The sequence below is a fragment of the Sceloporus occidentalis genome, unplaced genomic scaffold, assembly GCF_023333645.1.
Source record: "Sceloporus occidentalis isolate IW3139 unplaced genomic scaffold, rSceOcc1.0.p SCAF_1, whole genome shotgun sequence".
Classification (NCBI taxonomy): domain Eukaryota; kingdom Metazoa; phylum Chordata; class Lepidosauria; order Squamata; family Phrynosomatidae; genus Sceloporus; species Sceloporus occidentalis.
This window is the reverse complement of record NW_028316981.1, coordinates 6,048,041-6,169,936: the sequence shown is the minus strand read 5'-3', so window position 1 is coordinate 6,169,936 and position 121,896 is coordinate 6,048,041. Positions and strand designations below refer to the sequence as shown.

Genomic DNA, 121,896 nt, shown 5'->3' with positions numbered 1-121,896 from the left:
CAGCAAAAAGTCAGCTTTTACAGTGTAATCGCAGCTTTGTAAACACCACATTGCTGGAGCACCGTGAAGCAGGCCTATGTATGGGCGGGCGGGTGGTGTGACACCGGCTTCTGGACAGCTTCAGAGCATGCGGCATCAAAACGCTAAGCTCTGAAGCCACCTGGAAGCTGGCGCAAAGGAACAGTCTGTTTCGCCCCTTTCCATATTATAGAGTTCTATCCTAGTAGTTCCAAGAGGCAATTAACACAGAGTTGTATCACCCAGATGATAGGAAACACAACAATTTAAATTAAATTAACAAGTGACTAACCTGGTGTAAATTGGAAACTAACCACTGCATCCCTAGAGGAGAGAGTGCAGGAACAAACACCATTAATGTCTTTTAAAATCAAGTTATGTCCAGTCAACAACTACAGTATATACTCATGTATATGTCTAGAAATTTAGGTTAAAAAATTGACCCAAAAAACCTGAGTCAACTTATCTATGGGTCAATGTACATAGTGTATCTTAGTTCTTATTTAAAAGAAGGAGCCATCCCTTGGTGAAAAGCAGGAGTATAATCTGCCCTGGAAGCACTGATTCCCTTTACTCTCTCATTCATCCAACCTTGAGAGTAAGCACAAAGAGTTATGTCTGCTGGAATTTTGTAAGTTCTTTAAATTGCTTTGCTTTGCTTTGCTTCATCCTTCAGAACCTTTGCTATATGCCACTAAGTTTTGCCCTCGACCTATTCATGGGCCATAGCAAAATCTATAATTTTGGCCCCAAAACTTGCCCTTGACTTATACATGAGGTTGACTTATAGTCAAGTATATGCGGTAATTAAAGGGATGAAGCTGCTTTGTTTGTTTTTAAAGATGAAGAGGAAACTTCTGTATAAAGGGGCAATTGTACAGTGGGCCCTCATTATCCATGGATTTTTTACTACATGGATTCAAGCATCCATGGCTTGAAAATATTAAAAAAAATATAAATTTCAAGTATCAAACTTTGATTTCCCCATTTTATATAAGGGACACCATTTTGCTATGCTATTGTATTTAATGGGGCCTGAGCATACAAGGATTTTGTTATTCACGGGGGTTCCTGGAACCAAACCCCAGCGGTTAACAAGGGTCCACTGTACTGTAATTGACTCTTTAGACAAGCTCACCAGACTTCTATATGACCTTTTACGTAACATAACTTTGCACATACCTAGTAAGAAGCAAAGACACCAGCCACATTACTGCACTACACTCATAGTGCTGCCATTTCACTGTTACTGCTCTGGGTGCCTCCTGTTGCATTCTGGGGCTTGTAATTCAGTGAGGCCTAAGAGCAATCCTGATGAGAATTATAAATGCTTCTTCCTGAACTGCAAATCCCATAAGAGGAAGCCAGAGCAGTTAAAGTGGAATAGTAGCGCTATAAGTGTGTAGTGTGGTAATCTAATAAGAAACCCAGTTATTGAATTGCAAAAATGTGCGATACCAGCAAGTGTCCCAGTGCAGGCCGATGCCCAATGCATTGGCCTTGTTGTGCATTAGACATCAGTGCACTTCATGCACTTTGCCAGCTCTGCTGTGTAGTAACACAACAGCACTCTACTGGAGGCAGATGTTGCACAATTGCAGAATTCTAATTCCTGCAAATTTAAGTGCACTTATGAAGACACAATAACCCAACAGGATTCCAGATGCTATTTTTAATTGCGCTGCCTCCCAAGTTTATTGTACTGTTCTATATTTTGTTTTTATTTTGCTTAATATTTGACCTTCATATACATCATCATGGAAGTCTTTTTGGGATAAAGTTTTTGGGTTAAAGGTAAAGGTATTCCCCGTTGATAAGGTTGTCAAGTTGTGTCTGACCATAGGGGGTGGTGCTCATCTCCGTTTACTAAGCCAAAGAGCCAGCGTTGTCTGTAGATGACTCCGGTGGTTATGTGGCCAGCATGATTGCACAGACGCTGTTTACCTTCCCACCAAAGTGGTACCTATTTATCTATTTGCACTTTTACATGCTTTCAAACTGCTAGTTGGCAGAAGATGGGACTAGTGATGGGAGCTCACCTGGGCCTCGAACTGCCAACCTGCCAATTTTGCAATCAACAGAATCAGCATCTTAACCACTTGAGCCATCACATACATTTGGTACATACATTTAAAACAGGGTACAGCAATCGCAATTGGTCCAAGTGGCTGCTTTTCTGCCCTGGGAGCCTCCAGGGGAAACCAATCAACCAAAAAATCCAGAAACTGCTGTCTCAGAGGGTAGAATTAGGTCTAATGGTTTTTAGTTACAGAAGAGTAGGTTGTGATAGAACATTAGAACTTCTTAATAGTAAGAGCAGTTTGGCATTGGACCCTAGTGGTGGGGTCTCCTTTTCAAGATGTCTTCAAGAAGGGGATGTGCTAGCTCAGTGGTTCCCAAACTTTGGTCCTCCAGATGTTTGGGACTTATTTAGCGTATGTATCTCACACTCCAGCCAAAAAGGCTCTTAGAGTGGTTTACAGATTGCTAACTTGACAGTTCCCTGCCCTCAAACCCAGATTACTAGAGACAAATCTTATCTTTATTGAATGGCATCTTGTACATTATAGTTGGCCCTCCATATCCACGGATTCTTTATCCATGGCTTGAAAATACTTTTAAAAATATAAATTCCAAACCCCTCGATTTTGCATTTTATATAAAGAACACTATTTCACTATGCCATTTTGAGCATCCACAGATTTTGGTATCCATGGGGGTCCTGGAATCATACCCAATGGATATCAAGGGCTCACTGTAGAAAGAAACACCCCCCCCCCCCCCACACACACACAATGTATGTAGCCTTCCAGGATACTCCCCTGGAGCAGAGCACCTGACCACAGTTGCCAGCAGGGGCCAGAAACACAACTCCTGTCCAACTCCAATGCCATCCTAGCCTACTCTCAAGTGACCAATTATCTCCAGAGAAGAAGACTGGACTATTCAAGTTTATGAGCTGGCAGAGGTAGACAAATTAGTGACACTGATAAAAGAAAAATCATTGGATAATTTCTTTAAAAAGACTGGGAATTATTCTTACTTTATCTGAAGAAGAAAGAAGGGAAGATTATTATTGCAGAACTGGAGGCTTGAAGCAACTTTTGTTTGTGTATATATATATATATATATATATATATAGAGAGAGAGAGAGAGAGAGAGAGCGCATTAAAATCCTTAAGTTTGGGAAGTGGGAAGCCAGTCATAGTTTGTGTTAGTTATGTCTAATTTGTTTATGTTTATTGGGTATCGACCTTTTGTGAATTACAGACTGTTCTGTATGGAACGAGAGCATCTGACCCCATGAGTGTTGATTTCATGATTGTTGATTTTATGCTTTTAATTCTGGTTTTTAACTTGTGTGGTAATAATATTGTAATGCTGTAATTGTATTTTTGAACTCTGCTGTGAACCCACCTCGATCCAATCGGGAGAGGCAGGAAGATACAAATAAATTTATTATTATTATTATTATTATTACTAATTTGGGTTTAGGTTTGTAGATTAGTATGGGGTTATGTTTTTAAATGTTATGTGTATTGCTGAATTTTTTTTCTTCTTTTGCATGATATGTCTAATTCTATTTTCTATTTTAAAATCAATTAAATTTTTTTTAAAAAAGGAAGAAAAGACCTTGTTTTAAAAGGAGCTTCACAGTCAGAGACTTTGTTAACTAAGGTTAGTGGCATCACCAGGATTGGTGTCACCCAATAAACCCATGGTGTCCCACACACACACCCATTAGCCTTCTCCCATATACACTACACAGAATCCTTAGTATAGACATAGTCCAACATTCAAACCACTACACCATGCTGGCTCATTTCAGTAGGGCCACTCAAAACATATAATTTGAAATTTACCTTCACATTGTTAAATGGTAAATTTTAATAACTACAAAAATGTCACACATGTGTATCTGAATCCTATAATTCACTAGTCCGTCCTACTAAACATACTTTCCTCCTGTGCATTTCATTATCACCTTTACACAGTCCACTGAGCACAAGACACATAATGAAACATTTTAACCATGTGATATACCTCCTCTGCCACATAAGTAAATTATACTTCCGTAATTACCTCTGCCACATAAGTAAATTATACTTCCGTAATTATAAAAAAGTTATAGAGTTACACCACAAAAGCTATAAAATTGTCCCTTGCTAAACTACGTTCATAATATATTTTATTGGAGGAAGGTCCAGCTGACAAGAAATAGATTATAACTGAGAGCTTCCTGGTGTAATGGTTTGGATGCTGGACTAGAAGACTAGGGTTCAGATCCCCCCTTGGCCATAGAAACCTACTAGGTGACCTTGGACAAGTCACACTCTCACACCCTCAGCTTTAGAGGAAGGCAATGGCAAACCTTTTCTGAATAAATTTTGCCCAGAAACTCCCATGATAGTATCACTTTTAAGGTTTCCATAAACTGGACTTGAATTTAAGCACCTAAAAGCAACCAATCATTTATGAATTTAGGCGCATAAAAACCAACATCTCACAACATCTGTCAAATACCAGCAAGGAGTGAGGGAGTCAAAAAGATGTAATCCAGATCTCCCCCCCCCCCACACACACACACACTTTTTTTTTGGGGGGGGGGTATTCTAATGCTACACCATTGTTTATGCTTCTTCAATCTGATGGGAGCCCACATTCAGCCAGTGGCATCACTAGGCAGGTGCGGGAGGTACAACCTGCACCAAGTGGCATCTGAAAGGAGGGATCACAACTGGTCAAGCCCCCATTCACTTTTGGGGGGTGTGGTGCTGCTGCCAGCATCCATCCCTTCTTGTCTGCTGCTGTGGCTCTCTTGGTTGAGGGAGACAAGGCAGCAGAAAAGGGCAGGCAACTGCATGCATGCATGTATGCATGCATGCTTGGCTGCCCTTCCCGCCTTCCCCAGTGTTGTGACTGGTCTCAGTGGGCAGCAAGGGGGGAGGGCAGGTTGCCACCAACCCCCCCCCCCCCACAGCCCCAGGCACCCACACTGGGTGACACCAACACTATGAACGCCACTGCAGTCAGCTATATTGGGATAGGTTAGAGCTGCTCACTCCCAATCTAATCTGTGTCGGCCTGTATGGTGACGTTGATATTTAACACATGAAAGCCACATAGAATCAAATAGCCATGTTAGTCTGGAAAATCAGTATGCAAAGTGATTCTGCACACCTTTGAGACCAATTGAAAGATAGATGTTTGTAGCATGAGCTTTCCTAGACTTGAGCCTACTTCCTCAGGTGCATTTGGTGGTGGAAAGCCCAGGGACAGACCTGTGTGTGAGAACATCTACAATGCAAAATGTTGTGGGTGTGGAGATGAGGTGACAAGTTCAATTTTAATAAGGCAGAAGAAGGATGTTGCCTCAAGCCAAGGTTAATAGTTAACCATATGAATGAGTATTGGGATGTAGTGTGTGAGCCAAAAAGATGATGTGATGAACTGAGCAAGAAAGCCCCCATGAGGCTGTTGGGTCAGCTAGTGTTAAAATGTGTGTGGTGTGCCAGGAAACCATTGTCTCTGTTCAAATGCAGTTTGTTGAAATACTCCAGTTGTGCCATTTCTTATTCCAATCTTCCTTTGTAGCCTTTTTGTTCAAGGATCGCTGTTCTGAGGTCTGAGACAGAATGCCCAGGAAGACTGAAGTGTTTTGTAACAAGTTTTTGTATGCTCACATTACTAATGTCTGATCTATAGTATGGCATAAATCACACTGCAGAATGAGGAAGTGAAAGTCTCTCTAATATTGTGGGTTTGGTCCTGTAGTGATATTTCCTGAATAGATGTGAGTGATAAATGGTGTATCATTTGTCAAAACTGGAACAATGTGAAATAGAAAAAGCATCTTTGGTAATACATTCCTTTTAACACCGAGATTCTACCCCAAAGTGACAACCTCAATGTAGAATATTTTTGCATAACTTGCTTAATTTCATTCCATATTTTCAAATAATTATTTTTTTCAGTTTTGAATTTTCATTTGTAAGAGTCACTCCTAGATATTTTACCTTTTTGTCAATAAAAAAACCCCTGATTTATCAGAAAGTTTCTTCTCCATCTGTGTAATATTTTTTGCTATCATTACAGTTTTTTTCTTAATATTTATTTATTTATTTTATCCCGCCTTTCATTTAACATATATAAAACACATTAAAACAACAATTAAAATTGTACAATTAAAACTGTAAAAAAATTAAAAACCAAGCCTGCAAGATTTTTAAAATTTTATTAGTGTTAAAAAATTTCACATACATAAACAACTACATTTCATTATCAATATTTCCTCTACAAACATACAATATTGAAAAAAGCAGAATCCTAAAATATATCTATTCTTTATCATTAAATCCTTCTTCTTGTTTGTTCTACTTCCTTTTCCGCTGGCCTTCTCCTGTACATTCACTACCCTTATTTACTGAACTCTTATATCACTCTAAATCCTTTTACCTTTGATTTCAATTTCTCTATTTATCTTTACACAAGTTATAAGTTTGTTAGAAATTTTCCCACAGTTCCTACTTCACTGCCCATGACAAAATATAGTTTACTACATAAGGATCTTTGCAATTACTATTCAAATGTTCAAGCCTGCAAGATTTAATTTATGTTCAAATCTGCTAAAGCAGCACATTATTTCGATTTCTTCTTTAAATATTCAACACTCTCCAGCAGATCTTCTAAAGGAATTACTATATCATCTCCAAATGCCTTACATTTATAACAATGCACTTTTAGCTCCATACCCTTAATTGTAGTATCTTCCCTTACATCCCTACTTAACATCTCCAAAACTAATGAAAATAATAAAAGGCATCCTTATCTTTTGTATCTGAATTTTACACGATTCTATCATCTCTTTGTTTATCACAATTTAAGCATTCTGAATATAAAATATTTATGTTGTGAGATGATATAGTAATTCCTTTAGAAGATCTGCTGGTATTGAATATTGTTAGCTGCTCTTGAGTTGATTCTGACTCACAGTGACCCTGTGGATGAGATGTCTCCAAGAATCCCTATTTTCCATGCCCATAACCCCTCGATTGTGTCCATCCATCTGGTCAATAGGCTTCTCTACCTCCTGCTAACCTCTACCTTTCCTAGCATTATTGTTTTTATAGTGATCCACGCCTTCTTATTATGCAACCAAAGTATGACCTCACAAATTCATTTTTTTCTTACACCAGAAATAAAAATGGTATCTACACCCAGAAGGTGCAGCCTGTCTCTCTCTTTGGGAACTACACCTAGGAGGTAGAGCCTGGATAAAAACAATATATGAACCAAAATTTCCTACACTGTTGTTGTTCAAGGAGGAGGCATCATGTATTTGAGGCTGCTCTGTAGCCATCTTGATGTCTTTCTGCAGAGACAGAATCAGGGAGTTAGAGCTGACTCTCAGAGGTCAATACAATCACATTCTCTGATGAAGTAGACCACACACCCTCCTCCCAAGATGTTTCTCCCATTTCTTCCCAGCAACCAACAGGGATGGAGGTTTCCAGGCTCTCCAAGAAAGACATTAGGAGAGATTGGGAAGCTTCCACAGACAATAGCCTATGGCTCATACTTACAATAAGGGTTGATAGGAGGTGAAGAAATTAGAACAGCCCAGTCCATGCCTCATAGTTGTTGGCTAAGATGAACCTTCCCCTCAAGAAGGGGATCCTCAACAAGAAAATGAGCCTCCATACAACCACAGATTGCCTCCTCCCCACAAGTAAATGCATTCATAATTTACTCACTGATATACACAGAGATCCCAATAATCCCAGCAACCAGGAGGACAGCACTCACAACACATGAAATGATAAGCCCCAGGTTAGAAGCTGAAAGTGAAATAGAAAAGATCAAAATAATTAAAAGTACATTTCCAAACTACAGTGTTTCATCAAGTCGTTTGTGACTTACGGTGACCCTAAGGCAAAACTATCATAGGCTTCCCTTGGTAGGATTTTTTTCAAAGAAGGTTTGTCTTTGTTTTCCTCTGAGACTGAGAGCGTGTAACTTGCCCAAGTTCACCAAGGTTTTTTCTGAACTAAAGAAATAATGCAATCGGACACCACTTTAACTAGGATTTGTAGTTTTGTGAGATATTTAACCATGATAGTTAAAGTGGTGTAAAACAACATTATTTCTGCAGTGTAGATACAGACCAAGTAGGTTTTCCATGGCTGAATGGTGATTTGAATCCTGGCCTCCAGAATTGTAGTCTCAAGTTTCAGACAACTACACCATGCTGGCTTTAAGATGGTATACAATAAATAAAAACATTTAACACTTTAAATGCATGACTTAAAATATTTAAAATAAAAAAAAACCTTCAAAAATAATTCTAAACACAGAGGCTATTTAAAAACAGTTAAACAGTACTGTCCCGGACCCAGTGCAATTCAAGTCTTTATCAGTGACTTGGATGAAGGAAGAGAGCATGTTTTTCAATTTTGCAGATGATGCCAAATTAGGAGGGGTAGCTAATACCCCAGAGGACAGAGTTAAAATTCAAAGTGACCCTGACAGATTGCTGCATCGATACAAGTATAGTGTCTAGATCGAGGGAAGTAATAGTGCCACTCTATTCTGCTTTGCTCAGGCTTCACCTGGAATATTGTGTCCAGTTCTGGGCACCACAATTCAAAAAGGATGTTGAGAAGCTGGAAGTTGTCCAGAGGAGGGCGGCCAAAATGGTGAAAGGTCTGGAAACCATTGCTTATGAGGAACAACTTAGGGAGCTGGGGATGTTTAGCCTGGAGAAGAGAAGGTTAAGAGGTGATATGATAGCCTTGTTTAAATATTTAAAGGGATGTCATATTGAGGAGGAAGCAGGCTTGTTTTCTACTGCTCCAGAGACTAATAATAAATAAAAATAATAAATTTTATTTATAACTCCCGCTTCTCCCTTCGGATTGACTAGGACCCGGAGCAATGGATGCAAGCTAAGGAAAAGAGATTCCACCTCAACATTAGGAGGAACTTCCTGACAGTAAGGGCTGTTTGACAGTGGAACAAACTCCCTCGGAGTGTAGTGGAGTCTCCTTCCTTGGAGGTCTTTAAGCAGAGGCTGGATGACCATCTATTCGGGATGCTTTGATTGAGATTTCCTGCATGGCAGAAGGGGGTTGGACTGGATGGCCCTTGTGGTCTCTTCCAACTCTATGATTCTATGAAAAGGGTAGATCAAGCTTCTGAATACCATTAGAGAAAGAGGAACTAAATGAGTCTCTTTGTGTGTGTAAGACAGATGAGGGAGGGAAATTAGATTATGTGACTGAGACTTAGTTTGACAGAACTGTATAAAAGATAAAAGGAAAATAACACTCTTCCCTGGGTGGAAATTCACCTCCCAGAATTCTTACCACTTCATCAAAGGAGATACTCTTTACCCTTCACCAAATCCTTACCAGGTTCCTTCCAGGCCAGTTCCAATGGCTCCAAGAGGCCATCATGTTCCACACGGCAATGGTAGTGGTCCCTTTCCATGGGGTCTATCTTGATGCCAAGCCAGGTGTGGTAAGTCCCATCTGAGTTGGGAGCGAGGACTCCATGGAAAGTATCTTGCACCCAGACCTCATCATCCTTTGTCCAGGTGATGTCAATCTCCTGGGGGTAGAACCCATAGGCCCGACAGATCAAGGTTTCCATGCTATCGTACTCAGGCTTCCTCGTCACCTTCACTGTTGGGGTCTCTAGAAACCAAAATGCCAGCATCAGGTTTAAAACACAGAGCCTCTAGTGCAGTGGGCAGGATGGATGGTGTACTTTCACTTGAAAAGATTACTGTCATAGAATCATATCGTTGGAAGGAGCCCCAGAGGCCATCAAGTACTATGCCCCATGCAAAAAATATACCTAGGCTCATTGGTCCCCAATCTTTTTCCAGATACAGCCCCCATCTGTCTTGGGCAATGACCCTAGAGAACTTAGACCCCATACATATTTCTTGATATTAGGTCTACTGCAAATTCAAAACTAATCTTGGTCACTGCTCCCCTTCTACTCAGTCACCCTGGGAGCAGCAACCAAGCAAGCTGGCTGAACAACAACCGAGAAGCCTCTCACCCATGCCACCCTTCCAGCAAAGGTCAGTGCAGGCAAGAGGCCTTTTGGCCACTGCTCAGCCTGCTGCTCCCAAGGCAACCAGGTGCAAAGGGAGAAACTTCCCTTTTCAACTATAGGAGCTGCTCTAAGGTGAAAGACTCTTTCTAAGAATTGACCCCAGATGCTCCTTCCCCTTCTTCCCTAGAGACATGTCTTCTCCACACAGCTTCAGGTGTTTCCACACACCACCCACCCACACAACTTCTTCTGTTACCTCTTCTCTCAGCCACCTTGATGAAAGAAAATGCTGCTACAGCATCCGCAGGAGGGAGCTACCTAGCCTCTTTTTGAAGACATTCAGAGAAAGAGACCTCGCTACCACCATAGGTAACTGGTTTCACTGCCAAACTTCTCTTACCGTCAAAAAAGAGTCTCATGTTCAATCAAAATCTACCTTCCTGTATCTTAAAACCATTAGACTTGGTCCTACCCTCTAGGCCAGCATAGAACAAATTTGCCCCTTCCTCTCTGTGGCAGTTTTTGAGGTATTTAAAGATTTCTCATATGTTTTGTTGTCCATACCTTGTATCATCCTTGTTGCCCTTCTCTGTACCAATTTGTTTAGACCTTTAAAACAAAATGCCCAGAACTGAATGCAGAACTCCAGATGAGGCTTGTTCAGCCAAGAATATAGTGGGACCACTACTTCCTTTAATTTGGAAACTCTGGTTCCATTAATGTGGGTTAAAATATTATTTGCTGCAGCATCACAGTGCTGTGTCATATTCAATTTGGACTACAACCCAAAGTGTAGTAGACACACAGTTTGCAGGGTCAAAGATTCAGGATTTTTTGACTAGCCAAGACTCTGACCTCATCTGAAATCTAATAATGTATTTGGTGGTAAATTTGTTCTGAGTGGGTAAGATTAATTAAGCTTCCAAAAAGACTTGTTCCTGGCAAAGATAGAAAATGCTAGAAACCGTGAAACTTATAACACAGCCACAACATTTTTGGACTCATCTTGGGGCTGCAGCAGTCCTGAGGTAAGCTTGCACTGCTAAATTTACAATAAGCATTGCAGGTTATACTTCCCACACTCCCCTTCACCTTACCTTTCCTGAGCAGTCTCTCCTTCCCATAGTCCAAGTCCATCTGCATCCACTCAGCACAGGTTTCCTCCAGGAAGGCTTTGAAGCGTCGGACAAGTTTGCCTCCCTTTCCCCACATCCTCTTGATCACCTGGGCTTGCATATCAGGAGCCATCCAGGCGAGGGTCTCCATGTCAAAACTGAGGAAGTCCCTCCCATCATAGCCGTACCGCCAGTGCCCGCCTTTGCTCCCATCATTCCTCACCTCACAGACTATCATCATCTGTACGGTATGAAACCCTGGAAGAGACATACACATAGTCCAAGGGATGGAAGAACAGGGACAAACTGCCTTCCCTCATCTCTGCCATGGGTGAAGCCCCTTTCCCTAAATGAGGAGGGCCAGGTGGCAAGAAGAAGAAGGATTCTGCTGTGGCCACCATTCAATCAAAGTACGGCAGGTTGCTTCTCAACACACCTGCTGAAATTCTCCCTTCTACCCAACTATGTTAAGGCAGAGACCCATCCCATTTAATTCAAACTCCTACCACAGATGAATACACAACTAAAGCACTCTTGAAAGATAGTCATCCAAGCTCCGTTAAAGACATCCAAAAAATGGAAAGCTCATCATCCTCCAAAACAATATTGTATATACATTGACCTCACGTATACATTGAGAGCAGGTTTTTAGTCTAAAATTATGGATTTTGCTATGACCTGTGCATAAGTCAAGGGTAAAACTTAGGGTCATGTAATATTTTCCCCTCCTTTTAAAAACGCATAGGGGAAACATACTTAAGAAGAGCTAAAGAGAAGGAGAAGATCTGTTTATTTAATGGGTTACAATGGCAGTGGGGGGGGGAGTAAATGGCACTGCTGATCTTAAAATGCCTACATCTGTGCAAATGCAGATAGGGATAGGGATATAAATGAGGAAAAGAAATGAAAATGCAGCCTGAAAAAAAGGGGCCAGGGGAAAAACATCCTGCCTCTCTTGGGGACCTATTGCAAAGGCAGTGACAAAAGGTAGATGTGAGAAATCCCTCTTGGCATGGAAGCAGCACACCCTCCCGATTACCCCTTCCCTATACATTAAGCCCCTATTAAAATAGCCACCAATGCTCCACCTAACCCACCCAAAATGGCAGGTGAGCCACATGATTTGGGCTCCTCCATGTGGCTGCTGAGTGCCACATGGGCTGAAAAAGATGAGGAAGGAGGGAGGGCTGCCTTTCTTTCTCCAGTATGGGCAAGGGAGAAGTAATTGGGTGGAAGTGCTGCTTGAATGCCAATATGTAAAAGTCAACCTTTTCAGGTTTGGTTGACTTTTTGTAAAAAAAAATAAAAAAATCCAACTTATATACAGTACAAGTATTGCGAGTTTATTGATAGTACTCCACTATCAAACAACTCTTACATTAAAGTTCTTACAGTTCTTCCTAATGTTTAGATGGAATCACTTTTCTTTCCATTTGAATTCACTTGTTTGTGTTCTAATCTCTGGAGCGACAGAAAACAAGCTGGCTCCATTTTCTATATTTAAAGAATGCTATCATTTCACGTCCCAGTCAGCTGAACACATGAGCTTCTTCATAAGGTTTGGATTCCAGACCTTTGATTATCTTGGTCATCCACACATGCACATGTTTAAGCTCACTGATAATCCTTAAATTGTGCTGTCCAGAACTGGACACAGTATTCCAGCTACGGCCTGACCAAAGCAGAACAGAGTGGCACTAATATTTCCCTCGATCTCGAGAATACACTCCTTCCTCCCTTCTCACCATCCAGTTGATCCATTGCCTTCCCACCTCCAGCTCACCTTCACTGTGGTTGTAGCGGCTCCGCAAAGTCACCAGGTCCCCTCTGAAATTATACTCATCATGCTGCAAGATCTGGGTGTACCAGTTGTAATACTTGGGATCTTCTTCCACTGGCTTCTTCATCCAGGGGACCTGAGGCACAATCTTCCCCATGCCGCTGTCATAGCGGGCAATGGGCTGGTCATCTGCATACCCCACAGCTATGAACTGGGGCAACTCCTGGTTGGGTTGCGAGACACCCATGTATGTAATACGGTAAAAGTGAGAGGAAACGCCTGAGGAGGAAGAAGAGGAGAGGTAGATGGGGATCTTCTTCAGCTGAGGAGAATCCTTCTGAGCAAAAGTGCTCCAAAAATCCTCCTATTTTGACATGAGCTCGCATTTAGTATGTTTAAAGAGCATATAATATCAGATCATCAACTAAGCACTAAAGTCAGAATCATCCAGGCCAATGTATTCTTTAAACATCTCTCTCTATATATAAAAAGCTATTGGCCGTTAATATTAAATCATAAAACTAAATTAATCATAAAAGCATACACGTATATATGCTTTTAAACTTAACATGATAAAATCCCCCTCTATCACACCTCCTCCTCCTCCTTCTTCTTCTGAAAGCAAGCCTTTGGAGTAAAATCACAGAGTAAAATCACTCCTCCACATTCCACGTTCCTTCTTGGTTAGCTCCAACAAATCCTAGCATTGGTAACACATCAACCCTTTTCATAGAATCATAGAGTTGGAAGAGACACCAAGGACCATCCAGTCCAACCCCCTGCCATGCAGGAACTCTCAATCAAAGCACCCCCCAGCAGATGGCCATCCAGCCTCTTTTTAAAGACCTCCAAGGAAGGAGACTCCACTACACACCAAGGGAGTGTATTCCACTGTTGAACAGCCCTTACTGTCAGGAAGCTCCTCCTAATGTTGAAGTGGAATCTCTTTTCCTATAATTGCATCCATTGTTCTGAGTCCTATTCTCTGGAGCAGCAGAAAACAAGCTTGCTCCCTCCTCAATCTCACATTCCTTCAAATATTTAAACAGGGCTATCATGTTACTCCTTAACCATCTCTTTTCCAGGCTAAACATCCCCAGCTCCCTAAGTCGTTCCTCATAGGGCATGGTTTCCAGACCCTTCACCATTTTAGTCACCCTCCTTTGGACACGCTCCAGTTTCTCAATGTCCTTTCTGAATTGTGGTGCCCAGAACTGGACACAATATTCCAGGTGGGGCCTGACCAGAGCAGAATATAGTGGCACTATTACTTCTCTTGAGCTAGACACTATACTTCTATTGATGCAGCATAAATCGCATTGGGCTTTTTAGCTGCTGCATTGCACTGTTAGGAACACATCATCCCTCGTACACCTCACCGGCTGAAGCCACATTAAACTACACTGCAAACCCCTATCATTTATATTAAACCCTAAATCACATTAAGACCTTTCTGGCAGGAATGCATTCCTGACAGCCCTGAACAACCCTGGCCAAGCCATTTCTGGTCCCCTGAGTCTGGCAGCAAAGGGGGCTCCTCCTCCTAAAAGTGGCTGAGGCTCCATTGGAGGAAGGGTCCTTGGGGGTCCTGGGAGTGGGGCAGCCATCCTCCCATTCCTTCCCCAGCCCCACTCACCAAGGGAACTCTCCAGGAGCAGCAGCAGCAAGGAGAAGGAAGAAGCCAGAAGGGAAGGAGGACCAAAGGACCCATCCCTCCTCCTCCTCCTCTGCCTGATGCTCAAAGGAGACCTCCTCTCCGCCGCACAATAAAGGATCTCAGCCACAGCAGCCCAAGAAGAATCTGGATCCGAGGCCCGGCATTGGCCGAGAGGAAACCATTCCACCAATAGGGAATAAAGGTTTCGCTTTCGTCACCTGTTGCTGGGGAGATGCCTAGCCTGCAGCGTGAGAGTCTTGGAAAATGAAAGAGAAAGCATTGGAGGCTCTCTGAAGTCCATGGATTCCCTTAAACTTGCAGGAGGCCAACGCAATTCTAGGCTGCATCAACAGAAGTATAGCGTCTAAGGGAAGTCATAGTGCCACTCTATTCTGCTCTGGTCAGGCCCCACCTGGAATACTATGTTCAGTTTTGGGCGCCACAATTCAAAAGGGACATTGAGAAACTGGAGCCATGTGTCCAGAGGAGGGCGACTAAAATGGTGAAAGGTCTGGAAACCATGCCCTATGAGGAAAGACTTAGGGAGCTGGGGATGTTTAGCCTGGAGAAGAGAAGGTTAAGAGGTGATATGGTAGCCCTGTTTAAATACTTGAAGGGATGTCAGATTGAGGAGAGACAGATGGCCATCTGTTTAAAAACCTCCAAAGTAGGATACCCCATTCCTTTCCAAGCCAAGGGAGTGTGTTCCACTCACTGTCGAACAGCCCTTACTGTCAGGAGGAAGTTCCTCCTAATGTTGAGGTGGCATCTCTTTTCCTGGAGCTTGAATCCATTGCTCTGGGTCCTGTTCTCTGGAGCAGCAGAAAACAAGCTTGCTCCCTCCTCAATATGACACCCCTTCAAATATTTAAAAAGGGCTATCATATCATCTCTTAACCTTTTCATCTCCAGGCTAAACAAACCTAGCTCCCAAAGTCTCTCCTTATAGGGCATGGTTTCCAGACCTTTCACCATTTTGGTGGCTCTCCTCTGGACATGCTCCTGCTTGTTGGTGGTGATGTTATGGAGACCCTGTGGATGAGACATCGCCTGGACCCTTGTCCTCCACCTCTCTGCTCAGGTCCTGTAAATTCAGACCTGTGACCTCCCTAATTGACTATCCGTCTGGCATGTGGTCTTCCTCTCTTTCTACTACCGTTTGTCTACCTTTCCTAGTATTATTGTCTTTTCCAATGAGTCATGCCTTCTCTTGATGTGGCCAAAGAACAACAGCCTCAAGTTAGTCATCCTGGCTTCCAGAGCTTGGGCTTAATCTGTTTCAGGATCCTCTTGTTTGTCTTTTTGGCCATCCACAATATCCTCAGCACTCCAGCACCACATTTCAAATAAACAGGCTCAAGTCTACAAATGCTCATGCTACAACTGCCATGGAGTTTATCACACTGGGGCTTATTTTGGCATTAAAGCGCATTTAAAGCATCTTGCAAATAAAGCAAAAATGGCAAGTAATTGCGGAAATGATTATCATACGCAAGTGATATCGGAAATGCATTGTTGCTGAAATCCCGAAAGTAAAAAGATGCATGTTAATTCTTCTTTATGGCCACTTTAACGGCAGGTTTTGTGCAACGTCATGTGAAATCATTTCGTGTAATTATGCTATTTTTCTGGGATATTCACAGGATAAACTCCTGATCTTCTTCATGTGATAAACTCATTTCTTTCAGTTAGTCTCAAAGTTGCTGCAAGATTCCTTAGCATACTGATTTTCCAGACTAACATGGCTATGGCTTTGATTACATCTCAAATTAGTTAATTTTCCTTTTATTGGCTTTCTTCACTGTCCAACCTTCATATCTGTACACAGTGATGGGGAATACGAGGGTCGGACAGTCCTCATGTTCAGAGTTATATAGTGGCCATGATTGCTAGGATCTCCATGAACATCAACAGCGGATTTGTTTGCAGGGGTGGGGGGGTCCAGAGCTTAGAGGCATTGGGTTTTTTTTGTTATGCTGGCTGGTGGATTCTGGGAATAGAAGTTCAAAAATGACTTTCCCAAGCCCTGTACTTGATCTCTGCAATGGTGGGGAAACTCCTTAGATGGTCTGCATCTATGATGTTTGGACATTTTCTTGATCTCTCCTGATGGATTTTCATGGAATTGACAGCGCTGTGGAGTCCTTTCTGCTTCTATGCAATGACAATAGAGTTGGCCCTCCACATTTGCGGTTTTGATTTTTGTGGATTTGATTATTTTCTGATTTTCATTAATATGTCCTCTCTAGGAATTTCTGGTGCTTTTCAGGACTTGTAGCCAAACTTCTTTACTTTAAGCCAGGGTTTCTTCTTTCCTGTTGAAATTCCCCAGGTGTTTGTGGATTTCAATGGCTTCCCTGTGGGTTTTGACCTGATAGCTGTTGGGTGAGAATGCACAGGGAAGCCATTAAAATCCATAAACACCTGAACAATTTTAACAGGAAAGAAGAAACGCTTAAAGTAAACTTGGGCCCGATACAGACAGCACAGAAGTGCCGCCCTCATGCCAAAACTAGGGCTGGGGAGTGTGCAGCAACCGCACACTCCCCAGCCATAGTTCGTCTGGATGGCACCATTTTGAAGGTGAGCCATCCATACACAGCGCAGGACAATGGCATCACGCAAGTGCTGCCTCCACACGGATGGGGCGTGTGTGACATCACTGCACCGCTGGAGGGTGTTTGTAGCGCAAAAAGGAGCTCCAAAACAGAGTTCCTTTTAGGTGCGTGTTTCGTTCCTGCGGGATGGCCGCAGGAACAAAGCCAGGGAGAAAGGGGCCGGGCAGCCCCTTTCTCCCATGTCTGCACTTGTCGGGGTGTCTGGGGGCATGAAGCCCCAAGGACACCCCTTTTCCAGGCCATGGGGAAGCAGCATTTTTCCGCTTCTTTGTGACCTGGAAAAGCACCGGATTGGGGCTGCAGGGGCTGCTAGCGAGGCTGCCCTGGCCCCAATCCGGTGCGGAAAGGAGCGGCAGAGACCCTCCCCTTTCGGGCCACCTGTATCGGCCCAAAGTTTGGCTACCAGTCCTGAAAAACACCCAAATCAAGACCTCCTCTTAACCAACAGTATATATACCCCACTCTCTTCCATGGCGAAATGTCAAATAAACTCTTCTAGAACACAGTTTCATAGCCCGAAAAACCTAGAAGGTGCTGCAACAATTTGGAAACAACTGATCAGTGGTATCTAATTCCAACATTCAACAATATTAACCCTTCCAACCCTTCACATGTCTGTGGTACAAAGATGATAGATCCATATACACGACTCATGCTAACATTTCTTTTCCCTGCTCTCTGAAATTGCAAGTGCCCCCCTCATGTCAGGTCTCCAAGTCCTAGCTCAAGATACCAAGCAGGCAAGGCCTGCAAATGTTACCAAGAATACATTTGCTTTTATACTATCGAGTTATATAACTGCAGAGTAAAGCCACTGTATGGCAATGGTACAATTTTCATACACAACTATGTCGAACTTTTCTTTCACCATAATTGGCTCCCTCACTTCATTCCCTTCTTTCTCGCCACCTTTCTGTTGTGTTGTTGTTGCTGCACCAAGAGCCACTTCCAAAGGGTGGTTTCCTTCTGGTCCACTTCTTTCTTCTCATATTGTTCCCCATTCCTGGTCTTTCATCCTCTCCCCTTTCCTCCCCTTCCCTCCCCTCCCCTCCCCTTCCCTTCCTCCATCCTTCCTCTTGTGTAGTTGCTGCTGCTTCATGAGAATGGGGTATTGCTGTCTTTTTCCTGCATCCTCACCCACCTTCCTTCCTCGCGCCTCTCCACCTCCCTCATTCCTGCCCAAAACAGAAATTAACAAAGGGACCACAGAGACATGTTAAAGTATCAATGAAAATATAACTTTTAAATAAAAACATATTTTAAGACATTTTTCATATAAGACTCTCACACACACATACTCCAGGGGGAACAAGACAGTAACAGTGCACTGGGAGACCTGAAATTAACAGCAAATAAAATCAACTGGTGCTTGTTGCAGCACAGGCCACTGGAGAAAATAAGAACAAAAGGACACAAGACATTAAGTGTAAAACAAAACCACTGAGTGTTACGTCACAGCTTGGTGGTAAAAATAAAAGGGGGCACATTGACAACAACATGCACGCACACGCACACACACACAATGGTTGCACCCATTCCCTCCCATCAAACAGTCTCTCTATGATGGCAACCTCCTTGCTTGTAGGCGAGCCTTCACATGGAGATGCGATCAACACTGGTCTCCAATGTTGATATGTGACGGTCAAAACGATCCACTACAGAGTCAAAATGCTCCACCTTCTGCACTAGAACCTCCACTGCATGGGGAAAGAATAAAGGAAAGATTTATCCTTCAATGTGCTATGTAATAATCAGTTTCAATAATACTATGACTTTTTCCATTATGAATGCTGACATTTCTTATTTTGAATCTTAGAAATTCTGCCCACGCCCAACATAGCCTGCCATGGCCCACCCAAATGGGATACTCCTGGTCACTTCTGTTGGGCACTGGGGTATGTACCATCTTTGTGCACTGTGTATACTTTCACTTTGCAAGTACAACCTCTTAAAGGTCTATAATTTATATAGCAAGATTTGAAATTTATAAGTTAGTACTATGGAATTTTATATCTAATTTCCTCTAGACTGCTTAAAAGGGACATAAGTGCATATTGCACAGCCCAAATACTTACAAACATTACACAGTGTCTGCAGCAATGCTCCTAATTCTCCTCTTGCAGCATCGGGTGCAGGTATTGGTTGTTCTGGGAGTGCTGGTTTGTCCTGGATGTTATCACACGTTGACCTATGTGCTGTCATCCCAAAAATAGTTAAAGTGCAGTCATTCCAGAAAAGCAAGCCCATTTGCTAATGCTTATCACACACAAGAGCGCAACAAAGGGTTAAAGGCATATTATTTAGGGTTAGATTCGAATTTGACTATCAGATGGGTAAGGACAAATCCCCATTGCTTGCTTAGAAATATCTTTTCCGAGCGTGCTCCAAACTGTCACTTCCACAAGTGCCCGCCCCACATGCCGCAGGGAGGAAGGGGAAACCAGGGTGGGAAGCCTCTTTGCCCCCAAAGCTGTGTCAGAGGAAGGCAGACAAATTCCGTAAAACCACAAAGACACACACATACACACAAGAGTCATGTGAATCCTATTTCCTCTGAGGCTGAGAGAGAGTGGCTTTCTCAAGATCACCCAGTGGGTTTCATGACCGTGCAGGGTTCCTGTCTGTCATACATCCATCCATCTCTGTCTGTCTGTCATCCATCTCTCTCTCTCTGTGTGTCATCTATCTATCTATCTATCTATCTATCTATCTATCTATCTATCTATCCACCTACCATACCTATCTATCTCTGTCATCCATCCATCCATCCACTTACCTATCTATGGTGCTTTACAGACCGCCCAAAAGGGTGGTCTGCTGCCGCCCTTGTTTGCTGCGCGAGGGAGCTGCAGCAGATAAACTGCGCGGCTCCCCCGCGCAGCAAAAAGAAGCCACAAAAAGCGGCTTCTTTTTCCGGTGCGGTTGTGACGCTGCAAGGCGTCAATGGCGCACTTGCGGCATCACAAGGGCGCCGAGACGTGCAGACACTAGGCGTCCATCAAATCAAAATGGTGGCGCCCATGTGTATAGGGCACCACCATTTTGACACCCTCGTCACGTGCGAGGGGCGTCTAAAAGCGCCACCCCTCGCACATGACGATGGCGCCTCTATGGGCCCGTCTAGAGAGCGCCTATCTCTATGATCTATCTATCTATCTATCTATCTATCTATCTATCTATCTATCTACTTACCTATCTCTGTCATCTCTGTGTGTGTGTCATTTATCTATCTATCCATCCATCCATCTATCTATCCACTTGCTATCTCTGTCATCTCTCTCTCTCTCTCTGTCATAAACTTGCCTGGTTCCAGTGAGGGCTGAGCCTCCCAGATGCCCTCCTTTTTGAGGTCATGGCCTCCATTTCCCCCTCCAAAACGTCCTCCCTCTACCTTCTTCTCCTATCAGCAGCTCTGCCCTTCATTAGAGGCTCCATTAGAGGAGGAGAGAACGGGGCGATGAGGGAAGTCTGTGTGTATCCCTTTACGAAGTCTCTCCCAGGGACAGCAAGGCAGCTTGCGAAATCAGGAAAGCGGACGCATCTGGAGCCTTGCATTATCACACAGCAGCCATTACATGAGAGCAGCCAATTCACAAGGAAAAGGGACACGTAAATCCGTTAGTTTTGCGAATTTACTTATTTCCAGATTGACTTCACATTCACCCTGGATTCTCTTCAGATTGGCTGCAGCGTCATGTGAAAAGCAGCTGTCCCTGAACCCTGGATGACCTTGCATTGGGACCACATCGAACTTCCAATTTTGCCTCATCTGATAACGTCCCCTGTCTTGCCACTCCTGAGAAAGGTGGCACTGCATCGCCCTCTGTAACAGGTGCAGGGAAAAGGGTGCTTTACTGCTCCTGATAAACTAATCTCCACCCGGTAGAAGACAGCAGTATTCCTGAGGAGCAACATCAATGTTGGTAAACTTACCATCACTCTCCTCTGCTGCTGTTTCTGTTGCTGGTGGTCCTGCTTGTTCTGGGGGCGATCCATATGAGGGTTCCTCTGAACCAGCAAACAGGGTTGAAATAACATATTATTTGCATTTGCATTATTTACTTATTTATTTAATTTATATCCCGCCTTTCTCCACAGAAGGACCTGCTGGAGGTCATGGCTCATGGTGTTCATGTTCAGATTTGTAGGGGAGGGGAGGCTTGAAACAATTACCTAAGCTGCCCGCCAGTTCCTCTGCAGCCTCTTCTGGTTTCGCCTTGACATACAATTCACATACAGAGTCCCGTTGCACTGCAGAGGAAATATATTTGGTCACTACATGCCAACATGGGGTGAGGTGACAGGTGGGGGAGAGAGCCAAGGCCAGCGGGGGCAGAGCCAAAGGCAGTGGGCACAGAGGCAAGGTCGGGGGACTCAGGAGGAGGATTACAGGGGACACATTTATTTGGAAAAAATAAAATCTATCGAAAAATCGATAGATGGGTCAAGTAACTACCTGCCATGACAAGTAGCTGCTTGACCAATCTATCGATTTTTTGATTAGTTTTATTTTATTTATTTTTAAAAAAAGCAAAACAAAAACAAAAAAGGCAGCATTCATCTGCCATTTGTCCCTCCCCACAGAATGAATTGAAAGAACTGCCAAATGAGAAAACCCTGATTTTTCCCCTTTGCCCCGCTTATTCACCACAGAAATCAATCAAATAAGGATCAAATTCGATTCCCAGTGGGAACGAAGGAACCCGGTTTGCTTTAAATTATAGTGGGAATGAGCCCCAATGCCATCCTAAGAGAAACCTATCATAGAGTTTTCTTGGCAAGAAGGATTCAGAACATTAGTTTTGCCATTGCCTTCCTCTGAGGCACAGAGAATGTGACCTGCCCAAGCTTACCCAGTGGGTTTACATGGCTGAGCTGAGATTTGAACCCTGGCCTCCCACTCAGTTGTAGAAACCCACATGGTGACCTTGGGCAGGTTATATGCTCTCAGCCTCAGAAGAAAGCAATGGGCTCCTTCCAACATGGCAGAAGGGGTTGAACTAGATGATCTCTAGGTTCCCCCTTTACAGCATTCCCTCAGCTGGGATTGCCTGGCTCCAACAAGGCTTGTCAACTCCTCTCTTCATTCCAGATTTGACAATGACTATTGATTAATCCTCTGATACCCAGCTGTACCTTTCCACCCCTAATCTCTCACCAGAGCTAGAGCAGCAAGTGTCATCCTGTTTAACAGCTGTCTCCCACTGGATGCACCATCGGCGTTTGAAGCTCAATATGTCCAAGACTGAGCTTCTTGTTTTCCCTCCTAAGCCCACCCTTCACTATTCCTTTTCTATTTCCGTCAATAACATCTCGATCCAGCCGGTCCAGGAAGCCCGCAGTCTCGGTTTCATCTTTGACTCCTCTTTGTCATTTATCCCTCAGATCCAGACTCCAGCCAAAGTCTGTAGATTTTTTCTCTATAATATCGCCAAAATCCGCCCATATCTCTCAGCTTCTACCGCAAAGACACTGGTCCATGCCCTAGTGGTCTCACGATTAGACTACTGTAACCTCCTCCTGGCAGGGCTTCCTCTCTCTCATCTCCACCCATTAATTTCTGTTCAGCATTCAGCTGCACGCATTATTTCACTCGCTCGCCGTTATGATCATGTCTCCCCTCTGTTGTCTTCCCTTCACTGGCTCCCTCTTCCTTTCCGCATCAGGTACAAACTTTTGCTACTCACCTTTAAAGCCCTGCATGGGCTGGCCCCTCTTTATTTGACTGATCTTCTCTCTCCCTACATCCCTACTCGCACTCTCCGCTCTGGTAGCCAAAATCTCCTCTCTCAACCCAGGATCTCCTCTGCCCCGTCCCGGATCCGTCCCTTCTCTCTAGCTGCCCCTCATTCCTGGAACCTTCTTCCTCTGCATGCACGGCTCATCACTTCCCTAACCAGCTTTAAAGCTGAGCTGAAAACCATATTGTTTAGGGAAGCGTTCTCAGGGAATTTGTGATTGTCATCTGGCTGTCTGACAATATTTGATGTGATGTGATTTGTTTGATATTTGATGTTGTTAGTCTGTTTTTTCCTTTTTATATGGTAATTTTATCTATTCCTCTTTTAATTGTTATTATCTTAGAATGTACGCCCTGGGCAGGCTTTTATTTACTCCTAATTTTACCGACTTTGTACAGCGCTGTGTATAATTACAGCGCTATAGAAATAAAGTTTAATAATAATAATTAATAATAATAATGTCATTCCACTTTTTCAGCTGCTTTAAAAATTTTCCAGTTTCTTTCTCTTCCTCCCACTTTCCCCCTTTGTTTTCAGCTTACTTAGGTTGCAGTGCAAAAGCAATTTGCAATCAATTCACCCACGCAGGGAAAAAAGAACAAAATCTTGCTATTCCCAGTAGAGTCAGACAAAAGCAACATGCTGCAGCTTCTTCTAGCTTTGATGCTCTTCCTCATTACCAACTTCTGCCATCTTGATCACACTGTGAAGGTGTTTCACCAGCTTTCATCTATTGGGAGGTAAGCTATCCCATTCCATAGAAACAGCACAGAGTTGAAATAACGTATGATTTGCATTATTTATTTATTTATTTTATATCCTGCCTTTCTCCACGGAGGGACCTGCTGGGGATCATGGCTCAGATCTGTAAGGTTTTTTTAAAAAAGAAACAATTACCTGAGCTGCCCGAAAGTTCCTCTGCAGCCTGTTCTGCTTCCGCCTTGATATCCCATTCACATGCAAAGCCCCGTCGCACTGCAGATGAAATATATTTGGTCACTACATGCCAACATGGGGTGGGGTGGCATGCTACTGAACTTTCCAAAAAGAACAGTAAACCCCATGCAGTAAATATGATTCCGATTGCACTGTAGTGTTTACAATCCAAAGAAGCAGAGCAGAGCAATAGCAAGTACATTTCTATACCGCTTATCAGTGCACTTAAGCACTCCCTAAGTGGTTTACAAAGTACAAGCTAATTGCCCCCAACAATCTGGGTACTCATTTTAGTGACCTCCTCAGAAGGATGCAAGCCTGAGTCAAGCTTGAGCCCTGACTGGTATTGAACTCGCAACCATATGGTTTGTGAGTGAGTAGCTGCAGTACAGGCATTTAACCACTGTGCCATCAGGCCTCCTCATACCATGGAAAAGCACAAAAACAATAAATTGAAATGAAGAAAATGATTAGGGTATAGTTCATTCCATGTGGCAGTCCTGTATAAATGTTTTAAAAGAAAACAAGAATGATGGACTTTAACAAACAACTAGAAAAGTATAGTCAGCCCTCGTTATCCACGGATTCTGGTATCCACAACTTGAAAATTCTTTTAAAATATACAAATTCCCATAGGCAAACCTTGATTTTGCCCGTTTATACAAGGGAGACCATTTTACTACGACATTATATTTAATGGGACTTGAGCATCCACATATTTTGGTATCCACTGGGGACCCTAGAACCAAACTTCAGTGGATATCAAGGACCCACTTTATGTAGGACTAAACATAGATTTTTGTTGTTAACTGCCCTCCAGTTGATCTTGACCCATGGTGAACCTGAAGGTGAGACATCTCCAAGACCCTCTGACCTCCATCACACTGCTCAACTCCTGCAAACTCATACTCAAAGTGATCTCTTTAATAGAGTCCATCCATTTTGCATGCGGCTTTCCTCTCTTTCTACTTCTCTCTACCTTTCCTAGCATTCTATGATTCTATGATTAGAGATTATTCCAATGATTTATGCTTTCTCATGATGTGTCCAAAGTACAACATACTTTGGAGGAGGACCCAGATATCCAGGTATTTGAGAGAAATTGTATACCAGAGTAGAGGAGGCTATTGGATCTTTAATGATTCTGTATAAAGAGAGATCTTGTACCACTTTTGAGACTAACTGAAAGAAATGAGTTTTCCTAGACTTCAGTCTACTTCCTCAGATGCATTTGATGATTTAATGTCTTTGTTGTTTATTGCCATCCAGTCGACTTACGGCAGTCATCTGAATGATAGGCCTCCAAGCCCCTTTGTTATCAACACTTCAACATTAGGAGGAACCTCCTGACAGTAAGGGCTGTTCGGCAATGGAACACATTCCCTCAGAGTGTGGTGGAGACTCCTTCCTTGGAGGTCTTTAAACAAAGACTGGATAGCCATCTGTCAGGGATGCTTTGATTGAGAGTTCCTGCATGGCAGAATGGAGTTGGACTGGATTTCCTGCATGGCAGAGGGTTGGATTGGATGGTTCTTGCGGTCTTTTCCAACTCCATGATTCTATGATAAATGCCCTCTTCTCCAGAAACCTTAGACTCCGCAGAAAAGATAAATAATAAATAAAATAATAAATAAAACTTTTATTTCTATCCCGCTTATTTGTAAGAAACAATCAAAGTGGCTTGCAGGTGTTACTTCTTACCACAACCAGTTAACAAGCAACACCTGCTGAAATGCCCTCTCCACACGGCCACTAAAGATACATGCCTAGGGTGGCCAGATGGCCTCTCCAAAAAGGAGGACGAGGCACCACAAAATGTAGGGCATTCAAGGGGGGGAAAATGGAGGACATGACAAAATAAAAGCTATAAACATATCAGTGTAAATACACGCTGAACAAATATTGCCAAGGAAACTCCAGGATGATTCTGCCTTAGGGCTGTCATAAGTCAGAAAGAACTTGAAGGCCACAGAACAACAACAACAACAACAAACATGGGAATGTGTGTGTTGTGTGTGTGCTAAACATTGGGATACATTGGGGACACTTGTGATAAATGAGAGGCCTCCATTTATCACACTGGACCAATTTCTACTTCATGGGGTGGAAAATGTCAGTTGCAGCAGCTGAGAGAATAAGAAGGCCTAAGGGGAGCAAGGCCTCTTGCCTGTCTTATTACTCAGGGTGCCCTCTCTCTCTCTCTCAAAATATTTTTATTGATAACTCCTAAAGTTAAAAATGTACAGTCAGTGTCTCAAGCACAGGTAACAGAGAAGCAAACAAAACAATAAGACACACCAATACACAAACATAATACACCTAAGAAACATTTAATGGACTATAATGCTACTCTACTATCCAACTCCTCAAACAAAAAACAAATCAAAAGCTATACAAATATACAAATTTATATAAATATTTAAGTAAAAAAATCAGAAAGCTAATAATAATTGGGAGTTCCTGCATGGCAGTGTCAGAACTCCAAAGCCAATTACTGATCAATATTCACATTCACCTTGGTTACTGTTCATATTGGGTAATTGCTTTAATTGTAGTTCTGTCTGCTTTGCATTGCTTTGCTAAGGGGGATGGGGTGCTTGGGACGGATTGCAGCTTAGGATTGGAATGCACTGTTTAATTAGCTGGAGACATCTGCCGAGACTGTCCAAGGTCAGGTTGGTTTCTCAGGCATCGTTAGCTTGGGAAGCAAAGGGGGGAAGAAGGTGGAGAGGAGAAAAGGCGGGAGAGGAAAAAAGGTGGGGGCTTGAGTACTTTTAACTTGGTGTTTGAGGCTTGGCTTTCAGATTTCACTGAAAAGTCTGTCTGTTCACTTTCATCTATATCTCAATAAACTTCACTGCTTTTAAGCAAGTTGCTGTTGTGGATCACTGGTGAAAGTTGGCGGATCTTACAGTCAGTGAAATCTACTGTAATCTACTTGTCATTATGACTGAAGTGAAGGTGCAGGTTGAACCATCCGATCTGGAGATCGAGGTGGTGGAAGACACCGGGGCCCTCGGGACCGAGGGAAAGAGCGGCGTCAAGGAACGCCAGGGAGCAAGGCCCAAGACAGGGACCAGCTCAGAGGACCAACCAGAGGACTGGTGGTACCTGCCAGCGGGGACCGGGAGACACCGGCGCCGGGCTGGCAGACTGACGGCGTGGAACCAAGGACTGGGGGAAGCTATGTTGCAGAGCCCCGGACCTGAGGACCTATTGGAGGAGGTGGCAGGTGTCAAGGACGACATCCGTCAACTGAAGGAGATGATGGCCACCCTGATGCCCAAGGAAGGGAAGAAACCGGGGCAGGAAGCCCGAAAGGCACCCGCACTCGCCGCCGCCCGGGCTGCCCGTCCAGTGGACCTGGAGGAGGACGTCGACTCGGAGATGGAGGATGAGGATGACCAGAGCTCAAGGCCGCCCTCTCGTCGGAGAGGAGTGGGGGGAACCTCACGAATTCGTCGGGGAGAAGCAGAGGTGCTGCGCGAGCTGTTGGCGGGCAAGCTGGAGGCCAAGTTCAACGGGGACCCGGAACAGCTCCCATTCTTCCTCGCGCAGGTGGCGGGGCACATGCGGGCTCGAGGGGACTACTTCCCGGACGAAGCCGAGAAGGTGAGATGCGTGGCTGGCCGACTGGAGGGCCAAGCGGCTCAGTGGCTAGTGCAGCTGTATGATTGTGGGGCACCCGAGCTGCGGTCCCTGGACGCCTTCATGACAGCACTCCGAGCCCGGTTCGAGGACCCGTTCCGCGTGGATCGGGCAAAGGCCAAGTTCGCCACCCTGCAGCAGGGAAGTCGATCCGTGGCAGAATACGTGTTGGAGTTCCGGAGCGTGGCTGCAAACATTCCGGATTATCCGGACGCGATGATGACCCGCCAGTTCCAGGATGGCCTCCGCGCAGACCTGCTAGAGTGGATCCTGATGAGAGAAACGCCTGCGGGCCTACAAGAGTGGATTCGTTGTGCCGGCGAGGCGGAGGCCACCAGGGAGCGGATTCGGCTTGCCAAGCAGCGAGCAGCTTTCCAACAAGGGAAGGTGGCCGCGACCCCGGGCCGAGAAGGCAGACCCCAGACTTCGGCGGAGGTGGAGAAGCAGCGCCGGATGAGACTGGGCCTGTGTTTGGCATGTGGGAAAAGGGGCCACATGATTGCGACCTGCCCGGATAGGGCCACCGGCAAAAAGACCCCCAAGGCGGCGCCAGGCGGTTCCGGAGGCCCAGGGAAAGGGGCCGCCGGCCAGGCTGCCGAGCCGGCCGGGGCCGAGGACGAGCGCCCAGCTGGATCGGCCCAAGACCAGGCCATTCCGGATTTGGTGAGTGGAGGGATCTCCATTTATTACTTGGAAGTTAAATTGGGACATAAAATAAAAGGGACTACCGAGCCAATGCTGGCAGCTCTGGACTCGGGGTGCACCCGATGTCTAATCAGCGAAAAGCTGGTGCAATCGCTCCAGATTGAACAGGAGCCTTTGCCGGAGTCAATCCCTTTCCTGCAGATGGATGGGACGGTCATGGGGGGAAAACCCAGCAGTCATCAGACTGAGAAACTTATGCTTCAGGTTTCGGGACATTGGGAAACCCTCCGGTTTGTGGTTGGGCCCACCAGGGGTTGCGATTTAGTGTTGGGAATAGACTGGCTGGCGTTTCACAACCCATTCATCAATTGGAAAACCAAGCAGTTGGTGTTCAACGACCCTGGGTGCAGTAAGCATGTGGCGCCTGCAGGGAACATGGGGAGAGAGCCGCACCGTGCCATTGCGGTGACGGTCTATGGCCCTTACCCAAAAGCGACAGTCAACCGGCTACAGGAGATGGGGAGTTTCCCAGAGGTCTATAAGGATTTGAGTGCAGTGTTTGAGGAAACTGAGTGTGACCTCTTGCCGCCTCACCGAGACACAGACTGTGCCATTGAATTGACCCCCGGGGCCCCACTCCCTAAACCCAAACTGTACTCCATGACTCCAAGGGAGATGGTGACATTGAAGGAGTTCATTAACAAGAATTTGGCCAGAGGGTTCATCCGCCCCTCCAGTTCACCGTTCGGTGCGCCAGTGTTTTTCAGGGAAAAGAAGGATGGGTCCCTGCGGTTGGTGACAGATTACAAGAACTTGAATGCTATCAGCACTTGTAGCAAATATCCCCTTCCATTGATGAAGGACATGTTGAGCAGATTGGCCACGGGGAAGATTTTCACCAAATTGGACTTAAGGGATGCTTACTTTCGAGTAAGGATTAAGGAGGGGGATGAATATAAGACCGCATTCCATTGCCCGTTGGGGGCGTTTGAATACCTAGTCCTCCCATTTGGCCTTGCGGGGGGGCCTTCGTGTTTCATGCAGCTGATCCATGAGGTGCTGCAGGACTTGCTGTACGAAGGGGTGCTGGTATATTTGGACGACATTCTCATTTACTCCCCGGACCTTCCCAGCCATGTGAAACTGGTGCGAAAGGTGTTGCAAAGGCTGTTAGAGAACAAACTGTATGTTAAACTGTCTAAATGTGAATTTCACACAGATAGTTTGGAGTTCTTGGGATATAGAGTGTCCACCCGGGGATTACAAATGGACCCACATAAAGTACAAGATGTCATGAACTGGCCGCAACCAAAAACCCGCAAACAGGTGCAACGATTTCTAGGGTTTGCTAACTTTTACAGACAGTTCATCCCCAATTTTGCTCAAATTGCATTACCCATCACCAATCTGTTAAAAACCAAGGTGGGGGAATCTGGTGAACCTGCAAGTGCTGGAGAACAGGCAGCCTGAATGAAACCTTCCTTTAAAGTGGACTGGACTCGGGAGTGCACAGAGGCTTTTGTGCAGTTAAAGAAATTGTTCAGTACAGAGCCTGTGTTAAAGCACCCAGACCCTGAGCAGCCTTTTGTGGTGCAAGTAGATGCTTCAGATGAAGCAGTGGGGGCAGTGCTGATGCAAAGGGATAGCGAGGGCAAACTGAGGCCTTGCGCCTATTTGTCTAAACGCTTTGATTCTACCCAAAAAGGTTGGCCATGCTGGGAGAAAGAGGCCTATGCCATTAAGAGGGCTTTGGAGGTGTGGAGGCAATTCTTGGAGGGGGCTCCACACCCGTTCGAAGTGTGGACGGATCATCGAAACTTAGAGGCCCTACAAACCCCCAAGCAGTTGACCCCCAAACAGAGGCGGTGGGCAAAGGAGTTCTATAAGTTCAACTTCACAATAAAGTTCTTCCCTGGTAAAGACAATGTACTGGCAGATGGGTTGTCCAGAATGCATGGCCCTGGACAACAAGAACGTAGTGAACTTCAGACTCTGTTCTCCTCCAAACAATTGGGGCTGGGAGTGACCACGCGCTCTCAGGCCAAAAGGGAGCAGGAATCTAGCTGGGAAGCTCTAGACCCCATGGTGAGAGAAATTTTGGAGGCATATGAAACAGATGAGGAGTTGGCAGGCCTAAAGACTGAACTCCAATGCTCAGAGCAAGGAGTATGGACTAAAGATGGGAAAATATATGTGCCTGGGGCCTGCAGGCCTAAAGTGATGGAACTATGTCATGATGTCAAAGCCGCAGGTCATTGGGGTTTCATTAAAACCTGGCTGACACTAAGCTCCAAGTACTGGTGGCCCAAGGCTCGTAAAGGGGTGGAGGCTTATGTACAGGGGTGTTCAATCTGTGCCAGAGCCAAACCCCACACGGGCAAGCCGAGTGGCCTATTGCAGCCGGTGGAGACCCCATCTAGGCCTTGGCAACACATTGCAATGGACTTCATTACTGACTTGCCAGAAAGCAAAGGCAAAGACACCATTTGGGTTGTTACGGACTTGTTTTCCAAACAGGTGCACTATGTGGGTTGCAAAGGGGTCCCCACTGCATCCAAACTGGCTGACCTTTTCATTGAAAACATCTACAAGTTCCATTGTTTGCCGGACAAGATTCTGTCCGACCGGGGATCGTCCTTCACTTCCAAATTTTGGAGGTGTTTGCAAGACAAGTTGGGGGTGCAATTGGCGTTCAGCTCTGCTTTTCACCCCCAGATGGACGGTCAGACGGAAAGGGTTAATCGGAGTCTGGAGGTCTATTTAAGGTGCTATGTCAATTACCTACAAGATAACTGGATGGACTTGCTGCCCCATGCTGAGGTGGCCTTTAATGTATCTAGTCATGCCAGCATTGGGATGTCTCCTTTTCAAGTGGTGTTTGGCTATGAGCCTAGGGTCATCCCACAACTATCCCCTGAACCAAAGGATCCGGTGCCAGTAGGAAAGTGGAGTCAGCTATTGCGGGACAGTTGGCCTAAAATTGAGGAGGCATTGAAACAGGCCAAATTGGACTACAAGCGCTTTGCTGATCAGCACAGGAAGCCTGGTTGGGACATTCAGGAGGGAGACTGGGTGTTCCTGTCTACCAAGAACTTAAAGTGTAGAGTGCCTTGTAAAAAGTTAGGCCCCAAATTTGTGGGTCCTTTTGCTGTAAAAAGACTTGTTAGTGAAGTGACTGCTGAGTTGGACCTGCCTAAGATGTACAAACACATTAACCCTACATTTCATTTCAGCCTGCTGAAACCTGCTGGGAAGAGAACTGAAGATGAACTGAAGGAACCTGCTCCACTGCCATTGCTCATTGAGGGGGAAGAACATTTTGAAATTGTGAAGATTTTGGACTCTAGGGTTGTAAAAGGGGGCTTAGAATACCTGGTGCAGTGGAAACATTTCCCAGTTGATATGGCTGAGTGGGTGGGGGTTAAACATGTCAATGCTGAGCGGCTGATACATGAGTTTCATTTGGCTTACCCTGATAAACCTAAAATGAGTAAATAGAGCTTTGGGGGGGCAGATTGTCAGAACTCCAAAGCCAATTACTGATCAATATTCACATTCACCTTGGTTACTGTTCATATTGGGTAATTGCTTTAATTGTAGTTCTGTCTGCTTTGCATTGCTTTGCTAAGGGGGATGGGGTGCTTGGGACGGATTGCAGCTTAGGATTGGAATGCACTGTTTAATTAGCTGGAGACATCTGCCGAGACTGTCCAAGGTCAGGTTGGTTTCTCAGGCATCGTTAGCTTGGGAAGCAAAGGGGGGAAGAAGGTGGAGAGGAGAAAAGGCGGGAGAGGAAAAAAGGTGGGGGCTTGAGTACTTTTAACTTGGTGTTTGAGGCTTGGCTTTCAGATTTCACTGAAAAGTCTGTCTGTTCACTTTCATCTATATCTCAATAAACTTCACTGCTTTTAAGCAAGTTGCTGTTGTGGATCACTGGTGAAAGTTGGCGGATCTTACAGGCAGAATGGGGTTGGACCGGATCAAGGCCCTTGTGGTCTCTTCCAGCTCTATGATTCTATGTTTTCCTTCACATAGAATAATAATAATAATAATAATATACCAGAGTAGAGTTCATGTGTCCCTATGCGCAGAGGTGTTTGAAGCGTAACACATGAAGGAGTGCATATTTTAACAAGGAAAAGAAAGCTTGCAAACATTTATGGTATAAGAACAGCAAGCTTGAAATAAGGCACAATAATCTACTCACTAGCTTCCCAGCTGGGGCTCCCTGCTTGTTCCCAGAGTCGGTGTAGCCTTTTGAAAAAGGGTGGCATGGCGTGGCGCGGAGGTTTCCCATCATGGTGGTCCATTGCCCGGTAAAAGGCGATTCGGAGGATTTTGATCTTGGAGCTCACCTGTTCGGTGGTCCTAGGAAACCCCTTCTGGCCCAAAAGGTGAGATATATCTCCATACCCCTCTTCTTATTCACAGCAGGCAGGTGAGGCAAGACAAGGATTGGGATTATGCCTGTAATCCTGGGGGAGTCCTGAATGTTGGGAGGAAGGAAGATGGCAAAATCAGCCTTCTTTCTTTTTGAAACATCTCCCAATTACCCCCCCCCCCATATATTTTTTTCTGTCCATTGTAGGCTCTGGTGAGAGTCCCTTGAATCTCCATGGAGGGGAGGCTTTCCAGAGAGGGAGGCAGGAGGGGAAAGGCAAAGGAGGGAGTGGAGGGAAGGATGTTCAGAGAAAGGAGCTAAAGGGTTTAAGGATTCAGTTGTAAACGTTAGTGATTAATAAGAGAAAACATCCCATTGCTTTCATTCTTGAGTAACAATGGACGCTTGTATAATGGCCTCTGTCTGCCTCTTCCTTCAGTCTGAGGTAAAATGGGGGGGGGGGGAGTCCTGCCTAACCCTGTTTGTGGGGCTTGGTGTGTGGCAGGGAGGGACTTACCCTCAACGCTGCTTAGGGTTCCCCCAACCCCCTCACCTTGTCTGGGTCTCTTCCAGGGTTTCACACCTGGCAGTGGATGTTTGGCTGTGAGCTGAGGAAAGATGGGAGTAAGGGCGGGTATCAGCAGTTTGGCTATGATGGGAAGGACTACATCAGCTTTGACAAGGATACGCTTACCTGGACGGCAGCTGATCTTCCAGCCCAGAACACCAAGAGGAAGTGGGATGCTGAACCTGCCATTGCCCAGAGCCACAAGGCCTACCTGGAGGAGATCTGCATTGAGTGGCTGAAGAAATACCTGGAGTATGGGAAGGAAGTGCTGCTGAGGACAGGTGAGTGGTGCGCATGGGTGAAAGAAGGAGGGCTCCTGCCAGGGAGGGTTGACCATGGTGTCTCCCTCCCCAAATTGGCATTTTTCCTCAACCAGAAATATATAATGCATCATCCAGTTTCCAGGAAAAGGTCTGGGACCTGAGTGTGTTATAGTGGTTGGACTATGATTCTGGAGCCAGCATTCAAATGTTCAGTGGGGCTCTGGACACTGTCCTCCTTCCCTGCCCCCTCCTTAGCTCTCATCCTTCATGGGGTGAAGAAGCAATCGGGATGATGGGATACGTCACTGGGGGTTTCTGGGGCCAGGATTGGGATGCAGGAGAAGGCAGAGGATGATGGGATAGGTCGCTGGGGGTCCCTGGGGCCAGGATCGGGATGCAGGAGAAGGCAGGGGATGATGGGATAGCTTGCTGGGGGTCACTGGGGCCAGAATTGGGATGCAGGAGAAGGCAGGGAGTGATGGGATAGGTTGCTGGGGGTCACTGGGGCCAGGATCAGGATGCAGGAGAAGGCAGGGGATGATGTGAATGATGAGATGGATTGCAGAGTGGTAGAGGGGGCAAGATGGGGTGAAGGAGGAGGAGGGGATGACGGAGTAGGATGTAGGGGGCCAAGGGGGGGTGACATCGGGAGTGGTTTTCCACATCAGACCATTTCACAGTGCAATCGAAGTGAGCCTGGAAGAGAATTCTGTGAAGTCACTTTTTTTCCGGTTTTACCAAAATGAAGGGTCACTTTGGAATCACTGTGGAAGCACCTCACAAGGAACTCCCATAGAAAGGAATGGCGTCTGATAACACATTCACGTTACGATGTGAATGCACATTGTTGGAAGTGCAGTCACATCAGAACTGAGCCGGAAAATCTCCAAAAAGCTCCGTATGATATACTTCTCAGAAAAACAAGTCCATTTTCCCCCAAGCATTGGATTCAGGTTTTCGTAAAAGGGATGGCAGTGGTTCTAAATGAAGAGAAAATTTCTCTGGTTCATGTACAAAAGGAGCATAGTGGTGTAAGAGAGTTTATACCTTTGTCGTTTTTCAGGTGGGGAAGCATATTGTTCCTTTCTGCTTGCCTCTTGAATGGTGCAGTCTATGGATACATTTCCCCCTTCCTCCCAATGAAACAGGCTGCATCCAGACTACAGGAATAGTCCAGCTTGACACCATTTCTAACTCAGTGCTGTGGAATGCTGGGAATCATAGAATCATAGAATAATAGAGTTGGAAGAGACCGCAAGGGCCGTCCAGTCCAACTCCCTGAATTGTAGTGCTGTGAGACATTTAGCCTTCTCCATTAGAAAGCTGTGGTGCCAAAACAAACTACAATTCCTAGAATTCCATAGGCTGGAGCCTTGGGAGTTAAAGTGGTGTCAAACTGAATTATTTCTGCAGTGTGGATTCAGCTTTAGTCCCCAAAAGTCTGTCAAATGTTTTAGTAGTCTGAAGCATTGCAGAGTATAGGTGGGAGTGGATTGGTGTGTGAAGTCTCCCCCCACCCCAGCTATTATTATTATTATTTGTTTGTTTCATTTATATCTTTGACCTTTTCCCAGCAACAGGACTCAAAGCAACTTTCAGTTTATTAAAAATAGCGCAGATTAAAAGCTATACAAAAAATTAATAAAAAGCATAAATATAAAGGTTATTTTTTAAAAATATTAAACCAATTTATAAAGTTATAAAACCAGTAATATTAATTTTTTTAAAATCCGTACAAACCCAACAAAATGTTACAGTACACCATTAAATGTCCAACCCAATCTATTTTTAAAAGCCTAAAGGAATAGAAACGTTTGGGAGTTCCCAAGTCTGGGAGCAGCCCCTGAGAAGCCTGCTTTTGCTTATTCCCTCCAAATGGCCCAGAAAAGTCAATGGGACAGAGAGAAGAGCCTCTCTTGAAGGTCTTACAGTTCGAATGGACTGATATTGAATGAAAGCCCTGGCCCTGCCTCTGGAAAGTTGCACCTGCCCTGTAGAGTTTGCTTCTCCACTGAGAGGGGGTGTTCCCACTTGGCAGATAAAACGGATTATATTGGAGCGATTCTGATTCGGATTATGTTCCGGGAATAATTCAAATTTTTTCCATCGTTTCCATTACCAAAAGGGGCAAATTACCTCGATTCATTTAGACCCTGTTTTCATTCCCATTTATTTTAAATCTCTTTATTTTAAAGCGGATTAACTTGCTCCCCATTCCCATTTGTGTCCACAAGCTGTCAATCAAGTGTGTAGGCTTCAGACGTCACAAGTCTAGGGTTTTTTTTATTTTTAGGGCAGCCAATGAAAATTGGCTGCATCCAAGGCTCTTCTGTTGTGTCTCCCCAGACTAGAAGGAGGCTTGGCAAATCAGATCAAGGAGGAGAAGGCAGCAGGCTTCATTAACGGGGAGAGAATCTTTGGGGAAGAGACAAGATAAGGCTCGATCCCCCCTCAGATCCCTGGGCGTCCAGGCTCTCCTTTCCCCAGAATCGCTTTTCCTCCCCCATTGCTCCTTGGGCTGTCTGGGGAGCGATCAAGCAGGGATGTCCTACAAAGCCCATCCCATAGTTCCTCTGGAAGGAGCCTCCTTTCCCCAAAATCGCTTTACCTCCCCCACTGCTCCCTGGGCTGTCTGGGGGGCGATCAAGCAGGGATGTCCTGCAAAGCCCATCTGCTGCCTAGGCACTCAGGCAGAGGTGAAAAAAGAAAAAAGAAGAGTTAAAAATTGTGTTCAATGGCTCTCCTCACACATCAGTCTATGAATGAGGAGCAGAGGGGAGGTAAAGGCTATGCGAATGCAAGAAAATGGCGCTGGCGATGCAGAAAGAGAACAAAGAGGGTGACACCCCCAGGCCAGCCCCTTGAATGCTGCTCCTCCCATCTCCAGGTTCCTGCATCAGACACCCTTGTCGTTCCCATTCAGATACAGCAAATTGTACCCTGCTTTCAAAAATAACCCGCGTTATAACCTACCATTTTTTAAAACTGGTTTATAGGCGTCTAATTCGAATTATACGATATAATTCGATTTTGAATTGAATCGCAGTGGAAACGATTCCGGGGCACTGAGGAACTAATTCGGGCATCAATGGGAACGACACCTCTTAATTCGCTTCATGATCCACTTTATAGGCATCTCCCATTTTTAGTAAGCAAAGGTAACTTATTTTACCCCTAAATAACCACACAATTGGGGGCACAATCACCCTCCATCTATATAGGGATCACAGTTTCTTTCTGCTGATTTTAAAATACTTTCCAGGCAAGATTGATTGCTTGATCGATTTAGAGCATTTATACCCTGCCCTTCAGCCATAAAGTCTCTCTGAGAGGCCTGAAAATCCTTCATTTGACAGTTCCATGCCCTCAGGCATATAATTAGTTGTTAAGAACTGTTCCACAGTGGAACACATTCCCTCAGACTCTCAAAGGCTGGTGGAATTACCACCTTTGGAGGTTTTTATACAGAGGCAGGATGGCCATCTGTCAGGGGTGCTTTGATTGAGAGTTCCTGCCTGGCAGAATGGGGTTGGACTGGATGGCCTTTGGGGTCTCTTCCAACTCTATGCATCTGTGAAGCCCTTATTTTGCTCTGGAGTGGGCTAATTCAGATAGGGCCTCAACCAGAACAGCCAGGCACCAAAGGAGAGAGTGTGTCTTCCATCCATCCCTTTGTTTATATCCCACTTTTTGCCATCTGGGGACAAGGCTGAAAATTATAATAAAAATACATACGATTAAAAAGATACAAAATTGAGGATTAAACAAGAACAACAAAATTAAAACAGTAAAATTTTTCTTTACAAGATTAAAAAGACTGCAATACTATAAAAAGCCCTTCACTTCTTAAAAATCTAAAAACTTGCTGGAAAGAAAGGCCTTAACCATCCACCAAAAAGACAACAAAAGAGGAGCCATCCAAGCTTCCCTGAGGAGGGAATTCCAAACTGTCATGGGACTGTTTTAAGAGTATTTTATCTTTTTAATGGTGTTTTATTCTTTTGAGGGTAAATTGTTTTAATACTGTAAATAGTTTAATTCTGTTTTAATGTTTAAAGGATGATTTTGGGGTTTTGTCCAAAAACCATGCCAAAAGACTCCAAATCCCAAACATTCAATTCCTCACTTTGAAAATGCACCCTTTGAGAAATTACATGTTAGCCAAAATAATGACAGGAAGTGACATTGCACTGCTTCTGGTAATGATTTTGGGTGATCTATGGCTGATTTTGGCTGCTTGTGGTGGAGCCGGAGGCCAAATTTGACTGTGTTCGCTGTGTGTCTGGTCCCTCAGATCTAATACCATCACCATCTGTGTTTAAAAGGCAAATCTTCTTTGGGTAGAGGTTCACTTCTTGAATATGCTAAAGTGATGAACTTAAGGAAAGATTCAAGATAGAATTTAAACTGGAAAATTTTGAAAATTACACACAGGAATTTGATGACATTCTATTGAGAACAAAAGGAAAGAAAATGGCAAGACTACACAAGGTCTTAGTAGAGAGAAACCAAGAATCCGACTTCATCACAGAAAATATGATTAAACGGGCAACTGACATGGGGAGAATCATTGACCTGAATAGCTGGGAATATGCAAGAAATGTAACGGAAAAAATTACGAAATGCCAAGATATAAAAGAAAATTATTGGAAATTAGAACAGAGATGGTATTTAACGCCACTAAAAATCTCAAAAATATTTAATATCAATTCCAACAAATGTTGGAAATGTAATCACAATTTTGGTTCATGGATACATGTATAGTGGAAATGCCCGAAACTAAAAGCTTACTGGGGGAAAAAATCCATAATACAATACAGGAAATATTTGAAATGAAATTTGAGCTTATCCCAGAGATGTATCTATTGAATATGGTAAATAAGATAGATCCCCAAATCAATTAAAAATACTGTTAAATTATTTTATATATGGTAACTGCAGCCAGAATATTAATTGCTTAGAAATGGAAAAATCAAGACATACTTTCAGTAGATGAATGGCTTTTAAGGTTATCTGATATGGAAGAAATGGATAAACTTACCACCTGGTTAAAAAGATGAGAAGATAACGGAAGAGGAATGGACTCCAGTAACAAATTATTGCAAAAAAAGATGACAAGAAGGCAAAAGAGCAGGAAGACGTAATCAAAAATCAAAATAATAAACATTAAGAGATAGTAAACAAGAAACTGCAATGCAAATGCAACAATATGTCCTTTTGTATTCATAAAATGGAGAATATTTGCTTAATGGTAATAGTATTACACAAAACTATATGGAATATAACAAAAGTAGCAAGAGTATTTACTGTTAATAGACTAAGGGAAGTGTAACTTTGAACTATGACAATGTGACAAGACAAGTAATAGAACATAAGATGTATATATGGTGGCGCAGTGGTTAAATGCCTGTACTGCAGCCATTCACTCAAAACCACAAGGTTGCGAGTTCAAGACCAGCAAAAGGGCCCAAGCTCAACTCAGGGGTGGTTCCCACTTGCGATTTACAACGCTTTAAAATACACCGGTATCAGTTAAATCAATTCAAAATAACCCTGGTCTTATCCTGCGTTCCGAATCGCTTTTTTTTCTTCGTTCTCATTTACCAATTGATTCGCTTTAAGTGATCCGCTTTCGTTCCTATTCAAATAAAACGGTGTATATATAAATCGGTTTTAGCCTTATTTCGTTCCCACTCACCATTTTGGGGCTGTCAATCAAAGCAACGTCATCATTACGTCACTTTTAAATTTTGCGGTTTGTTATAGAAGAACCAATGAGGAGGCGCTTAAAGTGCCTATGAGTCCTGCAATTATTCGTGGGGAAGGATGGTTGAGGGAGAGAAAACTGCCCAAAGCACTTTTGCTGCCTTGGAGGAAAGACCCCAGGCTGGGGGAGGCTTCTGGCAAAGCGAATTTTGGGAGCCCAAGCTGTTTCCAGAGAAACTATGGGGATAGGTTTTGCAGGACAGCATCCCCTCTTCATGTCTCCCAAGACAGCCAGGGAGAATCCCTTCAGAGAGCACAGAGATCAATGGGAGAGGCTTCTGGCAAAGCAAATTTGGGGAGCCCAAGCTGTTTCCAGAGAAACTATGGGGATGGGTTTTGCAGGACAGCATCCCCTCTTCATGTCTCCCAAGACAGCCAGGGAGAATCCCTTCAGAGAGCACAGAGATCAATGGGGGAGGCTGCTGGCAAAGCAAATTTGGGGAGCCCAAGCTGTTTCCAGAGAAACTATGGGGATGGGTTTTGCAGGACAGCATCCCCTCTTCATGTCTCCCAAGACAGCCAGGGAGAATCCCTTCAGAGAGCACAGAGATCAATGAAGGAGGCTGCTGGCAAAGCAAATTTGGGGAGCCCAAGCTGTTTCCAGAGAAACTATGGGGATAGGTTTTGCAGGACAGCATCCCCTCTTCATGTCTCCCAAGACAGCCAGGGAGAATCCCTTCAGAGAGCCCAGAGATCAATGGGGGAGGCTGCTGGAAAAGCAGGGAGGGAGCACTCTTACCAAAGATTCTCTTTCCAAGGTTGGAGGAGAAGGCAGATTCTGTTTGAGAAAGAGAGATGGAAAGGCACTATCCCCCCCCCCCCCATTTGATCAGAGCCCTTCCCTGCCTTGGCGAGATCAGATGCCTCCTCGTGAGGAGGCTTCCCTTCCCTGCCTGGGCGAGATCAGAGCCCAAGCGGGCAGGGAATGCCTCTTCGAGAGGAGCCTTCCCTTCCTGCCTCTCCTCCGTTAGAAATGGGCTCTCCCCACACAGAGGGGAGGTTGCAATCCACCGGGGGAAGCCTTGTAGTCCTTTGGCAGATGCAGGCGCTTGAGCAGCCGGGACTTCAGGCGCTTAAAGCACTGAAGAGATTAAGCGCCTGTAAACCATTAAAATAAAAAATAAAAAAAATCCTTATCTCTTATTGAAAGACCACAGCGGACAAAGGGGTGAGGGAAGCAAAAATGGCGACAGCCAGACGGATGGGGACAGAAAGGGCGACTCCCCCCCAAGCCAGCCCATCGCGCTCCACTCCTCCCATCCAGCTAACCCGATTTCAAAGGCTGTCGTTCCTATTTAAATGCTCCGATTCCTATCCCGATTCAAGGAAAAAATGTAGGTTCGACCCTTCTATTTTTTTAACCCACGTTAAATGACGAAAACACGAATCAAATTTATAAACTGCTTTACGATTCGATTTTTAGTGGGGACGATTGCGGGTTGTTCTAGAACTGTTCTAGAGTTAATCCGGTTTCTAATAGGAACGCCTCACCTTGGATTTGATTTGGGAACCGGCGTATCAGCCAATGAGAACATCCCCTCAGGCTTGCATCCTTCCGAGGTCGCTAAAATGAGTACCCAGACTGTTGGGGGCAAATTAGCTTACTTGCTGTTCACCGCTATGATCTTTGGAATAGCGGTATATAAATAAAACAAATTATTATTATTATTATTATTATTATTATTATTATTATTATATAATCTTTGTTTTTTATCTGTTGTAAATAAAATAAAATAAAAATAAAGTGATGAGTATCCTATTTCAGGATAAAGGGCAGTAGTGGACTAACCCAGGCAGCCCCTTCCTCCTGCTGTTGCTTCTGAAGGTTCTGAGAGATGTCTTGATGCTCACTTGACTCTTTTCTTTCAGAGGCCCCTGTGGGGAAGGTCACACGCCAGGCAATTGGAGGTGGCCAGGAAGCACTGATCTACCAGGTCCATGGCTTCTACCCCAAAGATATTGAAGCCACCTGGAGGAAGGGAGAGGAGAACTTGGATCATGAGACCTTCCGTAGGGATATCGCTCCCAACTCTGATGGGACATACTATACCTGGCTCAGCACTGAGATTGACTCCAAGGAGAGGGACCTCTATCGGTGCCACGTGGATCATGCCAGCCTGCGAAAACCTCTGGTCTTGGCTTTTGAAGAGACTGGTGGTAAGGGACTGGAGGGGCATAAGGAATAGGTCCAAAAATAATAGGGCCCTTATTTGACAGAAGTGAGCCAAAAATTAGTTTTATTGCTGCCTTTGGATTGCATGAACACAGACTAAAATAATACACACAATCCTGGGCTCTCTGTGCCTTTTTAAATGAAATGGTTTTTATGAAGCATGTAATTCTGTTTACTGGTAAGCCTTTGTGGGGAGAGAGTCCTTTCAAGAGAAGGTCATGGGCCTTGTTGAGAGATTCAGTCAGTCATGTCTCTGCTGAAGGGATTTCAGGGTTTCTGATGAGCTTGTCTGAACAGCCATGTGTTTCTTCCCTTTTAGTCAATGTGGGGCTTATTGTGGGAGCCATCGTGGGAGTCATGGTAGCTGTGTTGCTGGCAGTTGGGCTCACCTTCTTTATTAGTAAGTGCATGTGAATCTGTTTTCTGGGTCATGTGTCTGGTTTTGTGGTATGTTCTTCTCGAGACTGCTGTTGGCAAAGACCACCTTTCCTCCATAAAACTCCCAGGTCGTTTCCCCATATAGGACATATTAAACATAAACTTGAAAGTACCTGAAAGCTATTTAGGTTGTTTCCAAACTGTTTGGTTTGGAAGGTTATTTAGGTTGCTTCCCTGTCCCCTTGGGATGCCATCTTTAATTTATCCACATTGCACCCCTATTAGTACTAAATCCATTATCCCCTCCCACCTGATATGTTGTTGAAGCTGGTTTGTCTGAGATTAAATAATCTTTTGATGATTAAAAGATGAAGCCTGGGTCCTGAAATCCAAATTTCCCAGGACTGGAAGGCAGCTGAATGTCATTTTATCAACTGTCTATATTTTCACCTGGGCCATAGACATAGTTATGTAGAAGTCCCAGTGGGTCTTTATATTGATATATAAAGGGATCTTGTTGCACCTTAAGATTTAAGTCTACAAAAGCGTATGCTACCAACTTCTTTCTTTCAGTTTCAAAGGTGCTACAAGTTCCTTTGCATACTGATTCAGACTAAATTTCTGTACAGAGGTGTTTCTGTATGTAAGGAACATTTCTTTCTGTTGTGGAGATTCCTGGCTGTGGGGCCAGGGTTGAGCCTGACTCCTCTGCTCTCTCTAGGCAAAACTCCATTGAAGATCCCAAATCCAAGGTTGGGAATCCCGTGGACTCCCATATATTGTTAAATGGCTAGTTCTAAATTTCATCCCCAGAGACTGCAGAGAGTTCTAGTCTAACAACAGAAGTGTCTAGACTGGGATGCAGGATTCCTATCCCTAATTGTAGGAAATGGGTTCATCTTTATTGTCCTATATTTGGGGATCCAATTTTGTCTGAAACGTCTCTGGATGGCCATCTGTCAGGATGCTTTGATTGAGAGTTCCTGCATGGCAGGGGGTTGGACTAAAAGACCCTTGTGGTTTCTTCCCATTCTATTATTCAATGATTCAATGATTCTATGATTGATGTTTTCAGTTTCTCCCCATAGGTTGTAGCACCAGTAGACATTGGGGAGGGGCATGTCTTCCCAAGCGTTATCCTAATATATCAGTTTTCTGAAAGAAAATATATACATTTTATTTCATAAAAAGGCTGTAATTACAGAACATAGACGATAGGCTGCTTTAGATTGACTAGGAAGGACTCTGAAAAACTGAGGAATGCTTTGTCCAGGGCCTTTTCTCTGATGGCTTCCCATCTTTGCAGTGTCTTCCCTTAGGGAGTGTGTATGGCCTCCTCCATGCTGACTTTGTAAAGTTACTTGTTCTACATTGCACTTGATAATAATTTTGGTATTTTAAAGTTAAGGTTTTGGTTGCCTTTATTATTTTAATTGTTATATTTTCTTTTTCATTTTAATTGTGTGTTTTTGGTTTTATGGTCTGATCATCTGTTTTGTGTTTTTAATTATGTTATAATCTGCTTTGCAATGGTTTCTATCCTGACAGACTAGTGTGGGCCCTCTACATTTGCTGCAAATTAAAAAACACTACTTTTTTAACCTGAGAGAAAATCTCCTTAGCAATATCTTGGTCCACAAGCGCAATTCTGTGGTCCACATCTGCCAGAAGTTAACCATAGAATTTTGCTGGAAGACCTACAAATGCCTAGAGAAGTGTTTTTCTTGGAATCTCTAGGTTTTCCATTGTGACTCTATGGTCAACTTCCAGCAGAGTCGTCCTGGAGGACATAGAGATTATTTGAGAGAACATATTAATCAAATCTATGAATAATCAAATCTGCAAAAGTTAAGGCTGCCAATGTGGAGGGTCCACGATATAAATATTTGAAATACAATATTACAGTAAATGGGGCCATAAGCCTCCTTGGACACAGTGGATTATGTTCTGAGTAAATATGCCTAAGATTGGGAAGGGCTGTGAAACTGCATGATCTCTTTGAGGTGGTGGTGGTGGTGGGAAACCACCTCTGATTACTGTTTTCTGTCTCTATAGAGAAATGTCGAAAGAAGCGAGACTATGAAAAAGCATCAAGTAAGTGACTACTCCTTTTCTAAAATCAGGTTTTTAACCAAGTTGAAACATTTTGTAAAAAAAAAGATAATAATAAACACAGCTGCTGATCTGTTTAGTCATTCTGAAGGATGGAAGTCACAGAGCTCTTTGGACAGATCCATATAGATGCTTCCCAGCTAGGTTGGCAGTAAAGGAGTAAAGTATGGGACCCTAAAGAATACATTTAACTAACTTAAATTGATAGTATTTTTTTTTAAAAAAAAAAAATCTTTATTGACACATACAATTAAAATACATAAATATTCACAAATTCTTACATGTTTTTCTTATCTTCCCTCCCCCCCAACCTTTACTTTCAGTCAATCATCAAGTTGTTTGCATTTTGTACAGCATTTGTTCATACAGTGGTCCTTGCTTTGCGCGGGGGATCTGCTCCGGACCCCGCCAGATAAGGCAAGTTCCGTCTATGCTCGAGTCTCATTGAGGATAATGGGCCTTGTGCACGTGAGTGCCGCAGGTGCGCACGCCATTCATTAAATGGCACTGAGCTTCTAGAGTAAGCTAGAAGCCACATAAAAGGTGCCCACATATCATACGGGCTCACTGTATATTCCTCAAATTTCTTTCTATTTCCACCTCCTTCTCAACCTCAAGAGATCATCACCACTGACCTTCCAGGGTCCCTCTAAACATTGTGGCCTGGATCTATGGATACTTTGAGGCAGAGACTCTCCCATTTACTCTCTCTGGCCCCTGGCCTCTGAGAGGAAGAGAAGGTAGGCCCAATGCCAGCAGGCCTCCCCTAAAGAAACTGAGCCATCCTAGAAGGCATCTGACTCCATCCTGGCCTCTGAGGGAGAGAGGAGGTAGGCCCAATGCCTTCCCTAATTGGACCTAATCAGAATAATAAGAAGGGCCCTCCCTCCAGTCCATCTGCCCTTGTCCAGGCATCAGAGGGAGAGAAGATCTGCTGGACTTTTCCCCTTCTCCTTCCCCACTGCCATTCCCTTCTCCTTTTGTGTCTTGTCTCTTTAGATTGTAAGCCTGAGGGCAGGGAAATGTCCAATTAACAATTTGTAAGCCCCTCTGATAACCTTTTGGCTGAAGAGCAGGGTATAAGTAAATAAATATTATTATATTATTATTATTATTTTGATATTCTCCTAGAACAAGGGTGGGCACGTTTGGCCCTCTAGATGTTGTTGGGCTCCACTTCCCATCATTTCTCACCATAGAGGGAAGACCTTAACTGGAGTTCTTTAAACAGAGCTTGGATTGCCATGTTTCAAGAGTGCTTTAGCTGTGGATTCCTGCACTGGCAGTTATTGAACTAGGTGACCCTTGTGTCTCTTCCAACTCTGCGATAGTCCCTGCTGGGCAGCATAGTCCAAAAACTTTTGCCATGCCACACTTCCCCCACCTCTGCCATTGTTTTTGTTCCATAACTGAGGCCTGTTTCTAGCCATCTTCAGGATAAGGTGGTGAAAGGATTGGAGGCAGAACACAGCTGAATTCTCCCACTAGGCAGTGGAGGTTGTCTGGACAGCTCTCTCTAGGCTGACCTCTATCTAGATGTCTTGAAAGACTGCCATTTGTCACTCTGTTCCATCCAGGTCCTCATTCCAACATCTCCCAACTGCTGCAAGTAGTAGAGAAAAATGTCATAAATGCGGGGGGAAACCTAATAAACAAACTAATTAATTGATAAAAATGGAACTTGCCAGCTATATCTTTCAGTGCAGGTCTTCAATCCATCTGATACTTGTTGTTTCATTCCCCAAAAGTTCAGGGAGAGAGAATTCAGTGGCCAAATTAGTCAACCTCTCAGTGTTTATATTGCTTCTGTACTTGAGATCTTTTAAACACAGATATTTTCTCTACACTGTTTTGATACAACCATGTACAATTATCAGCACCATGTCCACCAAAGTGTAAATCCTTACAACACCATCCTGTGTATGTCAGGAAGACTTCCCACTGAGTTCATTTGGGCTTATTCCAAAGTTAATGCATATAGGATTGTCATATGTATGGCTCTGATTATGTGGGCTCCTGCTTTCAATTGCGTTACTGTTTTTAGACTTCAAAGGTCTGTTTACTGCTCAATACTTGCACTATTTTAATTTTCCTTTGAACACAGTGGATGTAATTACTTTTCTTCTACAATACCCATTTGAGCAAAATAAATGAACAGGAGTCCCATTTTCTGTCCATTTTCTTTCTCGCTGTGTGTGTTTCCCCCCCTCTTAGCACAGTGAAGAATGCTGTGACACTATTTCTGGGGATGTTTAGAGTTTGCAGACATTGAATGTAAGGAATGTAAGTGCCCCTAAAACAGGCATCAAACTGGTTTATGTTACAGCAAAAGGACTAAAGAAAGTATTTATGAAAGGAACTGTTGATGAGCAGATTTCCAAGGATAACTAGGATTGGCCAAACAGCCAGGTGGGAAAAATAATATTTTCCCCCCTGAAAATTCTCCATTGAAACTAGGGTTTCAGGCAATCTTTGCTAAAACATGGTAGGGCTTGAAGAAAATACAGACACAGTGGTTTTCCTACCATTTTCCTGCTGATTTCTGACCATTCCAGTGTCTCACCAGCTAAAGCTCTCCACTTGCATGAAGGAAGGCTGTCTGTAACTCAGTTGGGTGTGGGTGGGTGTTTTTGTTTTGCCTATGGAAATCCTTGGTCTAATCTTGAGTTAGGGCTGGGCAGGATCCTGTCCTCAAATGCTGGAAAGCTTCCCTTAGTTGGGGTGTGATGGTCTTCCAGGGTGCAAGGCTGCCAGTGGATGACCTTAGCTTTTCTGCCACCTGAGGTAGAAGCAGTTCCACCAGTTTCCCTCCGATGCTCTGAGAGCAATACAGAAGGTGGGAGGTGTGTGTGGAAAACATCCCAAGTGGGTGGCATTTGTGTTCCCATAACTGTCTGTCCTCTAAGTGAGGGCCACTTGCTCAAAGGTACATGAGGATTGCCCCTGCTTGCTCTCTGTAGAGCATCCATCCCTGACTGTTTCTGAGAGGCACTCATAGCTCTTCTATGTTGCAAGCAAAGCCAACAAGTTGCAGCTTACCAGCCCCTCCCTACTGCTACCTGAAGCCAATGTGTCCCCCTTGTAATGTCTTTTATTATTATTTTTATTATTTTTATTTTTATTACACAAATGTACAAAAAAACCATACCAAAATCAACTGAAATCAACATATTGTCATAATATCTCACGATCGAAACAAATCCCTTTTCCTGATCAACCTTTATATTCTTTTCTATTTTGGTAATCAATATTCAGTATTCAATCTTTATTCCTTTCATTTTTTTTAAAAAAGAGAGAAAACAGGAGAGGGAAAGGGAAAACCAACGGAGCTAAACAAATACAAAGCAAAAACAAAAAACAAAACAAGGCAAACAAACAAACACAAGAAACAAAACAAAAAAAACTAACACATAACAAAAAGACAAACATGTAGACAAAGCAAGCTAAACACAGTAGAGAGGGAAAAAACTCAAAGAAAGAAACCAAAAAATAAAAATAAAATAAAAAAACATTCTACTGGACTTTCTTATTTCAGAATATTTTAATCTTTGTAAATCCTTCTGTGATCCCCTTTTCAGTTATTTTTCTTCTATATGTGAAATTATATTATTAAATTATATTATTAAATTCTTCTTTTTTGATTTTACTCTCAAACTACATGTGAAAGGGATCTAGGAGTCCAAGTAGACCACAAGATGAACATGATTCAACAGTGTGATGCGGCAGCTAAAAAGGCCAATGCGATTTTAGGCTGCATCAATAAAAGTATAGTGTCTAGATGAAGAGAAGTAATAGGATTCTAGCCCAGAATATGAATATCATCATTATGCCACTATCGGACGCAAAGCAGATGTCTGAGATAGCATTACAAGTGTCTGCTCTAGGGTATTCCTATCCCTACCCACATTGGGCTGAATCTGCAATAACTTCTGAATGCTTGATAAAAATTGGCTATGCATAAACAAAGGAAGTTAAGAGACAGGCAAGGAACTATTTCTTACACCTCAGAAAAGGTGAGGACTGGACACATGACACAAACTCTCCCTTTGATTACAGTGTGGCATGTTGATGACAATGATATTGCTCAAACAGATTAACATTGGTGTGCATCATCCCCTCTGCTCCAATGGCCCTCACAAAGAGAGACAGTTTTACTCTTGTCACATTTATTGGATTAAAAACAGGAAGGAAAACAAATTCATTCATCATAGAATTTGGGGATGTTCTCCCCCACAACCACTTCTTCCTTGACACCATCTTTGGTGATGGTGACAAGGTAAATGACACCTCCGCTGGAACCGTCCCGGACCATGGCCAAGGCAATAGCTGGAAAGGGGGAAAAACAAGCAAAATCAGCCACTAAACAAAGGATGTGAGATTAAAAAGTCTATATTTTTAAAAGGAACTGCCACATCCTGTCTGCCCTGCCCTGAGCTACTGTAACAAGTGAACATTACCACATCCTCTGTTCTGTCTCATGAAAGACAATTGCTGAGGTTTGGTTAAAAGCCGTGCCCTCAAAAGATAAATGCCACAGACCCATAAAAAGGAACGGAACATGGGGGGAAATGTCAGCTTTGAGTTCCCCCAGATTTAACTTATTAAATCACAAATTCTTGAATATTATGAAGTTGGCAAATTTTGATAAAGTATTTTTGAAATGAAATGAAATTAAATTAACATTTCTGTTTTTACTGTCCATTCAATACATGCAAGTATTCCCAGCATGGAAAGGACCATGCCGTATCTGCCAGTAATTTGGTGTTAATGATGGAGAGGAATCTCTTTTAAAAATTAGATCTCTATTTCAGCCCCAACTTGATAGAATACACAGCAATTCAGCCCCAGATGTTTAAGTATTCAAAAGACTGCTCACACATTCTGATTTTTAAAAATCTCATGTTCTTTCCACCCTGAATATGGGCAAAAAATTGCAAGCCTTGGTACACATGTGTCAACCTCTGAATTAAAAGGTATCTTGTAGCACCTTTGAGACTAACTCTGCAAAATAAATTGTAGCATAAGCTTTTGTACACTTGGTCAGCTTTCTCAGATGTCTCTGAATTCAGCCTCTGAATTATAACAGAATTTTCATACATTTTCTATTAATGGTCTATATAGGCAGACTATTAATGTCTACACAATACAAAATTCATAACTGGGATGTAACAAATTGGAATTCAAAGTTTCCTGAACTAGTAGAGCCTTATTCCGAATCAACAAGGACAGTACAGAAAGGAAACAATTTGGCTTCTTAGCTTTCAGTATTTGCTTTCATAAAAGCCTGTTTTATGTAGTGATTTAAGTGTTGGACTTCAGGAGACTTGGCACGGAAATCCACTGAGTGGCCTTGGACAAGTCACACTCTCTCAGCCTACAAAGAAGGCAATGACAAATCTCTTTTGAAGAAATCTTGCCAAGAAAACCCTGTGGTAGATTCACCTTAGGGTCAACATTAAGCCAGAAACAATTTGAAGGCAAACAACATTTGCTTTTACTCTGGCCGCCAAAGAATTGACCAAATCAGTTTTGCATCATGCACCACCCTCGAAATGGACACCACCAATCATCTCACAATTTTTGGTGAATTGTAGACATTCTTCTTGGTCCATCCCAGGTTTGTAGGCAGAGTCAACGTAACCATAAATATAGGTGCTCCCAGATCCCCCAATGGCAAAGGGCTGTCGGGTGAGCATCCCTCCTAGTGTCCCATAGACCTGTTGGGATGGAGAATAGCAGAAAAGAATGATTATTCCTTATGAGAGAGCCAGCATGGCATACTGGGTTGTGTGTTTGAATGTGAAAATCCCCACTGAGCCATGGAAACCCTCAAACTGCTACGCACTCAGCACTCAAACCACTACGCCACACTGGTTCACCTTAGCATTGCCATAAGTGGGAAACGACTTGCAGGCACACAGCAGCAACAGGTATATAGTAAGGGTTCATGTGTGTCTAGAAGGTCCAGGTAGATCATTTTACATTAGCTTGGCTGTTCAAGGCTAGGAAAAGACTTCTGGCTAAGAGTCGACCAGAGGAGTGGTACAACTGGGATGGGAGATGGGTCACTCCACTTTTCTTTGTTCACTTCTGCGCTATTCTATGGTGTTGCTAGAGTGAAAATTGGGGAGAGCTCCTCTCCCTTTAATGGTTGTGCAGAAGACAGAATTTCAGTAGGTGCTGCTTGTTACACAAGACATGATACACAACCGTTCCAGGGATATGAGCTGACGCCAGTTCTCAGTCTGGCAGCTCTAATGCCCAGGGGACCTATTAGCCAGGCACGGGGATCTTGACTCTCAGCCCAAGAAGAGACGACCACCTGCTACATTGCTTTATTCCCAGTAAAGCTTCTCCTGGAACAGGGGTGCGTGTTGGGATTTGACTCCTCTGCTCCCAGACTCACCTGCCCACCTTTCCTGGGGTCCCATCCTGCCACCATCAAGTGAGCCGAGAGCTCCTCTTTGTATTTGTAGCTGATATTTTTCATCAATGTGGCTGCAGCCAAGACCAGGGGGGACTCATCCATGTCCAAACTGCCCAGGAGGCAAAAATGAAACATTTGTCAGTTTTGATATAGGGCAGCAAAGGAAGCAAACTTTTACAAAACCCAAAACAAGAGTAGTTAGTGTGGGTTTGTTCTATCTCTCCTCCCTCATAATTTGTGTTCCTTGTCCCTCAATAGCTAGTTAGCATTCCCAGTCATCAGTGAGCAGCTTAGGGGGAATATTCCCATACCTTCTAACAGATGAAAGCTAAGATGCGCATGGCCAAGGATCATCAGAGTGTGGTCATGATGACAAAAAACATTCAAATGGGAGAACACACAAGCCAGGAGATGCAGCAGCACTTTGCTTTTGCCTGAGGCTACAGGGAAGGGCAAGATTCTGCCTGCTCTTATCCCCTCTGCTGAGCGGAGTACAAACTACTTCTGGACTAAGAACTCAGTCTGCAACAACTGACAAAAGATGAGAACCAAAGAGGGAAGGAGGAGAGAGAACTAGGGCATTTTAAAAGTATCTGTAAAAGTGACAGAGGTTTAATCAGGTCTGTCGCTGCCAAATCAGGACAGTTGGAGGGTATGTATTCCTGTATTCATATTTGGGAGAACATTGATAGACTGGGATGGACTATTAATAACTACTTAATCACACAAGTACTTTGGAATCGTGGCTCCCTCCATTGATTTGTACAGGAATCTCTCACTTGTGTTTCTGAGGAGATTTGAAACAGCTTCTGCTGCCTCTACACTGCAACATTAATGTAGTTTGGCACCACTTTAACAGTCATGGATCCATCCTGTGGAATTCTGGGATTTGTAGTTTTTAAGACATTCCACCTTCTCTGTCAGGGAGTTGAGGTACAGCCACGAACTACAAAACCCAGGATTCTCTCGGATGGAGCCATGGCAGTTAAAGCGGTGTCAAATTGCATTAATTCTGCATTGCGGCAGCAGCCTAGGACTGCTTCTGTAAAATGGGTATAACAGTTATCTGTATACAACAACGTCACTATGAATGTCAAACCGTTTTTAAAATACTAAAACACTCTGCACAAGTAAGAGGAAACATTGCTTAGTGCCCCAAGGCCCAAAGTCAAGAAATATGAATGTGTCCCTGCCTTGACCAAAGTGGAAGCCACCATCTTTTCTCTCAGGACAAGGACGGTGGGCAAGAGAAATGGCAGCAGGCAGCCTTCGTTGGCTGGACCCTGAGAGAGAATGCGCCACCTCCTAGGCCACTACGATTAGGCCTAAAATTCTATTTCATGTTTACTGGCTACATCCACACTGTAGAAATAATCCCGTTTGTTGCTGCTGTGCACCTTTGAGTCATTTCCAACTTATACTGACTCTATGGCGGACCTACGGTATCATGGCATTTTCTTGGCAGATTTCTTCAGAGGGATTTTGCCATTGCCATCCACTGAGGCCGAGAGAATGTGACTTGTTCAAGGTCACTCAGTGGGTTTCATGGCTGATTCAAACACTGATCTCCCAGAGTCATGGTCTAACCACTATGCCACGCTGACTCCAGTTTGTCACATCTTCAATGGCAAGGCACTATGGAATTCCAGGAATTGTAGTTTTATGAAACATATAGCCTTCTCTCTGGTGTTACACCACATTTCAGATCCCAGAATTCCATAGTACTGACCCATGGCAATTAAAGTGGTGTTGAGCTGGATTATTTCTACTACAGTGCATATGCAGCCTGTGTCCTATTGAACTCAGTTGGGACGTATTTACGAGTAGATGTATGATAACATTGAAAATGTATCCGAAAGGCAATGTGACTTAAAAACAGCAGACCTGGGCAAAGCAAAAGGCCGTACGGCAATAGATCTGGAGATAAAAATCATGGTAAACTGGGCTCGGCTCAGAAAGACTGTGCTCCTGATCTTGCCAGCCAGTGCCAAGGGCATCTTTTGTTGCAGATTGGAGAATTCCCAGTTCCACTTCCACGACAAGAACCACGTGAGCCCTTTATCTAACAACCGACAATAACACATTCATAAACAGCCAAGCTAGATGGGGCACTGCCTTTTCTGGGAAATCAGGCGATAAAAGAGAAGCGTCCTGTTCCACTGTGGCCACCAGAGGGCGCTGCTTCACCAGTGAAAAAAGTCTCTCCAGAACCAAACTTTCCCTCTCCAGTTGCATCTGCATTAGTGCTTGGTTCCCCTTTTATTTGTTCGCCTTTCTTGAGGGCTGCCCTTAGAGTTATCAGCTGTGGAGGGAAAAATATGGTCTGGTTTAACAGTGGCATCACTAGGACTTGCCTCACTGATTGAAAGTAGCTGCAAAATCAATCAATCAATCAATCAAATTGTCTATTATCTATATCTATATCTATATCTATATATATCTCAAGCTGGGCTGTCCAGGTTGCTGCTTACGTCACTGATGACACAGAGATGATTGACGTGCATTTTGAAGTGGCGCAAACTCATGGGGATGACAACTGTGCCAAAAAAGAAGCGATTACAAGGGGATAATGAAAAGATCTGCTTTCATAGTGGGAACGATGGATCTTTTGGAATCGGTTTACCAACACAGAGCAAAGGCTAATCACACACCAATTTAAATGTAAGTGGGAATGAGCCCTTAGTGGGGTAACTAAGGCTGTCTCCCTCCACCAGCCAGGCCACCTGGTGTGGTCAGCACCCCTCTCACCCCTAGTGATGTCCCTGTAGCTTACTACTACAGTGCTCCCTCCACATTTGCTGAGGTTAAGGGCAAACGACCCCAATGAATGTGGAAAAACTGCAAATAAAAAAATAGTATTCTTTTTGCCTGAGAGAAGTCTTCTCTAGGAATCTCCAGGTCCTTTAGTGCAACTCTATGGTCAACATCTGCCAGAGACTGATTATAGGATTATGCTGGAGGACCTACTAATGCCCAGAGAAGTGTTTTCTCTATGAACATCTAGGTTCTCCAGCACAACTCTATGGTCAACATCTGTCAGAGTTGCGCTGGAGGACCTAGAGATTCCTGGACAGAACATATGAATCAAAACCGCAAATAATCAAGTCCACAAATGCCAAAGCCGAAATTTGTGGCGGGCCAACTGTACTACTACTACCATACTGATATTATATTCATTTGTATCTCGCTCTTTATCCCAAAACTGAGACCCAGAGAACCTCACAATATTAAAAGAACAGTACAATTAAAAGCATACTAAAGTAATATATTAAAATACAATTACATTATTATAATATTAAAATGGATTGCTTGTTAAAAGAATAAAATACAGTTTAAAAAGTGTTTAAAACATCTTATAACAATGCAATACCTTAGCCCATACTTTAAAAACTTTCTATTTTAAAAGTCTAGTCTTCAGCTTTTTCAGATCCACTTTTGATCCAAACTAGATCTGAGGATCTACTTCTTAGTTGTTTCTAACCTACCTTTTCATAGTGTTGCTGGTACTGTTGCATCCCACGTTCGCTCAGGCTGTAACCCAGTAGTGGGTCCTAACCCATCACTTGCAGTCTTGCAGATGAATGGCCCTAGCCTGCACAATTCAGTGCTGGAATGCCAGGTGCATAAAGGAACAAAGTTCTTTAATAGTTTTGGAGAACAATAGATTTCTCACGAAGGCTGTTCCTGCTGAAATGTCTTTGTCACCTAACTATTCAAGGTGAAGGAAAGTCATTTTATTTTTTTCTGCCTATCTTCAGCTTTCCTGCCATCAAATGCCATGCTAGTAATATCTTGCCATTAAAGGCATAGGGGCAAGCATGAGGTAAAAAGATTCCAATTGCGTCTATTTCTCACAATTTTGTTAGGAATGATTTATTTTGTTGTGTTCATTAAGAATGTATATTTTGGGTAAGAACTTCTGTGTTTCCCAAATTTAAAAAAAAACCTCTTAATGAATCTGGGATGAATTCTTAATTTGGTCAGAGCTACATGGTAACTTTCATTCTATAAATAAGGGGTAGGAACTGTGTGCCATCCAGCTGTTGTTGGACTATAAGCCCCAGCAGCCTTCACCAGCATAGTCAATGGTGAGTAAAGCTGGGAGCTGCAATACCAAAATATTTGCCTATCCTTGTTATAAATGTCAGGTTGACCAGTAAAACAAATTCCCATAGAATCACAGGGATACCTCAAAGATAATCTAGTCCAACCTTCTGCTCATACATGATGTCTTGATAAATAGTCATACAGCGTTTGTTTTAAAATGTCCACCAAAAGACAGCCCAGCACTTTCCAAAGCCACCTGTTCCACTGTCGGACAGCTTGCACTATCTGGGAATCGTTCTTAACATTTAATCAAAAATTCCCTTCTTGTAACTTGAATCTGCTGGCTCCATTCCTCCCTTCTGGAGCAGAACACAATTTTGTCTTTCTCACCTCATCTCTATGACAGTCACAGTCAGACTCCAAAACTGGCCCTCTCTGCTCTGGGGGTTGGGAAACATTCCTAGGCTTATGGTTGCATTTCAGACTCCCACGAAATTCCATAGCAGACCTATAACTCACACTGTCCCAAAGAAAATGTTCTTAAAAGAAGACTCCACCTGAAGCCATTGAGTTGGAATTAATTAATAAATTTGACATTGCAGATCTTGGCCTCAATGGAGAGTGGGGTGGTTTGCTCATTGCAAAAAGGTATTGTGTTTTTTATATGTTTATTTGTACTTTATTTACTTACATTGCAGATTCATTTGTGGTCATACACGGGCCACATTCATACTGAATAGGTCTTATATCAGTTTATGCTGTGCATACTCATAGAATACACTCACTTTATATTCTACTTGTATCTCTTTTCCCTTTTTGTTCTCAGTACATCTACTCTCTTTCACACCTGGCAATGTGGTCTCTTGCCATGAAAGCTCATACCACAACAACTGTACTCTTTTGAAGTGACACACAAGTTGTGGTTGTTTTTATTACACATGACTACTTCTCTCTGCTGTGTGGCTTCCTGGGTGGTTGTGGCCACAGCCAGGACCAGAGTCTGCCCATGCCCACCTGCACTGCTCCCTGCCCATCCTCACCTGTGGAGCTCCAGCTGGTAGTTCACCATGTCTGCAATTGCCTGGGCATCAGCTGCCGACCCAGAGAGTGCGCAGTAGATCCGGTGATGGAGGGGCTCGAGCTTGTTGAAGACCCGGTTCACCACGGACTCCCTGGAGACAGTACAGCAAGACTTTGAAATCCTCAGTTTGACTCCAAATGAAACAGGGAGCTAGAATATTAGGATCAGCACCAGACACCCTCTAGCTTAATCCAGAAAGCATACCACAATTCACCAAATCATTCATTTAAATCTATTTTTAATGGAATAAAAGCACTCTTTATCTGATGCCAAAAGAATCATAAAGAAGGGCCCAGACGAGCCTCTCTGGGGACACTATTTCACAGCTGAGGTGCCATCACTGAAAATGCTCTGTTCTTGCCACCAGCCTTGCTTTACTTTCAGAAGGCACTGGGCAACAGTGCTTCTAAAGACACACTGTCTTCACTTTGTAGTAGAAGGTAAGGTTTTTCCTTCTTTAGGCAATGTGACCCCATAAGTCATTGTTATTGTATGCCTGCAAGTCATTTTCAATTTCTGGTAAACCTACCTATGGGTTTTACTGGTAAGATTTATTCAGAGGTTTGTCTGTCTTCCTCTGAGGCTGAGAGTGTAACTTGTCCAGGGTCACCCAGTGAGTTTCCATGGCCAACCATAGATTCAAACCCTGATATCCAGAAATCTAGTCTGGCAGCCAAACCACTCCACCACAATTGCTGTTACTGTGGGTATTCACTGGTACATTTTCCACTGTGATCCCTCCACCATGAATGAAGGGGTGACTAAATGTATGACATCCCATCCTTCTAATATTCAGATATTAGAGAGACAGAAAAATTCACAGAAAGCCCTTACCCTGCAGAGACTCGTGAGTCAGAGCCCACCACAACACCTCCGTCAAACTCCACAGCCATGATGGTTGTCTGCAAGGGGAAAGAAATGGGAGGAAGCTCTCAGTTATTTGTAGACAAAGACAATTGCTCTTGCTCAAATGAATCTGCAATGTATATAAACAAACATCTGGCACGATACTTGTTTAGAACACAAAGAAATTAATACACACAAACTTATGTTGGCTTCTGCTTAATTTCTAAAATGGGTGAGCAATTTGGAGACTATGGAAGAAGAAAAAGGAGGAGAAGGAGAAGGAGAGGAATAGGAAGAAGATTTATTTATATCCTGTCTTCCTCCCAATACTGGGACTCAAGGTGGCTAACAAAATTTAAAATAGTCCAAGTTAAAAACAATACAAAACATTAAAAATGCAAAGTTTTAAAACTTTGTTAAAAAACAAATTCAAAAAATTCAAAAAGTTAAAAACATTACTTATTCATAGTTTTTTGTGGTTTTTTCAGGCTATGTGGCCATGTTCTAGAAGAGTTTCTTCCTGATGTTTCGCCAGCATCAAAATGGCTGGCACAAAAAAAAACATGGATGCCGGCCATGAAAGCCTTCAACTTCACATTACTTATTCAAATTTAAAAACTCTTATAAAACTCTTACAGCACCCATGCCAGAGTGAGAAAGCCTGGCGGTATGAAAATGTTTTTATCTGTCACCAAAAGGAAAGCAGGAATGGCCTCTCTAGGGAGGGAGTTCCAGAGCCTGAGGTATATGTAGATCTAAGATCTCAGTAGATCTTCAAGCAATTTGCAATAGATCTGCAAGGTCTTCCAGCAGGTTTAAACACAATCAAACACATTTCTGTCTAAATTTGCTGATGAACAAAATATATTTGGTAGAAAACCAGAGCAGACCTCTGTGTATGAAAAGACATTTGTGACAACCCAGTTTCTGGAACTGAAAAGACAGGCTGAACATCTGCTAGGTGGAACCTCCACCTGCCATTCCCTTGATCTTGAGCTTGTATTTTGAACTTGGGTCCTATTGGGGAACTCAAGATTCTGGTGAAAAAGGAAGTAGATTCTGCCAAGCCTACAGTCTTCCTTCCCCTGAACCATGGGAGCTACAATGGTCAGGGATGATGGGAGTTGTGCTCCAACAAGGTCAGGGGGAACAGAAGAATGTCACCAAGAATCATGAGGCACTATCTAAGAGAGGTTGCATACTTTGGACAGAAATGTGTGCACCCCATGGCCCTGCACTGAGTTTTGTTGTTCTTCTTTGCTGTCAATGAGAATGAGAAACCTCCAAGAGATCCTGATGGTCCTGATCAGGTCTTGCAAACTCGGGGCTGTGGCTTCCTTGATTGAATCAATCTACTTGTAATGTGTCTTTCCTCATTTCCCATTTTATTAAGCATTACAGTGGGGCCTCGGGTTTTTTGGTATCTGAGGTGTGTGTGTGTGTGGAACAGATCCCCTGCAGATACCAAAGTTCGACTGTATTGTCTTCCATTGAGTCATCTCATCGCATGATGTGTAAATTAGCCTTAGTTTAATCATTTTGGCTCCCTAGAGAGAGATCAAGCTTAATTGGCTCTGGGATCCAACTACTTGTCTATTTGATGGACTGGGGACCACAGAAGAGATTCCACCTCAACATCAGGAGGAACTTCCTGACAATAAGGGCTGGTTGACAGTGGAGCACACTTCCTTGGAGAGTGGTGGACTCTTCTTCTTTGGAGGTCTTTAAACAGAGGCTGAATGGCCATATGTTGGGTATGTTTTGACTGAGAGTTCCTGCATGGCAGGGGGTTGGATTGGATGGCCCTTGTGGTCTCTTCCAGCTATTATGATTCTATAATTCTTCTTGACCCACGTATCAAATGAGTTCATGTTTTTTTCACTTGTCAGCTTTCTTCACTGTCCAACTTTTATATCCATATATAAAAATGAGAAATACTATGGCATGTTTGGGCCAGAGATAGTAAAAAACTGGGTATTTGCTCCTCATCTTCTGTTTGAAGGTGACCCACAAAAGATGACAACCCAGGGACAGCCCCTGAAGCCTGGCAAACCAATTGGGGCAGGAGCCCACTCTTTCCTTGCAGCATAAGGCACTCAGAGATGCCCCTGCTGGAGACTGAACTATGGACTTTCTGTATACAAAGCATACAAAGCAGGTGCTTTCCCACTGAACTTTGGTTTCTCCACAAGTGGATGGAGTTCAACATCTGTGAAAAATCACCTCCATAAAGCATAACTCAGGTGGGGTGAATGGGAGAGAGGAGAGGTCCATTCTGTTTAATTTTATAATATAGCTATACAGATCCATCCAGGTACAGGAGCCTAATCTGTAGGACCAAAGACTGTATTTAAACAGCTTGATCGTAATTCGTTATGGTAATATTTATACAAAACAGTTACAGACCCTCTGTCCAGCTCCATACAGCACCTAATGGAGTTAAGAAACAGTGCGAAATCCACAAGGAAGGTGCCAGGTGGGGGAAAGAGGGGTGTATGAGCAACTTGAACAGGGCAGACCCAAGATATTCAGCTGTCTGAGGCAAAGGAGAAGTTGGCACACACTTGCCATTCTACATGAAGCTCATGTGGAATGTCATTCAGAGTTCTGGGGTTTTAAACTTATTTTTAATTAGGCGTTTCAGTCCAGTTTTAGATGTGTTCATGTATTGGATGTTTTAACTGTTTTTACCCCTTGGTGGGTTGAGAGGCTATAGACAAATGTCTTAAATAAATAAATATGAAGATGCCAGCCACAGATGCTGGCGAAATGTCAGGAAGAAACTCTGCTAGAACATGGCCACATAGCCTGAAAAAACCATAAAAAGCTATAGATGCCGATCATGAAAGCCTTTGACTTAACAAATAAATAGTATGTTAGGATGCAAAATGATAGCTGAATCTTGACATCATCTTCTGCTGCCACAAAGGCTACCTGAGGGAGACAGGCAAGCCAGGCCTAGCTGACAAGTGAAAACTGGAGAGGGCTCCTGTATTGTAAATGATTGTGTAGAAAAGGGAATTTCAGTCCTGTTGCTTGTCATGCAATGGGATAATGAGCAACACCAGTTGAAATTCCTTTTTCAATACAACTCTTAAATGTAGAGGAGCCCTCTCCAATTTTCATTCTGACAACTTTAGAAAAGGTATGTGTGTTTGCATTACTCTGTCCTCCAATAATTTACCTTCCCTGCTCCTCAGCTTCCGCTATTCCTGGGCTCAATCCCACTTACATTTTAACTGGTTTGGGATTTGCCTTCGCTCCGTGTTGGTAAATCGATTCTAAATGGTCTGTCATTCATTCCCACTACAAAAGTGGATCTTTTCATCATACCCTTGTAATCACTTCTTTTTTGGCATGATTGTCATCCCCACTAGTTTGCACCATATATAAAATAAATTGATAGAAGATTCGATTCAATTGTTTTGCAACTACTTGCCTCAATGATTGCAAGTAGTTGCAAAATCAATGAATCAAATCATCTATCGATTTTATTACTTTTTAAAAAAACAAAACCATAGGTCACACCACAAGCACAAAGGCAGAGCTGAGAGGGGGAGGGAATGGTGGATCTACCAAAAACTGAGGAGGGATGGTAAACACCCTTCTGCCATTAGTCCCTCTCCTCCAGAATGATGCGATTCAGATCCGCCGTTCCCACTTGTTGAACATGCTTCGGAATCGATTCTTTTCAAAAGAACCACTAGGAAACTGGTGTCTGAAAAAAACAGGTTTTTTGCATTTGCCTCACTTTATTGTGACAAAAATCAACCAAAGTACAATCGGAACCAGTTTCACAGTGGGAATGATGGTCATATAAATTGACCAGCAATTCGCTTTAAATCGTAGTGGGAACAAGCCTCTGGCTGTCACCTCACTGTGTCTATTTGTGAAGATATCACAGGGGATGGAGACACATTTGATCCATCTTTCTCACCAGAGGTGCAAGTGACTTCCACAGTATAGTCCCTGTTTGCCAGTTTTGGCTGGTGCACCAGTTGCAGCCCCTTCTGAAGAGAGACAGCCACGTCTCACTGATACATACCATGGCATCCTCCTGGTGAGAATGCTACACAACGTCTTGTGCATGGAGTTGTTTTGGAAAACTTCCCAGAAGTGTTGTTGATTTTAAAATGCAGGTGCTGGCTGGGAACGAGGAGAATGCCTCTCACTAGTTCTGAAATGCCTTCACTGGATGCTGGCTCCTTTCTAAACTCAATTTGAAGTACTGACATTTCTCTATATTGTTGGGTTGTGCTCCTTAGCAGCCCTAGCCAGGATAGCCACTAGGGTCACTCCTATGACTTTTTAATTGGTATATCTCAAAGAATGTGCTTATAGGAGTGTATTTTAATGGTTTTATAGTATTGTATATTTAACTGTTGGTTCTATGTGTTTTCTTTTTTAATTGTGTTTTGTATTTTAACATGTTGTACCCCTACTTTGAGCCTCGAGGAGAGGCAGGAAAGAAATAAAACTATTATTATTATTATTATTGAGGAATGCTGGGAGTTACAGTCCCACAACTTCTGGGGATCTCCCTTTGCCTGTCCTTGGAGAAGCTGAAACAGCCTGGGGCCTGGGGAACTGAAAAACTCTCTCTCAACCACACAGTTGTCCCTTTTTATTAATGGCTTCCCTGGAAGATTGGCCTTCTCTGCTTTCTGAGGGCCTCTGTGGTAGTTGGCAAACACATTTTAAAAAAATATTCCTAGCAAGGACCAGTGGAAGACCTTTTGCTGCCTGAGGTGAAGGACAAGATGGCATCTCCGATTCCCCATTTAGAAGGCGGATGGATTGGATAATATTTATCATTATCATACAGGTAAAGGTAAAGGTAAGGTAGTCCCTTGACATGAATGCCTAGTTGTAACCAACTGGAGGTGTTCATCTGTATTACTAAGCTGAAGAGCCAGCGTTGTCCGAGGACTACTCCAGTGGCCAGGTGGCCAGCATGGCTGCAAGGAACGGTGTTACCTATCTATCTACTTGCATTTGCATGATTTCAAACTGTTAGGTTGGCAGAAGCTGGGAGTAGTGATGCAGCACTTGGGCCTCGAACTGCCAACTTTCCAATCTTCCAATCATTAGAACTGGCATCTTAACCACTAAGCCACTGCATCCCTCTTACTATACAGGTACTCTTTATTTATATCCCGCTTTCTACCAACAATTAGTACACAAAGGGGCTATTAATTCTTACTTCACCTCAAGGCAGTTTTGGAATGCAAGATAGATTGTGTGGCATCTTCCAACAAAGAGCAATAGCCAGAGAAGACAGGAAGAAAAACTTTAGGGGTGTCATTGTGGCCTCCCTTCCCCAGCCTGACCAAGTCATATCACTTTACCTAATGTCAGGGTCAGCCTTGTTCCAAAATTGGCTTTGCATTGCATAGGCTATATTTGGTCCAGTGGGCCCCTGGTATCTGCTGGGTTTTAGTTCCAGGACCGCCCCCCCCCCTCGCCATGGATATCCAAATCCATGGATGCTCAAGTATCATTAAATACAATGGGTTAATAAAATGGTGTCCCTTATATAAAATGGCAAAATCAAGGTTTGCTTTTTGGAATATATATATTTAAAAACATATTCAAGGTGTGGATGGCTGAATCCACGGAAGAAGAATCTATGGATATGGAGGTCTGACTGTATTTTTGTGCTCTTCTATTTATTCATATCCCATCATTTCACTCCATAGCTTGTTTTCTTAAAGAGCTGAGAACAGCATTTCTGACCATCCTCTTCCACTTTATCCTCACAACAACCCTGTGAGGCTGGTTAGGCTGGGACAGAATGGCAGGGCCCAGGTCACCCAGTGAGACTCATTGACTGAGCAGGGATTTGAAGCCATCACACTTTAGTTTGAGTCTAATTACTACACCACATGGATCACCAGTATTAGTCAGGTCATTTTTTCATTTTAATTATATCACTGTTGCTATCTTTGTGTTCTATTTGTGTTATTATTACTATTTATATAGAAGAAGCTGGGAGGTGATACCCTAAACGAAGAAGCAAATGGAAAAACACTGAGTTTAGGGGAAAATTAAGCTAAAAAAACTATAATTTTATTTAGAACAATATGTTAAATACTAAAATAAGGGCTAAAACCTGCTGTGAGGCTTATTCTGGCTTGTAAGCCACACTTAGTGAGTTAATAGGCAAAACTGGGCTTGGAAACTGCAATTCCCAAAATAATACAAAACTTTAACAATTCCTCTGCGTCTCACACCTTGTATGGAAATGAGTACACACAATATTATTATAGTTCCAGAGTGCACAGACAGAGGCTTGGATGGAAAGGGATATACAGTATGCCCAAAATAGATAAAAGTGTACAAAAGATTCAAACAAAGACCATAATAGGCAAAACTGGGCTTAGAAACTGCAATTCCCAAAATGATACAAAACTATAACAATTCCTCTGCGTCTCACACCTTGTATGGAAATGAGTACACACAATATTATTATAGTTGCAGAGTGCACAAACAGAGGCTTGGATGGAAAGGGATATACAGTATGCCCAAAATGAATAAAAGTATACAAAAGATTCAAAAAAAGACCAGACGCGTTTCGACAATTGTCTTCATCAGTGGTCCAAAGAACTGTGGGAATAAAATAAGTAAAAATCAAACACTGTACTGACATAAAGAAGACCATATAGCTAGAAAATGGTAAATGTATAGGTACCTACTTAAGCCACCTTGTAAGGTAGAGCATGTGGGAACCACCTGTCCTTTTGGTAAGTGGAAGGTCAACTCAGACCTTGTGCTGTGCCTGAAAAATTTAGGCAAAATTTGATAAAATATAGATTGCAATAAAAGCTGTTTTGTGTAAAGCCAATTGCTTTCCAACTCACCTAGGCTGGGGTGTCCCACAAATACTTGTCAGCTCTGATGCTGTTATGCAAAGGGAAAATTTAAATCCTTTTGCAACCCAAAACTAATACACCTGTTAGATCTCATCAAAAATCATTCTGCAGTGGATGCGATCCTGTAAGTAATAACAGTCCCTGCCATAATTAACAAAAAAAAGGAAGGCAAACATTTGAAATACTTATAGAACAGCCAACCAATTGCAGTTGTCATTCAGACCATGCGGTTTCAGTGTCTGTAGTGTGTACATCCAAAACAATTCCCTGCGCCGGAGTTTTCTTTCAAGCTGTAATCCAGTTCCCGGGACCCTTTCTATTGTCCAAAACCTGATATCCGTGTCCGAGTGGTTGCAAAGAGTAAAATGTTCAACCATTGGTGCGGTCATCCTTCTGTTCCTAATGCAGCTCCTGTGCTCTGATATCCTTGTTTTTACGCTGCGAGTCGTCATCCCGATGTATAGAAGGTCGCAAGGGCATTGGATGGCATAGATCACTCCTTTGGTATTGCAGGTAAACAGATCATTCAAGGTATACACTCTATTGTTCACAGGATTGACAAACTCCGTTAGTATATTTTATCAAATTTTGCCTAAATTTTTCAGGCACAGCACAAGGTCTGAGTTGACCTTCCACTTACCAAAAGGACAGGTGGTTCCCACATGCTCTACCTTACAAGGTGGCTTAAGTAGGTACCTATACATTTACCATTTTCTAGCTATATGGTCTTCTTTATGTCAGTACAGTGTTTGATTTTTACTTATTTTATTCCCACAGTTCTTTGGACCACTGATGAAGACAATTGTCGAAACGCGTCTGGTCTTTTTTTGAATCTTTTGTATACTTTTATTCATTTTGGGCATACTGTATATCCCTTTCCATCCAAGCCTCTGTTTGTGCACTCTGCAACTATAATAATATTGTGTGTACTCATTTCCATACAAGGTGTGAGACGCAGAGGAATTGTTATAGTTTTGTATCATTTTGGGAATTGCAGTTTCTAAGCCCAGTTTTGCCTATTATGGTCTTTGTTTGAATCTTTTGTACACTTTTATCTATTTTGGGCATACTGTATATCCCTTTCCATCCAAGCCTCTGTCTGTGCACTCTGGAACTATAATAATATTGTGTGTACTCATTTCCATACAAGGTGTGAGACGCAGAGGAATTGTTAAAGTTTTGAATTATTTTGGGAATTGCAGTTTCCAAGCCCAGTTTTGCCTATTAACTCACTAAGTGTGGCTTACAAGCCAGAATAAGCCTCACAGCAGGTTTTAGCCCTTATTTTAGTATTTAACATATTGTTCTAAATAAAATTATAGTTTTTTTAGCTTAATTTTCCCCTAAACTCAGTGTTTTTCCATACTATTTATATAGCACTGTAAATTTACACAGTGCTGTAGATACAATCAATTAAAATAGATAAAATAAAACTGCTTATAGCATACATTCTACAAAAATAATTAAATATAATGCATATTAGTACATGTTAACATTCAATAAAACAACAAATTAAAATAACTTTAGACAACAATTATCTCCTCAGCACCTGTATTTAATTTAACTGTGTGTACACACACACACATGTATAACACTGAGTGTATTGTTAACATAATTTGAATTGCTACAGCCATTTGAAAAATTAATACATTTTTAGGGGCATCGCTATAGGGTTCAGGGGGTTCGGACTGCACCAGGTGGCATCCTCAGGTGGGGTGACACCACTGCTCCCCAAACACCTGCCTTTTGGCAAAAATGGGCTGTAGCATTCACCTGTGTCCTTTTAAAATGCCGAAGAGATGGTCTGAGTAGGACAAGAGACTCTGTGGGAGGAGAACGGAGAGGCCCCCAGTTTAAAAAATATATAAAATTTAAAAAATTAATATAATGTTTAATTTTTTTAAATTAATTTTTAATTATTTAAAAATTTCCTTTAAAAGATCACATCTTAACCAATTTTAACTTTAACCAATTGAAATTCTGTACATGTAAATACATTTAAAGTCTACATATGATATTGTAATTTAAAGGGATTCAGGTAGTCCTTCCTATCAACGGATTTTTTAACCCACTGATTCAAGCATCCACGGTTTGAAAATATTCCCCAAAAGTATAAATTCCAAATAGCAAACCTTGATTTTCCATTCTGTATAAGGGACACTATTTTGCTATACCACTGTCTTTAATGGGACTTGAGTATCTATGGATTTTGTTATGTATTTAGCGGGGGGGGGGGGGGCTGGAACCAAACCCCAACAGATAACAAGGGCCCACTGTAGTTTTAATGTTGCTAGTTGTTTATGTCACAATTATTACCATAATATTCAATGATATAAGAGAATTATGATGGATGAATAACATTAGTCCAAAAAATATTACTAAAGCTTTTGTATGGTGTGGTAGATGGGGAGGGTCAATGGAGGCAGGGTGAGGCCATGCATTATGGTAATACCAACCCTAGTGACGCCATGTAGCACAGTGGTTTGAATGTTGGACGATGACTCTGGAGATAAGGGTTTGATTCCGTTCAGCTGTGGAAACGCAATGGGTGACCCTGGGCAAGTCACACTCTCTCAGCCTCAAGGGAAGGCAATGGCAAACCTCCTCTGAACAAATCTTGCCAAGAAAACCCTATGATAGGTTTGTGGCACATAAGATGACCAGAGTGAAGCCACAGCCTCCACATACACAAAAAAGGAAAAGTGGGTCATTACACAAATAAAAAGAGGTATGTTTCAGAATAATACTTTAAAAACCTTCCTTGGTTCCTTCTCCATCATTATTCAATTATGATTTTTTTTGAAAAAGACATATAAACTGCCATTTTTTAAATAATTCAACATTGGAATAATTGGAAGGCCTTGGAAGCCAGACTTTTCTCAATGCAGAATGTCTGCTGTTTAGTGCACTGTCTGCATAGACACAACCTTGGCTGAAGTACATGGAGTGTGATCTCACCTCATTCCATTAGTGTAAGGGAGGAATGGGGAACCCAGGCCCTCTAGAAGTTGTTGAACTAAAACTCCCATTATCCCTGACCACTGGCCACACTACCTAGGGCTTCCTGAAGCACGGAGTCCAACATCCACAGGTTCCTTACTTTTGGTTAAGGCAGTGTGACCTAGTAGGTAGAGACTTAGAAGCCACACAAGTCCCATCTCAGATGTGGCCTCCCTGTCTAGAAATGGGCAAGGCAGTCTCCCAACCTCAGCGTTTCCTCTGCAAAAGGGGGAAAGAAACGATTTTGATAATGGAAAAAAAATCAATAAATGTTGCTGAATTTTCTTGCAGAACGCCCCTCTGACTACAAGCTTGTCTTGAACGTAGCAGAATATACACATACTGTATATATTCTGCTACATATAGGAGCAGCTTGTAGTCAGAGGCATGTACGTGCCTCACTCCAATGTTTTGGAGTTTCATTCATATCTTCCCACTTTTTCCAATGAGCTACAAGTGGCATGCATGGCTTTCCTTCCCCGCACAACGACCCTGCGAGGTAGACTGTTGCTGGCCCACCATGGTAATTGGATGAGTTTCATGACGCAGTGGAGACTTGAGCCTGGATTTTAATCATAGAATCATAGAATCATAAAGTTGGAAGAGACCCCAAGGGCCATCCAGTGCAACCCCATTCTGCTATGCAGGAACTCTCAATCAAAGCATCCCTGACAGATGGCCATCCAGCCTCTGCTTAAAGACCTCCAAGGAAGGGCATTTTCTAAGGGCAAAGCCCACTATAGAAAGAAGCTGGCCTTACAGCAGCTGCAAGATTGAAGTCGAAAGTGCCAGTTCTGGAGCATTAACAGTGCAATGCTCACACCCTGCCTGCCTGCCTTCCCATCAACCATAGAAACATTGGTTAATTCACTTTGGGAGCCTTCATCTCTTTCACCTCTCTCCCTCCCTCCCTGGTCAAAACCTCTTTACCCCATCATCAGATCTCTTTGGAAGGGTTCACCCTCCATCTCCATCTCTCCCTGCAAGATTCTGGAATGGGAGTGGACTCCCAGTGGATCTCAACCAGTCCCCCCCCCCCACTTCCATCCCACCCCATGGACCCCTCACTCACTCACCCCAAGGCTGATCTTCTGCATCTGCCGATGGTCCATGGCTGTGCCCCCTCCCTACCCCAAATACCAACAGACTCAGAGGGCAGCTCCTTCCTTGACCAAAGGCAAGAAGAGGCTCAGAGTGAAAGTGACAGTAAGGAAGTCTTGGCTGAACCAAGTGCAGTGCCGCCTTTGGCCGCCAGGGGGCGCCCCAACACACCTGAAGGTTTGAATGTTCACCTGAGGAAAGGTTTACCTGAGAAGAAGCTGGAAGGATGGGTCGACCCCAGGCCCTCTCCTGGAGCATCCCACGCCGCTTCCCCAGCGCTCAGATTGCAAGGGGACTTGGCACATCTTCCCTTCTTTGAAGGGAAGGGGACTTGAACTCCTTCCAGATTCTCTTTGCACTGACAGATGCAACCCTTCAGGCACCTGGAAAGCAGGAAGAAGAGAGTGCCTCTGAGCCAGTGCAGAGTGCATATCTTTCAGGCCACTGGGAGTGTTGTCACCCCAAAGACTGAAGTGTTGGAGGGATGTTTGGAGACAATGAGACACCTGAGTTATTCTGGAGTCTACATATTAGTGCTCTCTGCCCATTACAAAGCCTTGTGTTTTGCTTCCAAAGTGACACCTACAGCTAAGGTCTCCACATATGCTCTGCTCTGTAAAGCGCTGTGTAAAGCCTATGGCGCTCTATAAATAAATGTAACAACAACAACATATGCATACCCACCATTGGGTGCTTTAGAAGTGCTTCTGCAGTCCATATATATTCAGATGTTTATGTCATCTATCATACATTAGGGCAAAACACACAGGGAGTTTCTCAGCCCAGGAGAAATAAACAGATATTTTGCTCTTATACAGTTTTTCCATATTAAACTCACTTAAATCATAGTAGCACATCACTACGGGAATAAAATGCAGTGCCTTCTCCTTTGATCATGAGCATATTTATGTGGAAATTTGCTTTTTTTTCTTTTTACATAGAATCATAGCATTGAAGAGGCCCCAAGGGACATCCAGTCCAACCCTCTTCTGCTATGCAGGAGCTCTCAGTCAAAGCATCCCTGACAGATGGCCATCCAGCCTCTGTTTAAAGACCTCCAAGGAGGGAGATTTCACCACTCTCCATTTGAGGGAGTGTGTTCCACTATCGAACATCCTTTACTGTCAGGAGGTTCCTCCTAATGTTCATAGAATCATAGAATCATAGAATCATAGAGTTGGAAGAGACCACTAGGGCCATCCAGTCCAACCCCCTGCCATGCAGGAAATCCAAATCAAAGCATCCCTGACAGATGGCCATCCAGCCTCTGTTTAAAGACCTCCAAGGAAGGAGACTCTATCACCTTCCGAGGAAGTGCATTCCACTGTCGAACAGCCCTTACTGTCAGGAAGTTCCTCCTAATGTTGAGGTGGAATCTCTTTTCCTGTAGCTTGCATCCATTGTTCCAGATCCTGTTCTCTGGAGCAGCAGAAAACAAACTTGCTCCCTCCTAATATGACATCCCTTCAAATATTTAAACAGGGCTATCATATCGCCTCTTAACCTTCTCTTCTCCAGGCTAAACATCCCCAGCTCCCTTAGTCGTTCCTTATAGGGCATGGTTTCCAGACCCTTCACCATTTTAGTCTCCCTCCTTTGGACATGCTCCAGTTTCTCAATGTCCTTTTTAAATTGTGGTGCCCGCAACTGGACACAATATTCCAGGTGGGGCCTGACCAGAGCAGAATATAGTGGCACTATTACTTTCCTTGATCTAGACACTATAATGTTATTGATGCTGCCTAGAATTGCATTGGCCTTTATCACTGCCACATCACAGTGTTGACTCGTATTCAACTTGTGGCCTACTAGGACTCCTAGTTCCCTTTCACACCATACAATTCAATCATGAAGAAATTACCAGCAACAGTCCATGCCAACTGGTACCTCATGCAAAATTTACCGGGTTTATTACAAAGACCAAGAGAAAATTTTTAAAGGACACAGTATTCTGTTGGCCTTTTCCATGCACTTTCTCCCTTCCTTCCAAGGAGTTGAGGGCTCTCCTCTCCCCACCCTTTAGAGTCACAAACGACCCTATAAGGCAGGACAAACAGAGAGCAACAAGTCCCCAGACTCCCAGGAAGGCTGACTCCTTGGGGATTGGAATGGATTCCTGGATCAGCTGCAGATGCCTTCCCAGGCATGGGTTGGACTAGATGACCCTTGGGATCCCTTCCAGCTTTGTGCATGTTTTGCCTGGCTGGGAAACCCCCACTTGTCTCTACAGGCAGAGTTGCTCTTAGGGGAAAACCAAGGCTGGGCATCTCCTTTCCCCTCCTGGGCTGCCCTCCCTTTCAGCCTCTCCCTCTTTCAAACGGATGGTTTCACTTTCAGATTCTGGGAAAGCACATCTCTTGCAGGAAGAACACAAACCGGTGGAGGGGATTTCCAGAGAAGAAATGGTTTATGGCTCCAGTGGAGGGCCGAGCAAGGAATAAAAAAGGCACCCAGATTCCATCCCCCGCTCCTTTTCCCCTCCTCTCTTCAGATCCACTTTTTATTCCGATTCTAAGAAAGTCTTCTACTTTGCCTTAGCTTGGCACAGAGGCGCAGTTGAGGGAGGTGGCCGCCAGAGGGCGCGCCCCAACCTTTTTCAGTGGCTTCTCCTTTGCAAAAGGACCCAGAAGCCCTGCTGGACTTGACACACCGAGCAGCCTCCCTACACTGCCCTTCATTGCAGAACTTTCTGCTTCCTTGGAAACATCTCTTCGCATCTTTTTATTAATGAGAAAATTCAAGGATGTCCTTTTGGAGGAACTTTGAAGCCTAAGGAAGGAAGGAAGAGCCTGTTTTGCTGCAGCAAAACAACTTGGGCTCCTTCTCTTGGACCCATCATCATCATCATCATCATCATCATCATCATCATCATCATCATCTCTGGCTTTGGCCTAGAGGTCTCTTTCAGAGCCTGATGAAGCCCCTGGTGCCCTGTCTTGGGATCCTCCTGGTGGCACTTCTAGACTTCCTTGCCCTCCGCCTGGCCTGGCAAAGGCTGAGACCCCCTGGATGGAACCCCTTGGCATTTTCCTGGGCCCTTGCCCTGGGGCGGTGGGCCACGCTGACCCTCTCAGCTTATGCCATCACCTGCCTCAGGAACAGATTGCCTTGTGCCCTTCAAGATGCCCTCTTCACCTCAGCTGCCCTCCTCAGCTTTCTGATACCCTGCTATGCCACCCTGCAGCACATGCTCCTTCCCAAAGGGGACACCCTAGAACTGACTCACAGCTGGGGCAGAGCTGATGTGTTTGTCCTCAACTATGGCATTGTGGGGGCAGTTGCCTTCCTTTGGCATCACCTTCTTCCCCAAGGGGGAGCGGTGGCGAAGGAGAGACCCTCAGCATCCTTCGTACGCCTTGTCTCGAGCATGAGGCCAGAGGCGCTGAGGTTCGTGGCCATCGCAGGCCTCCTTGTGGCTTCATCCTTGGGTGAGTAGCCATGCAGGTGTGTGGAGTTAGGGGTCCTACTTTAGCCTCCCCCTAACCTCAGCCCCCTTCAAGTGGAGCTTGGTGGTCTTCAAGATCTAGCTCAGCATCCTCACTGGAGTATCAACATTGATCAGAGGCGGAAGGATGATAAGTGAGAGCCAGCAGGGCATAGTGGTTTGAGCATTGGACTAGGACTCTGGAGAATAGGGTTTGAAGCTCCGCTCAGCCATGGAAACCCACTGGGTGACCTTGGGCAAGTCACACTCTCTCAGCCTCAGAGGACGGCAGTGGCAAACCACCTCTGAAGAAACTTGCCAAGAAAACCCAGTGGTAGATTCACCCTCAGGTCACCACAACAAGAATAGGCCACAGGCCACATGCGACCTCCCAAGAACTGTGACCCATTAGAGTTTTTTTAAAAAATTGACAACACAGTTTGCAAATTGTGACATATACAGATTTTTTTTTAAAAAATCACATTCTGGTTTACAGGCTGCTAAATGCCTAAAATGCTAATTGTTTTTAAATACTGACTGTTAAGTTTGGGAATGCCAATAAATGTCCAGAATTTTAGTTTTAAGAAAATAAATTTCCTTTGCAATTTACAGACCATTAGTGTTGGACTACAATTCTAGAGATCGGGGTTTGATTCTCAACTCGGCCATGAAACCCACTGGGTGACCTTGGGCAAGACGCATGCTTCAGGGGAAGGCAATGGCAAATGTCCTCTGAAGAAATCTTGCCAAGAAAATCCCATGAGAGGTTCACCTTTGGGGTGCCATAATTGGGAAATAACTTGAAGGAAAATACTGATAGCAATCAATGGTATCATCAATATTATAATAACTTGATTGCTTTTAATTTAATATCAACTGCTGTTATGTGCCTTCAAATCATTTCCAACTTATGGCAACCCCAAGGTGAAGTTTCATGGCACAGTTTGTTCTGAGTGTGGTTTGATGTCGCCTTGCCCTGAGGCTGAGAGAATGGCCAAACAGGGATTCAAAACCTGGTGTCCTTTACCACTCTGGTTCTGAATATGTTTAAGATGATGATGATGATTCATGTAATTCATATGTGTGTGTGTGTGTTTGTGTGTGTCAAATATGTGTGGATGTTATTTGTTCATAATTAGTGTGCGTATTTCTAATGAATTTAATCATTCCTAATGAAGACATATTTTTTAAATTTTGTGGAATATTCAACCTATCATACATATGGCTATTTAATTTTTTATGTACTTGTAACTTTTCGAAAAGCAGGCCTGCTCCCAACTGCAACCTTCTAACCCTTGGCCAGCCTGATAAGTGGCTCAGGTTCTAGCGTTCGAGGGTCCCGGTCCCCTTCCTGGATGGCCATCTGTTGAGTATGCTTTGATTGAGAGTTCCTGCATGGCAGGGGTTGGACTGGATGGCCCTTGTGATCTCTTCCAACTCTATGATTCTATGATTCCAAAGCACCCAGGAGTCCTGAGGCCTTTCTCTTTGTGCATCACAGGGGAGATGGCCATCCCTTATTACATGGGACGTGTGACCGACTGGATTGTGACTGAAGCCGGCACGTCCTCCTTCAAGAAAGCCCTGTGGCTGATGTCTCTTTTCACTGTGGGCAGGTAAGCAGCAAGGAAGATGACTGTGGGAGAACTACTGGGAGGGCAGGATGAATATTTGGTGATGGTGGGGGGTGGGGGGAAGAAGATAGTTGGAGTGCTGATGACCAGAGACTTTCCAAATGACTTTTCCACATGCCCGCAGTGCTGTGGCAGAGTTTGTCTGTGACTGCCTCTACAACACCACCATGAACCGGTTCCACACCCGGCTGCAGAGCACCATTTTCAGATCCATCCTGCGTCAGGAGATTGGGTTCTTCCATGCTAACCGAACAGGTAAAGCATCTAATTCGTGGTCATCCCTTAAACTCATATGGGCCATCTCCCCGAATCTGTTGTTTATCCATGATTCTTTTTCTTGAATTCTTTTTTGAGATTGAAAGCCTGAAATGGCTGCCCACAGGCCTGTTTTATTGCTAAAAAGTAGCATAAAAACTGTTAACACATTTTCTTTTTTCTTTTTTTAAAATCTACTCTGATTACTGTTTCTCTTAAAATGTAGATCTTTTTTCTTACGTTTTTTAAATAAATTTTAGACACATTTAAAAAAAATAATTTCCCACTGGGCACTGTTTTTCTTATCAAAATATTTTTATTTGATCAGCAATTTTAGGATAACAGTTCATTAAAACTACTGACACCTGAAAATTCTAACCCAAGGGAGCATGCAAGATAAAAGATCCATGTAGACTACATGCATATCAGATCCGTCACAGTTACTAGACTCATGCTGAAGTATCTCTCTAAAAACCAAAATGAGAAGAGGAAGAGTAAAAATGATTCTGATTCTGATTCTTGAGTTGTGTAGTGATTCTGCTGTAACTGAAAATGATTCAATCTGCAAAGTGGGGAAAAATTGAGCTTTCCTATTTGCATAACTAATAAATCGATACCCTATTAAATAAAAAAGTCAATGACTTCTTGGTTGTTTTATACATCACATGGTGTTATTAGTAATAAAAAATATAGATACAAAGCCAGTCCAGTTAAACTTAATTGCAAAAACTAAGATCAAGTTACACTCCAAAATAATACGTGTTTCAATGGAGGTCCATGGGCAAAGCTTGTTGCTGAAAGAAATGTAATAATAAGGAACCACATAATTTCAAAATTTTGCTGTATGAATTTTCTTCTTGCCTTGTCAGACATTGGTTTTGGGTATTCCTTTTGATAGGTTTGTGTCCATATTAAGCACTTTTCAGTGTGTTTAAACATAATGTGAAACGCAACTAAAATAACATGCTAGGAATGCATTGGGGATATGTTGCTTTGGGACAAAAGGCACTGAGTAACAATTGTTTGGCACTTTAAAAATATACAATAACTAACAAATAAATAATATAATAAAATAACTAATAACTAAATAATAGGTAATGACTAAAATTATTGTGTAATAATAATAATAATAATAATAATAATAATAATAATAATAATTTTTAAAAAAAATTCTATCCCGCTTTTTGCCAGGCAAATTAACATGTCCATATCATACATGAGGCAAGGGTGTCAATAGAGGTGTGTGGACTGCACTGGGTGATATCTCAGGTGGGGTGAACACTTAGTGAAGTGGTCATTCACTGTCAATCCCAAGACCCCCATCTGCCAGCCAGGGTACCTCTGCCATCCATTGGCTGTGGCCACTGGGGAGGGTGGGGTGCTGGTGCTACCTGGTAGCCCTCTTTGGGTCTGGCAAGGCTGCTGGCTGGGACAAGAAAGGGAGGTGCCATGGCATCAGTGGTGACCACTGACTCCTCCTCTTCTGCAAAAGGAAAGGAGTCTGTGGTCATTCCTGCCACCATCACCTCCCCTTCCCTCCCAACCAGCATATCCACTAGATCCAAAGGGGTTGCCAGATTGCAGCAGCATCTTTCCCAGATGCTTGGTACACTGCTGCTGCCTTGTCCTCCCTTCCTTTTCACGGCCCTGCCCCATGCTTCCTTCTGGGACAGGGAGCACAGAGCAGGGCAGTGGGCAGGAATGGAGGGCAAGGTAGTCTAATGCAGCCGCTGGTGAGGATGGGGTGCTACTGTCACCTGGCAACACCTTCCAGGTCTGATGGGACTGCTGCCTAGGCAGGGAAAAGAGGGGATGGAAAGGCATCCCTGGTCTCCCCTGCTGCCATCGTCTCTTTTTTCCATCCTGGCCCGTAGCCCTGCTAGACTCAGGTAGTGCTGCCAGGCAGCAGCAGTACTCTATCCCCATAAGCAGATGCAACTTATGGGTGACAGAGGTACACTGGTTAGTGGGGGAGAGTGACTGGGGGTGTGCGCCAGGCAGCTTGGAGGTGACAGGAAAAGAGATTCCACCTCAACATTAGGAGGACCTTCCTGACAGCAAGAGCTGTTTGACAGTGGAGCTCACTCCCTCGGAGAGGTGGCGTCTCCTTCTTTGGAGGTCTTTAAACAAAGTCTGGATGGCCATGTGTTGATGATGCTTTGATTCTGTGTTATTCCATGGCAGACTAGGGTTGGACTGGATGAACCTTTGAGGTCTCTGCCCACTCTATGACTCTAAAACAGCATGAATTACCACAATGAGGTGACACCAACCCTAGTGATACCACTGGCATGAGGGAAAGCAAGATGTGTGGGATGCCCAGAAGATGGTTCAAAGGGGTTGTGGGAGAAACGTGGGGCAGATCGCAGAAGGAGCTTGGTGCATGTGGAGGGAATAAAGAGGGAACAGGTTGATGGAATAATGGTGAATCTCATTGTGAAGAAAAAATCAAGGCAACTGGGAAGGAAAAAAAGTTATCATTGTGTCTTTCCTCATCTTTATTCACAACTGTTACTTGACTGTCTCTTTTCTTCCTCACAGGGGACCTCACTTCCCGTGTGACATCTGACACAGATGCCATGAGCGAAGCCCTCAGCGGGGACCTGAGCCTGTTGATGTGGTACCTTATGCGGGGTCTTTTCCTCTACGGCACGATGCTGTGGCTGTCAGTGCCTCTGGCCTTGTTCGTCACTGTGGCCCTTCCCTTCATCCTCCTAGTGCCAAAGCTCTCTGGGAGATTTTACCAGGTACCTAGACAGATGCGTGGGTGTCATAGCCTTAACCTCAAGAGCCATTCAAATTCAACATACTGGGAACTTTCACACTACTTAGTTATATAACTGTATGATTCTTCTTTAACTACCACAGCAACATCCATGCCCTATGACAAACCACTTAGGGAGCTGGGGATGTTTAGCCTGGAGAAGAGAAGGTTGAGGTGATATGATAGCCCTATTTAAATATCTGAAGGGATGTCACATTGAGGATGGAGCAAGCTTGTTTTCTTCTGCTCCAGAGAACAGGACCCACAAGCTCCAGGAAAAGAGATTCCACCTCAACATTAGGAGGAACTTCCTGACAGTAAGGGCTGTTCGACAGTGAAATGCACTCCCTCCGAGGGTGATAGAGTCTCCTTCTTTGGAGGTCTTTAAGGAGAGGCTGGATGTCCATCTGTTGGAGATGGTTTGCTTGAGAGTTTCTGAATGGCAGGGGGTTGGACTGGATGGCTCTTGTGGTATCTTCCAATTCTATGATCCTATGGAATCCTGAGATTTTTGGTTGCATGAGGCAATAGAGCCCTTTGGCTAAGGATTTAAATGCTCTATGGAGTTCTGGGATTTGAGGTTTAGGACAGAATCTTTAAAGTGTAATCATAGTGCTATAAATGTGTGCTGTGAACCTGTCTTTAGGAGGACACACACACACACACACACACACCACCCCACACCTCACCCCCCTGCTTAGTCCAGGGGTGGGCAATGTCATTGGTGGGGTGGAGGCATCGGCCAATTTTCTCCCCTCCAATCCTCTACAGGTTCCATTCCACTAATAGTGCTCCCAAATGTTTCTACTGTGGGGTCTTGCCACAGTGCATTTGAGCATTTGTGGATGGCAAGCCTTCTAATGGCAGTGTGTGAATGACCATATGCATGTTGCACTGTCATTGGGGACAACGGGACTGTAGGTCCCGCTTTTTTCGTATCCATAGGGTGTGTGTGAGGAATAGATCCCCTGTGGATACGAAGGGCTGACTGTATATTTCTTGGAGTTCTTCCCAAAATGACAATAGGAGGTGATGTTGTTTCACTTCCTGAGAAGGACTTTAATGAAAATAGAGAAATATAGAAGTATCATGATGATTTTTTAAAGAAATTAGGGGTGGGGGAACTGGAAGGAGCTTGGATGCAGGGGTGTCACTAGGGGTGTGTGGATTGCACCAAGTGACACCCTGGCAGAGTGACACTACAGAAATGAGGTGTTTTTGCCTATGTCCCTTAGTGTGTGTGGGGGGGGGGGGCGGGGGGTGAGTAGGTGAGGCTCAATGGAAAGAAATAGAGTGAGTGGGGTAAGGCTCAGTGGAAGGAGAAAGGACAGGCCTTACTTTTTTTAAAATAAGAAATGTAAAAATTAAATCAAAAAAATTACATTTAAATTTTATGTTATTTAAACAAAAAAATTTAAAGCATCACATCTTACCAAATTTTCACTGTAACCATTTGAAACAATGTACATGTAAATGCATTTAGGCTGTGAGTATGATATTGTAATTTAAAGTTATACTTTTAATGTTGCTAATTGTTTACCAAGTCCCAATCCATTGATTCTTCCCTTCCAGAACCTGTCACGGGAGGTCCAGGAATCCCTTGCCAAGGCCAATGAGGTGGCTGTGGAGAACTTCCAAGCCATCTCCACCATCCGCAGCTTCGCTAATGAGGACGGGGCATCTCGGTGCTACGAGGAGAAGCTTCAGGAGACCTACAAGCTCAACCAGAGGGAAGCTGTGGCCTATGCTGCCTCCATGTGGACTAGCAACGTAGGTTCTGTGTCCTCAGGAAGAGAGATGTTCCCCATCCTTACAAAATGAAGGAGAATGGTGTGATGTTATCTGGGATCCCAGGAGAAAAATTTGAGGCTAAACCTTAATTTTCTTCCCTGTAGCTCTCAGGACTGGCTCTCAAAATTGGCATCTTGTATTATGGTGGCCATCTTGTCACGCTGGGGCACGTGAGCACCGGCGCTCTTGTTACCTTTGTCCTGTACGAAATGGAGTTCTCCACAGCGGTGCGGGTAAGCCAGTGAGCGAGACATGAAGGAGGGACATTTTAAGAAAATGTAACCAGAACTCAAAAGTAACTATTTACTTGTAATGACATAATTCCCTTTCAACCAAAAAAACTTTTAGCAGCTTAAAAGTTTTAGCTGTTTAGTAACTAAAAAAAGTTCCATTACAGTTCTAACCTATCAAGACATTACTTCCCTCCTTTTGGTTTATCAAGGCATGACTTCCCTACTTTTGCTATCTTACAATAATATTTTAGTTGCCTTTACATTTACAAGAGTATAACCTCACTGAATGGTGGAGGAGGAATATCACACGGTTCATGTGCTAACTTCTGTTGTGCAATGTAAAGCAATCAATGTGTTGTTGTTTTTAGGGGAAAATACTATTTTTATTACTTTTGAAAGGCAAAGTAAATGATTCCTTTCAAAATACAGTGGTACCTCGGGATACGAATTACCCAGGTTACGAATTTTTCGGGATCCGAAAAAATCCCATAGGCAAACATTGTTCCGGGTTACGAAAGTTTTTTCGGGTTACGAAAAAACTTTTGGTGCTTTTCTGCGCGATTTCACACCAAATCGCGGCTTTTCCCCATTAGCGGCTATGGGGATTCGGCTTGCGAAAGCCTTTCGGGTTACGAAATTGACAGCGGAACGAATTAATTTCGTAACCCGAGGCACCACTGTATCTATAATGTGAAATCCAGCATGGTATAGTGGTTTGAGCATTTGACTATGCCCAACAGGGTGCGAATTCCTGTTCATCCACAAAACTCACTAGGTGACCCTGGGCAAGTCACACACTCATCCTCAAAGGATGGCAATGACAAACCCCCTCTGAAGAAACCTGCCAAGCAAATTCTATGACAGGGTCGCCTTAAGGTCGCCCTAAGTTGGAAATGACTTGGAAGGCACACAACAACGAACTTAATTACTTTTACGGGCATCTTAGTACTAGAACTTATAACTAGAACGTTTAACTATGATGTAGTAACTATAATTTTAACTGCTTAATTTTTTTTCTAAGATCCACCTGTGCCTGGTGTTTCCCCCTTTTTGCCCCCCCCCCACAAATATTTTCTTCCTCACAGAACATCTATGTCCTTTTCCTCTCTAGGTCCTCCTCCAAGTGTACCCCAATGTTCAGAAGGCGATAGGCTCCTCTGCAAAGGTTTTCGAATACATCGACCGGATGCCCAAGATCAGCCCTTCTGGCAAGTTGGCCCCCCAGGATTTACAGGGACACGTGGTGCTGAAGGATGTTTCTTTCTCCTACCCTGACCGGGACAATTCCTTTGTCTTGAAGGTAATGTGGGGCATAGCCAGAATGGTGAGGAATCAAAGGTGACAAGGAAGTGAATAGGAAGAGAAATATGTCTTTTCCTCAGTATGAGCTGAAAAGGAAACTGGGTGTGAAGGTGGATTGAGCTTCGAGAGGAACGTAAGCAAATGGGAAACAGCCATGAGGTGGCAATCCCACTGAGGAGTGTGGGGAACTGCACTTTTTTTAAAGCATTCCTGTCACATTTTAAATTGATTTTTGCATTAACATTATTGATGTTTTTAAGAATTAAGTAAACTACCATATTAACACATCTATACTATTAATGGAAAAAACAATTTAAAATGTGACAAGAATGCTTAAAAAAGTGCAACTTCCCATACCCTCAGTGGGACTGCTACTTCATGGCCATGGTGAGTCAACACAAAGTACATGAATTAAACATTCATAATCAAATTATTTTTTAAAGAATTAAATGACCATATTTAAAAAAATTTTTGATTACGAATATTTAATTCATGTACTTTTTTGTTGACCCACTGTGGTCACTTTGGATCAGGAGAAAGGTGAGATAAACATAAAATGAAATAAGAATCAAATTAAATTGGAGTGAGTGACATAATACAAAGTGTATTAAACCCCTAGGTGTTCTTAGACTGCAGCTCCCAGCTAGTGGTGAGGATTGCTAAGCACTGCAGTTCAACAGTATCTGGAGGGCTGCATGATTTCTGCCCATCTCACCTAAAGAGCATCTCCCAGATGAAAAGATGTGAAGTCCAAGGCCTAAAATGGCTGGATTTGTTTGACAAAAGAGTTCCTTCTCCCCAACTTACACTGTCTGTTTCTCACAGGGAGTGTCCCTGGAGCTGTGTCCTGGCACAGTAACGGCCCTCGTGGGCCCCTCGGGGTCCGGAAAAAGCACCGTTGTGGCCCTGCTGGAATGGTTTTATGAGCCCCAGAAAGGCCAAGTGTTGCTGGATGGCAGGAACCTGAGAGAATACGAGCATCATTTCCTGCGCCAAAAGGTGAGGCCTTACTCTCAGGAAAACAGTGCTGTTACTGGTCCCATATATAGGCCTTGAGGTTGTTTGAAAGTTTAGACTTAAACCTGATGCGGATGCACCAGCATATAATCCAGGAGTTGGAAAGGGCCTCATGGACCAATGAGTCCAATTCTCAGTTCAGATTTCCAGCTAGAGCATCCCCAGTAGGTTGCTGTCCAGGCTCTTTCTGAAGACGTCTGGAGAAAGAGGCCCCATCATTTCCCTAGGCAGTTGGTTCCATTGCAGAACCATTCTTAAATGTCAAAATGCTCCTTCTAACATTCAAACAAAATCTCCTGTCCTGTAACTTAAAACCACTAGACTTGGTCCCACTCTTTGGTGCAGCAGAGAACAGACCTGCGCCCTCCTCTCTGTGACAGCCCTTAAGATATTTAAAGAGGGCAATCATGTCAACCTGCCTTCAGTCTTCTCTTCACCAGGCTGAACATGCCCAACTCTTTCAACCTTTCCTTATACGTTTCATTCTCCATGCCTTGTAACATCGTCGTCTCCCTTCTCCGGACCAGCTCCAACATGTCTACATTCTTCTTAAAATGAGGTACGCAGAACTCAACACAGTAGTCCAGATGAGGCCTGACCAGTGCAGAATATAGTGGAACTATTATATTTCCTTTGCTTGGAAACTATGTTTCTATTTCCATTAATGCTGGCAAAAATATTATTTGAGAGCCAGTGTGGCATAATGGTTTGAGTGCTGGACTACAACTCTGGAGATGAGGATTCAATTCTCAGCTTGGTCATGAAACCCACTGGGTGACCTTGGGCAAGTCACATGCTCTCAGCCTCAGGGGAAAGCAATGGCAAACCTCTGAACAAGAAAACTCCACGATATAGTCGCCATAAATTGGAAATGACTTGAAGGCACACAACACACATAGTGACATAGAAGCAATTGTCCACTACTGTTCTGAAGCCTTTGCCTTGCTCCCTTGTTCTCTCTTTCTTCAATTATTCCTCTTTGTTATTCCCTTCCTGTGTCCACTCTCATGATTGGGTTTTTCCTGGCATTGGTAGGGAATAAAATAGCCCTCTAGATCCTTTTTACCCTTCTGCCCTTCCTGCAGGTGGTGCTGGTGAGCCAAAGGCCAGTGCTTTTTGCTCGGTCCTTACATGAAAACATCGCTTATGGCTTGGTGGAGCGGAGCCGGGAAGAGGTGGCACAGGCAGCCCGGCGAGTAGGAGCCCATCGGTTTGTTACCCGACTGAGCCATGGCTACGACACAGGTACAAGACTCTTCCTTCCAGTGGCCCATCCGATCCTTCTCTGATCACAGGACTCTAGCTCAAGGATGAAACACCTGCAGAAAGCTGCAAGTCCCATCTCCCATCCTGATATCCCCAGCTAAAAAAGAAAAAGGAAAGACCCATATAACAAACCATGGGAAGGTTTTGTGCCAGAGATCTGGAGAGCTGCTGATAGTCAAGAGGAGGCTGTATTGAGCTATCTAGGGAGTGGGAAACCTTTAAGGTTCTGGGTGCCATTTTCCTTCTGCTTCACACCTTGGAGGGTTCCACACTAGCTAATGCCTCATACAGATTGCCTCCCAAAATGGCAGACTGCACTCTCAAACTTCTGGGACAACACTTTGCTATGTAAACATAATCTCACTCCTCTTTTAAAAAGGCCTGATCACTTCTGGTCTCTAAAAAAGACCTTTTCAGGCAGGGGAATATGGGATTATATGACAAGCTCCCCAGAAGCTTTGCTAGTTGTGGGGGGCAAAATGTAGAAGGAATTTGGAGGAAATTCTGTGGGTCCTGAAGGCTGTATGTGGCTCACAAGCATTGCCTCCCCCCTCCCCTGGCCGCCTCAGGCTAACTAGACAATGAAGCTGACTTCTCATAAGGCCTGTGATCTGTTGTCTCACACTGCCCCCAACAAGTTGGGTACTCATTTTAGCAACCTTGGAAGGATGCAAGCCTGAGGTGAGTTTGCACCCTGTCTGGTATTAAACTTGCAATGAATGGCTGCATTACAGGCATTTAACCAATTTGCCACCAGGGCTCCTAGAGGATGGGATGCTGAAGGTGTTGCTGAGTTACTATGATGGCATGTAAGAGAGGGGGAAAGCTATGCAGACCCTGAGCAGCATAAATTAGGAATTTATCAGTCCCCCAAATTTCTGTAAATTAGGAATTTCTGCATCAAAAGCAACACTTTGAATTGCAACAGATAAGTTAGTGGCTTATGTGTATGTAACTCTTGCATATATTTTCTAGCCCTTTATGCCCTGCCCCCAATATCCTCTACTCTGGCAGCTGTCAAGCCCCAGGTATGGGGCATCAGTGCTGCTGCTGCTGCTGCTGCTTACCAGCAGGGACAGAAAGACAAACAAGAGATTTGGGCCCCATTCCTGGGCTATAAAGTGAATCAAGAATCGGATTATATGAACATAGTTCCCATTTGAACTCGCGTTTGATCCTACTTTGATCGATTTCTCTAGCGTAAACCTGAATCAGCAGTGGATAACCCGGGTTATCCTGACACTACTTTTCCAGAGATTCTTTTGCCAGGGACCGTGTCCAATCTGGGGTAAATTAATGGGGATGTCGGGTGTCCATTCGGGTATTTTGGGATGGGAGGGCCAATGTTAAAGGGGCTGGTCTGGAGGTGTCACCTGCTTTGTTTTCTTTCCTGGCATTCCTGTCACCATTTTCCTGTTTGTGTAGCCTTTCCTCAGTGGTGTGGGAAGCATCCATTATTACTATGTCATCTCCACTGCTCTCTTCCTGCCCAGGCCAGTAAACAACAATAATGAGATGGACATAATATACAAGCAAAGCATTATGCTCCACCTGCTTGATCCAGAATCCCAGCCTCAGATGCTTCTGCCAGGATGTAACATGAGAATGGATCTGAAGGAGTCTGACTTGACTGCAGAGCATTTTCCTTTTTCCAGATGCTGGAGAAACAGGAAGCCAGATTTCTGGAGGACAGAGGCAAGGGGTTGCCATCGCTCGGGCTTTGATCAGAGATCCCAGAGTGCTGATCCTGGATGATGCCACCAGTGCCCTCGACACAGAAAGTCAGCAGGAGGTGAGTTAGGTGAGGTGGGATTGGCAGAGAGCAGGAATGGACAACATGCCTTCCTGCCAGTTTTTGGGAGCCCAGCGCTTCCCTCTGCCCCCACCACCATTGTAATCATGAGGGCATTTTAGGGGTTGAAAGAATATTCTTCAATATTTTATTTCCTGGTTGAAAAACATGTCTTCCAATAGCTGGAAAACCCTCCCAGGAAGAATAATGAAGCAGCAAGACTTTTTTCATAATCACCTCTCAGTATTTGAACATCCCAAAATGTTTTGGAAAATGTTCTGGGCAGAACGAGCTCAAGCTTGCTAGAGAGGTTAAGAACAATAAAAAGAGCTTTTGGGGGGTATGTCTGTAGCAAAAGGAAGAAGAAGGAAATGGTGGAGAACATGGTGAAATGCTAACAGGGGACAAAAAAAAGGCAGAACTATTCAATACCTTCTTTGCCTCAGTCTTCTCACAAAAGGGAAAAGGGTGCTCATCCTAAGGAATATGAATCAGATAGTGCAGTCGGGGAAATGCAGCACAGAATACGTAGTATAGGAATAGCTGGTTAAACTAAACAAATTCAAGTCTCCAGGGTCAGATGAACCACACCCAATGGTATTAAAAGAACTAACAGAAGTAATCTCAGAGCCACTGGCAATAATCTTTAAGAATTTCTGGAGAACAGGACAAGTTCTGGCAGACTGGAGTAGGGCAAATTTGTCCCCATCTTTAAAAGGAGGGGGAGGGGAATGAAGAATGCCCAGGGGAATGGAGAGGAACTGGGCAGAATGTTTTTTGTTCCAAAGGGTACAGTCAGTAGAAGCAGGAAAGACTGAGGCTGAGTGCACTCAATGGAAGCTTTTCCCCATTTGTCCATTTCAGGTGGAAAAAGAGATTTATGAAGGGAAGGCCCGTAACAGACGTTCTGTGCTGCTTATTTCTCACCGCCTCCACAGTGTGGAACATGCAGATCTCATTTTGGTCATGGAAGAGGGAGAAATCCAGGAGAAAGGGACCCATGAGGAGCTAATGGAGAAGAAGGGAGCCTATTGGCAGCTGGTGCAGAGGCAACAGAACGGGACCAACGGGGGAGGATGCAACGGTGTCCCCAAAGTGGCAAATGGGCCTGTATAATGGCAGCAAAACAGTGGAGCATCTTGGTCTAGGGTCCAGGACCTTACCTATTGAAGGGGACTTTCTTTCGCTTAATTCTATGAGAAATAAGAAGACCAGGTCTGGTGAATCAAGGAGCCAACTTTAGGGAAAGAAATGCATTTCTGTCTCCTACCCTGATGGAGTGGAATCCAAAAAGGATGGGAGCCCTGAGCCGTAAGCTCTTATGCTCTAATATAGTTTGTTAGTGTTGCAAAGTCACTACTTCAAGGAAAATGTCATCATGCTAATGAATGCAATAGACATTTTGTCTTCTAGATGCCAGTTGGTCATGTACCGCTGCCTGTAAGGTAAACAACCATTCCCCAGCCCTTTGGCCTTCTAAGGAATGAGATATACCAAACAACTTTCACAGTGTCAGTTTATTCTTCTGGAAGAAATTCTTGACACACGCTTTAGATGGGATACAATCATTTTTCTGGGCCAGCCCCATGCAAAGCCATGTTAGTTTCCCCTTCATTACCATTCTGCAATGAGCTGACAAGGACAACAGAATGGATATCATCATTCAGGAATTATCCCTTTCACAAAATTCAGACAAGGCTAAAGAAACACCCTGTCCCCTTTGACATCATCCTCTAATAAATAATAATAATAATAATAATAATAATAATAATAATAATATATTTATATGCAGCCTCTCCCAGAAGATCAAGACAGCTTACAGCATCAGGTAAAGCACAGTATAAAATACAACATACAGTTAAAATACATCCCATTAATACCCTCCCTCCCCTCCATACTACAATAAAATCTTATTAAACAATCAAAGAATTAAAAGGATTCAAAATTAAAAGAATTACAGTAGTCAATAATCAAGCCAGTCAGAGACAAGGGATGGGCAGTTTGGGTGTTCCCTATGATGGTCTGTGTCCATGGGGAACCGGGTGGAGTATTCAGGGAAGACCTGTCGTAGGAATCATAATATTGTTTGTGTAAATGCACTCCTTAGGTCTATGAGGGGTAAAGTTACACAGTTCAGACATTCAAGCACAGTCTCCCTCTTTCTTCCTCTCCATGTATGGGCAGGTTGTGAGTATGAATAATAATAGAGATGCAAAATCTGCGGGTATGGCGATGAAGTGACAAGTTCAGTTTTAACTTAAAGTCACAATGAGTAAGTGACCATATGAATGGTGGAAGGAATTCCTGGAATATAATGTGATGCTAGCTGGGAACCAGAAAAGAGATGTGACAAAGTGGGCAAAATGTGTGGAGTGTGCCAGGAAACCATGGTCTCTGTTCAACACACTGTCAATGGACTGGAGTTTGGAGATATATCCCAATGTTGCTGTTTCTACCCTGTATTATATATTTGAATTAAATGGGCAGGCAGAGAGTCTCCCTCTTTCTTTCTCTCCATGTATGGAGTCTGGGTGTATGTATGGAATATGGCTGAGTGTACCAAAGGATGTGTATTTCAGCAGCACTGGTATGTATTATGTATATATATATATATGCACCTTAAAGTCACCTGCTGGACCTTAGGAACTACGAGAAATGCCAAGAATTCTCCAGATCTATTTTCTGCGTGTGTGAATGAAAGGATACAACCATTGTTATGTATGTGAACAGAAAAAAAAGTGAGGTTTTTTGTGTGTGTGTCTAAATTAAAATGTTTTATTAGAAATGTTGTCTCATTTGTGGCCTTATTTATTTATTTGTTCATTGTCCTGATGTTTCCCTTTAGAGAATAAGAGAATCTTTTTATGTGTATGTCAGTTTGAATTATGACAGAGGCCACCATCCCATGCCACTTCAGAACAGCATAAACAGTCACTGGCAGAGTAATGTTCTTCTTTGCCTATGGCAGGTAGCAATGTAGGGCAACAAATGAACATGTCATAATGTAGTGAGTGCAATATACTTGTGCCTTGTGCCTTGTCCATTCTTTTAACATTAGCGCTACCACATGCCAAAGTCTTGCTTAATGTCATTCCCATTTGATGATTATTTGTATATCATCCAAGTTTTTAAGAATACCAGAACTGGGGTCTTGTTACAGATAATAAATACTGTATATACTATTTGGATCAAAAATTGAACAAAAAAAAAACCCTGGGTTGGTGCAAGTGTTGTATCTTAACTCAACTCTTAACATCTCCATCTATGTTGTGTGGCAAAAGATAGGAGGAGCTTAATCCATCCCTGGAGAACCTAAAAGAAGCACCAACCCCCTCTATTCTCTCCACTGAGGTGCTGCTTCTGGCCTTTCTGAATGTTTGGACAAGAAAATAGCAGCATTCTTTGGCATCATTTTCTTTTCCTTCATTCTTTACATCCGTTGCTGCATGCCACTCAGTTTTGCCCTCAACTTATACATGGCTCATATAAAAATTAACAATTCTGGCCCCATTACCTGCTCTCAACTTATACATAAGGTTGACTTACAGTTGAATATATACAGTAGTTAGATCTCCATAAAGTGGGCAGAATCCTTAACAACTACTTAGTTAAGTATTCTTAATTACGTTACTTCTCCTTGCTGACTCCCAAATCTGATAGAAACGTCATTCATTTGTGCTCTAATCACCAACAGACTGGATCTCCTCATGCAACTGATGCCTGGTAAAGTAGATAGCGGGTTGTGTGAAGATTGTGGCAGTAGTAAAAAGGGAACTGCCAGCAATATACTGTATTATATATCACTATATATACTATGGGAGCCAGTGTGGTGGCATGGTTTGAGCATTGGACTATGACTCTAGAAACTGGGTTTCGAATCCTGGCTCAGCCATGTAAACCCACTGGGTGGCCTTGGGCAAGTCACTCACTCTCAGCCTCAGAGGGAGGCAATGGCAAACCCCCTCTGAAGAAACTTGTCAAGAAAACCCCATGATAGGTCTCTATAAGTCAGAAACAACTTGAAGGCACACAACAACAACAACAACATAGTATACTATATTATATATCACTAAACCAATGAAACCAGAAGAAAGATGAAAGAATAAAGAAACTATAATACAGTGGAGCCTCGGGTTATGAAAATAATTCGTTCCGCGGCCGCTTTCGTAACCCGAACGGCTTTCGCAAGCCGAATCCCCATAGCCGCTAATGGGGAAAAGCCGCGATTTGGTGTAAAATCGCGGCAAAAAGCACCAAAAGTTTTTTCGGGACCCGAAAAAACGTTCGTAACCCGGAACAATTATTTCCAATTGGATTTTTTCGGGTCCCGAAAAATTCGTAACCCGGGTATTTCGTATCCCGAGGTTCCACTGTATGCATAATCTGGATATCTCCTCCTATGTATTCTAAGTACATAATTTCATAATCACAAAAAGTCAACATGGGTTTCAGAGAAAGAAGTCATGCCAGACAAATCTGATCTCTTTCTTTGATAAAATTACTACCTTGGTAGATGAAGGGAATGCTGTGGATGTAGTATATCTTGATTTCAGGAAGGCCTTTGACAGGGTTCCCCATGACATTCTTGCAAACAAGCTTCTAGAATGTGGGCTAGACAAGGCAACTGTTATGTGGATTTGTAACTGGTTCACTGGCCAAAGCCAAAGGGTGCTCAGCAATGGCTCCTTTTCATCCTGGAGAGAAGTGACCATCTTTATGACCTGGATGACACAATTAGGGGCCTACTCACCAAATTTGTAGATGACACCAAATTAGGATGAGTAGCAAATACCCCAGAGGATAAGATCAACATTCAAAATGACCTGAATAGACTAGAAAGCTGGGCCAAAGCTAACAAAATGAAATGCAGTATGGAGAAATGTAAGGTACTGCACTTAGGGGGGAAGAATGAAATGCCACTCTGGGCCCGAAACAAACTCCAGCTCCCAGAATTCCATAGCCTTGAGCCAGGACAATTAAAGCGGTGCCAAACCACGTTGTTTCTCCAGTGTAGATGCAGCCAAGAAATCCTCCCTCTCTTCTGCATTTGTGCCTTTGACAACTGCAAGCCAGGCAGATATATCACTGGTGCAGTTGTTCCCAGCTGTAAGAGGCAACCAAGACAGTGGGAAAGAGAACTCCCCTGTGGAATGTCTCCTTTTTCTACAGCAGTTTAATGCAGAGGCGCTCTGCTTGGAGGAAAAAGTTGGCAACCTCCTGAAAGGAAGGCCTTCCCACTTAGCAAAGCTTGATCTAATGCTAAAAAATGGGGGTGCAAAAGGCCCTTTCAGTGTGCTAAAAGGAAGGCAGTAGCAAGTTAAATAATAATAATAAAAAAGCCTGCTTCGGTTCCTCCTTCCTTTGCAGCTGCTGCCTCCGCGGTTTTGTAACCCTTAAAGTTGGCTTAAACCCAAGATACCTTTCTCTGAGCCAATGGCGAGAGAGGGCTGGAATTGCGTCATCAGTTGCTAAGTGGACTCGGCAGCGCAAGGTAAGAACTAAAGGGGTTCCCTATCCTGCCAACTGGGTGCGTGTATCTGGCGCCCTCTGGCGGCGGAGATGGGGAACGAGCCCATGCTATTAGTGTTTGAATTTTTAAAAATCTTGATTGATTGATTGATTGATTGATTGATTGATTGATTGATTGATGGCATTCCTTCTTTTGCAGATGCCCTGTGACCTCGCCCTGACCTTTTGCAGAGATGGCTTCCCATTTGGGGGCTTCCAGTCAGTGGATCGGAAGAAGCAGACTTGAGTCTAGGCAGTCTCCTGCTGCCAACTACTTTCTTTCAGTGGTCTCAAAGGTGCTACCAGATCTCTTTACATTCTGATTTTACAGACTAATAGGGCTATATCTATTAGTCAATGTATAAATGCTGCTATGGGCTGTACCAGCTTATGGCGACCTGACATTGTAAGGTGCCTTAGAATCATAAGATCCTAGAGTCGGAAGAGAGCCCAAGGGCCCCCCAGTCCAAGCCTCTTCTGCCATGCAGGAACTCCCCATCAGAGCCCTCCCTGGGACAGATGGCCAGCCAGCCCCTGCTTAAAGACCTTCCCTTCCTTTGCAGTTACGACATCTGCCCCCTTGCCTTCAGCTCCCCATAGAATTCCCCTAATGAAAGGATAATGTTGAGATTTATTGCTTTCCCACCATGATGCAGGTGCTTCCCCTCTCCTTGGGGGGTATGAAAAAGCTCCTTTAGGGGTGGGGGGCTCCCCTTTCCCCCCTCCAGCATCCCCTCTCCCTTCCCCTCTCCATGGGCGCCTACCAGCTGTTACTTTCCCTTTCCCTTTCGCTTTCTAGGATCCCGAGGAAGAAGGAAGAAATGAAGATGGCCCTCTTGGACGTGTGCAGTGCCTCTGCCAGCTCCTGGGACTGGGTCCCCCTGGGACTGGGAGGCTCCCCTTTGGGGCACTACGCCTTCGGGGTGAAGGAACCCCGCATCGCCCTCCCTCTGGGGCAACACGTAAGGGGCAAGGGGGTCAAGGGAGGGGGAAGGGGTGGGGTGATCCCCATCACCCCCTTGACTCAGGTTCAGCCTTTTTTGGGGGGGACTCGGGGTGAAGAAAATATCCCTGGCAAGATCGCCTCTGAGCATGTGCAGAGTGACTCATAGATAGAGTTGGAAAGGACATCAAGGGCCACCCAGTCCAACCCCCCTTCTGCCATCAAAGCACTCCCCATGACAGACTCATGGGATCGTGGAGTTGGAGGAGACCCCAAGGGTCAAGTATCATACATGAATCATACATAAATCCTGCAATCATAGAGTTGGGCGAGACCTCCAAGGGCCATCCAGTCCAACCCCCCTTCTGCCATGCAGGAACTCACCATCAAAGCATCACCTGTGACATGGCCATCCAGCCTCTGTCCAAAGACCTCCAAGGAAGGAGACTCTACTGTCTGTAGATACATCGCAAGCGGAACATGGGCCAAATGTGTGATGCAGCAGCTGAAAAAGCCAATATGATCTAGGATGGAATAATAGGAGTGTGTTTTCTGAATCAAGGAAAGTGATTGAATCATGGAATCCTAGAGTTGGATTCTTTGGTTCTTTTTTAAAGAGGTCTTCCCTTCTCTCTAAATTTTTATTTAATTTCTTCATTTTTTCTTCTCTCTCTCTTTTTTATTTCTGAAATCTTTTATATCATCCATCCTCTTACCACCACTTTGTCTGCATCCCAAACTATTTGTAATGCCATACCTTTATTAGAGTTAATTGAACCAAAGAATCCAAAAATGAATTATTTACAAAAACAAATATCACTGTTATTAGTAGAAGAGATGGAAACAAAACTGAAATTTTTGAAGCAAAGATATTTTGACTCGGCAAATAAAACAGGGAAATTATTGGCTTACTAAATTAGAAAAGCAAAAGTAAAAAGGACTATCTCAGTAATTAAAAAGGGAGAAAAATTAATAACAAATCAGAGCATGATTAAAAAAAACATTTTTAAATTATTTTGCAGAATTGTTTAAAGATCCAAAAATAATGCAAAAATTGTAAAATATTTGGATTCTCAAAAACTAAAGAAATTCACACAAGAACAAACAGAATTATTGAATAAACCAATTTCACTACAGGAACTGTTAGACACTATAAAAAGAAGTAGAATCATAGAATCATAGAGTTGGAAGAGACCACAAGGGCCATCCAATCCAACCCCATTCTGCCATGCAGGACATCTAAATCAAAACATCTCTGACAGATGGCCATCCAGCCTCTGCTTAAAGGCCTCCAAGGAGGGAGACTCCACTACACTCTGAGGAAGTGTGTCCCACTGTCGCACAGCCCTTACTGTCAGGAAGTTCCTCCTAATGTTGAGCTGGAATCTCTTTTCTTGTAGCTTGCATCCATTGCTCCGGGTTCTGTTCTCTGGAGCAGCAGAAAACAAGCTTGCTCCCTCCTCAATATGACATCCCTTCAAATATTTAAACAGGGCTATCATATCACCTCTTAAAGTAAAGCGGGAAAATCCCCAGCCCAGATGGTTTCTCGAATGAATACTATAAAAAATGTCAAGGACATATAAGAGGACCATTATTACAAATAATGAATGAAGTTATGATGGACAGAATACCACAAACATGGACACAATCAGATATAACTCTGATTCCAAAAGAAGGAAAGGACTTAACATCTACTAAGAATTATAGACCAATTGCCTTGTTAAATTCTGATTATAAATTATTTGTATCAATATTGGCTGAAAAGTTTTTAAAAAGTGTTGGTCAATTGGATTAACACGGATCAATCTGGCTTCTTACCAAATAGAATGATTAAAAATAATATAAGAAATTCGATAAATCTAATTGAAATTCATGAAAAAAGATAGCTAAAAAATTAGCTATGATCTTTATTGACGCAGAGAAAGCTTTTGATAATATTCATTGGCAATCTGTGTTTGAAGTACTAAAAAAATTAGAGGTAGGTAATAAATTTCAAAATTGGATAGAAGCGATTTATAAAAAAGCAAGAAGCGAGAATTTGGATTAATGGTGAAAGAACAGATCCATGTACTATTTATAGAGGTGTGAGACAAGGTTGTCCACTCTCCACGCTCTTATTTATATTAATTTTGGAAATCTTGTTAAATAATATTAGAGAAAATCAATTAATAGAAGGATTTAAATTGAAAAAAGAAGAATATACATTGAGAGCCTATGCGGATGATTTAATTTTAACAAGAACAAATCCAATTGAAAGTAATGAAATTATGTTGAAAACATTTGAGAAATTTGGTAAGGTGGCCGGATATAGGGTTGCCATAACCCGGCGGCCCCCGTGCCAATCACGGTTTCGGGGGGCCGGTCCCGGTCCGGTTTGGGCCCCCATCTGTGCCTTGTTCCCAGTTTGGGGGCCCGCTCCAGCCATTGCCGCTGCCGCTAATGCAGCTGCTGCGGCGCCAACCCACCTCCTCCTCCAGCTCCGCCTTCCTCCTCTTCCTCGGCAGCAGAAGCGCCACCGCCACCGCGCCCCCACTGTGAGGGCTTGCGCGCCTTGGCGCGCGCCGCCCAAGCCTCAGCAGGGGCCAGTGGCAGCGCGCGCGCCTGCCCCGCTTCCCTCCGTGCGCGCGTGCCTGCCCTACTTCCCTTCCTCCCGCGCCAGCCATCATAAGGAGGAGGAGGGGGGAGAGGAGGAGGAGGAGGAGGAGGAAGGAGCCGGAGGAAGGGTGCCTGAAGGCCAGGGCAGAATTGGGCCAGAGGAGGAGGAGGAGGAGGAGGAGGAGGAGGAAAGCTGAGTCAGTGGCCATTAGGTCTGTCTTGGTATTTTGGTTTTTTTTAATTATATTTAAAAATATAAAATACTTATTTTATTTAATTTTTTTAATTTTTATTATTGCTTTTTATTTTTATTTTATTAATTTTTATTGTTGCTTGTTTTTATTTTATTTCATTAATTTTATTATTGCTTGTTTTTGTTTTATTTTAGTAATTTTTATTATTGCTTGTTTTTGTTGTATTTCATTAATTTTATTATTGCTTGTTTTTGTTTTATTTTATTAATTTTTATTATTGCTTGTTTTTTATTTTATTACATTAATTTTTATTATCAAATATATACACCCCTGCCTTGTTTTTTATTTATTTTTTCATTATTTTTTATTATTAAATATATGCAAGTGCATTTTTTGTGTATTTATGGTGCTTTGAATGCTAACAAGTCTGCCTTTCTTGGCCAATTATAGTGGTGATGATGATGATGATGGTGGTGGTGATATTGATATCAACAAGCCTCTGAAGCACGGCCAATGTAACTTGCTGAGATTTTTACAAACTCATGCGCAGTGAAGAAAAACCACAGTCCCTTGCCCAAGTACACACTTCTGAGAAGTAAAGTTGAACCCGAGGGCAAGTACATTTCTGCCATCTGTCTAGGAATAATGCCAAAATGTCCTCCATTTTGATCATGCCTAAAAACATGCATTTATATTAACATTTTTTTAAAAAAACCTCAATTTTTTGTGCGTCCTCCATTTTAATAAAAATCTGTCCTACATTTAAAAATGTTGCCCTACATTTGTCCTACATTTGTCCCGGTTTGGAGGTCCTCACTTATAAATAAATAATAAAACTTTTATTTATATACCGCCCTTCCATTGATCAGGGCGGTGAACAACATAATACAAATAATACATACAGTAAAACATTTTAAAAACAATCATAAAACCCCCGGTCAGCTCTCCAAATTGCCGTCAGCAAGAGAGAGAGGCCATCTAGGACTTCATTCGGGGAATGCAGTTCGAAATAGGAGGGTCTTTAACTCCCTCCTAAACTGAGCCAGGGAGGTGGCCGAGCGGAGCTCTGTGGGCAGCGTGTTCCAAAGGGTCGGGGCAACGATGGAATACGTCCTCCTCGATGTCGAGGAGAGTTTAGCCCCAGGTACCCTAAGTAATTGCTGCCCAGAAGTTCTGAGGGTGCGGGGCGGAATGTATGGGGAGAGGCGGTCCTTCAGGTATCCTGGGCCCAAGCCATGTAGGGCTTTATAGGTAATCACCAACACCTTGTACTGTGCCCGGAAGCGAATAGGCAGCCAGTGCAGGTCTTTGAGCACCGGTGTTATGTGGCTGGTCCTGGAAGTACCAGTGACCAGCCTGGCCGCCATGTTCTGTACCAGCTGTAGCTTCCGGGTATGATACAAGGGTTGCCCCATGTAGAGCGTGTTGCAGAAATCCAATCTAGAGGTTACCAGAGCATGTACCACCATTTCTAAGTCCCTCTGGGCCAGGTATGGGCGCAGCTGGCGAATAAGCCGAAGCTGGTAACAGGTGTTCCTGACCGTCGCATTCACCTGAGATGTAAGGTGAAGCGATGAATCAAGAAGCACCCCCAGACTGCGCACGGAGTCCTTCACGGGAAGCGTGATCCCGTTCAGGACAGGTGGAACTACCGCCATTCCTGGGCCAGGGGAACCTATCACGAGTACCTCCGTTTTCTCTGGATTCAGGCTGAGTCGGTTTTTCCTCATCCAGCCCATTACTGACTCCAGGCATGCCACGAGAGGAGAGACGCCATCCTCAGTCACTGCATCAGTCGGAGACATAGAGAAAACTATTTGGGTGTCATCAGCGTACTGATAACCCCGCACGCCATGTCTCCGGATGATCTCTCCCAGCGGTTTCATGTAAATGTTAAATAGCATGGGAGACAGAATGGCTCCTTGAGGGACCCCAGTTGTGAGGGCCCTCTTATCGGAGCACACGTCTCCCAGCTGCACCATCTGGAACCTCCCGGAGAGGTAGGACCGAAACCACTGGAGCGCAGTGCCCCCGATACCCACCTCAGCCAGGCGCTCCAGAAGGATACCATGGTCTATGGTATCGAAAGCCGCTGAGATGTCCAAGAGCACCAACAGGGACACGCTTCCCCTGTCGATGCCCAGACGGAGATCATCGACCAAGGCAACCCTAGCCGGATATAAAATTGCTAAAGAAAAAAAACGCAATGTTAACGATGAATTTGACCAAAGAAGAAGTAAACATATTGAAAGAAGAAGTAAACATATTGGTTTTCAAATTAATAATTTGGTGAAATATTTAGGGATTAATATTACAATGAAAAATACGGAACGTTTTGTAAATAATTATGAAAAAATCTGGAGAAATATTTTAAAAGATTTGAAAAGATGGCAAAAACTCAGTATTTCATGGATGGGCAAAGTGGCTATTTTGAAGATGTCGGTCCTACCAAAAATGATCTTTCTCTTCCAAAGCTTACCCATTATAACAAGTGATATACCATTTAAAACCTGGGAGAGAGATTTATGTAAATTTATTTGGAATAATAAAAAGCCAAGAGTAAAAATAAAAATATTGTATGATTCAATTGATAAAGGAAGGTTAGCATTGCCAAATTTAAAATGTCATTACTGTGCTTGTGTATTGGATCGGATGTTAGAATGGATCAGATTAGATAACAAAAGATATTTAAATTTGGAAAAAAATGACTTGAAATTTGGGTTGCATGGTTATCTGTTCTATGATAAAATTAAATATGATAGTAATTTTAATAACCATTTTATTAGAAAATCTACGATGAGAATTTGGTTAAAATATAAGAAAAAACGGTGTTCAAAAATCCCTCTATGGGTATCCACTAATGAGGCAATGTTTACAAGAGAAGAATTTAGACAGAATGCTTGGGTGACATATGCAGATATTTCGAAAGAGGAAAAAGAAAAAAGAGTGATGGAAACTCAAGAAGAATTACTGTTGGAAGGATACTCAGGCAACTGGTTTGCTTACAGGCAAATCAGGGAAAGATTTTTGACAGATATGAGGGAAGAAGGAATTGGGGCAGTGGAACCTGAATTAGAAAAATTAATAAAACAACCCCAAAAACAGATTTCAAATTTATATAAATTGATATCCCAGTTTGAATTGGAAAATGAAACGGTTAAAGAATTTATGTTGAAATAGGCCAAGGATTTAAATGAAGTAATACAATTAGAAGAATGGGAGAAGCTTTGGAAGGGTAAAATCAAACAAATTATAATAATAATAATTAATTAATTAATCGTTTATTTATAGCCCGCCTTTCCTTTAGATCAAGGCAGGTTACAACATCACGACAACAACAAACGATAAATAAAACAATACAATATCAGCATTAAAACCAAGAATTAAAACACAGATTAAAACCATACAAAGACTAGCCAAAGTGCAAGTGCAAGGGGAGGGGGAAAGAAGTGTTACAACATCTGGGGGAAAGCTCGTTCGAAGAGAAAGGTTTTGAGTCTCTTCCTAAATTGGTCGAGGGAGGGGGTCGAGCGGAGCTCTTCGGGAAGCGAGTTCCATAACTGCGGGGCTGAGGTTGAAAACGCCCTCTGTGCAGTTGCAGAGGGTTTCGAAGGAGGAACCCTCAGAAGTTGCTTCCCGGCTGACCTGAGTGTGCGGGGCGGATTATATGGGGAGAGGCAGTCCTCCAAGTACCCTGGGCCCAAGCCATTTAGGGCTTTATAGGCTATAACCAACACCTTGTATTGCGAATAGGCAGCCAATGTAGATCTTGCAGAACAGGTGTTATATGGCTGGACCTGGAACATCCAGTGGCCAGTCTGGCTGCCATGTTCTGCACTAATTGAAGCTTCCGGGTTTGGTACAAGGGTTGCCCCATGTAGAGCGCGTTACAGAAATCCAACCGAGAGGTTACCAGAGCATGTACCATTGTTTCAAGGTCCTCCCTACCCAGGTAGAGTTGCAGCTGGCGTATCAGCCGAAGCTGATAACAGGTGCTTCTGACTGTCGCATCCACCTGAGATGTAAGGTGGAGCGATGAGTCCAGGAGCACCCCTAGACAGTGTAGAACTAAAGGAAAATGTTTATAAATCCATGTATAGATGGTATCTGATGCCTAATAAGTTAGCAAAAATGTTTAAACAGAACAAAAATACATGCTGGAAATGTAAAAAAGAAGTTGGAAGTTACTTACATATGTGGTGGAATTGCCCTAAAGTTAAAAGATTTTGGAAAAATATTCATACAGAATTGAAAAAAATGTTCAAATTTAAAGAAAGACCGAATGCAAAAGTGTATCTTTTGAATATGACGAACAACTTAAAATTGGAAAGTAAGAATGAGAAGATTTTATTATATGCTATAATAGCAGCAAGAACAATATTTGCTAAGTACTGGAAAAAGGAGGAATGCCCTATAATTGAGGAATGGCAGTTAAAAATGTTGGATTTATATGAAATGGATAAGCTGACATATTTAGCTAAAAATGGATCTTCAGTTTTTTTTATAAAGAATGGGAAATTTGGAAGGAATATATTTAGAGAGAGAAAAAATGGAGAAATACACTTGGCTTTGGAAAAATGATGTAAATACTCTTTTATTGGTAGTAGATGGAAGATGAATAAGTATGAATTTAAGTGAATAGATAATTGGTAGAAAAATATAGTACGATAAGTATGTATGTATGTATGTATGTTGGATAAGTCGCGTCCGGCAGAGCTGTTCAGGGTTGTGAGGGAGCTAACTCGGCTCCCTCCCTCCCTGAGCCCTATTTTGGAGCCATCTAAAGCCTGCTGCGATGATTTTAACAACTTCTTTGCGGATAAAATCTCTCGGGTAAGGGCTGATCTCGACGTCAGTTTTTGTGCAGATCCTATAGGAGAGGTGTCCAAAGCGTCCGTGGTCCCTGTTATACTGGATCACTTTGAGTTTGTTAGTACCGATGAAGTGGACAAGATCCTCCGAAGTGTTAGGAGGACGACTTGCTCTCTTGATCCCTGTCCCTCATGGTTGGCAGCTCAGGGGGGAGATGTGGTGCGACTAATGTTACATCACATAATTAATACATCTCTAAGTGAGGGTCAGTTTCCATCTAAATTAAAATTAGCAGTGGTTAAACCCCTGCTAAAGAAGCCCTCCTTAGACCCCCTGCTTCATAATAATTATAGACCCATCTCGCTGCTACCTTTCTTAGGGAAGGTGATCGAGAGAGCAGTCGCCTTCCAGCTTCAGTCGATCTTGGATGACACTGATTTTCTGGACCCATTTCAAACTGGCTTCCGGGCGGGCTATGGAGTTGAGACTGCCATGGTCGCCTTAGTTGATGATCTCCGTCTGGGCATGGACAGGGGGAGCGTGTCCCTGTTAGTGCTCTTGGACATCTCAGCGGCCTTCGATACCATCGACCATGGTATCCTTCTGGGACGCCTGAGGGAGTTGGGAATTGGGGGCACTGCTTTGCAGTGGTTCCGTTCCTACCTCTCGGGCAGGTCCCAGATGGTGGAGCTGGGGGACTGTCGCTCCGATAGGAGGGGCCTGACATCTGGTGTCCCTCAGGGAGCGATTTTGTCCCCTATGCTATTCAACATTTACATGAAGCCACTGGGAGAGATCATCCGGAGACATGGGGCGCGGTGTTATCAGTACGCTGATGACACCCAGATAATTTTCTCTATGTCTCCGACTGATGCAGTAACTAAGGATGGCATCTCTCCTCTAGATGCCTGCTTGGCGTCGGTAATGGGCTGGATGAGGGAGAACAAACTCAGTGTGAATCCAGGGAAAACGGAAGTACTGGTGATAGGTTCCCCGGTTTCTGGTGGTGAGATCTGTCACCCGGCCCTGAACGGGGTCACGCTCCCCTTGAAGGACTCGGTGCGCAGCTTGGGAGTACTCCTTGATTCGTCGCTCCAGCTGTCTTCTCAGGTGGATGCGACGGTCAGGAGTGCCTGTTATCAGCTTCGGCTGATACGCCAGCTGCGTCCCTACCTGGACCGTAAGGACCTTGAATCTGTTGTACATGCTTTGGTAACCTCTCGATTGGATTTCTGCAATGCGCTCTACATGGGGCAACCCTTGTACCAAACTCGGAAGCTGCAATTGGTGTAGAATATGGCAGCTAGATTGGTCGCTGGTAGCTCCAGGTCGGACCATATAACACCTATTTTAAAAGACCTTCACTGGCTGCCTATTCGCTTCCGAGCTCAATACAAGGTGTTGGTTTTGACCTATAAAGCCCTAAATGGCTTGGGCCCAGGGTACTTGGAGGACCGCCTCTCCCCATATAATCCACCCTGCACACTCAGAACATCCGGGACTAAATTGTTGGAGGTCCCTAGGTCTAACCTTACCCGGACCTCACAGAGGGCTTTTACTACTGCTGCCCCTCTACTTTGGAATAAGCTCCCTGCAGAGCTTCGCTCCGCCGCCTCATTAGCTGTTTTTAAAAAACAGCTGAAAACATATCTATTCCGGCTGGCCTTCCCACCTTAATTTGTTTGTCTATTCTTCCTGCCCCTTTTTCCCTTCTGACCCTTGATCGATGTACCTTTTTGCATTCTTCCTCTGCCCCTGATATGTGTATTTTTCTATTCCACTGTTTCCTGTTCCTGTTTTTTGTAGTAATGGTTTTAATTGTTATATTGAATTTTTAATCTGTATTGAAATGTTTTTTATAAATTTTGTAAGCCGCCCTGATCATTTCCATGGAAGGGCGGGGTAGAAATAAAATTTATTATTATTATTATTATTACAAGAGAGAAAGTATTAACAATTGATTTGGTATAAAAGTGGTGGGGATAGGATTAAGAAATCAATAATATAAATAAGAAAAGATTGATAAGAGTTCAGTAAAGTATATTAAATAAATATCGGAGGAATTCAGCAACCAAGGAAGTACTATAAAATAGGGGGGAATATTTTGGAAATGTATATGTTTGGGGGAGTTATTGGGTGATGAAATTTGAATGTCTTATTTCCGGAAATTTGTGTGAAAGGTTTTTCTTTTTTAATATTCAATTAAAAAATTATATATTAAAAAAACAGAATCCAGAGTTGGAAGACTGGTCATCCAGTCCAACCCCCCTTCTGCCATGCAGGAATTCCCAATCAAAGCATCCCCTGTGACAGATGACCATCCAGCCTCTGTTTAAAGACCTCTAAGGAAGGAGACTCCACTACACTCCAAGGCAGCATATAGTCCACTGTCAAAGAGCCCTTACTGTTAAGAGGTTCCTCTTAATGCTCAGGTGGAATCTCTTTTCCTGGAGCTTGCATCTATGGTCCCAGATCCTGTTATCTGGAGCAGTGCCTTGCTTCCCACTACTTCCAAACGTTTCAGATTCAGGGGCTGGAACCAGATTATCCCAGAGGTTTCCTTTCTGAAATGCAACCCCCTTCCCTCTCATGCCCAAGAAGAGGGATGGAAAATCTGTGGCTTCCCAGGTTGAAGTGAAGGGAGAGCTGGGGGATAATGGACCCATACAGCATAACCTCCTACCCTGGGGCCCTGAGGGCTAGAAGTCACTGGCCCTGTGGGTGCCTTTGAGTATGCACAGAGCGCTGTTCCCAGGACTGGAGGATTTGTGGAGGAGATCAAAAACTCCAGATTAGAAACTGGCTAAAAACCTATTGGCCCTTTTTCTTTTCTTGGTGGCGTGGGCTGTCCACCATACTGGGCGAAAGATGACGTATAAACTAAGTACTGTAAATAAATGTTCAAATCCCGGCTCAGCCATGGAAACCCACTGAGTGACCTTGGGGAAGTCACACTCTCTCAGCATCAGAGGAGGACAATGGCAACCCCCCCTTCGCAGGAACTTATTTATGCATTTCATTTTTATGCCATTTTTCTCCCAAAAAGAGACCCAAGGAAGCTCACAAGACTAAAAACGCTTTTAAAACATTTTTAAAAAAGCAATTGAAATAATCTCGTTAAAACAGTATAAAATTAAAAACTTGCCAAGAAAACCCCATGATAGGTAGCCCTTAAGGTTGCCATACGTTGGAAACAACTTGAAGGGAGACAACAACTACAACAACAACAACCAATAAATGTTGGGTTCAAAGAGTGAGCCCTCTCCTCTGTCCCCATATGGGCAGCCCCAGTGAAGAAGAAAGGGAAGGATTGCTCATATACTCTCCAAGGTAACAACAATTTGTTTGAAGGGGCAGCCATTTTAATCTATTTGAACAGAAGAACACAGACTCTTGCGGCAATTTTAAAACCGACAACAGGGATGTTCACGGTTTGCAGTCCACTTCCTTATATCCATGGAACAGACTCCTAGAACAAGGGTGGGAATTATGCCCCATTCTCCCATGTTGTAGATTGCAGCTCCCAGCATTCCTCACCATGCTGGCTTGGATCTGTTGGGAACTGCAGTCCATCTTGGAGAGCCATCAGTTTTCTGCTTCTCTAGAGACTGGAACACAAACCGATGAAGTCACATAACACACACATACAAGATCCTAAAGGCATCAGGTCCCACCTGATCTTGGAAGCTAAGTAGGTTCAGCCTTGGTTAATACTTGGATGGGAGTCCGCCAACTAATATTAGCTGCTGTAAGCGGTATTTCAGAGAAAGGAACTGGCAAAACCACATCTGAGTATTCCTTGCCTAAGAAAACCCAATGAAATTCAAGAGGTCACCGTAAGTCAATAGGTGACTTGAAGGCACATACCACACACAAACAATGTGTTCTACATGGAGCTGCCTTTGAAAAGTGTTCAGAAACTTCAGCAGGTCCAAAGAGCTGTAGCCAAATTGTCAACTGGGACTGAATACAAAGAGCACAAAATTCCCCTGCTCCAGTACCTCCACTGGCTGCTGGTCTACTTCTGGACACAATTCAGAGTGCTAGTTATGTCCTACATGTCTATGGCTCAAGGACTGTATTTTCCCATATGAGCTTGTCCAGATCCTAAGATCTTCAGGAAAGACACTGCTTTCCACCTCAGCACCTTTACAGGCTTGTTGGCTGAGTGCAGGGGGAAGGTTTTGGGGTGCAGTGCCAACAATATGCAGGTGACACTCTACTACTCCTTTCCATCTCAATCCAAGGAGACTGTCCTCTATGTGCCACACTCTAATCTTGTGCCAGAATTGGGAGCATACTTATCAAATTTACAGATGACACCAAATTAGGAGGAGTAGCTAATACTCCAGAGGACAGGATTAAAATTCACAATGACATGAATAGTCTAGAAAACTTGGCCAAAATGAAATTCAACAGGGAGAAATGTAAGGTACTGCACTTAGGGCAGAAAAATGAAATGCACAGATATAGATTGGGGGACACCTGGCTGAAAGAGACTACGTGTGAAAGGGATCTAGGAGTCCAAGTAGACCACAAGTTGAACATGAGTCAACATTGTGATGTGGCAGCTAAATAGACCAATGCAATTTTAGGCTGCATCAATAGAAGTATAGTGTCTAGATCAAGGGAAGTAATAGTGCCACTGTATTCTGCTCTGGTCAGGCCCCACCTGGAATATTGTGTCCAGTTCTGGGCACCACAATTCAAAAAGGATGTGGAGAAACTGGAGCGTGTCCAAAGGAGGGTGACTAAAATGGTGAAGGGTCTGGAAACCTTTATGAGGAACAACTCAGAGAGCTGGGGATGTTTAGCCTGGAGAAGAGAAGGTTAATGGGTGATATGATAGCCCTGTTTAAATTCTTGAAGGGATGTCATATTGAGGAGGGAGCAAGCTTGTTTTCTGCTGCTCCAGAGAATAGGACTCGGAGCAAGGGATGCAAGCTTCAGGAAGGAAAATAATAAATAATAAAATAAAACTTTTATTTATATCCCACTTTTTAAGATTTCAGCTCAACATTGGGAGGAACTTCCTGACAGTAAGGGCTGTTTGACAGTGGCGCACAATCCCTGGGAGTGTAGTGGAGTCTCTTTCCTTTGAGGTCTTTAAACAGAGGCTGGATGGCCATCTATTGGAGGTGCTTTCATTGAGAGTTCTTGCATGGTAGGGGGTTGGGTTGGATGGCCCTTGCACTCTCTTCAGATTCTAGACCAGTATCTGCCATCAGATAATAGATGAAGACAAACAAATTGAAAGTTAATCTAGACAAGAAGGAGGTGCTCCTGGTCAGTTGGAAGACAGATCAGGGAATATGGATCCACCCAGTGCTAGATGGGGTTACATTCCCCCTGGGCTCTGAGATCCTCAGGAGAGGCCCTTCTCTCGGTCTTAGCACCATCAAAAGCAAGGTTGGGGTGATGGTGGTGCGAGAGAGGGCCTTCTCGGTGACTGTCCCTGGAACTCATTTCCTCAGGAAGCTGGCTGGCTCTCTTGCAACTTTTCTGGCACCAGGTGAGGGCTTTTCTATTCCAGCAGCTGTTTGGGAACTAATTATTTTATACTATGGGGTTTCTCTTTTGGTGCTGTACTTTTTTTTAATCTATACTTTCAAATTAACGTTTTATATGGTTTTAATTATTTTGAGATATTATTATAATCTAAGCTCTCTCTCTCTCTCTCTCTCTCTCTCTCTCTCTCTCTCTCTCTCTCTCTGGTTTTACTTGTACAATGTCTTTTTATCCTGTAAGCCAAACTGAGTCCCACTTTTGGATGAAAGGTGGGATATAAATAAAATGGTTGATTGGTTGATAAGAGTGGAAATGGATGCAGAACATGACAACGCTATTAACAATTCTGTGTATTTATTTAGAGTATTTATACCCTACTCTTCAGCCAAAAAGGCTCCCAGAGTGGTTTGCAAGTCATTCATTTGACAGTTCCCTGCCCTCAGGCATACAGTCCAAATAAGGAAAGGGGTTAAATCCAGCAGGTGCTGGCTTCTCTTCTCTTCCTTAGACACCAGAAGAACAATGGCACTTGGAACCTAGAAGGAAGCCCAAGACATGATGGATATGTGCCAGGCTGCTCCTTCCCTCACAAGCCAGAACAATGGCAGTTGGAATGAAGGGATGGCTTCTCACTAAGCATGATGAAACTGTGCCTGGCTGCTCTTCTCTCCCTTAGAGGTGAAAGCAATGGCAGAGAGGAATCCACTAGGCCAAAGCATCATGGAGCTGGGCCTGGCTGTTCTTCTCCCCCTTAGAAGCTAGAGCAATGATCAACACAGCCTATTAGCAGAGCTTGTTGGTTGTGCAGATATCCTGGTTTGAGCCACAGTAATACAGTGTGGTGTGCTAAACAACTTTTATTCTTTTGTCCCAGCCCTCTGAGTTCCTGCAGACCCACTGCAAAGGCAGCGGTGATGGGCATCAGATCAAGTTGGCCCATGGCACCACCACCCTGGCTTTTACACTCCAGCATGGAGTTATTGTAGCCACTGACTCCAGGGCATCAGCTGGCAAATACATTGGTGAGTGGTTCTGTGGGGACCAAGGCTTTGGAGGAGAAGGTGTGGGTGAGTTTATTATTCAGGAAGGTTTGCCCTTGTTTTTCCCCCCTTACTGCTAGTGTCACACAGTTGTGATGCCTATTCCTGTCAGGACAAAACAGGATGGAAGCAAAGAAGAACATGGAGAGATCTGGGCCAGACTGGAGGAGAGGGAGAAAAAAGTTGGCATGGGGATCAAAGAGAAGATAAAGAGTGAAGGGCAGAAGAAAAAAAACTTGGAAAAGTTCCTTTCATTCAGACTACAATTCTGGGATCTCTCCCTCCCCCTCCCCCCCAAAAAAAAGCAATTGATGGAAATATAATTTTAGAAAGGTTAAAAGTTGTTTGTTTGTTAATGAAGTTTGATAATCATAAAATGACTTACAATTACATAAAGTTGAATTGTGTTGTTGCACAGTGTTCATATTCTCAGAAGGGGGTGGAGACATAGCTACACCATTGGGATGATTGATCAAGCAGAACCAGTAGCATGGTTGTTGCACAATGGTTCTGATGCACAACATACCCATGATGCAGTGGGAGCCCTCACTGTGCAATGAGACATCTTGCATGCTGGCCCGCTGTGTATCGTCACGGTCCAGTAGTACATTTGTGCATCCTATCAGCAATGTAGCTCTGTCATCATAAAGTTACACATTATATCTTCTGGTGCAAGATCTCAGCCCAAGTCTAATATAACAGTGCTAGAATCAGAAGTAGAATACATTCAGCTCCCAGGGGCCCAGTGCCCCTCTGCACCCTTTCTACAACTTAAAAGAATGCCAAAAAGGTTTTGTATGTTTTTCGCATGCTTCAAAAACCATGCTTCAAAACCCTGGAGATGAGCCCACATCTGAACTCTGCCACTTGTTACAGTCTTTCTTTGCGTGCTCCAGGGATGGATCAACACAGGGTCAGTGTGTAAACCAAACCCAGCTGCAATAACACAATGTGTGCGTTGAGAGCCGAGGTGGTATAGTGGTATGAATGATGGACCAGGACTTTGGGAGACCAGTATTCAAATTCAGCCATGGAAATTAATTGGATGACAGCCGTCAAGTCTCACTTTCTCACTCTCAGAGGAAGGCAGTGGGAAACTTCCTCTAAACAAATCCTGCCTAAAAAACAAAACAACAAAACAGAGGAAGGATCACTAGAAGGCACACAATAACTAGTGTCGCTTGTGGTGACCCCATGAAATTCCTGGGGTTTTCTTAAGCAAAGAGTTCCTCTGAAATAAACAAAGACAAAGGAAATAACCGTTCCACAATATTCTGTGCTGGTCAGGCTTCATCTGAAGTACTACATTCTTTTCTGGGTGCCTCATTTTAAGAGAGATATAGGCCTGTTACAGACAGCCAAAATAAAGCTGCTTCGAGTCACTTTGGAGGTATGGTATTTCAATGATACATGCATCCTAAGAGTCCAAAGGCCGCACCAAAGCCACGCTCCAGTCCTAAGGACTGGAGTGCAGCTTTGGTGAAGCTTCCAGACTCTTAGGACTCATGCATCATTGAAATACCATACCTCCAAAGTGACTCGAAGCAGCTTTATTTTGGCTGTCTGTAACAGGCCATAGATAGTTTTTTTGTTGGTTTTTCAGGCTATGTGGCTGTGTTCTAGAAGAATTTGATGCAATTTTGCATCAAAACTGTAACTTCTATTAACACTTTTCTTTAACTCCTTCCCCTTCTCTCCTGCAGATACTTTGCTTTGCAACAAAGTGATTGAGATCAATCCTTACTTGCTGGATGTGCTGCTGACTGCCAGTACTGGGAACGCCTCTTGGCCAAACATTGCAGGTGAGTATCGTGATATTGGTTCTAAGGGAAGGCAGATCTTTGGCCCTGCTCTGGTCTGGCTGGGGGTGAAGGAACCCCTTCCGCTCACTCTCCTTTAATTAGGGAAGCTCTCTCCATCTCTCTTCAACCCCACCATGCTTCTCTCCTTCTCCGGACCTAGACTCTATTACCTGCGCAACAAGGAACGAATCAGTGTCTCAGCAGCCTCCAAGCTATTGGCCAACATGTTGATTGAGTACCGGGGGATGGGCCTCTCAGTGGGCAGCATGGTGTGTGGCTGGGACAAGAAGGTAACAGCTCAAATCATAGAAACATTGAATTGGAAGAGACCACAGGGGCCATCCAGTCCAACCTCCTGCCATGCAGGAACTCTCAATCAAAGCATCCCTGACAGATGGCCATCCTGTGGGCCTCCTTTCTATCTCTGGGAGCCACTGGACTGCATGGCCTCTGGAAAAATACAAAACAAACAATTTCTGGGTTTAAAAAATCTTTATGCTGGGGCTCTGTCACCTCTGTCTCCAGGAAAGCCCATTCCCCATTTTTTCCTGACAGTCTGGAAGGGTCAAGGGCCACTAAACAGCCTCAAGGGCAGCTCTTAGCCCATATTGACACCACCACCACACTAGGTACCTGGCAAAAGGGAACTAAAGTAACATGGGAAGTAAAGCATCCCTCTTGGCTCTTGAGTACAGGGTGAGAATCATGTGGCCCTCCTGAATTTGCTGGCACTGCCCCTTCCAGCAGTCCTAGCCAGCACAAGAAAGAGTAAGGAATGATGGCATTGGCATTCCAGTAAGAACCAGACCCTACTCTAGAGAACCACTGCCTTTGCTGTTTGCAGGAGGCAGCTGGAAAGATTGAGGAAAGGAGAGGGCAAAAGTGAGGGGGCATAGCAACTGGGCAGCACTTTCCTCCTGTCCCTCCTGTTGCAGTTGTCCCACCCCACCAAGTTCCTGTCTTAACAAGATGGCAAGCAGGAGGGAAACAGAGAGAAGAGAGGCTCTCTTTCAGGGTGGAGGCTATTAAGAGAGATCTGGGGATTAGTAGGGAGGAAGTGGGAGTGTATGCTAGGAGCTATAGTGTGTACAGAAGCGCAATGAGGCCTAGTGGGTAGGGACAGGAGTGGGCAATGATGCTTATGAGAGACAGGATTTCAGGAATCCTCCCTCCCACCATTATCCATCTCTTTGTTGTAGGGTCCTGGCCTTTATTACATAGATGATAATGGGGTACGCTTGAGTGGACCCCTCTTTTCCACGGGAAGCGGAAACTCATACGCATACGGGGTGCTGGACAGTGGGCACCACCCTGATCTGACCGTGGAGGAAGCCTATGACCTTGGCCGGAGAGCAATCTCTTACGCCACCCATCGGGATGCCTATTCGGGTGGAGTGGTGAACAGTAAGTACTCCTCAACAGATGTACTTGGGACAGGTTCTGTGTTGGACCTAGGGTTGCCATTTCATGGGGGTAGGCGGAACAAACCCGGTTTTTGAGGCTTCTGCACAGTTCTGTCCCGCCTAGCCCCGCCCCCATTCAAGGTCCCCGTTTGGGCTCCCCTCAGGCCCTGCCTTCCTCTCCTGAGTGCTGGGAGGGGGTGGACTGCTCAGCTCCTCAGTCCCCATTGGCCAGATTCACAATAAGGGGGAGGAGCTGCAGCCTGCAACACTCTATTCAGCCCCGTGCAGCACGCGCACGCGCAATTTAAACCTAGGAGAGAGAAGGAGCGGGGAGTGAGAGACACAGAAGAAGGAAGGAGAGGGGAGCAGAGCAACAGCAGCAGCAGCAGCTGAGGAAACAGGAGGACGGAGTGGAGGCAAGAGCAGAGGAGGCAGAAGAAAGAAGGGCCGGCAGCCAGAGGAGAGAGGAAAGAAGGAGTGGAGTCTTGGAGAAGATAAGAAGGAGAGCGGAGAGAAGTCAGAAGAAAGAAAGAAAGAGCAGAGAAGATGGAGAGCAGAGAGGAGGCAGAAGGAAGAAGGACCAGAGAGAGGAGGAGACAGAGAAGAAAGAAGGAGCAGAGAAGATGGAGAGTGCAGAGGAAGCAGAAGAAAGTGGGCTGGGCTGAGGGGTGGCTGGTCCTGGGTCTTGCTGCCACTCAGCAGCCTCTGTTGAGAGTGGGGAGCGCTGGCCAACGGCACCATTTTAAGCTTTCTAAGCCTCTGCGCAGACTAATCCTTGTTGTGGCAACGTGGAAAATCTGGATTGCAAGGAACTGGGACCAGGACTGTTGGTTTAAATGCTCATGGTGCCTGGATGTGGGAAAATGGAGTTTGGAAGGGGCAGGAAAATCTAGTTTGAAAATGGCAGTAGAGACTGCTTTTGGTTCAATGCTAATGTTCTGTGGACTTTTCTTTCCAATGAATGATATTCAATCCAGATCCAGCATATAGAAATGCACTTTGAATTGTGTCTGGATCATAATAATGCAAACCTATCCTCGGGTTTCTTGGCAAGTTTTTATTTTGAAGAGCTTTGCTGCCTGGCCTATCCTTGAGGCTAAGAGAGTTGAGTGGAACACTGCCTCATATATTTGTTAATTCCAACCTTTTTTGTTCATCTGGAGTTGGACCTTCTAGTATTATCATTATGATTCTTCACATGGGCTACCTTTCAGGATTACACTTGTCAAAAACCTTCACACAGACACATATTAAAACATTCTATGCTAACAATTTAGACACACAAGTACAGTAACATCCAAAATCTACAAACAGTGATACCCTTATAGCACCAACCAAAATGCACAAAATATATGATGCAAGCTTTCAAAGCTCCACTGACTTCTTCATCAGGCAAAAGTGTCAAAATCCAACAGAAGAAAGAAAGAAAAACTGATGGTGTTGGAGGCTTATACATTGTCAAGATATTGTTCGTTGTTCTTAGTGTAGATGGTAGAGACAGAGGGATAGCCATGTAGACAGAGGCCATTCCTATGACAGAGACAACCTGGATCTTAAAGGAGGTTTCTTTATGTGCTGCTAATGGAGATTAAAGTTTATTTTCTGGACTTTACAGCTCTTTGTTTCCAGTGGGAGGAAAAAGGCCTTTTCCTGATGTGCTACATGGCACCATTTTCGGCCTTCTAGGCCTTTTGGGGGTGGGGGGAGAGGAAAGGGCCCTTTCTTACTTAAAAGCATTAATTTTTTGAGGATGATGATGACCACTCTCTGAAGGTGAGAGAGTGTGACTTTCCAAAGTGTATTTTTTATGCTTTTAATGCTAAGACAAGTCTGCCATGTTGTAGCAATGATGGTGATGGTAATGGTGATGATATTGGTACGTTGACAAAGTACACACTTCTGAGAAGTGCAGTTGGTGTATGAAACCTGAAACTGAGGGCCAATCCACAGCCACTTCTTGTTAAACTACCTTGATGTGTTAAATATGCATAGCCATGTTAAACCATGTTAAGTGTTAAATCCAAAGGGTTTGGTTATGGAATAAGCCTCTGAAATATGCAAGAGGCTCTGTTCAATAAAGCCATGTCAAATGCCCAAATGTGCTGTTGTGTGTGTTTTGTAATGAGGGAAGAGTTGGCCACAAAGGGAAGTCCATCTGTCTAGGAATAATGCCAAAATATCCTCCATTTTGATCATGCCTAAGAAACATGCATTTATATTAACATTTTTTAAAAAATCATCAATTTTTTGCGTGTCTTCCATTTGTAAAAAATGTGTCCTACATTTGAAAATGTTGTCCTACATTTGTCCAGTTTTGAGGTCCTGACTTATGGCAACCCTCGTTGGACTACAACTCCCAGAATCCCCCAGGTTCTGGCTTATTGGGGATTCTGGAAGTTGCAATCCCCCAAAGCAATGTTTCTGAGCTGTTTCTGACCTACCTTTCCATTCCAGTATCCCAACTCCCTGCTTTGTTTTGTTTTGTTTTATTGGTGAGAGTGAACTCTAGTTTTGCACATTTTTACTCATGTTGTGGTCTCTCTTTGTGCCTGATCAGTGTACCACATGAAGGAAGATGGTTGGATCCGAGTTGGACGGACTGATGTCAGTGAACTGCTCTACCAGTATTCGGAGGCCAAGAAGTGAAAGCGAACTGGTGGCCGACGAGGAACTGCAAAGAACTGCAAATATTGGAGAGATGTTTGGACACTCAGGGCAAGAGGAAAAGGGACAGAAGCAAAGTGCAGCAAACGGGGCAATAATAAAGTATCTCTGACGTTTCGTTTTTATGGTTGTTACAGTTTCTGTATCCTACAGTGATTTATTTATTTATCTATTTAATATCTCTCTTTTCTAAATTAAATTAAAACAGTTACAATCTGAACACCTTAAGAACAAGTATACCCATTGCACTACCCCAACTAGTTCAAAGCGGAAGGCTTGTTTAAATAAGGTCTTTGCCTGCCAGAAAAAAGAAAGCAGAGAGAGGACCAACCTTGGCAGAGAGTTGCACAGCTTTGGAGCAGCCATTGAGAAGGCCCTGGGCCAGCTATATCAGTGAAGCCAGTGGGATTGAGGGAAGGTCCTCCCCAAAGATCTTAAAATTTAAATAGGCTTATATAGAGACATAGTATCCTTTGGCAGGTTGGTATCCTATTTGTATGTGATGCATGTATAAATTTTCTTATGCATCTGATTTTATTTTTTGCTGCATGCATAACTCAGTTAAAGGCTGCAAAAGTAGAGTTATGCATGTGGTGCCATTTGCTCATCATTGCATGTTGCGCACACTGCATCAAGCACTATTATGCATTACACATATGTTTAACGGTTTCATGGCATTGTACAATGTGCATTGGGTTGCACAGTATCACACTTCCTCAATGAAAGAACACAGCACAACCTAGGTGCCAACTATGTGAGTATAGTTACATTACATCTCTCAGATATCATCCAATTTTAAACAGCAGTATGCACAAAATCCAACAAAAATGTTTTAAATACAAAGATATAAGTCATTAAAGCAATAATTGATGGAAATGTTTCATCAGAGACCTCTAAGGTAGTGCTGAAACTGGTCAGCCCAGTTAGTTTCAGGTGGCCTGGGTGAAGAGATGATTTAAAAAGATGCCTAAAATATGCCACATTTTGTACCACAGATAGATCTAGCTTGGGGTGCACAGAAGCAATTTTCACCCCTACTGCCCCCTTTTGATCCATCCCCATGTGTCCAGGAAAGATATCATTACATTTCTGGTTGCCATTTTTGTTAATTTTGGGTAGTTTCCTGGTATTTGTGGAGAGGTGTGCTAAAGAGGCATGGCCAAAGAAAACAATGGCATTCAAAGACAATTTGGGGGCCTTTTCAGGCAAAAAGGAAAAAAAATTCCCCACAAAAATATTATTAGAGGATATTCAGGTTTCTCTAGCTTGGCATCACAGGGTTCAAGAACTGGATTTAAGTGCCTCATATAATTTACAGGGAATACTTTCCCCATCCCAATATAGGTGTAGGTAGCCATCTTTTGTGGTTGTGCACCTTCAAGTAATTTCTGACTTAAGACGACCCTATCATGGGATTGTCTTGGCAAGATTTGTTCACAGGGTTTTTTCCCTTTGCCTTCCAAGTTTACCCAGTGGGTTTCTATGGTGGAGTGGGGATTTGAACCTTGGTCTTTGGAGTCATAGGCCAACTCGCAAACCATTACACCATGCTGGCTTCACATATTTTAAGTGTGAAGGAGTTTTCTTTTTTTTCAAACAAACTTTATCAACTTTCTAAAACAGACATAAAAACATAAAAGAACATAAAGGCGGGTTACAAACTGCCACTTGGGACGTCCCAGTTTAAGAAAGGGGCGTCTCTTCCAGACGCCCCTACTCCTGTTACGGACTCTGTCCGTAACAAATGGCGGCGGCCGTTCCACACAGCCGCCGCCATCTTGACATAATGGACGCTGTGCGTCTGCATGTCGCGCGGCACTAATGACGTTGTGAGTGCACCATTGGCGCCTCGCGGCGTCATTAGCACGCCGCCAGAAGAAGCTCCATTTTGGCGCTTCTTTTTTGCTCCGTAAGGGAGCTGTGCGGTTTGGCTGCGGCGGCTCCCTCGCGGAGCAAACAGCAGCGCCGGGAGACCACCACAAAGCGGCAGTTTGTAACGCCTCAAAAGAAAACATAAAAGTTCAACACTGGTAATCAACAAACATATTTCATAATCAAACTAACAGCTCAACTACAATCATACACTCCTTTTCCCATCTCTTCCTTTCACCTTCCATCCATTTCTTCTTACTCCTCTCATCACTCAACTTCCACTACATCTGTATCCCTTACTCAAACCATCCCCACTTCCCTAATACATTCTTGTTTGCCTTCTATTCTTATCATTAAGTGTGAAGGAGTTTTCAATGGAAATTACCTCCCCAGCAAAATGGTGGTGAGATGTATATTTCTACATGTATTTAATTTTTAAGTGGGTGCTTTCATTTGGTGCTTTCTAAATATCTGGGGATGAAGAGTGCTTTCCACAAATAGGGGCTGCTGTACTGAAGGCCCCTTCTGGACTGGCTTTCAGTTGGCGGTTTGCACATTGTGGAACTAAACCACAAACAATTTCAAATAATTGGTGGACTAATTTCTCATTACCTACACAAAACAATCCTGTTCATCTCACCTTCCCATGCCCCTTCGCTTCTGGTTTCTTTCCCAGGGATTGGGAACATTACTTCAGATAGTCTCACAACTTTTTCATTTTAACGGGCAGTGGAGTAAGTAAAGAGAGAGTTAAAGTAATACAAACAGGGAAAAATTGTTAGCAGTTATACAATCTTTTCATTATAAAAAAGGCAACCAGGATATTCTAGCGGCCTTAAACATTTACAAAGCATACAGTATTCACCTGGATTCTAGCCTTTAATAAGGAGATTGAACGTTTGCAGACACATTTTTTCAGGAGGCTATTATCTGTACCTCCATGTGTACACCATCTGACTCTCTACGTGGAACTGGGACTGAATGCTCTTGAAACTGAAGCCTGGTTGATGACTTATAGGTTTTGGTTTAAGATACATTTCAGGCCTAATAAATCCAGTCTTTTATGGTTCCTACTATCTGACATTTCCTATGCCAGTTGGGCCAAATTTTATGAAAGTAATTTCTGTGGGTTTAAATTTTGATTCTCTTCTTTTACTAACTGAAAAGGAGTGTCTTGAATCTATTAGAGTCTGCCTTGCAGAGAGATAACATCAACTGACATATCCAACTCCTCCAAGAGTGTGTTCTCCAGCGATGCTCAGTATCCCCCCCCCCCCCACTCCTTTGCAGAGTAAGATTCAGGATTATTTTCAAACCCTTTCACTGCTGGTGTTGAGGAATGCCTTTTTGTTTGCAAGATTGAAAATATACCCTTCAAATGGGACCAGGGGCAGATATTTGCAGACCCCATTTTTGAATTGTGTATGCCACTGTGATCAAGCTCCAGATGTTCTCCATCATATTGTATTGCTTTGTCCATTGTATATAATTCCGAGGGAAAAATTGTTCAGAAGGTTATTGGAAATAAATATCTGTTTGAATGGGTTATCAGTGGAATACCTGTTGGAAGATCAGAACCCACATATTACTAGACTAATGGCCAATTTTATGGTGGAGGAAACAAGATTATGGCTTATATTTTAATAATGATCCTGAAGTTTTATTGTAAATGTTTGTTGTTGTATGCCTAATAAAGGTTGACTGACTGACTGACAGATATTCTCAAGCCAGGCATCCTTCCATCTATCTGTTATTTCAGCATGAGGAAATGTGCCAAACAATCCCTTTAATTAAATACTCCACTGCATATCCCATCATATATTTTAGTATGCCAACACACTTTAACCCCTAAATCTACGACAGGATGATGATGATGATGATGATGATTATTATTATTATTAACCTTTATTTATAAAGTGCTGTAAATTTACACAGCGCTGTACATACAATCTTTTTAATTGGACGGTTCCCTGCCCTCAGGCTTACAATCTAAAAAGACACGACACAGAAGGAGAAGGGAGTGGTGGTGGGGAAGGGGCCTCTCTAGTAGGATAATACATATAAAATACATAGCAATATAGGAAATGATTCAATAAAACAGGCAACAAAAGAAGCTCCTGACCCCCCCCCCCCCCGCAAAAAATAAAATCATTTTTATAGCAAGTGTAGCCCACAATGGGACCTGGGGAGTGTTCTCCCCTATGTTTGGGAAACTTTTCCACCTGTTATAGATCTGATCTGAATCTCATTCCTTTTTGTCTCTGACAGGTCCATTCTAGTTCTCTGCCTGCCAGTTTCGGTGGGGGACTTTATGTTCACTATCTCCCAGCAGTGGTGCTGTGGCAGATGCGGACTGCACTGGATGACATCCCAGAGTGGGATGTCACTTGCTGCGGCCTGTCTTCTGAGTTCAGTGTGGCATCTGTCATGCTGGACTTAGAAGTCCTCCGAGGGACATGCTGCAGTGGTTTGGCCAGGTGGGGAGGAGGTCAAGGCAGTCCGTCACTTACCCTGCACCGAGTGACATAGAATCACAGAACCGAAAGAGACCAGAAGGGCCATTCAGTCCAACCCACTTCTGCCATGCAGGAACTCTCAATCAAAGCATACCTAGCATAAGGCCATCCTGCCTGTTTAAAGACTTCCAAGGAGGGAGATTCCACAACACTCTGAGAGAGTGTGTTCCACTGTCGAACAGCCCTTACTGTCAGGAGGTTCCTCCTAATGTTGAGGTGGAATCTCTTTTCCTGTAGCTTGCATCCAATGCTCTGGGTCCTAGTCTCTGGAGCAGCAGAAAACAAGCTTGCTCCCTCCTCAATATGACACCCATTCAAATATTTAAACAGGGCTATCATATCACCGCTTAACCTTTTCTTCTCTAGGCTAAACATCCCCAGCTCCCTGAGACACTCCTCATAGAGCATGGTTTCCAGACATTTCACCATTTTAGTTGTCCTCCTTTGGACATGCTCCAGTTTCTCCAAGTCTTTTTTAAATTGTGGTGCCCAGAACTGGACCCAATATTCCAGGTGGTGCCTGACCAAAGTAAAATAGAGTGGCACTATTACTTCTCTTGATCTAGACACTATACTTATATTGATGCAGCCTAAAATTGCATTGGCCTTTTTTAGCAGCTGTCAGACTGTTGACTCATGTTCAACTTATGGTCTACTTGGACTCCTAGATCCCTTTCACATGTAGTTTCATTCAGCCAGGTGTCCCCCATCCTATATCTGTGCTTTTCGTTTTCCCGCCCTAAGTGCAGTACCTTACATTTTTCCGTATTTTGTTAGCTTTGGCCCAACTTTCTAGTCTATTCAGGTCATTTTGAATTTTGATCACGTCCTTTGGAGTATTAGCTAATCATCCTAGTTTGGTGTCATCTGCAAATTTGATAAGTATCCCCCCCCCCCCACCCCCTGGGAGACATGCCATTGATAAAGATATTGATGCCGTGGATTCGGAAGAACCGGTTTAAATGGGTTTAATGCTGCCCCCCCCCCCCGGGAAACCGCATCAGAAATTCAGAACAAGGGCCTTTTAAACCGTTTACACCAGTTTGAAAACCAGTTTATTATATAGAGTGAATGAGGCCCTAGAATACAGCAAATGACTGAGTACTTCTGACATTCAAGAAACAAGCAACAGCAGAGGAAAAAGGAAACAAATCTCTTTATTATTTAATACAGTCTTTAAAAAATTTAGGTCATACCTTCAGGATTGTAAAGCAAAATAGAAAATGTTGCCTTCTATTGTTTAATTGATATAATAAGCTAAGGAAAACATCTCTGCATAGGAAGTTGCACCTCCCCCCCCCCCAAAAAAAAGCTAAAAGCATATTAGATCTTGTAGTAATTGAAACAATGAACAGCTAGAAATGAGAACAAGGCCATTCAATCACTTTTGCCAAAAAAGTAGAGATGGCCAGATGAGGAAGTAATCAGGGAATTTTCTGTCCCATTTCTCTCCAATATTGGGGGTGAGGGGAATGACCTCCAGTTCAGAAACAGAAGTATCACTCTCAAATGTTGGATCGTTACAATGTTTAATTGATTTAGACAGGCATGTCCATTAAGAGGCTTTTCACTGAACAAAATGGGAAGGAGGATTGGTTTTCATTAACTTAATACTATTCTGCAAGAAGGAATTACAAAAAGCAGCTTTAGGCAGCATCTCAGAGACATTAAAAAAAAAAGCAAACCCAGCTCCCTGCAATCAAAATATTTCTACAAATCTGTATTGGTGACAGCCAGTGAAACAGACTGAAGAAATCCTCAAGGGATACAGCAGAATTCAGTGCTGATGAACACTCTTGTAGTGAATTCTTCCTCCCTTCTTTACATGGCAAATCTGCCAGTTATGCTAGGGAGAGAAAAACAGGGAAATGCTTTAAAATGAGAGCAAGATAATGAAACTGAAAGAATTAGAATCAGGCTGAAGGTGAGGCGGAGATTGTGAGTTGTAACAGATGAAGGTGCCAAAGTCTTTCACAGATTGTAACAGGAATAGACTCCAGGTTTTCTTCCAACCCAGATTATTTTACCAGCAGAGTTGAGCATGACACCCCATAGATTCCAGCGACTGCTTTGGAGGAAGGGAAGGATACGATCTCAAAACATGTACAGGTTGAGCCTTCCTTATCTGAAATGCTTGGGACCAGAAGTGATTTGGGTTTTGGATTTTTTCAGATTTTGGAATATTCACATATACATAATGAGATATCTTGGCCTGGGGATCCAAGTCTAAGCATAAAATTCATTTACATTTCAGATACACCTTATAGACATAGCCTTAAGATAATTTTATACATGATGTTTGCAATAATTTTGTGAATGAAACACAGTTTGTGTACTCTGAACTATCAGAAAGAAAAGATGTTACTATCTCAGCCGCCCATGTGGACAATTTTGGATTTTAGAGGATTTCAGAATTCCAGATAAGGGATACTCAACTTGTACAAAGAGATGAAGGTAAGCTGCCAACTCCATCCAAAAATTCCAAGACTAGAAGCTGAAATAATTTCTTTGCTACCTGATAATCTAATATATACAAAAATGACTAGGGTGCTGAGAATGGGGGCTGCTTTCTTTCCTTGCAAAATGCACAATCAGGGAAAGGAAGCACTTTCCTTCTTCTTCAGGGCACTGTCATGGCCAGCCAAGAGCAGGACTCGGAGGAGGCCGTGGCTCCTCGGGTGCAAGAAGAAACTGAGGCTATACCAGGTCCCAGTTCTGCCCTGCCAGACCCCAGCTCTGATCTTCCAGCCCCAGTGGTTGAGGCTCAACCAGACCCTAGCTCTGTGGGGTGCCCTCCAGATGCTCAGCAGCTTAGTGTTGCCCCTGTGGAAGACCAAAGCATGGAGGTTCCTTCTTTCAGGCAGAGGAGAGCTGAGAGTTCTTGTGTGCGCAGATCCAAGAGGCTTGCAGATAAGCAACAGCTGGCACAAGGGAGAGCATCTCTCATTTAAGCAGCTGGAGAACGCCCACCCTTTGCCAGAGTTTATTGCAAATCCTTCACTGTGGTTGCTGTCGGCACTGGCTCCTTGAACTCCGTGCTCTTGAATCTTTGTCTGCCCCCGAACCTACGACTTTGGAACGAACTGGACTACTCCTACCTTCTGGCTGCCCTGACTTTGGGCTGAACTGGCTTCCGTGACTTGTGGTATCCTGACCCTGGCTTTTGTTTGTGGCTTGCTTCTCTTGGACTATAGAAAGGTCTGTAGACTGTTTCTCAGCTGCCTAGATTTCTTGCTGAGCCATCACTATCAGCATTTGTTTGTGTGTGTGGTTGGCAGCATTCCAGGACAGGCACCTGCTTTCCCTAGAAAATCACTGCTACAATTTTCCTTTTCCTTAAAGTGCATAATGGCAAAATGCCCAAGATGGAAGAGACACAATCTTGCCCAGCTGAGGTAGGAGAGAGGAGGAGGAAGAGATGGAGCAGGAGGAGCAGAGAAACCTGTTTGGCTGAAGTGGTACAGGCAGGGCAGGCAGACAGTATGGCAAGTATCTTGAATGTCACAGAGAAACGGCAGACACATCTCAAGATGTTGGAAGATGGTCTTCCAACGCCAGAAACACCATGTGCAGTTGTGAGGAGGCAGGGATCGGTGAGAGCGGCATGCTCAAAGCTGGCTCACTGGTGAAGCCTCCAAGCCAGCCAGGACATGAGAGCACCCCAGCCCCAGAAACACCATGCGCAGCTGTGAGGAAGTGGGGACCGGTGAGAGCAGCACCCTCAAAGCTTCCAAGTCAACAAGAACTAATATTACAACAGCTGGAGGATATACTAGTACAAGGTGATTGTTAGAATTTGATATTACTGTCTGATAGTATTTGATAGTATTGTCTTAATTGTTATCTATTTTATATTTTATTGCATTGTAATGAGTTTTTGCTGCTGTGATTGTATTTGTATATTTGATATTGGGTTGGGGGTATATCTTAATAGACTTTAATGTTATTAATTTAATCATATTGTGATTACTTTAACTGTATTTAGTTAAGGTAAGGGGATGAATTTTTAGTTGTATATTTGTTAATGTAATTGTTTATGTCATTGTTTATGCATTTCTGTAAACTGCTTTGATCTGTTGGAAAAGCGATATATAAATAAAATTTATTATTATTATTATTATTTGTCAGCTAATGCAAAGTTTTTCAACACATATTCAGAAACCTCTTCAGGGGATACAGCTCATTAAGACCATCTTCTAATACTCTGGAGAGCTGTCTCTCTTTTTCCTGAGGATTTTACTGGATGCCCTCCAAGTGTCATGAATGCCCAACTGCCCTCTGCCACAGCATCCTTCTCCTCCCTTTGAACTCCTCTCCCTTCACAATTACTGAAATTTCCTGCATAAAGTTGGGAGAGAGAATTTGCCCTGAAGTATGGACTGGACATTGGATTCTTTATCTCAAGGCTTGACCTGCTCTCCCCACCACATGCACACCATTTACCTGTTTTCGAGCTGTTAGATGGGTGCAGTGCTCCCTGAAACAGAAAGAAGGAAACTGTATTAGCCTTTCCTTAAATTATACATATGACTTGAAAGTTGCATTATAAGAAGGGGAAGGCATTAGTTGTCTGGGGATAAGGCTTCATGAGCCTCACTGGGAAGTGGGCAAGTTTACACTGGACTTTATCACACGGGGACTACTGGAAGTATAAATGGGGATTATCCCATGAAAATCGTGCATTTGAAAGTAAGATTTTCACATGACGCCGTGATTAAATGGCCATTATCCCGGAAATATCCCATGAAAATTGTGCAACTGTGATAAAGGTTTTCATACGACATCGCGTTGAAAAGCAATTAAAGTGCCATTAACCCATGAATAACCAAGCCATAAACAGCAACAAATCATTCACGGGAAAATCCTGTGAATGCTTTATTGCTGTTTATTGCTTGGTTATTCCTGGGATAATGATAGTTATGTATGAAAATCTTCATTGCGATTTAATAGTAACTGTGCAATTTGTATGGGATAAACACCATTTAAACTTCCCCTTTTCCTCTGTATTACAAACTCCAATGAGCAATGTCTATATTGGTTGGCTTCACAGCTTCTGTGGTGATTCTGATTTCAGAGTCCAGATGTGCCTTACAGACTCCAGTACTGGGCTCTTGTCCTGAAAAAGAAGGTGGTGGAGAATCTAGACAGGACAGAAAGTGTATCCCTTTCCCTTGCCCAAACTCTGCATAAGGTTGGGAAAGTATTGAGGATGGGTAGGGATCAAAGAGAATCATTGACTTGGATGTCTAACCTTTCTCTCTCTGTCTTTTTTCTTGCAGTTCACTCTGAATTTGGGCTGGGGTTCACTTAGCACTTACCTCTCCCAGAGCTGTTGGATCCATGGTCACTCACTAAAAAGTAGAGGAAAAAACTGAGAGTCATTTCTTTGGACAGGGGGGATTAGATTTTTCCACTTTTTCAGGACAGATGTGTGCATGTGCTCATGCACATGCACACAGAGTTATCAGCTTACCCTAACTGCTTTAGCCATAAAAATGTACATATAAAAATGTGGAGTCCTGCAGTTTCAAAACCCAGCATAAAGCTCAAAATCATCTCTCTCTCTCTCTGTAAGCTTTTTGCTGTAAGATCATGCTGAATCCAACCAAGTGCATATGTAGCTGGTTTCTTTCTGCAGTGGCAATTTTCACTGGAATCTCTATCCTTTCTCCGCTATCTTTTGACAAACTGTGGTTTACGTGAGTCTTCACAATGTCTAAGGACCTTATCACACTAGAACAGAACAGGATTTAAATTATAATTAAATTAGAAAAAACCCGTAAATGCGGGAAGGTTATCAAAATGTTACCGCCAAAGTGAAATAATGTGAAGATAAAGCGAAGGCAAAAGAGACAAAAACGGCAGCTTTTTCCATTCAGAACTTCTTGTAAGTAAAAAGCTGCCGTTTTTGTTCCTTTTGGCTTCACTTTATCTTAGCTTTATTTCACTTTCATAGTAATGTCATGTGATAACCTTTCCACATTTGCAGGATTTTTTAAATTTAATTCTAATTTAAATCCCGTTTTTGTAAGGGATTCCATGAGTGTGATAAAGTCCTAATAATAATAAAATTTATTTATATCCCGCCCCTCTACAAGATGCTATCGAGGCGGCTTACAAAGATTTTAAAGACCCACAAAAACATGTATTCCAAAACCCTCAATCCCTCTCTTAAAATACAATAAACGATATAAGAGATAAAAAAGATACATAAAAATAAAATAAATTTTTAAAAAATTATATAAGTCCTATGGGAGTTAGTGTCTGTCCCACCACTGCCACATAATGTAAGAACCTTGTGGTGTTACCTCCCACTATGGCATCAAATGTCTTCGTGGTACTTTTGTGAATCTCTATCCATCTAATCTACACACTGGACAACACCACCCTGTTGCCATCACAGACACTGTGTGTCTTAATAAAACATTCAAATAACTCTTATGTAACATTCTCAGAGGCACAAGTGTATAATACCAAAACCTTTTTAAAATTAGACAGAATCTGGAAAGAAAGGACAGGCTGAGAAGGATCACTTCAGGTACACTAAAGCTGTCTCTGTGAAAAACCTGAATCAAGCAGATATTGGAGCTATAATGCCGATCACCACTATAACTAAGAAGGTTTCTCCAAGGTTGTAAGGAAAGATGCCATGATTAGATTAATACTGTATTTTCCGGTGTATAAGACGACATTTTGACCCAATAAAATTGGGTCAAAAGTCGGGGGTCGTCTTGTATGCTGGGTTGAGCCCGGCAGCCCCGCGGCCAGGCGCGCGTTCTCGGGGCCGCCGGCCTCTCAGTCCTCCGGAGGCCTAGGAAGCTGGCAGCCTTGTGCGCGCGTGCCCGGCCGGCTTCTGCGCTACTCAGGAGGAGGATAGCCTCATACGGTGATAAAACTCTATATTTTCATTTTAAAAGTTGGGGGCCGTCTTATACGCCGGAAAATATGGTAAATGCCCAGAGACACAGAGCTGCATCCCAGGTCTCTTTTTCCTACAGCTGGCAAAATATCAACATCCTATGCTATGTTGAGAGAAACAGTACTTCAAGAAGACTGAGTAGCATCACCCGACCCCCCCCCCCCCCAACGTTGGTCACATTTGATCCTCCTAGCCATCCTTTTGACCAAGGTTTGGCAACACTTTTTCCTACCACCACAAACTAAAGCAAATCACTGATGTGCTTTAGAGCATTGATCAGATGAACAAATTTCATTTGTGAAAAAAGAAAGTGTTTAAATCTGCAAGATGAACTTGTGGAACTTGTCCCCTTTCCCACCACCATTCCCTTCTCCTTTTGTGTTGTGTCTTTTAGATTGTAAGCCTGAGGGCAGGGAACCGTCTTATTAAAAATAATAATTGTAAGCCGCTGTGAGAGCCATTAGGGCTGAAGGGCGGGGTATAAAGAACGTAAATAAATAAATAAATAAATAAATAAATCTTATAGAAACACAATGCTGTTTATACTGATGGCCAACCACTTTCATGAGACCCGTGGAAGAATAAACTTGAGAATTGAATTATAAATTGGCTTATGTGGTATCAGGCTGGTAATATCATTAGATAACCACATTATTAAAACTCAGCTTTACAAGAGCTCATCCTATCTGAAATTTTGTTAGACAAGATGAATGGCTATGATAAAGTCTACGTCTCCCATTTATACAATAGTTGGATTGATTTTGATATGGCCCCCTCACATGGTCTGAGAAGGCCATGGGGAACTGACTGGGCTGTCTTCCTCTATAGATAAGGAAAAATGGGGTTATATGTTGGGCAAGTTCCCTTTCATAACTCTCTTCTTCAATAAGAGAAAATACATTTAAAATTTTACATAAATGATATTTGGCTCCAGTGTGATTCATAGATTCCACTCTCCACTCACCCCACTTTGTTGGTGAGGCTGTAAAATTAAGGGATCTTATCAACATTTATGCTGGAACTGTAATGAAGTTTCTAAATCCTGAGATCTTTTCTGAAATAAATATCACTAACTAGAACCTTACAAATACTACAGAACCAATAGAAAAACTGCAATGAGAGATGGTGGAGCTTCAAAGGAAGGACAACGGTTGGAATGACCTACTCCCCACCTCCAGATTCTGAGAACAGGACCCTCCTTCTCCACTCCCATCTGCCTCTGTAATACCTCAGATTCAGATCTATTTATCAAATAAATCTATTTATCAAATAAATAATAGGACGGTTCCATCTCTTAGCATGGCTCATTCTGTACTTTACTTGTGAGACCAGATGTCTGTATTTGGGATCTACATTCAGGAGATCTAGACTTTCTGAAAACAATATACAAAACTGTTTCCT

The 121,896-nt window shown here is 43.4% G+C and overlaps 6 protein-coding genes and 1 pseudogene across 10 annotated transcripts in view; 3 read left to right on the top strand and 4 right to left on the bottom strand.

Annotated features, from left to right (window-relative positions):
* Positions 1–6,239: 6,239 nt before the first annotated feature.
* Positions 6,240–14,678, bottom strand: LOC149320506 (major histocompatibility complex class I-related protein 1-like). The gene is made up of 6 exons (XM_089502153.1): positions 14,615–14,678; positions 12,982–13,257; positions 11,181–11,456; positions 9,429–9,713; positions 7,773–7,856; positions 6,240–7,390 (listed from the first exon to the last, which is right to left on the bottom strand). The coding sequence occupies exons 2-6, from the start codon at positions 13,223–13,225 to the stop codon at positions 7,350–7,352; spliced, it is 930 nt and encodes a 309-aa protein (XP_089358279.1). The 5' UTR covers positions 13,226–13,257; positions 14,615–14,678; the 3' UTR covers positions 6,240–7,349.
* A 3,791-nt stretch (positions 14,679–18,469) lies between these two features.
* On the bottom strand, positions 18,470–32,628 carry LOC149320505 (uncharacterized). The gene is made up of 6 exons (XM_089502515.1): positions 32,431–32,628; positions 23,892–23,969; positions 21,427–21,504; positions 21,187–21,261; positions 19,329–19,448; positions 18,470–18,950 (listed from the first exon to the last, which is right to left on the bottom strand). The coding sequence occupies exons 1-6, from the start codon at positions 32,531–32,533 to the stop codon at positions 18,847–18,849; spliced, it is 558 nt and encodes a 185-aa protein (XP_089358641.1). The 5' UTR covers positions 32,534–32,628; the 3' UTR covers positions 18,470–18,846.
* Positions 32,629–33,067: 439 nt separating this feature from the next.
* LOC149320504 (major histocompatibility complex class I-related protein 1-like) lies at positions 33,068–55,480 on the top strand. Of its 3 annotated transcripts, none has more exons than XM_089502380.1 (5): positions 33,068–33,453; positions 41,071–41,358; positions 41,694–41,774; positions 43,808–43,846; positions 55,165–55,480. In XM_089502380.1, exons 1-5 carry the CDS (start codon positions 33,198–33,200, stop codon positions 55,245–55,247), a joined length of 747 nt encoding a protein of 248 aa, XP_089358506.1. In that variant the 5' UTR covers positions 33,068–33,197; the 3' UTR covers positions 55,248–55,480. The 3 variants fall into 3 exon arrangements, with proteins under 3 accessions (XP_089358506.1, XP_089358513.1, XP_089358501.1); XM_089502387.1 differs by lacking the exon at positions 55,165–55,480 and adding an exon at positions 44,483–44,525; XM_089502375.1 differs by lacking the exon at positions 55,165–55,480 and adding an exon at positions 44,188–44,315.
* Positions 48,014–67,342, bottom strand: LOC149320503 (proteasome subunit beta type-9-like). 2 transcript variants are annotated; one of them, XM_089502476.1, is made up of 7 exons: positions 67,214–67,314; positions 59,842–59,983; positions 56,254–56,321; positions 55,379–55,510; positions 50,271–50,400; positions 49,440–49,581; positions 48,014–48,190 (listed from the first exon to the last, which is right to left on the bottom strand). In XM_089502476.1, exons 3-7 carry the CDS (start codon positions 56,310–56,312, stop codon positions 48,063–48,065), a joined length of 591 nt encoding a protein of 196 aa, XP_089358602.1. In that variant the 5' UTR covers positions 56,313–56,321; positions 59,842–59,983; positions 67,214–67,314; the 3' UTR covers positions 48,014–48,062. The 2 variants fall into 2 exon arrangements, with proteins under 2 accessions (XP_089358602.1, XP_089358595.1); XM_089502469.1 differs by lacking the exon at positions 59,842–59,983 and having other exon boundaries at positions 67,214–67,342.
* A 2,563-nt stretch (positions 67,343–69,905) lies between these two features.
* LOC149320502 (antigen peptide transporter 1-like) lies at positions 69,906–85,501 on the top strand. Its single transcript, XM_089500875.1, has 11 exons — positions 69,906–70,666; positions 72,164–72,278; positions 72,421–72,551; positions 75,093–75,298; positions 76,888–77,085; positions 77,211–77,339; positions 78,451–78,639; positions 79,467–79,640; positions 80,744–80,903; positions 82,580–82,716; positions 83,581–85,501. Exons 1-11 carry the CDS (start codon positions 70,153–70,155, stop codon positions 83,830–83,832), a joined length of 2,205 nt encoding a protein of 734 aa, XP_089357001.1. The 5' UTR covers positions 69,906–70,152; the 3' UTR covers positions 83,833–85,501.
* Positions 85,502–88,437: 2,936 nt separating this feature from the next.
* LOC149320501 (proteasome subunit beta type-8-like) lies at positions 88,438–109,295 on the top strand (annotated as a pseudogene). Its single transcript, XR_016278787.1, has 7 exons — positions 88,438–88,520; positions 89,024–89,186; positions 103,154–103,301; positions 105,023–105,121; positions 105,282–105,411; positions 106,321–106,525; positions 109,082–109,295. The product of XR_016278787.1 is annotated as a proteasome subunit beta type-8-like (transcript).
* A 5,418-nt stretch (positions 109,296–114,713) lies between these two features.
* LOC149320499 (major histocompatibility complex class I-related protein 1-like) overlaps positions 114,714–121,896 on the bottom strand; it is a 50,171-nt gene continuing 42,988 nt past the window's right edge. Inside the window, exons 7-9 of the mRNA XM_089501950.1 lie at positions 118,895–118,927; positions 118,020–118,053; positions 114,714–115,422 (exon numbers count right to left, since the gene is read on the bottom strand). Coding sequence (XP_089358076.1) covers positions 118,034–118,053; positions 118,895–118,927 — 53 coding nt within the window. The 3' untranslated portion in view covers positions 114,714–115,422; positions 118,020–118,033. The remainder of the gene's footprint in view (positions 115,423–118,019; positions 118,054–118,894; positions 118,928–121,896) is intronic.

Coding starts and splice junctions, on each gene's coding strand:
- LOC149320506 (XM_089502153.1), bottom strand. CDS start 13,225: ATGGGTGTCTCGCAACCCAACCAGGAGTTGCCCCAGTTCATAGCTGTG. Junction 7,857..9,428: donor ACTGGCCTGGAAGGAACCTG/GTAAGGATTTGG, acceptor TTTCACTTTCAG/CTTCTAACCTGGGGCTTATC. Junction 7,391..7,772: donor TGGGATCTCTGTGTATATCA/GTGAGTAAATTA, acceptor CTGTCTCTGCAG/AAAGACATCAAGATGGCTAC.
- LOC149320505 (XM_089502515.1), bottom strand. CDS start 32,533: ATGGACCACCATGATGGGAAACCTCCGCGCCACGCCATGCCACCCTTT. Junction 23,970..32,430: donor GAGCCCCAGCTGGGAAGCTA/GTGAGTAGATTA, acceptor TTTCATCTGCAG/TGCGACGGGGCTTTGCATGT. Junction 21,505..23,891: donor GGAACTTTCGGGCAGCTCAG/GTAATTGTTTCT, acceptor TTTCCTCTGCAG/TGCAACGGGACTCTGTATGT.
- LOC149320504 (XM_089502375.1), top strand. CDS start 33,198: ATGTTTGGCTGTGAGCTGAGGAAAGATGGGAGTAAGGGCGGGTATCAG. Junction 33,454..41,070: donor GGAAGTGCTGCTGAGGACAG/GTGAGTGGTGCG, acceptor CTTTTCTTTCAG/AGGCCCCTGTGGGGAAGGTC. Junction 41,359..41,693: donor GGCTTTTGAAGAGACTGGTG/GTAAGGGACTGG, acceptor CTTCCCTTTTAG/TCAATGTGGGGCTTATTGTG.
- LOC149320503 (XM_089502469.1), bottom strand. CDS start 67,249: ATGGACCATCGGCAGATGCAGAAGATCAGCCTTGGG. Junction 55,511..56,253: donor GACTCACGAGTCTCTGCAGG/GTAAGGGCTTTC, acceptor TACTGTCTCCAG/GGAGTCCGTGGTGAACCGGG. Junction 49,582..50,270: donor ACCCCAGGAAAGGTGGGCAG/GTGAGTCTGGGA, acceptor CCATCCCAACAG/GTCTATGGGACACTAGGAGG.
- LOC149320502 (XM_089500875.1), top strand. CDS start 70,153: ATGAAGCCCCTGGTGCCCTGTCTTGGGATCCTCCTGGTGGCACTTCTA. Junction 72,279..72,420: donor TCTCTTTTCACTGTGGGCAG/GTAAGCAGCAAG, acceptor ACATGCCCGCAG/TGCTGTGGCAGAGTTTGTCT. Junction 79,641..80,743: donor ATCATTTCCTGCGCCAAAAG/GTGAGGCCTTAC, acceptor CCCTTCCTGCAG/GTGGTGCTGGTGAGCCAAAG.